This window comes from Notamacropus eugenii, chromosome 3 (genome assembly GCF_028372415.1).
Source record: "Notamacropus eugenii isolate mMacEug1 chromosome 3, mMacEug1.pri_v2, whole genome shotgun sequence".
In the NCBI taxonomy this organism is placed as follows: domain Eukaryota; kingdom Metazoa; phylum Chordata; class Mammalia; order Diprotodontia; family Macropodidae; genus Notamacropus; species Notamacropus eugenii.
In genome coordinates, this window is record NC_092874.1 from 108,634,890 (window position 1) to 108,758,105 (window position 123,216).

At 38.4% G+C, this 123,216-nt stretch overlaps 2 protein-coding genes across 5 annotated transcripts; one reads left to right on the plus strand and one right to left on the minus strand.

Annotated features, from left to right (window-relative positions):
- Window positions 1–10,672: 10,672 nt before the first annotated feature.
- Window positions 10,673–32,855, minus strand: RAB19 (RAB19, member RAS oncogene family). Of its 4 annotated transcripts, none has more exons than XM_072652577.1 (4): window positions 32,337–32,460; window positions 29,368–29,572; window positions 17,367–17,550; window positions 10,673–12,154 (listed from the first exon to the last, which is right to left on the minus strand). In XM_072652577.1, the coding sequence occupies exons 2-4, from the start codon at window positions 29,566–29,568 to the stop codon at window positions 11,886–11,888; spliced, it is 654 nt and encodes a 217-aa protein (XP_072508678.1). In that variant the 5' UTR covers window positions 29,569–29,572; window positions 32,337–32,460; the 3' UTR covers window positions 10,673–11,885. The 4 variants fall into 4 exon arrangements, with proteins under 4 accessions (XP_072508678.1, XP_072508679.1, XP_072508681.1 ...); XM_072652578.1 differs by lacking the exon at window positions 32,337–32,460 and adding an exon at window positions 32,647–32,855 and having other exon boundaries at window positions 11,003–12,154; XM_072652580.1 differs by having other exon boundaries at window positions 11,003–12,154; window positions 32,323–32,452.
- Window positions 32,856–37,265: 4,410 nt separating this feature from the next.
- Window positions 37,266–83,947, plus strand: SLC37A3 (solute carrier family 37 member 3). Its single transcript, XM_072652581.1, has 15 exons — window positions 37,266–37,401; window positions 44,216–44,380; window positions 46,914–47,028; window positions 55,454–55,546; window positions 56,419–56,502; window positions 59,178–59,323; window positions 60,658–60,754; window positions 64,170–64,254; window positions 66,483–66,658; window positions 70,863–71,004; window positions 72,243–72,344; window positions 72,947–72,994; window positions 77,955–78,106; window positions 80,431–80,496; window positions 81,370–83,947. Exons 2-15 carry the CDS (start codon window positions 44,292–44,294, stop codon window positions 81,439–81,441), a joined length of 1,467 nt encoding a protein of 488 aa, XP_072508682.1. The 5' UTR covers window positions 37,266–37,401; window positions 44,216–44,291; the 3' UTR covers window positions 81,442–83,947.
- Window positions 83,948–123,216: the final 39,269 nt, after the last annotated feature.

Genomic DNA, 123,216 nt, shown 5'->3' on the forward strand with positions numbered 1-123,216 from the left:
GGTGATAATATCTTCATACTACTTCATAAAAGGCGTAGAATAGAACATGGAAACCTTGGAATCAGGTGGGCCTGAATACACATTATAATTCTGCCATGTACTGGCCATGTGACCCTGTCCAAGTCACTTAACTTCTCAGTGTTCTGAATCAGTGGTTCTCAAAATATGGTTAATTCTCCCCACCCTAGAACCCAGACTCTTTTGGAGTTTTGACCTCAAGGTCAAAACTGTTTTCATAAAAATTCTAAGGCATATGATAAATATCAACAAATGTAACTCATGTAAAAACTCCTTTAGGCGGGTCCTCAATAATTTTTAAGAATGTAAAGAGATCTTGAAACCAAACAGTTCAGAACTACTGTTCTAGATAACTCTCTTAAAATTGTAAATTGCAGAGAAGGGACATTGGTAGAAGGAGTTTCCCTATCAGGGAACTCCATATATTGATTATATTTTTGTCCCACCCTAGCCCAATCCCTAAAGGTTGTTGCAAAGAAAGTACTTTGCCAACCTTATAGGTCTCTATAAATTTGTCATTTCTTGAGTAAAGACTTCTGTTCTCATTGATCCAATGTCATTAATGGGGGATTAATTTGAGTACTTTGAAACAGATCTTACTCTTTTTTCAATTATTTCTTAGTTCTCATCTCCATACAGAAACTGGAAAATTTTCACTTTCAATATTTTATTACACTTTCTGGTAACCCTCAATCTTATTTTTCCATCCATTACATGAATGTCCCCTAAGTAATTTGAAAGTCTGAAAGTACCAAATTCTGGCTCTGAGCTGTCGGACTCAGAGTGCAAGGGAAGTACCTAAGGACAAGAAGAATACAGTCACATCCCTTTTAACCTCAGCTTCCCCTCCCAACCCTACTCCCCACAAGAACATCAGTTATAAATATGATCTATAGCTTGTATGAATGTAGAGAAAGCAGTATGAATAAATAAAAATCTATTTTATTTCTATTTATATTTTGTTTATAAATGTATTAATAAAAATCTATTTCAGCTTCCCACAGTTAAATTTAGTATCTGTCTTTTTGGCCTCAAGAGCTACACCAAACTAGCCAACGCATATAAAAGAGGAAATAAGACTCAGAAAACTTGGGCAGTGCGTTTCAGGTTATGACCCTGATTATAAGAGATAAGAATGAGACCATGTATCCATGAACTTGACTGGATGTTTTTCTAAGTGTTTGCTTTGGGTGGATGTGATTTGACCTTTGGAATCATCAACTCTATGCTCATGAACCACAAGTTTACTTTATTATGGGCTTTTATGACTTAAGGTTAAAACTGCAGCATTATTGTTGGCCTATCAGTTAAGGGAAGAGTGTTTGCACAGAATAGACAAGTTTAAACTTCACAAGGCACACATTTCACACCAGGGAGTCAGGCTCAGCAAACTACCCTTTGAGAAGAGATGTGAAAATATCCTAGCTCATGAATTTGCTGTTGCCGTTTCAGTCTTGTCTCTTTACCCAGTCTTCAGAAATGTGTGGCCAAATCTTGGCCACTTCCCAAGAGGATAAAAGGCCCTTAGAGAAGGATATCAAGTTATTTTGGGAAGTGACCTAAGAGAGTCTGAAGTGATTGGAATTAAAGAATCATCAGTGAAGGCATAAGCATTTTTTTATTGCCTTATTCTGCAGAATGAATGGATCTTTAGCTCCCTGCAAGGCAAAGCAAGTCTATGCCTAAGCAGTCTATGCCTATGAAGAGAAAAGACAAGGTGCTTAAAGAATCTTTTTTATAGGATCATAGATTTGAGGAGCAGGAAAGATCTTTGGATCTAGACCAACTCCCGCTCATTTCACAGGTGAGTAGAGGCCCAAAGAGACCATGGGAAGGGAACAAGTATTTTTTAAGCACCTACTATGTGTCAGGCTCTGTGTGAAGAGCTTTACAGACATTTTCTCATTTATAAATATCACCCCATAGGTTACATGGTTAGTTAGGGGCAGAATGGGAATTTGAACTGAGGTCTTCTGAGGACAGAGACAGGGCTGTTTCCTGCCTTGGTATCAGTACTTTTCACAATTGACTCTAACTTCCTCTTTATTCTTTACCTGTTTACCCTTTGAGTCATTTCAATTGTGTTGCACTCTTGTGACCTCTTTTGAATTCTCTTGGCAAAGATACTGGAGTGGTTAAGGGTTAAGTGACTTGCCCAAAGTCACACAGCAAGTATGTGTCTGAGGCTGGATTTGAATTCAAGGAGATGAGTCTTCCTGATTCCAAGCCCAGTGCTCTATTCATTGTACCACATAGCTGTCCTAAGTATATACTCAGCAAATGAATATTCCTTACAAGTTTAGAAAATCTTGTAAAAGTGGGTATTATAGAGAGCTGCAATATTGTATGACTCCCCAGTAGTCTCTCCTGTAACACCTGTAAAACCTAAAGGTTTTAGAATATTCTGCAGGTACAAAGGCTACTGGCTATTATTATTCTAGTTTCACTAAGGTGATTTCTGGGTTCTTTTGGTTTCTGGGTCCCAAAACCTTGTACAGGGATGCTTTTGCCAAGCTACACCATGTAACTAACTATCCTGCCCAAGAAGGGGAGATAAAACCTAACATCTCCCTTTCTAAATTTGGCTTGAGATTCATCTTGGGAATGATGCTTCAAATAACAGTTTATGCTGGTTTCACTAATCCTTCATTTATTCATCTAATAAACATTGATTAAGTGCCTGCTGTGGATGTGCTGGGAGCTTTGGAAGAGAGAAAGAACAAAGTGATGTCGCTGCTTTCATATACAGTCTCATAAGGAGATCAGACATGTACACAATTTGTACTATTATGCAAAGTCTGAGTTTTTTTCCTGGGATTTGGACCAATAAAAGAATGCAGACAAATTTTCCAATGATCCAGATGAAGAATCAGAGAAGAACATGAGGGAGAACCCAGGATAAGGAGTAGACTTGGGTCTTTTGTGTATAATGCCTATGCACATTCCCTCTCTGACCCCACCAAGGGAACACTTGTTAGCCTCAGAGAAATATTGGCAACAAGAAGAGGAAACTTCGATGTTAGCAGAAGGTGGAACCACATGGCAGAAATGGCAGCAGGTCAGGCTTGAGGGGAGCAGACAGATGGTAAAAGCTCTTGGACCTAGCCTTCTTTAAGTGTGGAAGGATTTGCTAGACCCAGTTACCTAGAGAGAAGGGGAGTGACTACAAACTACATGGTATTTATTAGCTTCATCATTCCTTTGGAACTGTCTATGTAGACCTATGAAGGAAGATGCTATTTACATCCAGAGAAAGAACTAATAGAAGTAGGTATAGAATTGTTTTACATATATATATATACACGTTTGGTTTTAGTGATAGCCTTCTCTAGGGCAGGGTGGGGAGAGTCAGGGAAAAAAAATTAAAAATGCACAGCAGAGAACAAAAGAAAACTTAGAAGAAAGGACAGAAAAGCAGGGTAGCTTTGAAAATGATGTGTAGTATTTATTACGTAGTTTTTCAAAAAAAGTAAACTGTGAAATGGAAATTCGTGATTTTATATTGAATCCTCTTTTGATCTTGTGCTGTATATATGGAAATGTTCTTTTTTCATCTTTTTTAATTTAATTATATTGAAATTCAAAATTAATAAAAATTTAAAAATAAGTAAAGAAAAAAGAAAAAATCTGTCATCTATTATCTGTCTGTGTTGTGTATGTATGTGCATGAGTACACACACAGACATATATATGTGTATGTGTATGTGTATGGTCTGATGGTTTAGTTTTTCTGCCAACAGCTAAGCCTCACAGATGGATTGAATATGACATCTTATGCAATTGACTACAGTTTTTTAGAGACAGATAAGACAGTCGAGCATACAGGGCATATGAAAGGAATAGTACCCAGTCAGGAAGGATATTTATTTAAGACAGTACAGCTGCTTGCTGGAACATTGCTGTTTAATGTACTTTAGGATACAAAGTTCTCTGGAAAAAAACAAATTTGGTTTTAAATGCTAACATATATTAGAGTGTCTATGAGATCCTAAAGTTCTTTTGCAAGGAGTCCAATGGTAAAAATAATTATATAATATATGTGTATTTTCCATGTGTGTATATGTGCATATGTAGATATACATACATAAAGATGCAACCTTATAAAAATACTGCATGTGTATTGTACACATACATGTATATCTACTTATGATTGCACTGTGTATGTATATACATATGTATATATATACATATATGGATATCTATATCTTTATATCAACATGTGCATATTACATGCCTGTATATGTAGCTACATACTCATAGATATATTTCATTTCTATATCTTTATGCATGCATATTACATATATGTCTATCATCTATCTATCTGTCTATCCATCCATCCATTCATCCAGAGCTTGTGATTCTGGGACCCAGGTTACACAACATATATCAAGCCTTCTTTTTACTTCCTGGTGCTTCTCAAGAGTCCCCTTAAGGTTACGATCAGTTGCTCCCCTTTGCTGCTACACAGCAAGAGGTGGGGAAGCAAATACTGTAAGAGAGGGAGTACAAGAGTATCTTTCATCCTCTTAGCCCAGCAGCATCCCAGTCTCCTGACCCAATATCTATTTTGTAAAAACAAGGTTTGTCTCTGTTGGCTTGACACTCCACTATGAAGCCAAACCAAATGGTTTGAAAAAGAGTTTTGCTTGTTTTTCAAAAGCCAAGAGTTCAGTTTACCCATATGAACAACCATTCCTAGAGAAGGCTTTTTAAAATTTTTTAACCATGCAGTTGACCAAAATATTTGTTTAATGCATCCTATAAAAAATGGATCCTATTGTGGGTCTATCATTCCAACGGGATCCCAGGGTCTATTAAGTTCCTAAGTTACTACTAATTGCTATTGAACAGAGCCCACCTTGCTTCTCACGGGCATTACTTGTTTAAACAAATGTTTTACTCAACTGCAGGACAGGCTTTGAGGTATGTGGCTGAGATCCATAAGTGATTAAACCAATGGGCCTGGTGCAGGGTAATGTGTCATAACTCAAGGCCAATCAAAGGGTATAATTATTTGCCCACCTTGTGGTTATTTCAATAACCATTCGTCATCTATTATTCACCCACCCTCTCTCACCACCACCAGCCCCTATTCACTTTCCCTCACCCAGTTTCTGCCTTCCATCAACCTGTCTGCTCATTTACCATACCTAATGATTCTTTCTGCCTTAGTGGTGTGGCATTAAGGAAATTTTCCTTCCCTGCTTTGTTGAGGTAATCCCCTTACAGCCAAATTTCCTACCTCATCTTTTCTCTTTGTACCCTTTAACTACTTATGGCTCCCATATGTTTTCTATGCCTTGCAGTGAAACAGCAGGCCCAGACAGGATGTCTGGAGATGTCAATTCCGGGAGACTGCAGTAATTAATGTTAGTATCACAAGGATCCAGGGCACAGGTCAGGGAAGCTCTGTAGTTACCAGAGAAGTAGTAGAATTGGGAGTAGGAGGACTTGGTCTGAATCACATTTTTTGCTATTTGCTATTTAGATGACCTTGGACAAATCAACCTCCTGGAGCCTCAGTTTATACTCATCTATAAAATGAGGGAGTTGGAATACCATACCATTAAGGTCCCTTTCAGCTCTAAATCTTATCAGAGCCAACTTAGTGTCATGGATAGAGCTCTAGACCTGGAATCAGAAAGACCTGAATTCAAATATGGATGAATGAATGAATGAAGTGAAAAAGTATTTATTAAGGGCTGACTTTGTTCCAGGAGCTATGTTAGGCACTAATGATACAAACACAAAAAGCAAGAGAGTTTGTTCTCAAGGAGCTTACTTTCTAATAGACCAAAAAACCCAGTACATATAGGGCACTAGGGTTTAAGTCACTGGGATGGTAAGTAGAATCTTATAGTAATTAATCAGCCTATCCTTTCCAGGAATGGTAATATTCATTTGATTATTTGTTCCCAGAGGAAGAGATAAAAACCTAAGTATGAGAAAAATCATTCTGAGGTATAAAAAAATTTATGTCCAATTCACTAAATATTTCTTAAGTACTTACTACTGGGAAGCAGTAGAAGATACAGAGAAAAAAATGCAGCAATTCCTGCTTTCAAGGAGGTGACGTTCTACTGTGGGGGGAATACAGGGTTTGTGATAGACAGACAGACAGACAGACAGACAGACAGATAGATAGATAGTTAGATAGATAGATAGATAGATAGATAGATAGATAGATAGATAGATAGATAGATAGATAAACAGACAGATGGATAGACAGACAGACGGATAGACAGATAAAAATATGGTCATTTGAAGAGGGACAACTAGTCGGATTAGGAAAGGCTTTGAATTGGAATTAGCACTTTAATTTCATCTTTAAGGATGTTAGGCATTTTAACAGCTGGAGGTAAAGAAAGAATACATTCTAGGAATGGGGAGAATTTTTCTGAAGACCGGATGGCCACTTGTTGAGTACAGGATTATATATCCAGAATTAAAGGGACCTGACATATCACTTAATTAGTCAGTCAAAAGCATGTATTAAAACTGTGCTAAGCACTAAGGAAACTACGAAAGGTGAAAACACTGTACTCTCAAGCAGCTAACATTCTAATGGGGAAGACAATGTGTACTACTGACTCTCAGTCAGGTTTGAGCTGGTCCCAACACATTCCTGCTTGAATCTCTCAAGCCAGAACTGCATCAGTATTGTATAAACAACTCATGAGGTATGAGCAACTTTTCATAGATAATCCCATTGTATTTCCTGTATAATCATTACAATTGATCAAAGATTGCTTTACACTTGATTTAAAGTCCTTGATTGGTTGATTCAATGCACAAGTAGAAGTAGTCTCACTTAAAGTATCAGGGCTTTCAGTACCTTGCTGCTTACTGTGAATGGGGCAGGGCTTTCTGATTGATTTAGAAAGAGAAGACTCTCTAAACTCCAGTTATATACAGGGTAGATGGAAGATCATCAGTATGAAAGATGATCAGTACAACTTCTCATCTTATAGATGATGAAACTGAGGCTCAGAGATGATGATAAGTGACTTACCCAAGGTCACACAGGAAGTAAGAACCAGAGGTGGAATTCAAACCCAGGTACTTTGATCGAAGAAGGGCAGCTGTTTCCACTGTACCATGGAAGTGTTATAGAGTAGATTCTTTTTCCTGTATGGTTTATATTATGTGATCACTGAGATTCATTCCAATTCTAAAATTTTGTAATTGAATGAAAGTGTGGAATAAAATAGAATAGAAATAAGTGGAGAATAGAAAAAAGGGGAAAAAAAGAAAAAAATCAAACAACTTCAGTTTTAAAGGAAGTTTCCACTACTGGAAAAATCCACAGGGCAAACTAACTTTGTTGTTTGGTTCCCTCACAGACTACTTGGGCTGACACTTTTTTTGTAAATTTCCATAATAGTCATGTTTAAGGAGTTATGATTCCCCCTCCTCCCTCCTTCCCAGGGATCAAAAAAAAAAATGGTTTATCATCAACATCAAAGAACTTGAAATAAATGTGCATCACCATGGAATATCTCTGAATCAGCAGAATTCTTGTAGGTCTGTTTCTAACCCTGGTTAGAGAGACTTTCTACCTCATCCTGCTTATTATTATTCTACCCCAGCATAAGATTCTTCCTTAGCTATTCCAAGTTACAGCCTGTCCTTTTTTTTTAATGTCTCTGGGAAACAATTCAACACATCTTCATCCTCTACTTTCTTAAAGTACAGACCAGCTCCTGATACTCACACTTAAAATTAGAATGACTGGCATTTATGTAGCAATTTAAAGTTCATACAGTATCTTATTTGAGCGTTACAATCCTGGGAGGGCGGTGGCTACAGCTATTATCACCACTTTTAGAAGACTGAGGTCCAGAAAAGTTGTGATTTTTTTTTTTTAGTTATCATCTAGCTATGAAATATCAGAGCTAAGGTTTATACCGAGGCCATCTTTTTTTTTTTTTTAACATTTTAAAATTTTATTTATTTTTATTTTTCAGCATTCACTTTTGTAAGATTTTGAGTTCTAAATTTCCCCCTTTTTTCTCTTTCCTCCTCCCCAAGACAGCATACAATCTGACGTAGGCTATACATGTACAATCATATTAAACATATTTTCACATTAGTCATGTTGTGAAAGAAGAATCAGAACAAAAGGTGAAAACTATGAGAAAGAAAAAACAAAAAAGGAGGAAACAGTGTGCTTCGATCTGCATTCAGACCCCATAGTTGTTTCTCTGGATGTGGATAGAATTTTCCATCCTGAGTCTTTCAGAGTTGAATTAGATCCTTGCATTGCTGAGAAGAGCTAAGTCTATCAAAGTCAGTTCTCATACCATACGACTGTTACTGTGTACAATGTTCTCCTGCTTGTGCTCAGTTCACTCAGCATCAGTTCACATAAGTCTTTCCAGGTTTTTCTGAAATCTGCCTGCTCATCATTTCTTATGGAATAGTAGTATTCCATTACATTCATATACTACAACTTGTTTAGCCATTCCCCAATTGACGGGCATCCCCTCAATTTCCATTTCTTGGCCACCACAAAAAGAGCTGCTATAAGTATTTTTGTACATGTGGGCCCTTTTCCCATATTTATGATCTCTTTGGGTTACAGACCTAGTAGTGGTATTGCTGGATCAAAGGGAATGCACATTTGTATAGCCCTTTGAGCCTAGTTCCAAATTGTTCTCCAGAATGGTTGGATCAGTTCACAACTCCACCAGCAATGCATTAATGTTCTGATTTTCCCACCTCTTCACCAACAATTACCATTTTCCTGTTTTATCATATTGTCCAATCTGATAAGTGTGATGTGGTACCTCAGAGTTGTTTTAATTTACATTTCTCCAATAGTGATTTAGAACATTTTTTCATATGACTATAGTTTTAATTTCTTCATCTGAAAACTTCATATCCTTTGACCATCTATCAATTGGGGAATGACTTGTATTCTTATAAATCTGACTCAGCTCTCTACATATTTTAGAGATGAGGCCTCTGTCAGAGATACTGACTATAAAAATTGTTTCCTAGCTTTCTGCTTCGCTTCTAATCTTGGATGCATTAGCTTTCTTTTTGCAAAAACTTTTTAATTTAATGTAATCAAAATTATCCATTTTGTATTTCATAATGTTCTCTATGTTTTGTTCAGTCATAAATTCTTCCATTCTTCATTGATCTGACAGGTAAATGATCCCTTGCTCTCCTAATTTGCTTTATAGTATCACCCTTTATATCTAAATCATGTACCCATTTTGACTTTATCTTGGTACATAGTGTAAGATGTTGGTTGACGTCAGGTTATCTTTTTGTTGTGATGCTGTACTCTGCCCTCTGCCTCTAATTTTCACCCTTGAACAACACATTCCTGATTGGTGAGAGTTCATCATATCTAGGTTTCTACCTGTTGCTCTGGGAACAAATAATCAAATAAATATTACCATCCCTGGAAAGGATGTATTGATCAATTACTATAAGATTCTATTCACTGTCCCAGTGACTTAAACACTACTGTCCTCTGTGTTTTGTTTTTTATCTATGTAAGCTCCTCAAGAGCAAGGACTCTGTTGCTTTTGTATTTGTATCATTAGGACCTACCATAGTACCTGAACATAGTCAGCCCTTAGTACTTTTTTTACTTCATTCATTCATATTTAAATTCTAGTCTTCCTGATTCCAGGTGTAGAGCTCTATGCATGACATTGTTATCTCTAATAAGATTTAGAGCTGAAAGGGACATTCCCTTATTTTACAGATGAGTAAACCAAGGTTTTAGGAGGCTGACTTATCCAAGGACACCTAGGCAGGGAATAGCAAAAATGTAATTCAAAACCAAGTCCTCTTACTACAAATCTTGTGCTCTTTTCACTGATGGTCTTACCTTTCTTAGGTGTTCTGCACTCTCCACAGGTATGCTGACCTAGTGGGAAGGCAGTGGGAAATAGAGAGCAGATGGACAGGTAACTGGAAGATTTGTAGTATACTTATGTTATATCTCCCTGGTCCTTAGCTATTTATAGCCCTGCTTGGGAATGCCCCTGGACTAAGAAGTGGATTTACTGAAAGGGCCAGAGTGTGCTAATTTCAGTTTTGTTCAGGTTGTACATCTGTAAAAGGAAATGATCTGAAACTCTGTCTTCTCCTTTTAGGTATGTGTAAACACTAGGTCTTCAACCAGTACTGGCTTCTAAGGGATCAAGAGCATTAGTCATGGATTTGGGAACAACCCTCCTTCCACCCCCCCAATCAATGTGGGATCAGTTCAGACTAACTGGAACTTGGTATGTTGTGAATAAGCCATCGAAAATTTAGAGAAAAATAACATTATCTTATTTTCTATTATGTTTCTCTTCTATTTTCTAGAAAATATCAAAGCAAAATATATTACCCAAGCAGCATGAGACAAAACAGTGAATATCTCAGTTACAATATTTTAAGTGTTGTTAAATGTGCTAAAATGACCATATATGTACATATACATATACATATATATGTATATATATATATATATATATATATATATACATAAAATCTATATCAAGTTGCTTGCTTTTCAAGGAGATAGTAAAGAAAGGAGGGAGAATATAAAATTCAAATGTTTAAAAATGTTAATTTTTGTTTACATGTAATTGAGAGAAATTTTAATAAAAATTAAATGTAAAAAAAAAAAAGATGCACTATAGAATTGTAGTTTTTTTAAAAATGTTTATATTCTTTGGCCCAAAGACCCCATTGTTGGGAATATGCCAACCCCAAAGAGCTCAAAGGTAGAAAGAAAAGTCATAGATGTACAAAAATATTCACAGTAGCACTTTTTTCTGGGAGCAAAAAAAACTGGAAATATGGCAGGTGCCCATTGATTGGAATATGGCTAATGAAGTTGTGGTACATCACTATGGTGGAATGTTACTGGCCCATAAGAAGACTGGGAAAAATTATTAGAAAATGGAGACAACTAAAGTAAGCAAGTTCAGGAAAACAATGATCACATTGATATAAACAGAAAAAAGCCCAATGAAATGAAACTAATTAATTTAATTAACTATTTAACTAATTAAATATGCTAAGAAAAGCTTCAATTCCAGAGGCCAGGTACTGATGGTTTTATCATTTCTTGAATTAGGTGGGTATGAGAACAAATGTGAAGTAAGTTTGTGCTATTTGATGTCTTTAATTTCACTATACTCAAATTCCCCAGTCCCCTCCAAAAAAAATTTTTTAAAACACACCAAACTCACTCTAGAGAATGCTTTCCAGTCTTTCCTTCTTCTTGATATTCTGTTCTACTTTCCTCCGGACCTGTAGGCCCTTCCTTTTCTTCAACACTGAAGGAAAATACTGTGGCCAAAAGCTAGGTCCAGGTTTTGATCAGGGCTAATGAAGGAGAACCATTATCCATCCTTCCTACCCTAAAACTAAACTTCATTTTAATAGTAAGACTAAGGGAAAAGGGTGACTTGTTTCTTGGAAAAACTCCCTTCTGACTTCTGCCCCTTAGATTGTTTAATTACCTTCAAAGCTCCTCTTTAAGGACTGCCTTTAAAAGGAAACTTTTCTTGGTCGAATGTAAACTTATGGAAGGCAGAACCTATTTCAGTTTTTCAGCACTTAGCACCGTGCCTGGAACATAGTAGACACACAACAAATACTTATATTAAATTGAACTTCCTTTAGTCAATGGATATGGCCTCAAGAGGTTTCTCTTTGTTGACAAAGAAGGACAAAAGTAGCAACTATGCATGCTGGAAGGAAGCCTGGGTAATTGAAAGGAAATAATAGAACATCCACTCCAAAGTCTAAAACCTAACGTACTGGATCACCAGATTTCTGACTAATTTGGGTTTTAGAGAGTGCCTCTCTAACAGCACACTTTGCTTCCCACTTTGTTCCTTCCCCTTTTAACAATTGCAGTGGTTCTTTGAACTTGGACTTGAAGCTAGGAGAATTGGAGTAGAATCCAAGAGGAGATTGTTCTGTGGACCCTCCCCATAAAAGTTCAGGTCATTCCGGGCAATTAGCTCCCTTGCCATCAGCACGAACACTTCCTCAATGTTCTTGGACTCCTTAGCTGAAGTCTCCAAAACTGCGAGAAGGCCATGTTTCTCTGCCAGAGTACAAGCATCTTCAAAAAGAACGTGACGTTTATCCCATAGGTCAGACTTGTTCCCTGAAATTAAGGACAAAGCAACAGGATACTGAGTAGTGTGGCCTGATTTTTAAGAATGGCATATTTTTAAAAGAACACTTTAGCTCAACAAAATGTTCTGTAGACTAGAAAAAAACCAACTCTATTGAAAATCAAATCACAAACATCAAATAATTGAGGGCTAGCTGAATCAATCATAGTACATCAATGCAATGCAATATTATTGCTCCCTAAGAAATTAGATATGACAAATATAAAGAAATGGAAACTTTATAGGAAGTGATGCAGAATGAAAAATGAATCTAGACAACTGTCATTAATATTAATAGTACTATTTTTAAAAAAAAATCTTTAAAAGTCAGTGTACTTTTGTATATCCATGCTAGAGGAGGAGAGAAGTAGAATATCTAATTTTTTTGTTTGTTTTTTCATTTCCACCACAGAATCTCAGGGTTGGAAGGGACCTCACAAGCTATCTAGTACAACTTGAGATTTGAGGACTCCCACCTCATAGTATCTCTGAAAAGTGGTCATTCAACTCTCCCTTGAAGATTTCTATCAAAGAGGAACCCACTCCTTCTATACTTTTTGTTGTTATTCAGTTGTTTCAGTCATGTCTGCCTCTCTGTGATCCCATTTGGGGATTTTCTTGGCAAAGATACTAGAGTGGCTTGCCATTTCCTTCTCCAGCTCATTTTACAGATAAGGAAACTGAGGCAAACAGGGTTAAGTGACTTGCCCAGGGTCACACAGCTAGTGAGTGTCTGAGGCTCCATTTGAACTCCTGAAGATGTCTTTCTGATTCCAAGTCCAGTGCTCCATCCACTGCACCACCTAGTTGCAGTACTTTTGGACACTTCTAATTTACTTTTCTTTACTCTGGGGCTTAATCTGTCCCTCTGTAACTCCTACCCATCCTCTGAAGCCTGGCAGAGCAAATCTAATCCCTTTCCCAGCTCTTTAAATAGCTGAAACTTCCTTTCACATCCCTAGTCTTCTCTACTTCAGACTAAACACTCTTAGTTCCTTTAACCAGCCCTCACATGGCTTGGTCTGTGATCACCTCCAGACCTTGTTGCCTTCCTTGGAGTGACTTCTAGCTTCTTAATTTTGGACTGGACCTGTGAGTTCATGGACAAAGGAAACTTGCTGTGAAGACCCTCCTACCAGTATGGCACCTGCTTTGTCATTTCTGGTCTTAGATACTTGTAGCCTGGGACACTTAAATGACTTGCCCAGAGTCATACAGCCAGTGCAGGACTTGAAAGCAAATTTTCCTAACTCAGATTCTTTATCCACTGCTCACTTAGGCCAGATTTCCCACTGGCCTTTCCCCTCAGAGCTAGTGTGGTAATGTTCATCCCAGAGGGTGTCAACATACCAGACCCAAGCTTTTGGCATATTAATAACATCATTTGTATTCTTCTTAAAATATGGTCTGATCCTGGTCTTGATCCTAGAGCTGATTCCGGTATTCCAGATGTGTCCTGGATTATAGAGATGATTATAAAATTATAGATTTAAAGTTCAAAGGGACTTTTAAGGTCCCCAAGTCCAACCTCATTTTACTGATGATGTCGAAACTTGAGGCTTTGATCATACCTAAAAACTGAACTTAGTAGAGCTGGAATTATCAGATTCCAATTCCCAGTACTGAGTAAATTCAAACAACTCCCTGTTTTTTCCTCTTCTTCTCTTTCCTTCCCCTAGACTCATGACTAGGGTTGGGAGTTGTGGTTGAGTTTGTTCCCCATAATTATAATACTCTTCAGCCTCAACTCAGCCTCCTAGTTTCCTTGGCTTCCTTCAAGCCTCACCTTCTTGATCCTCCTTATTACAATTGCCCTCTATTGATTATCTCCAATTTACCCTGTACATACCTATATACAATAGGTACATATTTGTTTTCATATTGTCTCCTCTCATTGTACTATGAGTTCCCTGAGAACAAGGACTATCTTTTGCCTTTCTTTTTATCACTTAAACTTGACACAGACCCTGGCACAAAGCAGGAGCTTAATAAATGCTTTGTGACTGCCTGGTATTGACTGAGTTGGCTTTTTTTTTTTTTTTTTTTTTTGCAACTCTTCAGACTGTATCAGGAAACAAAGTTGCATAAGCTGTTAGTTGCTTAGTGACCACTGGATGAAAAATTAAGGGAGAAAGTGCTATTTCACTTTCCCTAAAACACTAAAGTGGCTAAGAATCCTACTTTTCAATGGAAGTAGAGAGCCACAGAGGTTTACACTACTACTGAGGAGATTAATTATATATATTCTCTCTCCTGATTCATGTAAGAGTTCTGAAAGAGACAGAAGCTTACATTTGTGGGGAATTGCTTTAGCAGCAGGTTGTGAAAGATGGTGACCACAGCAATGATTCTTTAATGTGCCCATAACCACATTTGTAAGAAAATACATGCATGAGCTTTTCCAAGCCAGCTGTCCTCAGTCCCTATGTGTGGCCGAAGGGAAAGGGTTTCAACTCTAAGGGAAGTGAGATGAGTTACAAAGTAACAATTTAATCAAGTCTTTGCATAAGATTAGGACCAGAAAAGCAAACCTTAATTAAGAATGTGTGTAATATCTGAGTGAAATTAGAAATGATACAGTTAATGTTTGGTGGCAAAAGTAACCAGATTATCGCCAGAAAGCTATTTCTTTCTCGTTTTATGAGTCCCTAAGTCTCTTTTTATGAGGCTAAAATTTGGCTGTTTGGATCATGGGTCTATAACCAAGTCATTTTAAGCTACACAGTATTGACTAGAGTAAACATTAATTGAAGGCAAAGTACATTAGAATGGAAAAACAATATCTTGAATAATAAGCTTCCATTCCTATGAATATAATTTTATGACAGTAACATCATATTTGTTTTAGTGAAAAACATGATAGTATATATTTCCAAACATGTTAGTTTATTCTATGTAGCTGAATCTTCTGTTTATTCATATTTAATTCTTGAGACTAGCTTAAACATTATATACATATAGCAAGAAAATAGACCATTTCATTTGGAAACAGTAGCTATTTAATAAGTGCATGTTGGTTAGCAGATATATATGTTTTAAAATGTTTAATTTATGATTTGGGGACAGATTCTTCATCTCCCTGCTTACATATTTCTCCTGTCTAATCTGTGTTTTTCTAAAGCACAGAATCACTAAGAAGTCTTGGTGGCTTTTTATTTTCTCCAAAATAAAATACAAATTCCTCAATTAGGCATTTAAAGCCCTTCATAATATAGCTCCTATCTTTCCAAAATGATTTCACATTATTCCCCTTTGTAATATTCCATGTTCTAGCCTATTTGTTATTCCTTGTACATGACATTGCATTTCCCACCTTTGCATATGCTATCCTATTCTCCACTCCCACCCCCATCCCCAGAAATTACTTTGTATTTACTTTCTATATATTTTGCATTTATTTACCTATGTATCTATTGCAGAATCCCATAAAATGCAATCTCCTTCATGGAAGGCCATTTTCTTTTTCTGTCTCAACTCCAGGATTAGATTATAAACTTCTTGAGGACAAGAATTATGTTTTACACCTTTGTATCCACCACAATACCTTGCACGCGCCAGATGATCCATCAATCTTTCTTACTGAATAAATGACGTCCTTATTTCCTCCAATATTAAGTCAAACTAGCATTTTCAGACATGGCCTCAAGGGAAGGCAGAATTCACTTGCAGGTCTCGGACTTCTTTCTAGCTGTGTATGACTACTTACTACTTTTAGCCTCAGAGCTGCCCACAATACAGTGCAATAATAGATACTTAATAAGTGTTTGTTGATGATTTTTTTAGTTCATAATAAGAAACTGAAAATAAAAAAAATATTGAATTGAGTGGGTGTCGAACTGAATCAATTTATTATCCTCTTTAATCACATTCAGAGACTTTAAGAAGCCTAATTGCGCACTCTCTCTCTCTCTCTGAAACACACACACACACACACACACACACACACACACACACAGCAACCTGGTTTCATTAAACAAGGTCTGGATATACTAAAGAAGGGAGATTCCAAATCCAAAATTCTGACTTTTGGGAGAATCCCCCAGCTAAAAAATGAACGTTTGACACTGATCTAAACCACATCGAGGCCACAATGTCCACTCTCTCCAAGTAGCTTATGGTACAGGTGGAGAAACAAGAGTTAGAAACATGATACAAGAGAGTAATCTCTAGGCAAAGTAGATGTCAAAATGTCTCATATGAGCAATGAGTATATAATTAAGGAGAAAGATCTATGGAAGCCAGTTATCAGGGAAATCGTGGGGAAAGGATGACTGGAGGAGGGCTCTGAATAGTGAATTATAAATTGCTTGAAGATTTGAGGAACCTAAATTTAACCCAATGGGGAAAACTGTGGTGAAATGACTGTTGTTTCTATTTCAATCCAGAGCATAATTTTCCTCCTGGTGAGAAGCTGTGACCATCTCATCCAGAACTTAAAAAGTAGCATAATTGACAGTCTATTAACAAGGATTGATCAACTAATTAGTTATTTATAAACAGTAATAACTTATTCTGAAGGGCCTTGTACTGTGCATCAATAGCAGTCTACTATAGCAAGATATTCCTATTACAATCTATGAAATCTTCCTTTTCTTTTTTCCTTTCCTCCTTGTGCCTATCTCTCTTATTCCCTTTCTTTGGCTCTTCCTCTTTTTTCTTCTCCTTTTCTTTTCTTCTTGCTTTTTCTTTCTTTTACTTCCCTTCTTTCTTTCCCTTATCTTTTCATTCCTAGGGTCTCCTCTGCCTTGGTCTCTTTCATCTGATCATGCATAGTATGAAATTAAATTATATGTTTGACATTTTATCTGTCTTTCCTGTTAATCTGAAAAAAAGGGTGTTACTCATGAACATTTTGCATTTCACTATAAATATTACCCAAAGTCCAGTTGCTTCCTATTTTTTTCCTTCTGGGTCAGTGGCCCTTTATATAAAGAAAGGGTCCCCATTTCTTTTTTTTTTTTAACTTTATGGTAATGGACTAATTTGTTTCCTGCAGAGTTACTTAAGCTTAAATACATTTGAATTACCCATACATGGATACAGTATTTCACGTCAATGAGCTCTTCCAATTACACCAAAAAGTCACAATAATACTGGTAGGTAACTGGTATCCTTATCCTGATGCCTCATGAAATTAAATCTGTTAAAAAACCAAACTATTAATAGGGGATGATGATGTTAAATGCCTTCTAAATACCGTACCAATAAGCATTATGACCAAATTTGCTGCCCCGTATTTTTCTACTTCATGGATCCAGTGAGGAACAGATTCGAATGTGGATCGCCTTGTCAGATCATAAGCAATGATGGCAGCGTTCGCACTTCTGTAGTAGCTCTGGGTGATTGTTCGGAATCGCTCCTGGCCAGCCGTGTCCCATACCTGCATCTGTCCAGGCAAGGAGAAAAGAGGAGCTGAGCCAATGTAGCATTACTGCACATACACACAAAAAACATCGATAACAGATCCTCCTGCAGCCTCAAAGCTCCAAAGGAAACATCTCTAACAGATGGATCACTTAAAAATTGTTTTTGGTATTTATTTTTTGTAATCATATCCTACGATATCCACCACTGCCCCTACCTTTTTCATGCACCCTAGAGAGCCATGTGTGTTTGTCCTTTGTTGCTGAAGAAGACCATGCCATCAGAGAAATAATGACATGACTTGCACTTGACTTTGTTTTGAGTGAGGGAGGGCTGTGCAGGTCACCAACCTCACTTCTCCTCCAGAGCCATCTGAATTCAGTGACCAGATATTCATCAGGATGACTGGAGATGACCCAGGATAAGGCAACTGGGGTTAAGTGACTTGCCCAAGGTCACACAGCTAGTGAGTGTCAAGTGTCTGAGGTGAGATTTGAGCTCAGGTCCTCCTGACTTCTGCAATCGTGCTCTATCCAATGCCCTAGCCTCCTCCATAAAACCTTCCCCGAGCCCCTAGTCAAAAATATTTCCTTTCCTCAGACCTCCAGAGCATTTTTATCCCTTCTCTTATGCCTCATAACAAAGAATAAAAAAAGAGAGCAGGGAAACTAACACATTTTCATTGAAGGGTCTGACATTTTATGAAGCAGGTATAGTCCCTCACACCTACAAAGAATGGGGGAAGGTTCTGCTGTGTACATGGAAATAGTCTCTTTTTTTCTTTTCTGTTTTGTATTTAAGTTTAAAATGAATAAAAGTTTTTTAAAAAGAAGAGGAGAAGGTACTTTCTCATAGTTCTTCTTTCAGGCTATGGAAAACCTATTAAAGATGATTGGATTCCAGTGTGACAAAAGACTTTGGACACTCACTTCGTATTTGTCACAGGATTTGTTAATGGACTACCCATCTGACTACTCTTGTTTCATTACACCACAAGCTACTGGAAGGATCATAGGATAGTAGGAGAACTGTTGAACTTGGGCTCACGGGACCCAAGTTAAAATCCTATCTCTAATATTTTCTAACTCTATGGCTCAGTACAAGTCATTTAATCCTTTTGGACCTCAGTTTTGTCATCTGTAAAAATGAAGAGATATGAGTAGACAGTCTCTGAGGTTCCTTCCAGCTCTATGTCAACTCAATGATCCTTTGATATTATCCGACTGCAAATTACCTGCGGGTAGGAAGCATCATCACCATCATCATCATCACCACCATCATCATAATAGCCTAATACAGTAGTGCTTTATATGTGTTGTCATTTGAATGTTACAAGGGACTTGAGAAGGTGGTATTATTATTTCTGTTTTATCATTGAGGAAATAGGCTCAGAGTGATTTGTCTCTAACACGTGGCTACTAAGTGTCACCTAGGTCTTCATGATTCCAAGTCTACCATTCTATCAACTACACCAGACTCTCTCTTCATGTCTTCCACATCTTTGAAGCCTTCACAGCACTTAGCAGAGTGGCTTACCTGTTCTAGGCTCTCCATATATGTTTGTGGAATAAACAGATGAATGAATGAATGAATGAATACGCTTTAAGAATGTAGGGATTGTGTAGGTGAGGTACAGACAGTGCACAAATGTGAGTATACATTAAAAAACTACTACCTATATTACATTATTATTAATTTTTAAAAAATTATTGACTTTCCAGGATGATTTCAGCAAAACCTGTGAAGACCTTATATGAACTGATGCAAAGTGAAATGAGTAGAACAAGGAGAATGTTGTACACAGTAACAGTAATATTGTATGATGTAGAACTATGAATGATTTAGCTATTCTCAGCAATACAGTTTCATCCAAAGATGAAACATGCTCTCTGCCTCCAGAGGAAAGACTCATATTATTTTAATATAGACTACAGCATACTATTTTTCAACTTTCTCTTTCTTTTCTTTCATTCTTTTAAAAAATTTTTGAGTCTTCTTGTACTACATGACTAATATGGAAATGTTTTACATGATTGTACATGTGTAAACTATATCAGATGGCTTACCATCTTAGGGAGCGGGGAAGGGAAGGAAGGATAGAATTTGGAACTCAAAACTTTTTAAAAAAAAAGTTAAATGGTTTTAACATGTAATTGGGAAGGAATAAAATATTATTTAACAGTTTTTAAAATGGTCCTGGAAAAAATATAAATAAGCTATTGACTTTCTACCATGATAGAAAATGCACTACCCATTAATAACAGGTTTTATGGTCAGTCACACCAGATTGTCTCGCTGTTTAAGCATGAAAATCATACAGCAAATTTAACCAACACTTATCTAGAAAATCAGACTTTGTGGTTTGAAAGGGCTTTTGTATTGCCTAATCAAAACAGCCAGTCTGACCAAGATTGAAGTTTAAGTAATTGAATGAAAAGCTTTGTGAAACAGTGGAAGGAATGGACCCTGAGAAGGCAGGAGACCTAGAGTTCTAGCCTGATGTTGGCCCCTGTCAGGTAAGTTGCTTCTCCTTTCTGGGATTCACTTAGCCTTTTTTTGTATTCCCAGTCCTTACTGCTGACATACCATAATTAATTAATAAGTACTCTTTATGTTGAGATGGCTTCACCAGATTGTCAAAGGAATCCTTGACGCATGTAAAAAAAAATATTTTTGAAAAGGTTAAGAACTTTTGTAATGGTAATTTAAATGGGAAGATCTTTCCCATTCATTAATAGGCCTATGTGACCTGCCTGGGTCACATGGAAGCCTGAATCACATGAATCTGTGGTGGGAGGAGCTTGTTGAAGGGGTGGGGCAGGGAGGATGGAACAGGAAGAAGCGGAGCTAGAGCAGAGCTGAGAGGAAGTTAGTCTTGAGAGCAGTCAGAGCTAGGAAGGATGCAGGCAGTTGGGTAGCGTGAGTGAGAGAGCTTGTTTGTGACTTTGGTTAAGAGAGCCTGCTTGTGATTTGTTTAATGGAGCTGGTTTGTGGGAAGCCTAGCAGTGGGACAGCTTGGGGATGGTGTTGTTCTCTGCATTGTTATTGTGTATAGATTTTTGTTACTATGATGGATTTGGCTTTCTGGTGTCTGAATAAATGTTTTGGTTCTGTCTTCCATTTGGAGAATCTGTGTGTATTTTGTGATTCAGAGTTGTGCTGGGATATTCATGGCCCTCCTAATATCACATTGCCACTACAACCTTCTATCCAAGCTAAGCACACTTAGATCCTAAGGCAGGTTTTCAAGTCTTCAATAAACTAGAAAAGCAGATAGAGACCCTATCAAAAGAGAGAAGTCACTGGCAAAAGAAGAGGCACTTTTAGGTGATAAAAAGAGGTGAAGATCTGTTAAATGTAGATCACTTGAATGATTATCAATACTAAATACTAATTCACCTTTCTGAAGCAGCCCCAGTGGCACAGTGGCTAGTGTCCCATCTGGATAGGAAGATTCATCTTCCTGAGTTCAAATCTAGCCTCTGACACTTACTAAATATGTGACCCTAGGCAAGTCACTTACCTCTCTTTGCCTCAGTTTCCTCATCTGTAAAATGTACTAGAGAAGGAAATGGCAAACTATTCTAGTACCTTTGGCAAGAAAACTCCAAAAGGGGCCATGAAGAGTTGGACGTGACTGAAATAACAACAACATTTCACTTTTCTAGAGTGTTAAAGTGATTTACATACATAGTTTAGTCAAAGAGTGGAAGGACAGGAATCCTTCCTAACCAAGGAAAGGAAGAATAAAAGCTCAGGGAGATTGAATGATTCCTTATATAATTTTGAGGGTGAGAAGGGAGAAAGGATTAAATAACTAAAGAAAATTAAAGCTGCAAATGAGTGGAGATCTCCTTCATTTCCCTTTATTGTTTAGAACCACCTAGAACACAAAATACCTGAGAGTATACCTGCCAAAACAGACACTGGAACTATATGAACATAAACATAAAACATTTTTGTGCAAATAAGGTAAGATCTAAATAAGTGGAGTAACATTTATTGTTCAAGTGTAGATAAAGCCAAAAATCATAAAATGACAGTTTTACCTAACTAAACTATTTATTCAGTGCCATCCCAATTAAATTGCTAAAAACTATTTTTACTGAGTTAGAAAAAATAATAGCAAAGATAATTTGGAAGAACAAAAGTTCAGGGAATTTCAAAGAAACCAGGGGAAAAGATGTAAAGGAAGAAGATTCAGCAATATCAGACCTTAAACTTTTATTATAAGGTGAGAGTATTGTTGAAGGGTAAAATGGACAATTTCAATTATTTTAAATTAAAATTTTATTGTATAAATAAAACAAATGTAGCCAAGAATGGAAGGAATGCAGAAAACTGAGAGGAAAAAAATCATAAACAAACTCTCAGATAGGATGTGATTGTATGGGAATATTGCTGTGGTATAGGAAATGATGAGCTGATTGATTTCGAAAAACATGAAAAGACTTGGACCTATGAAGGAAGACGATATTACCTTTCAGAGAAAGAGATTACAAGTGGAAGTATGCATGGTACAGTCTCACATAATATGTGTATGAGAGTATATGTGTATATATATGTATGTTTATAGATATCTACATATCTGCATTTAATTGTTGCCTTCTTTTTGGTGGAGGAGGAGGAAGGGGAAAAGATAAAGTAAAAAAAGTGGATAGCAGAAAAGAAAAGAAAACCTACAAGGAAGCAAAGAAAAGTTGGGTAGATTGGAAAACAATATATGGTATTTATTAAATGGATTTTCTTGAAATGGAAATTATTGTTTTACGTTGAATTCTCTTCTATGTTCTGCTGTGTACATGGCAATGTTCTTTTTTTCTTTTCTCATTTTGTATTTAAATTTAAAATGAATAAAAAATTGACACAAAAAAGAACCATCTAGAAAAGAGGTTCTTAACCCAAGGTCTCCAGACCTCCTCCCTGGTCACTATTCTCTCAGGTCTGTTAATAAATTTTAGGGAGTCCACCAACATGGATGATAAAAAAAAAAACATGCCTTTATTTAAATAGAATTGGTTCTTTTGTCTATTTTATTTTTCACATTTAAGAACATTCTCCAGAGAGGTCCATAGGTTTCACCAGACACAAAAGGAGACACAAAAAAAGGCTAAGAGTCCCTGGTCTAGAACCAAAGTGTCTCCTGCCTATCCTCTCTGCTCTGTCTTCACTTCTACCTCCCCAATTCAGATACACATTTCTCTCTGGAATACTGCAATAGCCTGCTTACACATTCTGTCCCTATTCTCTTTTCCCCTCAATCCCTTCTGTATATCCAATACATCCATACAGCCAGGATGATCTTCCTCATAGATCCATCTACTCATATCATTCACTGAGTCATGAACTTTCTTTTTTTAAAGTATAAATAGTATTGTATTTTTTTCCAATTACATGTAAAGATAGTTTTCAACATTCTTTTTATAAGATTTTGAATTTAATTTTTTCTTATTCCCTCCCTCTGATCCCCTGTCCCCCAGATGGCAAGCAATATGATATAGGTTATACAAGTGCCACCATGTAAACATATTTCCACATTAGTCATGTTATGAAAGAAACGGAACAAATGAGAAAAACCACAAAAAACCAAAAAGAAAGTGAAAATAGTATGCTCTGATCTGCATTTCAGACTCCATAGTTCTTTCTCTGGCTGTGGATAGCATTTTCCATCAAGAGTCTTTTGGAGTTGTCTTGGATCATTGTATTGCTGAGATGAGCTAAGTTAATCATAGTTGATCATCGAATAACGTGGCTGTTATTGTGTACAATGTTCTCCTGCTTCTGCTCACTTCATTCAGCATTGAGTCAAGAACTTTCAATGGCTCCCTAGTGTTGAAGGAATAAAACTCAAACTCCTCAGCTTAGCATTCAATCCTGCACCTACTCACTTTTCCATTCTAATATTAATCTTATTACATTGTCTGACATCAATGAAACATTTAATGAATGTTTTATCAATCAATCTACCATCCATCTAATCTCATATTATTCCCCTCTCCATTCCTATGTGCCAATCAAACCGGGCAACTCTGGGTTCACTCAGTCACTTCTTGAATGCTTTTCCTGCTCTTCTTCTTCTGTTGAACTCCTACCCACCCCCTAAAAGCTCAATTCAAATGACACAGTCTACATGAAGATTTTACTGGTCACGGTTATAAGAATCAACTTTCCCCTTCAGATCTTGGAGAACACATTCTGTTATAGTTGTTTAATGTACTTTAAAAAATCCTTTTATGTATTTTTAAAAACTGTACTTGCATCCCTATTACTTAACACATGTCTGGCATATGGTATGCACTTAATAAATGCTTTTTGGCTTGACTTGACCAGACTTGTAATTGTATCTTTGCAGGGAGATGCCAGTAAGGAACTGTCTACTGGTACAGATCAGCATCTGCTCTGCAGTTTATAATCTTAGAGAACTGCCTGGGGCACTATGAGTACGTTAAGTGACTTGTCCAGGATGGCACAGCCAGTATGTATCACATTAGACAAGTCTTCTCGGTTTGGAGACCAGTACTCTACCCATGCTGATGCCATCAGTAAGCATGAGACATGGAATTTTCCTGAGGTCTCTTGGGTTCTCTGAGCCCAGAGTCAATGTTCTTTTCACTGTCAAATGCTTAATGACTGGTTTACACTTAAAATATTCATGTTTTCTTCACCTACTCCTTCCACAACTCCCTGAAATCTAGCTTCTGCCAAAATGGTTTTCTATAAAATGAGGATAATAATACCTTCCTCTTTGGGTTGTTGTGAGAATCAGAAAATGTTGGTAAAATGCTTAGTATAGTGTTTTGGCATATAGTAGGTGCTTAATAAGTACTTTCTTTCTTTCCTTCCTTCTTTCTTTCCTTCCTTCCTTCCTCCCTTTCTTCCTTTCCTCCTTTCTTCCTCCCTCCTTCTCTCTCTTTCTTTCCTTTTCCCTTCCTTCTTATCTTCCTTCCTTCCTTCCTTCCTTCTCTCCAATGGCACCAATCATGATACAGCAGAAGGGACATTGGCCTGGGAGTCAGCAGGCATGGGTTTTAGTCTCTACTAGTAACTAGCTATAAGGCTTTGAACAAGTCACTTCATTTTTCTGGGCCTCACTTTCTTCACTTGCAAAATAGGAGTGTTAGAGGGGAGGCTCTTTTAGGTCCCCTTAAGCTCTAAAATGCTGTGGTAAGGACTCTCGATGAATCTTAAGGCCTACTGTCCTTGAATTCTCTGGTACATTTGGTGCTGTCTACCACCTCCTTTGTTGCTGAAATTCTCTCCTAGCTTTGGCTTCCACAATGTTACCTTATCCTTTTCCAGTTCTCTAGGTGTTCCTTCTGTTTTCTGGCCTGAGTCCTCTTTTTCCTCTTACCTCTTAACAGTAGATGTTCCCAAAGGCTAGTTTTTACCTCTTGGTTCTTTTTTTCTTTACACACCCCTCCATGGAAAACTAAGAGTGCTATCAGAAATATAAAGTGTTTACTCAAAGGAGGCCAATGACAGAAATTTCCAAAATATCCATGGCAACATTTTTTGAAAGATGGGAAACATAAAAGGTACCCCTTGACTGTAGAAAGACTGAACAGGTTCTAGCCCAACCTGCATATGGCTGCCAGATTAGTCTTCCTTAAAATTTTCTTTCATCAATCATGTCACTCATATTGCTTATCAAAAGCCTTCAATGACCCCTTATTTCTTATCCAGGTATGTCTAAGCCCTCTCCCCCTTCCCCCACCCTGACTTTCAACTTCTTTCACAATCTGGTCTCATCCTCACTTCCAATACACTTCTACTAGCGTGTCCCAGGAAAACAGCATCATTATTCCCATCTGGGCCTTGATGGTTTCCCTCTCTTAGCCTTCCCCCATCTGCTTTTCCCAATTCCAACTTCTACCTTTCAGGGCCCCGTGCAAATCTAAAGATCAGATTAATGTTCCCTTTCTCTGAACTTCTTCAGCATGTATAGGCTATACCTTATAATTTAGAACTTGATGATGGTTTCCTTCCAGTGAGTGATCTATGCAGATTGTAATTCTTCTAAAGAGCATTGGACTTAGAATTAAGTGACCTGGGTTTGACTCATGCCTCAGATTTGACCTGTGAAAAGTCATTTAACCTCTTAGAATCTCAACTCCTCCATCTATAAAATTGGAATAACAATACTTACACTATCCACCTCTCAGAATTGTTGTAAAGAAACTTGAAGTTTGCTTTGCAAACTGACTCTGGAGTTAGGGGACCTGCCTTGGAAGCTTATTACCTGGGTCCTTAGTCAAATCACTTAACCTCTCCCAGCCCAAGTTTCCTCATCTGAAAAATACAATTCTCTTTATGTTATCATTGGTTATTAAATACTTTTTTAAAAAAATGGATTTCAGATGTTTTGCTGGGGCCTCAATCTCTGGGCCTAAGCCTTTGGGAACTCATGAGTACGGATTTTCCCAACCTTCAAGAATAGGAACGTGCACCTTAGAAAGAGAAAGCTAAAGGGTGACATAATTAGGGTCTCCCTATTAAAGGCTTTGTGTTGGGAAGAGAGTGGGGGTAGATTTGAGTCTGCATTTAGGTTCTTTCAATCTATGGACTACTACTGAACAACAGAAAATGGGCTTAACTGAAAGCAGAAAATTGTGGCACAACATAAGGAAGAACTGTTTGGTGAAATATAAATTACTCTATGCCAAGCATTAAACAATAGAAGTATTGATTTAAAGCTTGCAGAGGCCTTTGGAACACATTGGGTGCCACTCTATTTTACAAATGAGAAAACTAAGGCCCAGAAGTATTAGGTCATTTGTCAAAAACCATTTATGTAGCAAATATCAGAACCAGCATTTGAACACAGAATCAGTGGTTTTATCACTATACCCTTGTACCTCCAAAAAAACCCCTACCAATTCTCTTTCTTGAGAATCTTCCTTTGTGTCTGGCATTTAGTACAAATCACTCTGAGGCTCAATGTCTGGAAAGTTAGTCATTTTTACTTGGTTTTGGAGGTGGAGAAAGTTATTAGTGTGATGTTACTTGCCCAATCCAATGGCCTTTTCTCAATCCTCCATCTTTGACCTCTCTGCAGCCTTTAACAGTGTTGATCACTCTTTTCTCCTCTCTAGGTTTTTTGACCTTGCTATCTGACCTATTCTTCCCAATTTTCCTTTGATGACTCTTGATCTGAGTCAATGATGGTAATGGTGGCTGTGTGTTGGGCCCTCTTCTCTCTATGTATTATTTTCCTTGGTGATCTATACAAAGTTACTACAATTTTGTATACCCTTGACTCAGCAATGCAATTACTAGGTCCATCTATCTCAAAGAGATCAAGGAAATAGCCAAAGGACCACAAAAACAAAAATATTAATAATAGCACCTTTTTGTTACAGCAAAGACCTGGAGACTAAGACAGTACCCATCAAATGGAGGAATGAATGATTGAACATGTGTGGGATGGCTCAGATCCCTACTTAAATTAATTACTCAAAGGCCTCTCAGAGTGATGACAGAAAGATTTATTTACTAGATTCTCAAGCAATTCCTGTACCAGTTCACTTGGAGCAGGAGAAGCCGAAGACAAAGAAAAGGCAGTGATTTATATAGACCCTAACGCAAGTCCCTCCCCGCCACCAACCATTATTCTCATTAGCTGAGAATATGATCTTACATTCTAGACATGAAATCTAACCAATCCCTTTTGAAATGAAGACATTGAAGAATTATGTAAGTTTTATCCAGTCATTGAGACCCTAATGTACTACACAGTTTTATATCCTTGTATGGAATTTTTCCACTCTAAAAATATTGTAACCTTGAGCCTCTTGGTCTTATCTCACCCCTGGGAGAAGAATTACAATCCGAGAAGTCTTCACTAAACCTATTCCACTCAAACAAATTACGCTATGTGAATATCCTGGAATATTACTGCATCATAAGAAATTATGAAAGGAATGGTTTGAGAGAAATCTGGGAAGGGTTGTATGAATCAGTACTAAGTGAAGTGAGCAGAACTGGAACAATTTCTACAAAAATGACTTTGAAAGACTTAAGAACTCTTTTGAATGAAATGACCAACAAAACTTCCAGTGTATCAGTGATAAGTATGTTTCTCACTTCCTGACAGAGAGGTGATTGGTTCAGGACACTGAATGTCATATATTTTTAGATGTGGCCAATGGGAAGATTTGTTTTGTTTAACTAGGTATTTTTCTTTAACATGTTTTCTTTTCCCCCAGTTGGGGTTGGGGAAGGAAGGAAGAGAGTAGGGATAGGGAAGTCCAAAAAAAAAAGGGAGAAAAGGAAAAGAAAGAAAAGAGAGTCATTGAAGCATTTAAGAGGAAAAAAATGCATGGAGAAGGCCAGTAAGAATCACATACAGTCAGGATAGTTTTGAAAGTTACATGTTAAATTTATTATATTTAAAAAGGAAAATAAGTTGTATATAATAGAGATCTGCAGTTCCCTATACCATCTTCTTTCCTATTTTACTAGGTATATAGAAGTGTCCATTTTATTTGGTGTTAGGTTCACAATTTTTTGAAAGTTGAAAGCAGTATAGAGCCACTGAAGATTCTTGAGCAGGGGAGTAACACAGTTTACTTTTTTATTTGAGGAATATCAGTTAGGCAGCTGTGTAGAGAAAAAGTTAGGGATGGGAGAGAATGGAAACAGGCAGACCAATTAGGTGGTTATTACAGCAGCCCAGGTGATTGTTGAGGAAAGCCTGAACTAAGCAGTAACCATGTGATTAGAGAGAAAGTGACAAATCTGAGAGATGCTGAGGTAAAATCACAAGACTTGACAATTGTATTTGAGGCATGGGAGGTGGGGAGCAAGCAGAGAGAAGAATTGAAGCAGGGTCTAACATTGAAAACCCCAGTGCCTGGAGGGCAATGGTGGTCCTCTCAACACAACTGGGAAGTATGGAGGAGAATTAATGAGAAGCTACCCAGTGCCTTTTGTATGTCTGGGGATAAAAGCCATGGAAGTTTAGAACTCCAATACCCTCTTGTTGGGAACAGAGGCAGTATTGAGGAGGGTCAGAAAAGGTGAAGAATCACTAGAGATCCCTGGCAAACTAATTGGGAATGAATTCACCAGATTCAAGCAATCTTAAGTCAGATAGGCAAAAAGTTTATTATTAACACTTTTCAGTGGGCAAGAGCTCTTAAGGAACCTGCAATTTAAAGGAGTTATAGGTAAAGTTTATATAGATTATTATATAGCAAAACATGTGTCAAGTATGCTAACTAGGTATTTTGGGGTGGGATTAGGGAGTGGTTAATTCTTAAAGGAACATGCACTTTTGGGGAGACAGGTTGGAGCATCTAATCTACTGAGCAGGTATTTTACCCAAAATTCATTAGAAAAATAACCCAAGGCAGGGCTACTTGGAGGTGTGGCTTTAGGCCTGAAATGTCACTAAATCCGCTTACTAAATCAACTAACAGTCAGGGCTGACTGATTCCCAGGCTGCTCTCATCAATGTCTTGTTAGACAAGATAAATGTAAGGGAGCACATGTATGTCTAAGTGTATATGTATATGTATACATATAATAGGTTAGTGAGTAGTAAATGTCGTTATGACCCAGTGCACAGCCAGTTCAGTCAGTATGCAGCTGGCTCTAAGTGATAAATTCTATAGGTAGCAGCTGGCTACTGTGGCAGGAAGAGAGATAATGGTTCTTGCTGAGGCAGGCTGTCCTTGAGCTGGAGGGAGACTGCCTGATGTAGTGTTTTGAGGCTAGAGAGAAATATGATTTTTAAAGAGAAATGTGATTTTAGAATTGGGGTCCAACCACATGCACTCAAGCATCCCATCAGTATCAATCTCAGTGGGTCTCTCCTTTTTATTTTACAGTCTCTTACCTTTACTTTTTTCCCATCTATATCGAGAGAGCGCACGGTAAAATCCACACCAATTGTGTTCTGTTGTGTGTCTGTATAGAGTCCAGATTTAAAGTGTTGCACCACACATGTCTTTCCCACATTTGAGTCTCCAATGAGGATGATCTTGAATAAATAGTCAAAAGTCTCATCTGGTGCCCTCATGAAACTGGAAAACTGCATGGTTCTTAGGGATCAGATGGATCAAGGGAGACAAAAAGGAGAAATATTGATTTTAGAATACATTTAGGTATTGAAACATTCCCTGGGAGGGGAGAACATAGGAGCCTTACATAAGCTCACTCTTGTTATAGATGTGATATGATTTCTGGGATGCCTCTAAGACAAAGATATCCTTCTTCTTCCTTAGGGGTCTAGCTTAGGGCCATTTCATATTCTGTCCCATTGACTGAAACTCCAGTCATAGTAAAAATCAAAATAAACAAATTTGCACATAGTAATGAAAATCGATTACCACAATGAAGACATCAAAAAAACCTAGAAACCATCCCAGCCAGCAAACACTCAATTGGCAAGCAGGGATATCTAGCAGCCAAGGGCAACACCAGTTTAGAAAATAAAATAATTTGTAAAATTTCAGAGTGGAGGATAATGGGAGGTTATGATCGGTAGTGCCTCTTAAAACAGTGAAAAGCAGTGGGGAGAAAAACAAGTTTATAGTAAGGCAAGGGATAACCAACAAGAGGAAGATTATCCTCAGGGTATTCAAGGATAAAACTGGAAGGACAATAAACAGATTAGAAAAGAAAAAGCCCTGTAAAGATTTCTATCATCAACTTTGATCCATCAATGACAGTGCCGTTACAATATTTGGAGTCTATCATCACAGTTCCCATTGTGCTGTAGGAGGAAGTAGGAAGCCTGAAAGAAAACAAAGATGGGAAAAGCAGTTGGACCAGACCAAGTATACACAGAAGCCCGGGTGGGAAGGGATACAACAATGAGCTCATTGAGGGATAAACTTTCAAAGTATTTGAAGCACGGAAGGTCACTAAAAGTTTGTTTAAAAAAATTGTTTCTTCTTATTCCTCCCCAAAGAAACAGAGAAAATATTAGATACCACTGACTCTTAGTAATTTCTCATGTTTTAAAAAAACTCTTGAAAGAATAATCTATAAAAAAACTGACACTTGTACTCTGCCATCTTGGCTCTGCTCCCTCAAGAATAATCTGTAAGTATATTGAAGCTTGATGAAGACATAAGAAAGGAAACAGGCAAACTTTTACAAATATACAATAGTAGACCACATTTTAACAGTAACAAAACTGATTGACAGGTATTGAGAATACAGGATCCCTCTGTCTTATTATTTGTTCATTATAAAAAAGCAGTTGATTCCTTAGTGATCCTACACTTAACCAAACGGTTGGTTGATTTAGTAAATATAAAGTGTTATTTCTTGGGAGCTGACATCCATATCCAATCTTTCAGTAACTTATACATCTTAATTCCTTCCAATCTCAAAGAAATTATCTGGCTTTAGAGTTAGATGATTCAGGTTGGGCATGAAGAAGTGAAAGGTCATCCAGTACGGATCATAGGAAGAAGAGATGAATAGTGATGATGTTTGTTTAAGGGCTACTGAGGAAGCAATTTGTTAACCTGACAAGAACAACTGAGGGGGCTGTTGTCTTCCTGGAGCATGGATTCAATGGAGAGCTCCCAAGACATATCAAAACTGATAACTATCACTGATTTCTATTGATTTTGCGGATACAAGCAACAGTGAAATTGAATACTGATAAATACAAAACCTTACACCTAGATTTAAACATTTAGCTTCACAAATGCTAGATGAGGAAAATATGAGTAGATAGTATGTATTTCCCTAAAAAAAGATCTGAAAATTTAAATGAAGAGTAAATTCAATGGATCAGTAGTGACAAGGTATCTAAGAAATTTTAAGTCAACTTTCAATTTCAACAGGACTTATTAAACACTAACTATGAGCCACTTGCCTAGGTCACAAATACAAAATCAGTCCCTGATCTGATGGGCATTCTATGGGAATTTGAAATTCATGTTGAATTTCCTGAATTTCTACCTGTTGAAGGTTCAACTCAAATACAGCCTTTTCTTTCAAGCTTTCGTTAATTCCCTTGCTTGCTAATAAAGTCCCCTCACAGACTGCATGTGACATTTTGTTTTGCAGTTCTTTAATAGACATAGCATGAAATATTGTGCAATATGAGAGAATCAAGAAGACCTGCATTCAAGTCCTACTTCTGATCATTGTCAGGGGGACCCTGGACAAATCACATAATCTCTCGTTGCTCTTAGCCAACGCTCTAAACCTGTAAAGCAGAGAGTAAACTGCTTGGTTTAGGGAATTTCCTTACAGGAGGGTCCCCTAAATGAGAGAAATCGTAGTTTCTAATCCCCTCCTATTGTATATTAGAGCTTTATTTTTTCAAGTTTTAGCTCGCTCCTAGAGTGAGTTTCTTGAGAAAAAGGACTGTATCTTATCTAAAATTTTTATCACCCCAGCATCTAGTACTTGACAAATATTTGTGTCTTTAAACTAGGGAGTACTTCACACCTGTTTTTAGGAAAGTCTGAAATCAACCTATTACTCCCTTTTACCTACAGCTAAACCATCCTTCTATCCATCCAACTTTCCTTTTCTCCCCATTTAAAAGCCAAAGAAAGCTCTATCACTTCCGCCCTCTTGCCACTGGAACATGAGTTGAAATCTCATTTTGGCTTATCCCTCCCCTTTCCAGATCTCTTCCAGAGGTTCCAACAAACCTTTCTCACCTTCCTCCACCGAGGACCCCCACCCCCACCCCCAAACCTTCCTAAACCCATCAACTCTCACCTAGCAAGCAACGTAATTGTCTACTCTACCACTGCTTCCTCCTCCTCCATTCTATCTTCTCCTGCCTCCTTCATTTTCTGGGTCACCTGTTGCTCACCTTTTTTTTCTCACCTGTGCCAGTAGGTATTGATTTTTCTTTAGTTTTCTTTCCTTGCCCTTAGCCCCTCTTCCACCTCCTGTCTCATTGCTCAGTGGGAACTGTAGTTCTGTCTCCCAGGTAGCAGCTACAGAAAGTGAAAGGAAAATTCAATCCCCTCCCCTCCACCCCACTCTAGCCTGAAGCCAAATCCTTCTCGAGACCAAAGAAGTTGAATACTATAAACTGGCTAGACCACACTGAGGGATAGCAGCTTTCCCGCTAAACATTTCTTGTGCACTGTGCAAAAACTGGAGACAAAATTTAAAAAGCTGATTAACTTACCCCAGTACCTACAAAGCTGCCTTTTGTTTCTTTCCATCAGTGTTTCCTACGTGTCCTTTTTTGGGAGAGTGGGAAAGAATCAATATAGGCAGTAGATATTAAGAGTTCTATGGGAAGGTTTTAAGTGATTGGATTTGTGGAGACAAAACTGTTATGAAGGATTCATTGGGGAAGGGGAGTGGATGTCAGGAAAAAAAAACAACAAACACACCTGAGCTGAGCTGGCAAGCGATTTATTTGTCTGCAGGAGAGGCTTGGTTCCCCCACTCCCAACCCCACCCCTGCAGAAAAATCTGGAAAGGGAAGAACTGAACAATTCTTGCTTCACTTCTAAGTAACCACAAGAAGGTAAGGTTAATTATCTAGGGACCATTGGGAGCTCAGAATTTATCAATTCATCATGGTGGCTACTGGCTTCGGTGGAAAGTTGTTTATTTTTTAAAACTCATCTATAATCTGAATTGAATTCTGCTTTAGGCTCCACAAAAGCTTGAAGGCTAGGTCCACTTTTGCTATAGGGGAAATATGTGGGGATCCAAACAATAATATGGGCACACCAACTAAGCAAGCTGACTAGATGAAAGAGAGGTACTGTGGGGCAATCAATGGAAGGATGGTTTTGGAGTCAGCAAGACCTGGTTTCAGGGTCTGCCTATAGCACATACTAGCCCCAATACCATGGACAAATCAAAACATTTCAGTATCCTCAGGTTCTCTGAGACAGGAGTTGCTGATCTGTATTGGTGGAGGAAATTTCCACATCAGAGAGTTCTCTGAGGTGATGAAATCTCAGGTCTCAGGGAGGGGGGCAGGAAGGGAGGAGAGAGAGAGGCGGGGAGAGGGGCAGAGAGACAAAGAGAGAGAGAGAGAGAAAGAGAGAGCGAGAGAGAGAGAGAGAGAGAGAGAGAGAGAGAAAGAGAGAGAAAGTGAAAATCCAGACTTAAAAAAATAGATCTCTTCTGGGAGTAATTACCCCCACTTTATACAAGGATTCACATGGGCACTCCTTCAAATAGCAAACACCACTGACCATGTAACTAGGATTTGTCTTTTTTAAAAAAAAATTACATATAATTTTCCAGAGACAACTCTCTTCTATTAAAGGTCTTATATAAAGACTTTGACCTGGGATGCCAAGTCCAGGCAAATTCTGCTAAAGGCACATGCAGTTCTTCAGTATCTACTTATTAAGAACTGAGACAAGACCTGGATTTAATAGAATAGGGAACATTCTCTAACAAGGTAGATCAATACCTGCCCTATAACTGATAGTCTTAGAAAGATGCCTCAGTCACCTAGAGGTTAAATGACTTGTCCAAGGTCACTATTTAATAGTAAAGTAAGAATATGACTAGAGATGGGATTTGTGAGTTGGAGTATCTGAAACTCCCAAGTGAAGAAACTCCTGGCAATGCAGATCAGTGTCTTCTCCACATCTGGCTCTAAGAAGTGACTTGCTCGAAGTCACACAAGGAGTATGTGTCAGATAGGACTTGAATGGAGGTATTCCTGGCTGGAAGGTCCAGCACTTTGGTCTGTTTTGTTGGTTTGTAGTTCTTGGGGGAGAGGAGAAGGGTGATTCCTAGTTATAGCTCTGCTCAAAGGTGCTACTGATTTGACATTTTTATATGTTTAAGTGGAAGAGGAGAGGAGCACAGTAGGCTTTGATTTAGCCCTCAAATAAACTGTAATTCATATGTATGACTATTTAAGGAAGGGAGCTGGGGTGGAGAAAAGATACTAAAATTTTCATTTTTCTGGGCTTCCATTACCCTTTACCAAGCTTTTTCCTGCATCATCTCATTTGTTCTTCCCAAATGTAAGGCAGAAAGGCAGGCATTTTGGTCTCCATTTTGCAGTTGAGTAAATTGAGGCTCATTGACTTTTCTGAATTTACAGGGCTGGTAAGTTGCTGAGCTAGGACTAGACCTCACATCTTTGGACTTTTAAGAAAGTTCTTTCCAGTATAGGTTGCCTCTTGATAATTATATTCATTTTCCCTTGGAGAGTGAAAATTCCCTTCAGGACACAGCCTTGATCTACACCCCACTCCCTTTTCCCCTCAGTTCTTTAGGTCCCTAAAATTAAGAACAACACTTGGGAATCATTGTCAGGGATATTTTGGAGAAGCTTGTACTCTTGTGGGACAAGGGATAAATTAGAAGTTAAAACCTATGATTTTTTTTGGCCATTATATTAATTTTTTAAAATAAAAAAAATAATCATATATTTAACAATCTCATACATTAGCCATGTCCAAAAAAAAAAGGAGACAGAAGGAAAACAAAAAAAAAATTACATTTCGATCTGTACTCAATGTATTTACTTTCTGTCTGGAGGTGGATAGTATGCTTCATTATAAGTTCTTTGGAGCTGTGAAAACTCATGCTTTTAAAACAGTAACTCCACATGTCCCCAAGTTGGAAGAGTTACAGGAAATTAGTGCAGGGAGAAGGAAAGGAGAAACTCTTGTTCTATTAGGTGGATTTAAATTTGGCCACTATCTCATGAGAATCATTAAATTATAGATTGTCAGACCAGGACAGGGTTTTCAAGGTGATCTAGTTTCACCTTCTTTTCATTTGGTTTTTGCCCTGCCACAGAGTGAGACAGTTCTGGTTATTAATAGAGCATCTGTGGGAAGAGCCCTAGTCTAGGAGGCAGAAGTTATGTTGGTTGCCCCAGCATCTGGGCAGATCTTAACTGCCTGATCCTCAGTTCCCTTACCTATAAAATGGGCTTAATAAATACTGTATTATCTACCTCACTGCTATATAAATGTGGATTATTATTATAACTATGTATCCGCAAAGGAGAGGAGTCTCTCTCCCTTAAGAGCTAGTTACATTTTAACAATGTTTTAGTGGTCAAATCTTTCTGCCATTGTTTAGGACTTAATTTGAAAAAAAAAAAGGAGAGAGATGTAGGTGTAGATCACCCAAAGAGGTGGCTATAGTCTTTAAAGGAGGCGGAGGGAGGGGGAATAACTTCAACAAAGCCACTTGCTCTAGGAAAGGGTAAGACAGTAAATAATGAAAGGACAGCATATTAATCTTTTAAAATGATGAACTTAGCAAGCACGAACAGAAACGATTGTACATGAGACAGATTTTTTTTTACACTCAATTTGTACATTAATTTTTTAAAACAAGGAAAAGAACTTGGTGGAGGGGAGGAAAGGGAAAGCTTTTTTTCTACTTAATTATTCACGAGCCAAAATTCCTTCCAGGCAAGATCAACAAAGCCTTGTTACCATAGGGATACATCTATCTCCCGAGCTGTGAATAGTAATCAGTTTTGCAACACTTTGCTGTATTTTCCCAGTTGGTATTTCTTTTCCATTTTACAGACAAATAATAGTTTATTCTTTAAAGGTCTTCATTCTTTGTGTAATACTCCCTTATAACCATGACAATTCTCTCCCTCCCCTGAAACCCACACTCTCAGGTGAACTCATTCTGAAAGCACTTCCTTGGTTTGTTGGTTGTGTTTGCCAGGCATTACCTTGCTATCTGAAATAGAATTAAATGATTTACAGCTGGAAGAGATCGTAAGGGATTCCAATCCCCTAATTTTAGAAATGTGGAATGACTTCTTGGAAGACATACAGTAAGTGATACATCAGTATGACTTTGGGCAAGTCATTTCCTTCCTCAGGGGATGGATTTTCCTTGCCTATAAACTAGTTTCCAGTTCTAAAAATCCTGCAAACCATGCCCCCAATGTCATTAAATTGTGCACATCTTTGAATCAGCAATACCTTTATCGCAAAGAAGAAAGAAGAGCTAAACTGTACAAAAATATTTATAGCACCTTTTTTTTTATAGTAGCAAAAAACTGAAAACTAAAGAGGTTTGGGAAAAGGCACAAATTATGGCATATGAATGTATTGCTGCATAGATTCAGAGAAACCTGGTAAGACATGTAGGAACTTCTGCAGAGTAAAGAGCACAGAACCAGAAAATTTTATACAAATAACAGCAGGAAAGTAAAAACAACTTTGAAAGAGTTAAGAACACAGATCAACTCAATGCCCAGTCACTGTTGATGATGAACTATAACATGTACCTCCTGAAAGAGAGATGATGGACTCCAGATAGAGAATGACACGTACATTTTTGGATAGGGACAATGTGACAGTTTGTTTTGCTGAATGGGGTTACTGAGCCTGGAGTAAGGAAGGTGAGTTTCATTCTAGCCTCAGGTACTTATTAGCTGTGACCCTGGCTAAGACACTTAACCTCTGTTTGACTCAGTTTCCTCCTCTGGAAATAGAGATAATACTACCATCTAATTCTCAAGTTTCTTATGAGGATCAAGTGAGATTATACTGTAAAGAATTTTGCCAAGATGCATAGCATCTGGGGCCAGTAATGTGAACATTTGTCCTGCTTTGACTATGCATAATTTGTTATAAGGGTTTTGTTTTTCTTTTAAATTCGTATGGTTGTGGGAAGAAAAAAATAAATATTTGTTCGCTAAATAAAACTCTTTCAAAGAAAAAACCCCTGTGTTCTTGAGCTGCAGGTGAGGCAGATGAGGGCAGGACTACAACTCCCAGAAGGCACCACGGAAGCCAAGCCCAAAGCCTGGGGCTCCTCGCTCGGCCCACCGGCCACATGACGGTCCGGAAACGCTGGGCTGGCGGCTGGTGGCTGAGGTGAGCTGGCGGAGCCGAGCTGGGTGGTGCGGAGGAGCGATGCGGGGGCAGCGGCCGCGGCAGCGGGGGGACCAGCTGTTAACGATGTGTGTCGGGTAAGAGGGCCCGAGCGGGTGGCGGTGGTTGGGCGCGGCTCGGCGGCCCTGGGGAGGGATGCAGCGGGCATCGATGCCCGGAGGACGGCGGCGACCCCCGCGGTGAGCTCCCCGGGCTCACGAGCCCCCTCCTGTCGGGGGGGAGGGGGACGCCGTCTGCCCTGGGCTGAGCTCCGTGCTCCGGGCTTGTTGGCGGGGCCGAGTCGGGGGGAGGGAGGGGGGGGCTGGCGGGGGGTGGGGGTGGGCTGGGCCCGAGGGCTGGGAGGGTGGGGACGAGCAAAACGCGCTGGCCCTTGGGGACGGTGGGCAGGGCGGGGCGCGCGGGAAGCGGCTGGCGGGCTGGTGACGACCAAGACGCTGCGGCATCCGGGATGGGGGGCTGGATGGGGGGGCTCGGGGTCGGAAGGGTGGGCGGGGCGGCGAGATCTCGGCCAGAAAGACGTAGGCAGAGGCAGACTGGGGGCAGGGTTGTTTCTCAGGTATTGCCCCAGGTAACGTACCTTCCCAGCCCCTGGCTAAGGGGTGACTTACCACGATAAAGAGGGAGGGAAGGAGGCTTCTTTCCTCCCCTCCCCCGTCTCTTAAACCCCACCCTGAGTCAGTTTAGGTTTGTTACCGCGTCCCTAATGTAGCAAAAGAGAGTGGAAAGGTTTTAGAAGGAGATGAAGCCCTTTCGGGTAGGATGGGAAGGTTTCGGACAAAGGCGTATTGTGATGTGCTGTTCCCTCGGAGTCAGATAGACCTGAGTTCAAAAGCTGGCTCAGATACTTTACTAGTTATGTGACCATATGGGCAAGTGAATTAACCTGTCTGCTTTACTTTTCTCATAACAGTAGCAACCACCTCAGGGTTATGGTGAGGACAAAAATGATATAACATAGGCTCAGCTCTTTGCAAATCTCACCTTGTGAGGTCATTAAGAAGCATGTGATACAGTGGAAAAGTGCCCAGGTTTTGGAGTCTAACCCTCGCTCTGCTACTTAGTAGAATATTTGATAGTTTAGAAGAGAACTTGATCCTTCCATGTGACCTTAAAATCACAAATCGCTCCAAGGCCCTTGGCCTTCTGCTTCCTTTTCTATAAAATGAACTTGGATTAGATGACCTCTGAGATCCTTTCCGGCTCTACACCTATGGAAATGTGAGATGGGTATTCAAGAATTATTTTATACCCATTTTACAGATAAGAAAACCTATGCTTACAATGGTTAGGAGACTTAATCATGGTTATATACCTCCTAAGTGACCAACCAGGGCTAGGATTTGAGCCTAAATTCTTTTGACTCAAGGTACTAATATTCAGAATTGAGAACAGAGATTGGAGCTGGAGTCAGAAGACTGGAGTTCACATTGGACTTAGGTCTCTAAGAGGTCTCTTTGAGCTGTGAAATCATGATCCCAAGCAAAATTTCAGCTTTCTTGTAGGATCTGCCATCCAACCATACCAACATCCACACATTTAAATGACTTTAAGGAGTTCTTAGGTCTTTTAGGGCTTCACTTTTTCCTATATCTTTTTACATTTTTTTTAGAGAAAAGATGATACAGAAAATTAACAGCTTAAACATTAATTTCACTACAATGCAAAGGTTTACGTAGTTCTGCATCTGTTGGGATCTATTTTCATTCATTATTCATAAAGGTTCCAGTTTGTATGTGTGTGCGCTTGCACACACACACACACATATACACATATACACACATATACACTCTGTGACTTAAGAGTTTAGAAAATGTCTGTCTTAAGAGTTTTGGCATACATTTAAGCCAATTGAGAGGAAAGTTTGGTTTCTAGAACTCCAGGTTGGATAGAAGAATTCTCAATTGATAAACTCCACCTCTAGCATAGTAAGAAGTTTGATCCAGATAGAATTATCTGTTTGAAAAAAGGCAAGTTTGTATGTCTAAATTTTCCCAAATTCTGTTACATCTCTACCATCAGTCTTTTTTTGCCACCACTCATAATTTAGGATGGTGAGCCTCCTTATTGATTTCTATGCCTCTACTCTCTCCCCTCTCAGATTTATCCTTCAAATTACTGACATTTATTACCAAAGCACAGGTCTGACCATGTTACCCCCTTGCTCAAGAAGCACCAGTGGCTAGTCCCTGCCTCCAGGATTAAATATAAAATTCTGTTTGGTTTTTTAAAATCCTTTCCAATCTGGCTCATAATCCACCTTTCCAGGCTCATTTCAAGGAGTTCTTCTTTGTGTACTTTACATTCCAGTCAGACTGGCCTATTTGATTTTCTCAGTTTGTAACGTGTCGTTCTGTGCCTTGATTCAAGCCATCTCTCATTCCTGGAAAGCAGCCCCTCCGCACTGCTGCCTCTTCAAAGTAGTGGATAGATGCTGAACCTGGAGTCAGGAAGATTTGAATTCAAATTCAGCCTCAGATAGTTAATAGCTGAGTGACCTTAGGCAAGTCATTTAACCTCTTTGCCTCAGTTTTCTTATTTGTAAAATGGCAACATCTCTTGAATATACCCCCTTTCTGTCCTCTGACATTGTCACTACTCTAGTGCATGCCCTCATCACTTCATGCTTGAATTACTGCAGTAACCTGCTGGTGGATTTGCCTGCCTCAAATCTCTCCCTCTTCTGATCCATTTTCCATTCAACCAGTGATTTTCCTTAAATGAAGGTCTGGTCATGTCACACACATCAGCCCCCCCACCCCTTTAACAAACTCCAGTGGCTTCCTATTACCTCTAGGAACAAATACAAACTTCTCTGTTTGACATTCAAAGCCCTTTATAACCTTTCTGCCCCCCTCCCCCCCCCAAGTCTTCTTACTCCCTGGTACTTATTCTTCTATCCACTGACACTGACCTCCTGGCTGTTCCACACACAAGACACTCAAGACACTCCATCTCTCAGCATTTTCTGTCTGATCCCCATGCCTGGAGTGTTCTCCCTCAACTCCACCTACTGGTTTCTCTGGCTTTCTTTAAGTCCAAACTAAAAGCCCACCTTCTTCAGGCAGACTTTCCTAACCTCTCTTGATTCCAGTGCTTTCTCTCTTTCCTTTCCTATTTATCCTCTATAAAGATTATTTTGTATGTATTCCCATTAGATTGTTAGCTTTTTGAGGGCAGGGATTATCTTTTGCTTCTTTGTATCCCCAGTGCTAAGCTAAGCCTTTTGTATAGTAGGTGCTTAATAAATGCTTCTTGAATTGAATGGAGAACACCATACCCACCTCCTTGTGAGGATCAAATGAGGTAATATTTATAAAGTGCTTAGCACAGTGCCTGGCCCATTATAAGTGCTATATAAATGCTGGTTATTACTATCATAGGATCCCTAGCTTTCTTCAGACTCATCTCATTTGCCACATCCTAGAGGAAACTACTCCAGATTCTCCCCTTTCTGGTAATTATCTTGTAGCTGTTTTTCTATGTAAGCTCCTTGAGGGCTGTTGACCTGAAAACTTGGTTAAAGAAAAGGCAACAGGCTAACTGCATACATTTTATGATTTAATTAATTAATTGATCAATTCCCTATTAAAGACAATGGTAACATAATGCATTATGGAGCCAGAAATGTTCTGGCTACCCAGTGCAGAAATCTTCTGGCTTATATACGTTTTGCTGTGAGAAAGGAACTCTCCTAGTTGAACAAATCATAAATTTAGTAAGACAAGACAATTAACAAAGTAATGTTGGTCAGGCCTTGGGATTCCAGGCTGGGTAAACATATGTCTCCGTGATAAGGAAGGAAATCCCACCACTAGTAAGTGGTAGGTTTCCTGCCCTAAACAGATAACTGACATAGGAAAGGGTAAACAATGTTCAATAGAAATTACGACCTAAGATGTCTATATTTTCTTTACCATTAATATGCCATAACATAGTATGTGTCTATAGATAATAAGATATAAAGGAAAGTCCCATTATTCAAGATAGTGTCTTAGGTTAAAGGTCTCCTAAGGAATGTAGAGTCAGCCCTGGCTGGCTTTTGCTGACATAGGAAGAGGCACTCTCTGAGTTTGCTTCAGAGAGAACAAAGAGATCATTCCAAAATTTTATATTAAACATTATCAGGGCAGAGGCTTTCATTTCTTGTTTTTGTAGACCCAGGGCCCTGCACTAGTACCTGCCATGTAGTAGGAGCTTAATAAATAGCTGTTGAATTGAATGAGATAAAAGTAATGTGCACTCATTGGTGTCCCAAGAGGATAGTGTTTGGATTATCATATTGATTTGCATGTAAAATATTAAAACTAGATGAGCTGCACTGTCACACTCACCCAGCTCCCAGAATCACATAGTTAGAAGGGAACTCAGAGTTCTACTAGTTTAACCCAAAGTAAAAGTTCTTTCTTCTACGACTTCTCTAATAGTTAAGGATTTGTTCTGTAAAATTTGGATTCGGTCAAAAGGCTGCACTTAAGGATCTAGAAGGCTACTTGGTGGCCTCAAGGCTGAAAGTTCCCCACCCCTGCTCTAGGACAAACCATTCTACCTTTGGATCTTTCTTGAAGTGTTTTCTTACATTGAGCTAATGTCTCTTTGAAACCTTTTTTGCCCACTTTTCTTAGTTCTGTTTTAGGGGCTAATCCCTCTTCCACATGACAGTTCATGAAGACAGCATCATATCCCTCTCTCTCCACCTATTACTCCTCCTCTCCCCCTTTCCTGCTCTCTTATCTCTTTTCTCTTTTTAAGGCTACATGTCCTGTAGCACTGTCAGTGGATCTTTTCTATGATATGGCTTCATATGACTTCCTATTCTGTCTTCTAAACCATTTTGAGTACTAGCTTGTTATTCCCAGGTGGCAGGTAGGTGGCTTAGTGGATAGAGCATTGGACCTGGAGTCAAAGAGACTCAAGTTCAAATCCAGCTTCAGACACTTGCTATTTGTGACCTTGAGCAACCATTGGAAGAGGAAATGGCAAACACTCTAGAAAGCTCCCAAGAAAACCCAATGGACCCTACATGAACAGTTGGACATGACTAAGCAACATCAGTACCCATCCTAAAAATATGTTCCTGAAACACATCTCAGGCACTAAAGATGTCATCTCAGGGCAGGATGTAGTAGGACTTCCTCCGTTTGAAAAGGTTTCCTTTATTTGTGCTTCCTGATGCATTTGCTTTTGAATCTTCCATGTGACTCTGATTGAGCTTGCAGACCACTCCCCTCATTTTCAGTCTTTTGTCTAGCCATGTCTTCCTGATTTATAGTTAATTTTTTGAACCGAAGTATAGAATTTTACATTTTTCTCTATTAAGTGTAATCTTTTAAAATTTGAACTATTTACTTTGTAGAGATTATACTTGACAATTATGCATTATGTTTAGTGTTTATCTCATTTAATCATCACTATACTATATTTTCTGTATATATATTAATATTTCCATTACACAAATGAATAAACTTCAGGTACATTAAGTGACTTGATATAAATAATGCCTGAGGCAGGATTCAGACCCAGATGTTTTTTGTTGTTTAGTGGTTTCCAACTCTTGGTGACCACATTTGTAACGAGATATGCAAATCACTTCAGCACTCTAGAAAGGTCAGTTATTGTTGAGTTGTTTCACTCAGGTCTGATGCTTTATGACCCCTTTTGGGATTTTCTTGACAAAGATGCAGAAATGCTTTGACATTTCCTTCTCTACTTCACTTTACAGATGAGGAAACAGAGGCAAGCAGGGTTAAGTGACTTGCCCAGGGTCACACAGCTACTAAGTGTGTGAGGCTAGATTTAAACTCAGGAAGATGAGTCTTCTTGACTCCAGGTCTGGTGTTTTCTCCATGAACTACTTAGCTGCTCAGCTCCTGTCTTGTACCACTGATCTAGCAATCTTTTAAAATTCTGACTCTGTTATGCAATATATTACTTTTTCCTCTCAGCTTTCTCTTTGTATTTTAATAAGCATCCCATCTATATCTTCAAATTATTGATGAAAAATTTCAGCAACATAGGGACCAGATCAATCCTTGGGTTCCTCTACTAAGGATCTCCCTGCTCATTGATATCAGTTACTATTTTTTAGATTCAGTCTTCCAACCACTTCTGAATCCACCAAGCTGTTATCATCTAGCTCCTGTCCATCCATCTTGTCTACAAAATGAACGTGAAAGATCTTGTCAAATGCTATGCTGAAGTTGAAGTTTACTGTTTTTACAGCATTCTTCTGATGTACCTATCAAATCAGGAAATGAAATTAGTCTGGTATGACCTGGTTGTGGAGCTATGTTAGCTCTTAGTGATCACTTCTTCCATTTTTGATGTTTGTAAACCATCCCTTTAGTAACAGGTTTTAGAATTTTGCCAGGTATCAAAATTTGTCCTATATCAAAATTAGGCCTATAGTTTCAAGAATCCATCTTACTTCATTTTTCCCCCCTGGAAGATCAGAGCAACATTTATTCAGTTCTAGTGCTTTGGTACCTCTCCCATGCTCTGAAATTTATAGTATCTTCCCATCAAAATATTTTTAAAAATGAGGCCCTAAGTAAGTTTATATCTTTTAAGGCTTTTATGTGGTGTTCACCTATAATCAGGTAAAAACAAGTAAGATAGAAGTTGTCGTGAATGCAAACTTGGAAGATGCTGTTTTACTTCGGTCTGGGAATTCTCTTGTACGTTTTATAGTATATTTGACAATATCAGTGTTTTGGTAATGTTTTCATTATCTTTATTAGAAATGACTAACATGATTTTGTTAGGATTAGCTAAAGGCCATTATATAAACTTGATATAAGCCTAGGTAAATTTGTATTTCTTCATACATTTTTAGTTGATCTGTTTAAATATCCCCTATGAATTGCATTCTAATAATTTTTTTTGTCTCACCAGACAGGAAAGATGATCTAAATCATTCACCTTCTAAGCATTAAGGTCAGGGTTGAAGTGGAAAGGACGGGAAGAAAGAATGGCTGGGCCCCATACTTTTCAAAGTGGGACTTGGATATCCAGATTTACCCATCATCATGTTGTTGTGTTCCTGCTCACTTTCTTCAGGTATGTTTATTGTTCAAATAATTGTCCTAATTCACTTTTGGTTCACTCCCAGTCTTTGAATTATTGTTTCTATGCACATCTCCCAAATCTAAATATCTAGCTTTGCCCTCTTTTCCAAATCCCAAACAACAACTCCAGCTGAATACAGGATGTACATCTACCTGGATATCCCATTGCTACATCAAATTTAACTTTTCGAGCTGCTTATTTTGCCACTAGACCTCTTATTTCAAACTTAGCTGCTTTTTCCATTGCTGCCATTAGTTCTTTATTCTCCCACATTCCAGACTACAATCCAATCTTTACTTCTTTCCTCTCCTTCATCTCTAGTATAGTTATCAAATCCCATTGGTTCTACCCTCCAGTGACTCTTGTATCCATTCTCTCCTATTAGTTTTCATTAACCTTGTGTAGATTTTTATTATGACTTGATTATATTATTGCAGTAACTTCATAACAAGCCTTTCTGTGTCTGTTCTCTCCCCTTCTCCTCCCTATTCTCTCATTTTTTACCAACTTCCAAACTTAGCTTCCCTTTGCTTAGATCAACAATTCTTAAACTTTGGGTCTTGACCCCATATGGGGTTGTGAAAAATTTGGAAACAGTAAAAGGTTTCTGAACTCGGAACAACCAAAAATTAAATCAAACATGTAATGAATCTGAGGTGTTTCTGGCATGCCCCTGTTGTATCCTGTAATCTCCCTGCAGCCTTGGTTCTGAACACCAAGCACAGGCACTTTTCCCTGCTCATCCCCTCAGGCCACACGGTGACAACTAAGGCTGCTGACAAGGGGTCACCAAAAAGGGTCATGAGTGGAGAAAGTTTAAGAAGCTCTGGCTTAGATCAGTTAATTGTCATAGCTCTCTTCAAAACTTCTCAGTGACATCCTATTGCTTACAGAATAAAGTTAATATTGCTTAGCTTAACATTAATGCTGCTATAAATCCAGGGCCATTCAGTCTCTTTGGCCTTATCTCCTGCTACTGCCTTCCACATATCATAATCAATTAGTGCGGTATCCTGTATGCCAGAGGTATCCAGCTCATGGCCCACACAGCTCCTGAGTGCCTGAAGTAGGTTAAAATGTAATTGAGAAATGTTTAGCAAAACAAATAAAGATATAGCACACATAATGTTCATTTGTGGTTTTTCTGAGTCAATATGCAGCAGCATATTGAATCTATTTGAGGGTAACACCCCTGCTGTACTCATTCTTTGTTTTCCTACTTCTGTTCCTTTGTTCATGCTATTTCTTCTTCTTGGAATGTAAATCCTCACTTCACCATGAATTTCCTCCCTACACACAGTATTTCTGTTAAATATCAATGTATTATTTTGTATCACAATTATTTGTAGTTACTTTGTCTCCTTATTAGTTCATAAATTCCAGAAAAGTAGGGATCTTACTATATTTAAACTTTGTATCTGCCAGCATAGGGTTTTGTACATAGTAGGTATGCCTAGAAGTATTCATTTGAATTAAATTGGATCTGCCCAATGCAGTGATTGCCAAGACTTGGAATCTGAGAGCTGCTTCTGTTTGCTTATGAGAATTGGGTGCTTAGGAATAGGGTTCCTGATTTGTGGAAACTGGAAGAGCTCATTTCTTTAATTCTCGTTTCTAGTGTTTTGGTAGCTGCTGCTTTGGGAACAAGGATTCCTCTTAAGATAATGCTGTGGTGCTTGCCAGTGAGAAGTCTCTAAGAGTGCCAGTGACTATAACTGAGACTCCTGTGTTAGCATTGTGTAGCCCTAAGGGGACCCATACCCACAGATCACATGTGCCTTATCTTTGTAGTGCTTCACATATAACACTGTTCCCATGTCTTTGTACTGTCTACTCCTATACCTAGAATGCCCTACCTCCTAGAATCTCTGTTTGCCTTTAAGATACAGTTCAGGCACCATCTTGTCACTGAAACCTTTTCTGACACACTCTGCCCACCCCCCCATTCCCCCTCCCCTCACCCCAATTGCTGTATATTCTGTATATACTTTTTCCTTGCAAGTAGAAATTGTTACATTCTTTATACTTATTTCCCCAGGGCCTAGCATATGGTAGGCATTTAATAAATAATTGTTGAGTAATTAAACTAATAGTGTCAGGGATATTTTGCCTGAATGCCAGTAATTCAGCCATTTTGGTAACTACTACTGAAGAATAAAAGTCATAATTTTTATTTGCCTGAAATTAAGTGTCATTAAGTAATCCCATTTTACTAAATTCAAGATTAAGAATATGATGATGGGAAGATATTAGTTTAAAACTGGAGTCAAGTTGAAGCATGTGTGTCGATACAGGCTAATGATGAATAACATACAGTAGATTACTTATTTACCATGTTGCTTAGCAGAGGAGTTGCCCTTGCTGCCAATCCTATTCTAAGGCAAAACTATTTCTCTCCATAGAGAGAAAATCTTACGTGAAATTTTTAGAGTAAAATGAAACCAGATGAGCATAGTTACATGACTTTATTGCTTTCTACTCCCTTTCTCCCTGTTCATTTGCTTCTGTTTTCTTTATTCTGTAGTTACTCCCTTCTTCATGCTTCAAGAAAAACCTTTAGCAATGTGAAAGTCAGCATTTCTAGCCAATGGACTCCAACATACTTAAACAAAACAGCTGTGAAACTGGAGCCCGTGGAGGTAAGAGAACTGTGTGCCAGAGTGGACTCTATCTGTGGCCCCATTTTCTTAAATGTTGCTTACATAGTATTTCCCTCTTCAGAACCCTTACCTGACTCTTTTTTTTGTCTGTCACAAGCTCCCTTGTCTGATTTTCAACACTTAATCTGATCCCACCTTAATGAACAGATTAATTTCAGTACTCTAAAAAAAGGGGTACTTGATTTTGGCCAGATTGTTCCACAGACATTATGCTTATTTATTCCTCTGATCACATGCCCCTATTGGTCACCTCTCTTGGAATGTTTCTCATCTGTTCAATTCCTGCCCATCCTTCAAGGAGGATCAAATAGCTTCTACCTTTGTTGTGAAGTCTTTTCCAGAGCACGCTTACCTTTTTCTTTGAATCTTGTGGATTTATCATTAGTACCATAATGTTTAGCATTCTGCTATTTAATTCTTCCCTGATCTTTCATGTATATATCTTGCCTTCTAGGTTTTTGGAGGGTAGGAACCAAGTATTATACTTTTGTGTATCTCCTATGATGGCTAGTGTGTGTGTGTGTGTGTGTGTGTGTGTGTGTGTGTGTGTGTGTGTGTGTGTGTGTGTGTGTGTGTGTGTGTGTAAAGCATATGCATTGTTGATGGCAATGCAGAAGCTCTCCATTGCAATTGCTGCATCCTGCTAGTGTAACACCCCCACCCCCACCCCATCCTCTTTTTGGAAATACTTGGTTGGATATGCATTTTGTCATTCCATTTGTCATTCCATTATCCTGTCCCCTTGGACGGGATAATTCAAAACTGGTATGGATATATTTACAGAGTTGTGCATTGAGATTATTTTTTTATCACATGAACTCTACAGTCATTTAAATTTAAGATATACATGTGTATATTTAGAGCTTCTAGGAAATGATGGGGACAGCAAGCTGGATTTCATATTGATTCTTTTGTATAGTGCTGTAACTGGCTTTTGAATGCCCTTTTTAGAATCATGGACTCTTGAAGTTGAGTGAGCTTTAGAATCTAATCTCTAACCTAATACAACAGATCCCTACGTAGCATCATAGGCAGGCAGGCAGCTTGCCAGGCTCTGAAGACTTGCAGCACACAAACCTCCCTTCTTCATGAAGGGTGTCTTTCCATGTTTGATTATTAGTGAAATAGAAGAGTTTTCAAATTGAACTCTTGTGTAACTTCCACTCGGTCTTAGACCTTTCCTTGACAACTGCACAGAGTGTTTCCTTCGAATTTGGGGTTTGATATTTTCCAGTATTTTTATGACAGCCTTGATCCTACAGCTTGCTCTCTTCTCTCCCTTTCCCAAACTCACTAATTTTTCTTTCCTAAATTAAGCATCCTCCATGGACTATATGGTTTCTGAGGTCCTTTCGAAGTCTCAACTTCTGTGATTCAGATTCATAGGATTCAAGACCTTTCACCATCCTCGTTAGTCTCTTCAGAACATGCTTTGGTGTTTCAGGGTCCTTAATGGTGTCCTGAACCAAATATGCTATTTTAGATGTGGTCTGACTTGTGCTAAGTAAAATAGGACTGCTTCCTTTCTAGGTACTTCTAGTTTCATTACAAAGATAGCATTTTTTTTTTTTAAAGAAATCACATCACACTGTTAACTCTTGTTGAACCTTTAGTCAGATTATACTCCAGATATTTTTCATTTGAATACTATTAAAAGACAGAGCTTCTTATTTTTTGGAGTGAGGCCAATTTCAGAAGTCTGAATTGGGGTTCTTAACTTTTTTGTCTCATGGACATATCCTTGGCAACCTTTGAACTCCTCAAGATAGGATGTTTTTAAAATACAAAAACCAAAATACATAGAATTACAAAGGAAATCCAATTATATTGAAATAAAGATGTGATTTTTTTTTTTTGTTCCTTTCAAGTGCGCAGATTCCTTGAAGTCTCTCATGATCCCTGGTCAAGAACTCTGTCTTCTAAATGAATTGTATATGAACTAAATACTTGCAGTTCATGGAGGGGCTTGTGACCATTCATATACATGCCCTCAGATTGAACTGGTACTACTCTCATTTTCCTCTGCCTCATTTATCTTTCTCCAGGTTTACCAGGAAAGAGGCACCTAAGTGGGTCATCTATGGATACCTAGAGTATCTTTCTCACTTATGCTTTTGCTTTTATAACTGTCTACCACTTTGGCCTCTTAGTCTTCTCTCGGCAGCTTTTTAAAGGGAAAGGAAATTAGTTATACAAGGTGAAAGAAGTTCTTAAACGCATAAGTATTTGTGAAATTAGACTGAACCCCAACTTTTCTCTTGCCTGTATATGATATTAAATATTTGGAAAATCATCAGAATGTTATCCTCAGAGAAGACTTATTATGTGTCTTTGTTTTTTGTCTATGGCACTGTCTCCAAGTTCTGTACAATGATAAGAAATATACAGGCACAGAACCTTACCCTTATAGGCTTACAGTCATGAAGCCCCGTTCCCTTTGACATGACCAAAAATTAAAAACAAAAAAGTGAATACAGGATAATACAGGTAATAAACATATAATAAATACTTTATACTGAATTTCTTTAAGCATTTATGATTTTGTTGGTGCATGTCCTCCACCAGGGCAGACTTTAGCCTTTCTAAAACTCAAGTCATCTATCTTTAGGGGAAAGCTATGGCCTCAAAATGCACCTTGTAGCCCAACCAATGAAAAGCATCTTCGGGCTCTTCTAGACTAATAGGCATCTAGACAATTGACTCTATATATATATATATATATATATATATATATATATATATATATATATATATATATATATATATATATATATATATATATATATATATATATATACACACCTGTTACCTTAACATATGAGACTTACACACACACACACCTCACAGCTGCTCTTAGATATCTCCATAGATCCTTCTTTTCGTGTGCCCATCCCTACTTTGACCTAGCTTGGAGTATTCTTATATATGTACACACATCTATGTATACACCAAAGCATGTATATGGAAGGTGAGCATTGAGTTTAATCTTGAAGGAAGCTAGGGAAACCAAAGGCAGAAGGGAAAAGGCAGAGCATTCCATACATGAAGGATAGTCATTGCAATGGTGTGGAAATGGGAGATGTGTTTGAAGAACTCCATGTAGGCCAGCATAGCTGGTCAATGAGTGTGTAGAGGGGAGTAAAGTCTAAGAAAACGAAAATATGTGTGTGTATATACACACAAACACACTTTCTCTCTCTTTGTCTCTCTCCCTCCCCCTCATCCCCCATTCTGGGGCTCCAGAATGCACACTGATATTTTACAGGTAAATGTGCTTTCTAAAATTATAACTCAGCCTGTTTTTCTGTTGGAAACCCATACTCCCACTGGTGGTATGTACATACTAACTACTTCAAGCTCATGATGTTTTAGAGTCATTGTATCTGTGACTTGCACATTACAATTCAGCATGTACACTCAGACCAGTTCCTGCTTCATTGTGTAATCTTCCTTCCGTGGGTTGTCTTGCTAAAGTAAGCCTTCTATGGATCTTGCTTCTATTATCTTATTCTCATGAGATTTTGCTCTAGTCTTGTCTTTTTTACCTGTTTGGTAGGCAAACAAATCCCAAAGTGGTGTTCTGCCTGAGGCATTGTTCTAATACTGCATCAAAAAACAAAGCAAAACAACCAGCTGTTCAAGCGTCCCTTCCTCCTTGTCAGAAGCTGCCAGTTGTTGTGAAAGCAGCTTTTGCCAGGAATCTGTTCATCGCTCTGTGAGAAACAGAAAAGAAAAAAAAAACCACAGCCTTACAGAAACTTTACATAAAGCTTTGGCTGTCTCAATTTGCACCTCATTCTTAAAAAAGACAGAACCATTTCACAGTCACTTTAAGGGCACAGCATTTGGGGTCACTAAATGAAAGATATAATTAAAGTGAAATGATGTGTCGCACAACAGTTATTGTTGAAGACATAATTGATCAAAGGGCCTTCACTTATACTGCTGGCAAGTATAACCTTCTTCCTTTGAGAGGGTCTGAGGAACTTCAGAGATCGCTCCCTTTTACAGATTCAAGGAAACTCAGGCCCACAGAGAAGTGACTTGACCAAGGTCAAGATCATTATGGCAGAGCTGGGTTTGAAGTCAAACCGTCTCATTTCACTGTATCTCACTGCCTACTTCCTGGCTTTTATAGCAGGAACTATGGTTTCTAATATGGTCCTGTAAGAGTTTTGACTATAAAATAAGCCATAGGTATAAATAATTTTGTTTTCTAATTATATCTGCTTTTGGTACGGTATTAATTTAGTGAATTTTGCTAATTTCAAAAATAAATTCTATTAAAAATGTGTGGTTTTAAAAGGTTTGTTAAATTCTTAGAGAATTTTTTTTAAGCAATAAGACCTAATTTTTTCCCCTGGAAGAGATAATATTTTTGAAATCTTAGTGGAAATTGGGGAGAAAATACTTTAATTTATGACAGTTCTATTTAAAAATAACTCAAAAATACTTCTAGGTACAGCTGAATATTCAGCAGCATCCCAGAATTTCGATCTGGGAGGAATCTCTGGGATTATGTAGTCCATATCTCAGTTTACAGATGAGAAAACTGAGGCGCATAGACATCAAGTTGACATGTTATCTAAGGTTATGTCGCTATTTAAGTTCAAAGGCAGAGCAAGAACTGAGGTCTTATAAATCCTATTTCAGAAGACTAGGGAGGTAGATGAATGCCAAGTGAGAGGAAAGTTAAAAAAAAAAAAATGGGCGAATAGAAGAGATTTTCTAAATAATCAAGAGAAACATCCAGCTTATACAGATTTAAAATGTACAGGGACTGCAGATGTTAACCTTGTTGGCAGAGAGGTTTCTGGTAGCAGGTGGAGTGCCACAGGATTCTGTCGTTGGCCTTATTTTGTTGAACATTTTCATATTGATTTGGATCAATCAACAAGCATTTGTTAAGTCCACTATGTCCGAGGCACCGTGCCAGAAGCTGGCAGTACATTTACAAAGAATGAAGCAAGTCCTCTTCTCAAGGAACCAGATGCCATGCCTATCAGATTGGCGGACACTAAGGCTGGAGGAATAGCTAATATATTGGACAATAGAATGAGGCTGCAGAAAGATCTCACAGTAGATTAGGACAATAGGCTAGATCTAAAAGGTAACATTTCATAGTAAAGTCGTAATAGTTAAAAAAATCAGTTGTATAAGTACAGAATGGGAGAAATGGGACTAGATAGTTCATGTTTACTAAATTTGATGTGTCAGCGGTGTAAAATGACAATTTAAAAAGTTAATGTAACCTGAAGCCTCCTTAATAGAAGCCTAATGTCCAGAATGAGGGAAGTTATGGGTACCTGATCAGAGTATATCTGTGATATTAGGTGTAGTTCTAGATACAACATTTTAAGATAAATAGCTGGAGTAATTCCAGAAAAGAGCAACCAGGATAATGAAGAAACTTGAAATAATATTGTATTACATTTGAAGGTACCGGTGCTGTTTAATCTGTAGAGGAGAGGACTTTGTGTGGGGAGCATAGCATGATGGTTGCCTTTGTGCATTCGAAAGGCAATGGAAGAAGTATTAGACTTGTTTTAGTTGGCCCTAGAGGGTAGAACTAGGACCTGGGTCATGTGGGTGAAAATTGCAAAGAGGCGAATTTCAGCTTGATAAATAGACAAACTTCTTAACCATTAGGGCTGTCCAGAAAGTGAAATGACTCATCTGCTTCAAATCACAGTGAATTCTCTCAACTACTTTTAAGAATCAAGAGGCAGAGCATTCTGTGCATGAATAGTTTTTGCAGTGGTGCAGAAATGGGAGGTGGAGGGTCACATTTGAGAAACTCTAGGTAGACCAGTGTGGCTGGGTCATTGAGTGTGTAGAGGGGAATAAAAGTTTAGGAAGCCTGGAAAGGTGAGAAGAGGCCAGCTTATTATGAAGAGTTTTGAATGGCAAACAGTTGTTATTTGATCATGGAGGTAATAGGGAGTCACTGGAGCTCTTTGAGGAGGAGAATGACGTAGTCAAATGACATGCTTTACAAAAGTCACTTTGACAGCTGAGTGGAGGAGGGATTGAAATGAGAAGAGATTTGAGTCAGCTAGACAGTAATTACATTAGTTTAGATAAGAGGTGATGAGGGCTTGAACTAGGGTTATAGTTGTATGAATGGAGAGAAGGTTGACAGTTGATTGTGTATAGGGATTGAGTGAAAGTGAGGAATCACTGAGGTTGAGAGCTTGGGTGACTCAGAAGATGATGGTTCCCTGGACAGTAATGGGGACATTTGGAAAATTGAAGGTTTGGGGAGTAGAGGGTTTGGGAGGCAGTAATGAGTTCTGTTTTGGACATACTGAATTTAAGGTGCTCATGGGACATTCTTTTGTAGAAGTGTGACTAGCTTGAGAGAGACTAGGGCTGGACATATAGTTTATCTACATAGAGATGATGATGGAATGTATGGGAAAAGATAGATCACCAAGTGAGCAAAAAAAAAAAAAAAAAAGGAACCCATGATAGATGTGTGGAGTAACTCCTAGTTTGTGAGTATGACTTGGATGCCAGCCTAACAAAGGGGACTGAAATGATGGGAGGAGAAGCAAATGGAGAGTATCCAGGGTAGAAGGTGATCAACAGTGTCAAATGCTACAGAGAAATCATGAGGATGAGTACTGAGAAAAGGGAGTTATGTTTGATAATTAAGAAATCATTGATAACTTGGGAGAGAGCAGTTGAATGATGGGGTCATAAACCAGATTACAGAGATACTCTTTAAAGTCAATTTTTTCAAGGAGTTTAACCATGAAGTGAAAGAGAAATATTGGGCAGTAATTAGCAGGGATGGTTGAATCAAGCAAGGGTTTTTAAGGCTAGGGAAGACATAGTAGGTAGGTAGAGGGAGAAATGGAAAATAAATGAGAATGATAGTGATGACAATTTGCTGGAGATGGAATCAAGGGCACTTTCAGAGGAATTTGCCTTGGCCAGAAGAACCACCAATTCATCTGAGACCATAGTGAAGGAAGAGCCAGTGGAGGAAGATGTCTGGATAATAGAAAATGAGAAATGGGGGAGCTCTTGGTATACGGCCTCATTGTTTTCTATAAAGTACGAGTCAAGGTCATCAGCTGAGAGGATTGGGGAAAAGGGTACCATGGGTGGCTTAAAAGACAAGATTTGTATCATCCTCTGAGGAGTGTTGTTGCAATTGCTTTATAACAGCAACCTTGTATTTCCAAGTGCTAAGGCAGCTATCCTTTTCCTAGGAATATGTGCCTGCAACAAATTATATTATCTTCTCTCATCAGGGCCTCTTACTACGTTAAGGCCAACACTCTCTTCCTTCCTCATTGATTTCTCTGTTTTGTTCTCCTCAGTGTTACAAATTGGCTCTGTCAACCACTGTTGGCATTTATTTAGTTGAAGCATTTTAACTCAAAGCGTATGCAGTTTTAAGAAATCCTCCTAGTACATTTAAAGTAAGCATTAAATTCGAAACTACTGAGAGTGGATGCTCTTAAATAGAACTTGTCTGAGATATCTGCCCTTAATGACATAAATGTGTAATTTAGAAAAAGTTTTTATTGATGTCTTTTTTGGGAGGTTTAATGTTGCTTAATCACATTCATTTCCAAATATTACTAACCTACCTTTTGAATACATTAAGACAATTCAAGTAAAAAGTGGAGTGACATTTGGATGATCAGCATATGCTCAGCTGTCATCCTGCTCATGTCATATATCTTGTTTAATAGGAGAGACGATACTGTTGTGCTCTTTGGCTATGTTGTTTTCCTGCTGCTTTATCTCTGCTTTCATTCCTTTGTTTCTATGACTTATATTTGTTTCTTAGGGAGCATTTGTAATTAATTGTTTTCGTATACCCTAGTTGGTTGACCTATTCTCCAGTTGAAGACTCACTTTGCTTTTATTTTGCTGCAACAAAAAAAGTTATGAATATTTTGATATGTCTGGGATCATTTCTTTTGTTGTTGATTGCTTTGAGGCACCAAGGTGGCACAGTGGACAAATCACTGGTCTTGGAGTCAGGAAGACCTGAGTTCAAATTTGGCCTGAAACACTTAGTAGCTTTGTGACCCAGCAAGTCACTCAACCTCTGCCTGCTTTAGTTTTCTCATCAGTAAAATGGGGATGATAATAGCACTTACCTCCCTAGATTGTCATGAGGATGAAACCTTACAGAGTTTTGTAAATGGTAGCTGATGCTGACGATGGTATGATCAAGTATCAGAAACATCGGGTCAGGTAACTGTTCGTGGCTGACCAAGTCACTTGATTTCTACTTCTTCACCTGTAAAATATGAGTGATACTTTCCGTATCTTCTTGCCAGTGGCCTGGTGATAATAGAATGAGGTAAAGTTTGTTGAAAACACTTTGTAAAATATAAAGTACCTTATAGATTGTTGTTTATCATTATGATTATTACAGCTTTGGAACAGGAGCCATTTGTTTCCAAATGCTGAGGAAGCAACCCTTTTCCTAGGGACACTGGACACCATTTTTCTCTTCTCTTACGCTGTGGTAAGTTTTAGAATTCTTAGGATGGGGAAATTGAGGGAAGAAGTGGAGGGGGTGACTCACTGAAGTTTGGTGTTTCAGATTTGTACAGTTTTTCCATTTGTTTCCATTAGTTCCATACAACTACCATTATAATGGTAGTAGTTCTGTCCTCCCCATTTTCTTTCTTAGCACATGATTATGAATTCTTTGTAAATTAAGGCAATTTTTCTCATCTGGACAGTGGGAATCCTCCACAGACCCTAAAGTTTTTCAGAGCCACTCACTGAACCTATCTGGGTTTTGAATAACGGTTTAGTGTTACCATTAGCATTGGCATTGAACTATGTGAATAGAGGGGCAATGGCTTCCTTCACTTTTGGGGGCTTATTTAGCTATGTGCGGTCTCCTGCGATGTCAAGGACATCGGCATTTTACTTTGGATGATGGCCGAGTAATCTTTAAATGTTTTTATTGATATGGGAAATTTCTGTAGTGTCTTTTCTTGGAAGAGCAAAATGTAGACTTAGAGTTGAAAGGAATTTTAGAGGTTGTCCAGACCAAATTCTTAGGGGGAACAGGAATCCTTTCTACAACACAACTAATAGATTGTCATCCACTTTCTCCTTTGACGCATACAGTGATGGAGAACCTATTCTATTTCTGAACAGCTTTAACTGTGATACAGAGTTCTTTACTTTCACCTGAATTGGCCTCCCTATAACTTTCAGTTCACCAAAATTTTGTGAAGCTGACCTGGGCAGTCTAGCCTTGAGATGGAATTTAAAGTTATTTTAGTGCATCATTTGCTATATCTGTTTGCATTTGAAGTACTTAGCACTTGTGACTGCTTTACTCTTATTCAAAGCTTCTAAATAAATATTTCCCTTTCTTAGGGTCTTTTCATCAGTGGTATGATTGGGGATCGGTTTAATATGCGATGGGTTCTGTCCTTTGGCATGTGCTCCTCTGCAGTAGTGGTAAGTACGAAAATCTAGTGTTTGGGTAAATGCTTTTCTATACAGAGATAGTTAATCCAGTTCCTTCAGTCTCTCCCTTGTACAGCCTTTTATAGGAACATATCTTGGTTCCAGATTTTTTTCCCTAGAGGCTATCTTTATTTAAACAGACTCTGATCTAATCTTACTGTGAATGTGTCAGCTGTTACTTCTTCCTTTTGTCATTCTGACTGATGGTAGTGGCCTCACCCCCTCCCCACCAGTAGTTTGCTGCTTCAAATCTGTAATAGATGGTCTTAGAAACCAGTTAATTAAGCTGGCTGGAATTGTGTACAAAGTAAGGATAAGGAGGCTCTGTACCAGGGTAAGGGCCATTGGTCCTTTCCTGTGACTGAAATCTGCACATTTTGTGACATCTACTTTCCTTCACACAAACAATATACATACATATGTACATACATATACACATCCATAGACACATACATATATGTCTGTGTGTGTGTGTGTGTGTGTGTGTATCAATATAGATGTAGATAAGCTAGCTCTCCCTATCTCATGGCCTTATAGATAATGTACTGGATAGAGCACTAGACCAGAAATCAGGAAGACATGAGTTCAAATTTGGCCTTAGACACTTATTAGCTATGTGACCCTGGGCAAGTCACTTACCCTTGTTTGCCTCACTTTCCTCATCTGTAAAATGAACTGGAGAACCATTCCATGATCTTTGCCGAGAAAACTCCAAATGGGATCGTAAAGAGTCAGACATAATTGAAACAATTGAACAACAAATCTAGTCATTCGGGCTTAAAGTTTCATTATGGCTACCCTTAATTAAAAGTGCCAGAGAAAGGTATTATTCATACATACTGTAGTTTTGGAAGTTAAAGTAGATTAGTTATTCTGTAGTTGGAGGAGAATAATAGGCATTTCATCGTTAATTAGAACCATGTGAACACATAAATAGTACTTTTGGCGCTGTTCTTTGTGGGGAGGATGACTATGTTTTCTGAAGGGGAGAGCTGCTTTTTGTCTGGCCTCAGGAAAGTAGGAAATAAAATTGCAGATGCCCTGGACAGTCTCTTATCTCTTCTGCCTTCCTCTCCCATACCAAAGTACTTTTAAAGTCCTTTGAGCCCATCCATGTACTTATATGGTTTTTCAGATATATCTCCTATCTGGATTTATTTGTAATTCACTCATCTTTTTGAAATACATATTTGCATATTCATGTGATTATAATTGGTGATGTCTCTGATTTTAAATTGAAAAAGCCTGAAAAAGTCAAATTTCAGGCATCTTTAAGACTCTAAATGGAGCCCATATGTTTAGTTTATTTCTCCTATTTTCAAAATATACAAAATTCTTAAAAAATTTGATTCTCTTGTTTCTTGTTATGGAAGTATAATACACCTCTATTTTAGATACTGTTAGAGTGGTTGAAAGAAATGAAAGTGTTTCAGGAGTAAAAAGTAGACTGGTAATTAAAAGTAGATTGAATTTGATCGAAAGTATCTGGTAATATATATCAGAAGAATTTGATGGGGTTGCTTTTTTCCCCTAGAATTATCTGAGTAAAATAAATAAATTATAGTTAATCCCTAGGATGTAATTCTGTCATATTTCATAAGCTAATCAGTGTTAAACAGTTATTACATTCAGATGGAATTTTGCTCTTATGTATGTGGATGTTCCAGTGACTAAGATTGAAACTCACCCATGTCTGTCCAGCCACATATGTCCAGCCACATGTCTGTGACTTTTTTGTCTTTGTCCTCCCTTATGACTTTCACAGTGAATCCACCTAGAGTGATGAGTGGAACCACCCTTAATTTCTCTTGAAATTAGAAATATACTAGTGGAGCCTAGAGATTTTTTCACTGGTTTTCTCTCATTTTACTATGTGACCAGCCCATCTTCTCTTTCAATCATACATTGAATTTATATTATTAATAAATTTTAATTTGTTTGATAAGAAATCAGGGTTTTAATTGAAGTGGGGATATTATGATATTTCACTCTTGTTTATAAAGTTGACTTCTCATTGTTCTGGATGGTTTTTATTTGATGACTGAACATCTTCTAGTAGTAAGTTTCTTGTAGTAAGTGAGTATAAAAATCATGGGGTGTATAATTACATTTGGGGGATATGAAACAGGTTGGATTAAGTTAGGAAGATGGAAACAAAATATGAAGAGACTGACATAGATATGATTTCCTCATGCAAAGCATGAAGAGAAGAGCAGAAAGAAGGTATATAATGATTTTTTACGTAGTTTGATGTTATTTCTCCTCTGTCTGTAGACTAGTAATTAAAAGTAGACTAGTAATTAAAAGTAGATTGAATTTGATTGAAAGTATATGGTAATATATCTGAAGAATTTGATGGGGTTGCTTTTTTCCCCCCTAGAATTACTAGAGTTAAGTAAACAAATTATAACTAATCCCTAGGATTAGTTATAGGATAACTAATGTTTGTGTTTGTGCCAGTCATAGCTGACTTCATAAAGTATCATCTGAGAGTTCGTTACATATCCTTTAGGTGTTAACCTCATTAGGTAGTGATACCCAGATGGTCGTCTTGCTTAGCAGTATAATATACACTAAGTAGAAAATGTGAAATTTAATTTTGGTTGTATTTCAATGATCATTTGGTAATGTCATAATTCTGCTTTCTTCTTTGTTTCTCCTCTAAGGAATTTTGCTTTGGCACCCTCACAGAATGGCTTCACTTCTATAACAAGTGGTTCTACTGTTCCCTGTGGATTTTGAATGGCTTGCTACAGTCCACTGGTTGGCCATGTGTTGTTGCAGTTATGGGCAACTGGTTTGGGAAAGCTGGGTGGGTGTCACTTCCTTCCCTTTTAATTACCTATTAAAGTATTTTATAAAGTAAAGTAGATTATTCAGTCTTGTAAAAAACTCATTTTCCTTGGCTTCCTCATTTTTTACATTAGCTGCATATAGAATCACATAACCTACTTTGCTGGTTTTAAGTATATTCAGAGAGAGAAAGATACTTAAACTTATATACCTTAATACATTGCCCATATCTGGGGTCTGAATAGAATAGAAAATTCTTTAAACCTCATAAAAAACCTAGTGCCTGTTATTTGTCTGAAAAACATACTAACTTATGGGCCTTCTAAGTGCTCTGGTTTGATCAACCCAAATTAGAACTTGGTTTTTGTTTTTCTCATTGCTTGTTAGTGAATTTCATTCAGAGGTTGTAAAAATCATTCAGATTTTGGAGTTAAAAAAATATTTCTGCGTCTGATTTTGTCGTACGTGAACTATTTCCACACATCTCAAGTAACATAATTTAAGTGCTTTCCGACTGTATTTTTGCTTGTGAACATAGTAGCTTAATGTACCAAGTACAGGCTTTCAGCAAATGTGTGAACTATTTTCCCTATCTTGAAAACCCCATTTTTAGAACCTGAAAATGGAGCTCAGTAGTGATCTCTTTGTGATTTTTGCTGTGGTTGAGAAAGAACAAACATTACTTTTATCTTACTGACTTTTAGTTGAATAATAACTTTTGCAAATGAACTACTGGTTGTGATTCAAACCAACTCCTCCTACAAGTGGTTTAACATTTTCTTAGAACAATGTACAGTCTTTTGTTTTGTTTTGTTTTTTTACTGTGAATGAGTGGAACTTGCTTTTATAAGTAGGAATACTGACACATCCCTTTAGTTTCACTGTTAGGAGATTCACCTTCAAGGATTTGTATGGCTCACACCAACAGAGGAGTCCCAGACACATACTGTTTACAAAAAATTGCTTAAACAAAAGTGAAACACTTTATTTAAGTTGCCCTTGCATTTCACCTGTTTGGAGGAGGAAGGGAAAGACTGACACCTACATTTTCTAAATTTAGTGGTGCATTAAAGGACTTTATTACTATTTTGCATATTTAAAATCCCATAAGTACTCAAGTATGTTATTTAACATACATGGGTATTATATGGTTGTATTGATTTTTGAAATCTACCTTATTACATTTGTTAAAGAGTAAAATTAACAATTTTATGGGAATGTATTAGAATGTATTACGCAGTACATTATATTTTTTAAACCTTAAATTTATGGTGAGGGAAATTGTTGTGGTATTTACTAATATGGATTTAATAATCATATAGGATCCTCTTCTAATCCTAATCTCTTTCCTAGGCGTGGAGTTATTTTTGGGCTCTGGAGTGCTTGTGCCTCAGTGGGCAATATTTTGGGAGCATGTCTAGCATCTTCAGTTTTGCAGTATGGATATGAGGTGGGTATTTATTGATTTTGTCGAAGGGGCTACCAGGTAGAAGTTAGTCTGTTACATTTGGTTATCCTCTTTTGTAGGAATATTTGGACATCTATTTAAAACTTTAGCTCTGATGGGTCCTATATCAGAAATTGATCAATTTGTAAGTTAGCTATCACATTTTCTGCCATTGAATGATTCTGAAGTCAGGCACAGTGAAAAAAATCTGCCTTCAAGTCTGCCTTCATGGTAGGCTTTTTCTTTGGACCTTTATTTTTCCATTGTACCTAGATTACCCTAAATGGTTTATGTAGAAAGCTCAAACATTTTGAAACTCCACATTTGATTACTGAATTCAGTTTTTCTCCAATCTCTATGATAATTTACTTTTCTCTTTCACTGTTTTTTTTCCTTATACTCTTTAGGAAATCATTTCCTCCAAGCACTGATCCTTGATCTTCTGCCCTTTTGTATCTATCTTCTTGGAAGCATACCCCTTCTATATCTTCAGCCATCATCTCCGTGATGAAATCTACATTTTAAACTCATCACATATCACGTATTTTTGAAATTTCTACTTGAATGTCCTGCTGTTATTGCCAACTCACTGTATCTGAAAACTAATCCTTCTCCTTAAACTAGTCACTTCCTCATTTCAATCACTCTGGCTCAGTATTTTGGAGTCAAATTTAAATTTAAGTGTCCTTTTCCACTATTTTTGGTTAATAACAAAGACCTACCAATTCCTTCTTCATATTGTCAGCCCTATTTTAAAAATTTAATTTATTCATTTTAAAAAAATTGACAAGCATTTTCTTTATCTTTCATTTCCTTCTTCCTTCTGTTAAACAAGAAAAGAAAGAAAATGAAATTCCTTGTAGCAGTTATGCATAGTAAAGAAAATTCCCTAATTGTCTATGTACAAAATTGTATGTGTCATTCTGCATTTCAACTCCATTGCTTCTCTGGCGTGTGGTGATTGGCATGTTTCATTTTTGCTCTTCTATAACCACAGTTTCTCATTGCATTAATCAGAGTTCTAAAGACTTCCAGAGTGGTTTGTCCTTTGTGATGTTGTTATTCTGGTCCTGTTCATTTTATTTTGCATCAGTTCACCCACATCTTCCTGGTTTTCCCTGAAATTTTCCATTTCTAGTTTGTCAGTTCTTATGGTACAAAATTATTGCATATATTCACATACCTTAATTTGTTTAGCCATTAGCTTAAATTGTTTAGCCATTAGCCAATATGAGAAAAGACACTTAGTTTGCAATTTGAGGCTATTCGGAAAAGAATTTCTATAAATAAATGTTTTTATGCATATAGAGCCTTTTCTTTTTTTCCTTGATCTTTTGAGGTATATGTCTAGCTAGTACTGTTAACTCTGGTTCAGTGGAAGTTAGTCAGCAAGCATTTGTTCAGCACCTGCTATGTACCAGTTACTGTGCTAAATGCTGGGAATGCAGAATAGCCCTTGCTGTCAAGGACCTCAAAGTCTGGTGGGGAAACAACATGCAATAAGCTGTCTGCAAACAAGCTACACATACAGGATAAAAAAGGAGAGATTTTTACTTTATTTAACTGTGGTTATTTCCTTTGTTCCTTTACTTCCTGAATGAAGTTATTGTAAAAATACCCAAAATTGAACTATTATAAAAATACCCAATATTAAATCAAAGCACATGATATATAGGAGGCTATAGTTATAAGAAGAAAATAAAAAGAGTTAAAGGAGAAATTATACTTGTTAGGAAGTTTAGTAAAACATTCCTGACTTCCTTACAGGAGTAAGAAAACACATAGTGGCAAGTTCACCAGCAACTCCAACCGGATCCAAGATGATTTTAAAAATGTATGTAGATAGGTTTTTATACTGAGAGCTGATGAACCACGTCATAAAGATTCTTGAACTCATTCCCATGTATGGAAGTAGAGATCATTTCATCTGAACAGTGGGACTATCTCCAGCAGAACAAATATCTGGAAATATTTACTCTTTAGGGACTTTGGGAGTTTCAGCGTATTACCTCACAGCGCTGTCAGCAGTGCCCAAAAGTGTCTGGTTTTCTGCAGACTCTCCCAGTTGTTGTTCTCTTTCACTGTCATCTTTGCCATCTTATGCATGAGATAGAACCTCAGAGTTGCTTTACTTTGCATTTTTCTAATAGTGATTTGGAGCATTTTAAAATATTTGTATTGATAGCTTAGATTTCTTCCTTTGAAAACTGCCCATTCATGTCCTTTGACCATTTCTCCTTTGGAGAATGAATGGCACCACTGTTTCTTGTTTTATCACCTTATGTAAGAGTTAATGTAATGACTTCCTAATTAATCTTTTGGTTTCCAGTCTTTCCTTCATCAAGCCACCTTTTTTCCACTATAGAGTTGGCAAATTACTAATAATAAGTAATTTGCGTAGTGTTTACAGGTTTGCACATCCCTGCCAGTACAAAATAGTATTGTTCCTATTTTGCAGATAAGCAGTTTGAGACTGACAGGTTGTGGCTTGTTCACACTCATGGAGGCAATGGGTATCTGAGGTGGGATCTGCAGACAGCTAACCTGACTTTGGTCCTTTAGAATAAGTCTTTTCACATTGCTGTTATACTTTCAGAAACACTTTGGAACATAGCATTTCTCTCCCTTAAAAAAATCTTAAATTCAGATAACCCCTCTAAAGAGATAATTTCTAATCTAAGTCCCAAGACTCTTCTTCTTGGCCTGCTTAGCCTTCTGTCATATGCTGCCATCTTTCCTAGTCTGCTTTATAGCCCAGTATTCTCCAACATAAATCCTCTATGCTGCCCAGTTTTGTCTGCCCACTGACTTTTTCTCCTATTCGCTGTGTTCGTTTCTACCTGTGTACCTTTGTATTTGTCTACTTATGCTTTGAGCTACAGAGCGAGTCCTAAATCTTTCATAAAACCTATTCTTGTTACATTGACCAGCAAGCTATAGAATCACTGTAGATGCTCCATGATCTGGCACTGGAAGTTCTTCATCTTTTTGGTGTGTCATGGATCCTTTGTGCAGTCTGGCCCTGAAGCCTCTGGACCACTTCTCAGAATGGTTTTTAATGCCTAATATTTTGTGTGTGTGTGTGTGTGTGTGTGTGTGTGTGTGTGTGTGTGTGTAATTACAAAGAAAACCAGTCATTGAAACATAGTTATGGAAATATTTTTCAAAACAATTTCACAGCCCTCAGGTTGAGATCTAACAGTTGATTGTGAACTATCTTATACTATTGTCTCTCATGTATTATAATAGTTCCTGTCTCATCAAATTATAATGTAAGGTCGAGGGCAAGAATTCATATTTTTTTGAGTTTCCCAGAAGACCCAGCATAATTTTGAATGCAGTATGTTTGCTTAATGAGTAATTTGTGGATTTATATGTGAATTTATAAGAAAATATTTTTATTTTTTCTCTCCTCTAGTATGCCTTCTTGTTAACAGCATCAGTACAGTTTGCTGGTGGAATCGTTATCTTCTTTGGGCTTTTGATATCTCCGGAAGAAATTGGTAAGGAGAAGTAGTCTAATTTGTTCAGAACTCCTCACTGTTAGGGGAAGTATAGGGCAGGGATTTGAAATACTTAACTCTCCTAGGAAGGAAAAATTTTGAAATCTGGTCTACTGATCGAGGGCCCAGTTTTTCTTTACTATAAACATTGTGACACTGCCTTTTGGTGGTGATGAAACAACAGAAAAATACCCTTGGCCCTCAGAAGGATTGAAGAGTAATCCTGATTTGCAAATTCTTAAGATAGTGGTAAGGAAATAAATAATTTTCCATATCTTAGGACTTAGGACTTCCAGTTTACCTATTAGGACTTTTTTATATGGACCACAAATATAGCAGCTTTATTTTTGCATGTGGCTGAGCAACAGTGCCTCTGTGATGTCTTTCCTGAAGAATGTTTATCATTAGAATGCCATTTGTCTCCCTTTCAAATAGGAATAGGTAATTATTAAATAGGTAATAATTAAATAATTAATAATAAATAATTAAATAGGTAATTATTAAAGTCTACCCAAAAAACACCCAACATAACCTTAACTCTATTTCTACCAAGATCGGTCATTCTCAGTATCTTAAAGGCATAAATTATTTTATTTTATTTTATATTTTTACTTAACAGTCATGGGACCGTAGGATTTAGAACTGGAAGGGATCTTAAATGTCCTCTGCTTCGGTCCTCTTATTTTTAAAGAAACCAAGCTACAGAGAGGTTAAGTGATTTCCAGGGTAACCAGGAAGTCACCAGAGTGGGGACTCAAATCTAAGTCCTTTGGCTCTGAAGCCAGTGTTCTTTTCATTGCACTGGGCTCAGTTAGTCAGCAACTATGTATTAACCATCTACTGTGTGCCAGGCGCCATACTGAGTACCAGAAATACAAAGAAAGGCAAAAACCAGTTCTTCTTCCTAATGAGCTTATATTCTAATTGGGAGAGATAGCATGCCAACAGCTATGTACATACAGGATATACATATAAGTAGGGTAAATTGGAAAGAATCTGTCAGGGAAGGCCTTGCAATAAGGGAGACCAGGTTAAAGCTTCCTGTAGAAGGTGGGATTTTAGCTGAGACCCAAGCCAGGCGTTGGAGGTGAGGAAAGAGGGCATTCAAAGCATCAGAGACACCCAGTGAAAAAGGACAGAGGAGATGGTATGTCCTGCAAGGAACAGCAAGGAGGCCAGTGTCACTGGATAGAGTGTGTGGAGGGATAGGTACTATGTCAGGGAACAGGTACTATGTAAGAAGGTGTCAAGGGCCTAGTTTATGAAGGGCTCTGACAGCCAAATGGGATTTTTATATGTGATCTTGGAGCCATTAGAGTTAATTGAGTAGGGGGATGCTTTGTCTTATGTATTTTATTTTGTGCTTGCACATAGGGATCCCAGCTGTTATATCATTCAGCTATTTTAGGACCACAGCAACCACCAGAAAGGAAGATCCTTTGAGGAACATGGAGTGTTCCTCAAAATAATCTAATTAAACTAGATTATCATTACTTCATCAGTCCCTGGGAGTGATGTGTAAGGTTCATGAAATTGCAGTGGATAAAACCATCTTATTTAGGTCTCTTTAAAAAATTAAATGTTTTATTAGTATTATAATTATATATAATATATTATTATATTATATAACATTAAGCAATGGTATAAATTGTCTGGTTAGCTTAAGGGGATAGGGATAACATATATGTCAGACTATTTGACATTTTATTCAGTCACAACAGGCTAAAAGAAATTAGGGTGAGACATATACACTGCTTATCCTATAAATGTTTTGTCTTTTTAAAAACTAAATTTAATTTTATCTTACATTGGCAAGCAAAGGCTTTGGAATTATGTAATCAAGGGCACAAGAGCAGAAAATAAGAACAATCAACATGCAAGATGAAAAGACTCCAAACCCAAGATTGTAAATAATTATACGTGTCTGTAGACTAGCTGTTTACCATCCCTTAAAATGTGTATATTTAACATAACCTGCATTGTCCTTTTTGACTTCTTTACAATGTATCTAATATGGATTTATTACTACTACTGTGGTCTTTAACAGGTATAGTTAATGTATATATCATGCCCTTGGTTCTCCTTTTTTACATTCTAACTCATTTTAGCTAAGATTTCCTATTTTTAAAAAATTATGGTAACAGCTTAATGAAATGTGTGTGTTAAGGAGAAAGATCATAGTCAATATATGACTTCATGCTTTAAGGCCATATCTTTGTACATTTTAGGTCTCCCAGGAACTGAGGAAGAAGAAAGTTCTGAAGATAACCCTTGTAGACCATTAATTAACAATGCTGACAGTGAGGATCATGAGCCCAATTATTCAATCCAAGACGTCAGTACAATCCACGAGCCCAAGGCAATCAGCTTTTACCAGGCTTGTTGTCTTCCTGGAGTTATGCTGGTAAGGACCACTTATTTCATTAATGCCTGCCCTTTGGTATTTACCCTGAAGGTCATCGATGCCTGGCATTGAAACATCCTTGAGTGCTTCTCTCCTTTTTACAGCTGCCCCAGAAAGATTGGGAGTATTTTGCCACTTCTACTTGAAGCTTAAAATGAGATTGCTCAGTGGTTTTTTGTGATACATTCCAGTGTCACCACAGCCCTTATAGTAGAAGGGAGTTAGGAAAGCTTTTCCTAATGTCTTAACTAAATCCCTTCTGCAAGTTTTTCAGTCTTGATGTGGAATTTCAAGTACTTCAGTGGAATTAAGAGATCCAGATTATGTTTCTGACTTGGCCTGCTAACTTTCTGTGTGGCCTGCTGTAGGCCACTCAGAATGTCCTTGCTTTTTAGATCCTCCTTGCTCTGTGGAATAAATATGTCACATTTACCTTATATATCACACTAGGTTATTTTCTTTGGAATTTTAGTGTGAGATTATAAAGCCCATTAGCTTTTTAGAATAAGAATACTTTACAAAGTGGTATTGCATCTTTTCCAAGTAGGCTCAGTATTTACAAATGACCAGATTGCACCTCTGCTCTACTTATTGAATCCATTATTATTTACCCTTTTCTCCAGACAATGGTAACAAGTATTTTCACCCAAATGCTTTAAGTATGAATTAGTCCCTAAACACAAATTTACATAATTTCCTAATCGCAATTAAATGTGAATAATATGGGTATTATCTTTGCAAACTTTAAAGTGCTGTATATGTAATTAGCTATTATTGTTATGTTGTTAGTGATGATAATAATGGAAATAAAATAGAAAGGAGATAGAGTGGGTTGTTTTTTTTAAGGCTAGTTTCCCAACCCCTTTATTTTGTTTTTTTAGATATTCCATCATAAGTCAACTTATAACCCTGCCTTCTGTCTATGTATATATAGTCCTTCTTACTGCCCTAATAGTGATAAAGTTCTTAAAAGTTATAAGCATCATCCTTCCTTTTAGGAATGTAAACAGTTTAACCTTATTGAATCCCTTATGATTTCACTTTCCTGTTTTTTTATGCTTCTCTTGAGTGTTGTATTTGAGCATCAGATTTTCTGGTCAGTTCTGGTTTTTTCATCCACAGTGCTTGAAAGTCCTCTGATTCATTAAATATCAGTGTTATTTTTTTTTCCCCAAAGGATTATACTGTTTTGCTTGATGGGTCATAACTTGGTTGAAATCCTAGCTTCTTTGCCTTCCAGAATATTATATCCCAAGTCAAGTCCTCTAATAAAGAAGCTGCTATGTTATCCTGACTATATTCCATGATATTTGAATTGTTTCTTTCTGGCTGCCTAACAGTATGTTCTCCTTGACCTGGGACCTCTGGAATTTGTCTATAATATTAAGATCTCTTTCTGGAGGTGTTTGGTAGATTCTTCCAATTTCTGTTTTACCCTTTGGTTCTAGAATACCAGGGTAATTTTCCTTGAAATTCCTTGAAATATGATGGCTAGATTCTTTTTGATCATGACTTTTAAGTAGTCCAATAATTCTTAAAATTATCTCTCTGAGGGCTGCTAGGTGGCACAGTGGATAGAGCACTGGCCTTGGAGTCAGGAGGACCGGAGTTCAAATTTGGTCTCAGACACTTATTAGCTGTATGATCTTGATTAACCTCAATTACCTCCCTTCTCCCCTTCCTCCCAGCCCCCCAAAAAAGAAAAAAACAACCATGGTAAACAAATAAATACTCTCTCCTAGCTTAATTTTCTAGGTCACTTGTTTTTCCAGTGAGATATTTAGCATTTTCTTCTATTTTTTCATTCTTTGATTTTTGTTTCATAATGTTTTATGGAGTCATTAGCATCCACCTGCCCAACTCTTGATTTTTAAAGAATTAATTAATTCTCAACTAGGTAATTAACAATGATTAATAATTAATAGATAATTTAATTAATCATTAATTAAGGAATTCTTCAGTGATCTTTTCTATCTCATTTTCCATTTTGCCAGTTCTACTTTTTAAGGAGTTGTTTTCTTCAGTGAATTTTTGTATATCTTTTTCCTTTTTTTGTGCTTCCTTTGCCAAGTAGTTGACTCTGTTTTCATGATTCTCTTGCACCACGATTTCATCATTCATTCCCAGTTTTTCTTTTATCTCTTATTTGGTTTTTAAAATCCTTTTTGAGATCTTCCAGGAATTCTTTTGGGCCTGAGAACAATTCGCATTTTTCTTTGAGTCTTTGCCTGTAGCCAGTTTGACAAACTCTTCTGAGTTTGTGTTTTGATCTTCCCTGTCACTATAGTAACTTTGTTATTATACTACAAAAAGAACTCTGGTCAAGTTCTTTTTGTTTGTTGCTCATTTTCTAATCTATTTGGTGACCTTTAACTTTATGTTAAAGTTGCACTCTGCTACTCTGCCAAGCTTCAGCATTTTTGTGGTGCTATTTTCAGAACTAAATCTGGGGACCCGCAAGTTTTCAGTTTTTCCAAGGTAGTATTACTTAAAGAGAGGTGTGATTACTGCTCCCCTGGCCTGGGCTCTGGTCTTTGAGTGATTACAAAACACTCTTCCACCCTAGAACTGTGACCAGGAACTCTACTCCCTTACAGTTGCATACCTGTAGCATGCTAGTTTCTCACCCTGGGACTATGACACAGGCCTGTGACCCAGCTCCTTGTATGGGCAGTGCAACAGAATCCTGCCCCTAATGCCAGCAAAGTGACCCTTATAATCTCCTTTTGATCAGTTGTTCAGGCTCCTTACTTTCTGTGGGCTAAGAGCTCCAGAAGTCTGTGCTGCAGATTCTGATGCCCCCAAAGCCCTTACTACTGCTGACTTGTGCTGGCTGACCTGCTGCTGCTTACTCAGAGCTGCCTGCACTGGACTGTGCTCAACTCTCCCTCCAGTGAGATGGACCTTTCCTATTGACCTTCTAAGTTGTTTTGGGCTGGAAAATTGTTTTATTCCCATCCTTTTGTTGATTCTGCTGCTCTAGAATTGGTTGTGAGGCATTATTTTAAAGTTGTTTGGAGGGGAATTTGGGAGAACTCAGGTGAGTTCCTGCCTTTGCTGTCCCATCTTATGCTACAACTTTTAAGTGTTTCCTATGACTTCACTCTTTCATGTAATTTAAATTCAGAAAATGATTTAATGTGCTCATGACTAAATATCAAAGCCTTCTGCTATGTTATTTGTACTGAAACAAGCTTTTGTTTCAGTAGCTACATGTCTAAGGATATAAAGGGAGCCTAGTTAACCTCTATCCATTGTGCTTGTGACAGCTGGTCTGGATAAAATGATGAACATGACTTGGATTGGGGTGAGGGGGATTCGAGGTGGAGTGGAAGAGAGCCTTTTCCTCTAATGGCGGAATACCTGACTGCTCCAGTGAAAAGATTGCATAAGCTAGACACACTCAGAACTTAGTTGGCCTGCTCATTCTACCTTCTCCTTGGATGCTAAGTGTTAGTTTTTTCTAGTCACTGCTATACTGGACATTGAAATCCTAGCTCTAGCCCTATTTTAAGGCAGTTGCAACTTTTTTTCACCTAAAGGAGAACCATATGACAAATTTTGTTCTCAGTTTGAAAGATTAGCAATTTGTTGAATATTTGTATTGTAAGCTTGTAGAAATTATTATGTAGGTGTATTTTTAATAACTAATGTTCTAGTGATTGACTTACGAACTACATTGTTTAGTCATAGTATCCAAGTGTAAATATTATATAAACTTTTTAGGAAATAGTCAATGAAAATGTTACTTGTAACAGAAGCAGTAAGGTTTACTAGATGCATTAATCTGCTGCATATGCTTGCTATGGAGTACATACTATTTGTGTACGTGTATGACTGATCCTTCTAATCAGGGTATAGATAGAATGTGCCATTCCCCAAAGGCTCTGACCATTGGTGTGTATACTCTTCTAGAAGCCTGAAGGAAGTAGTGGGGGAGGCCGAATGTGAAATAAGTAGGTGTATATATCCTGTGCTAATGATGCGTCACTTTCTCATGCTTCTCTAGCAGCTGAGGAAGAAAAGGAGGGTTGGGGAGGATTGGGATAAAGATAGGGAAACAGGGATTTGTAAAAGTGTTTAATTTCTAGTGCTGTTGGATCCAGATTCCTTTAACACCGCCAAAATAAAAAAAACAAAAACACTTAAGTTGCCTTTTTGCGTTTTATTACTTATTTATTGGTTGCTGAATATTTTTTCCTAGTATTCCTTGGCCTATGCCTGCTTGAAGTTAGTGAATTATTCCTTCTTCTTCTGGCTGCCTTTTTATCTGAGCAACAACTTTAGATGGAAGGAGGCTGACGCTGACAAACTCTCCATTTGGTATGATGTTGGAGGAATTATAGGTACGCTTGGGAAATACCTTTAATTTCTTTTACTGTGTTAAAAAAAAAAAAGTCTGGACATCATTTAAAATGTAATTTTTTGTTTCATGCCCTGTGTTCTAGAAGATCTTCCCACTCTAGAAAATAGGTAAACCCTGCTGGGGGAAAAAGTCTACAAGAAAGGAACGGTAGAATTAAAGGAATCCCTGTGGGGTTGGATTTTTGGGGGGAGGCTCTTTGTTGGTCTCTTATTGATTAAACTGTTCCTCTGCCTTAGTTTGTTAGGTAGTATTTTTAAAATTTATATTGTTCTTCTAAATGTAGTAGCCTCCTCCCTCCTATCCAGAGCTATTTCAAAGCACTGTAGTTAATTCTTTGTTTCTTTAGATCAAAGGTAGAATGGTTATGCTCATTTATTTTCAGCCTTCTCAGCAAAAGGTGAAATAATGGCCTAGTTACAGATTATAGGAGCAGGAATGAGATAATAACAGTGGGGAACCTTCCTGCATGTTACACAGGGGCTTCATTCTAAGCACCTTGGTTCTAATGGGGTGGGGGTGCTGGGCTCAGGTAGAAGTAAAATAACAGATTACTGATAAAACTGAAGTAGATCATGAGCGCTCCTTAGATAATGTTGAAATCTGGATAGAAAGTACTTGGAGCGCATAAAAGGAAACAGCTCAAGTGGTGTCCTATTCCATTTCAACTTTTTACACTGAATTTTAGGCCACAAGCTTGAACGGTTAGTTTTGCTCCTTCCCTGTGATTTAGAGTAGTGTAGACTTACCTGCTGACAAGGAAATATTTGGATGAATTCATATCTTCCAGAACTTTAAGGAGTTGTTTGTAAAAGTTGAATCGGATGGGTGTGGGTCACTTCCGCTGGCCTACCATGCATCCTAGGGCTGTGAGCCAACCAGCCATGATTGCTACACTTCTTACTTGGTGGATTTTTACTGAGTGAAAAATAAAATTTAGGAAGAATATGCATATGCTTTAGATGGATAATAATTAGAGCATTGCTTTTTGTATTGATGATAATGTTCATCATCATAAGCTTACATGGGAACGAAATACCCCAGGGAATTTTCATAAAAGAAGTCACCTTATGAGGAAAACTTTCTAAGAATATAAGGCATTTTTTTAGATGAATAGGTTATAAATGATCCTAATGATTAGACAAGAGAAGAACGAGAGGGATACTAGGCAGATAAGACACAACTAAATAAGGATGAAAATATTTGTATTTTTCTTTGAAGGTGGAACTTTACAAGGCTTCATCTCTGACATGCTACAGAAAAGGTCGCCCGTGCTAGCTGTGAGCCTGCTTCTGGCAGTTGGGTCCCTGTTTGGCTATAGCCGTGAGTATACTTTTGTACAGAAAGTGCCTTTCTGGACTTTGAAGTAAAGGTGCCTCTAGTCTGAGGCCAGTCTGGGGGCATTTGCCTTGAAGCAAGCTGCACAGGGATAATATAATGCCTTTGCAGCTGATTGTAAATGTCTGGAAAAGCCGTCATCATGTAGTTTTGTTTTTGTCTCGGAGGAAACTAGCGTCTCATCTGCTTTGTGGATTTTTTTAGAAGAGCTTTCTTGCTAGCATACATGCTTTGTTTAAGGACAGGCTCCAGAGAGTCAGCATTGCTGCCAATAAAACAATAAAAGGGCCAGAGGTTTCCAAAGAGGAGAGATGTAATTAGTAGGTGTGGTATATGTGGTTGAAGATAATGTTGAGGTGGGAGAAGAGTTCCTTCTTGGTTTATAGAAGTCTTGTTGCGTATGACTTTCAACAAGAGGCAGAAGTTTCCCAGCCAGAGAGGGGCGAAGGAGGGGAAGGGAGGCAGGGTCTTATCAATTTACAATCTCTGTGAGCTTCACGGAGTGTTAGGTCTTTGTGCTGCTGAATTGTGGCCGATGGAACTCTTAAAAGCCAGTGTGTTAACGGACGAACATCCTCTCTTTGCAGGTTCTCCAAACAATAAGACTATTAACGCACTTCTAATGACTGTTACAGGTATGGTATGCTTGACCAAACTCATTATAATATCAAATTAAATATCAATATAAAACTCATTATAATTATCAGTATTAGATAGACGTACCTTCTCATTTGATAATTTGGACTATGTTTATTTAATGGTAGCTGTTGATTTAAGTGGAAAGAAAGATGTGAACTCATCCAGGTTATGTTTCTGCAAAAGTAAGATGATTTGTCCATTTAAGACACAAGATTCCTATTAGTAAAGGACTAATCTCTGAGTTAGTAGTTGATTGATTTGAAGATTTTTCCCAGATCAGTTATTGCTGCCGCAGGTGTTGATATTTCAGGAGAGACACCAGTCCTGCTGGGGCCTAAATAAAGGGAAATAACCTGCTGGGCACTTGAAGGGAAGGCATTGCCCTCTAAACAGGAGGTGGGGAGAGAAAGATGGAAACTACTAAAGAAAAAAAACAAAACTCCACCTCCCCCCCAGCCCCCTACCCCCTGCGCTTTCTAAGCAGTTCTGCCTTTATGGAGACAGCACCAGAGAATTATAGAGTTCCTTTGGGAAAATTTAAAGTCACCCTCTATCTCAAATGATTTAATGAAAAGACATTTAATTGTATATTATGCTTCAGGAACTTGTGTTAGAAATGCAAATATTTTTTTAAAAGACGTTCCTTGCCCTGGAGGAGCTTACATTCTATGGGAAAGTCATAAGTCTGGAGAGAAGTGAATAGGGAAGAAAATTTTGTTCTAGAGGATTGGAAAGTGGAGGAAGGGAATATATGGAAGGTGTGGCTGGCAGATGGTGACCTTGGGTGGCTGAAGGAGATATGGAGCTGTCAAGCATGACCTGAAGTGCATTTAGACTCGATGAGGACATGCCTTTGTTAAGACCCAGATTACTTTGTGACTTGGTAGCTTTGTCGTTTGATGTTTTAAATCTTGGTTGCTTTTTTCTGTTCCTTCTTCAGTCTTGTGTATGATTTTTTTTTTGAACATAATATCTATTTTTATTACCAAAACATGAGAATGACATCTTTTTATTACACTCTTTTAAAACTTTCATACGGGTCAAACCTGCCTCAACATTAATTCAATTCAACAAGCATCCCTTGACTGCCTTTTCCGTGCAAAGCACTGGGTGGGGTGGCAGGACATAGCTAGAAGAGTAAGACCCAGTCTCTGCCTGCAAGGTGCTTCCTTGTATGAAAGCCAATAAATTATATCAATCAGAGGGGTGGGCTTTTGTATGTTTTTAACTCAAGAACATGGAGCTGGTCGTGACAGTCAGCTAACATGTTAACCTTGAATTGTGGGAATTGTTAGGTGTTGTTTTTAATTGAGGCATTCTGCTTCCCAAACCTTGTGTATGATTTTTTAAAAAATCTAAATGAAATTCTCTCTGCATCCACTTCAGGGTCTCTGAACAGAGTAGCCCCTCTGTTTCTTGCTCATTTCCTTAGTTTCCCTAGACTTTTTTCCCAACTTTCTAGCCATCCTGGCATGATCTTCCTTGTAGAATTTTAGACCATAGGATAATATTTATCCTACTTCTGAATATTTGAAATCTTTTCTCTCCAAATCTGGTGCATGTGTCAAACAGTTCCAACTTTCCTCTCTTTTTACAAACTCTAAGACAGGGTAATGATTTCCTCCCAAAGTTTCCCTCTTTTCAGTCCCAGCAACATGTTAACATGTTCTTCCATGTTAACTTACAGGATCAGTAGAGGTGGAAGGGCCATGTAGTCAAACCTTGTCACTTTCAGAGGAGGCAGTTGAATCTCCTAGGGAGGTTTATTTCAAACACACTCCTAGAAGTTAGACCTGCAGGACTCCTGAGAGGTCATCCAGCCACTTAGAGATGGAGAAACTGAGGCCAGAAAGATATACAGGTGGTTAAGTTGCAAAACCAAATCCACTGTTTTTTCTCTAATAGCCCATGGATTCATAGATAAATAAACCAAGGCCCAGGAAGATAAGCAGCCTCGACAGGGTCTCCAGGCTTAGATCCATCCTAGGCTGTCTTCCCTTTGCACTTACTGTTCTTGGACCTTAGGATTCTCATCTGTGGAATGGGCACAGTAAGATGACTCACCCTGTGTGGCTCCCAGGGTCATCATTGTTAGTGTTTAATGCTGCCTGTATCAGTGAGGTCTGAGGTCCACACTGTATGCCCTCCCTCATTCAAGTATTCATGGTAGCAGATAGACTTCTTAAGTACCTGGATGAATTCACCTGCAGATGTGAAATTCTTAGAAAGTTCTGGTACCTCTTCAACTTTGCTAATCCATTAGTTAGCACTGTGATATTGAACAAATTCCTTAATCTCTCCTATCCTCAATTTCTTCATCTTTAAAATGGGGGTTCTCATCTGCTCTGAAGTAAGAAAGTTATGGGTATAGTAGAAACTGTTCATAATTGATATCTAAAAGCAAATCTGTGAAAGTTCAGGTATCTCCATTACACAGTTGTGCCTAATCTCTTCTTACTTCAGAATAAGACAATAAACAGTGACCACCATATACAGAAATGTAAACTCTGGGCCTGTAGGACTGACATATCTGTCAGCAAAGCAAAGAGGGACCATGCAGTGGGCTTTATCTAACATGCTAAACTGAATCCGGCCTACAAACTGCTTGAGAATTTTTAAAGATAAATGGCCCCATGACAGACTTGTACCTCATTCCCAAAAACCCATCCACACACTTGCTTTGCCCCTGCCACAGACACAGCCTTCCAGGTGACATCTAAGACTCATTCCCTAAGAGTGGCTGCAAGCATGTCACTAGCTCCTGGAGGAACAGATTCTCCCTGTGCTCACTTAATTACTTTTTTCCATGAAATGCATGTTTCCCTCCTTAGATGTCCCCCTTCTGATGAAGCCAAGAAAAAGCTATCATAGATTGCATATGAAAAGATAGAGAGTTGTCAGTGAAGCAGTCGTAAGGTGCTGCTGCTAAATTTATTTCAGGAGCTGTTGTACCTCCTAATGGTGATTGAAGCACTCCCCAAGGGGCTATCCAAACTACTGCATTTTATTGGAATTTTCTCATGTTGACTGTTGCTTAAAGTAGGACAGCTATTGGTGGCCTTAAAAGCATTTTAGTTACAAAAGTTTTTATAATTAAGTTTTTTTTATGGGTTTGTGTTTGAGTTTTTGGTAATAGGGTGTGACCTATATTTGGACAAACCAGTAGAATTTCCTCTTTTCCAGTGAATACTCAGAGGTGTAACTAACTTTTTGTGCTTTACAAAATATGATGGGAGCAAGCAGTATGAAAAGTGCTCCGAAATCAACTTTTTAAAGGCAAATTCAGTTGGAAATATAGAAAGAAATCTTGGGTCAGTCAATCAGTAAGCAGTAGGGCCGCTTTGCTGGGGCTGCAGGCTGAAGGAGGAAGCCCAGGATGATCTGATAACTTTCTGTTCTGACTGATTGTTCTTAATTTAGTGCTAAGTCCATTTTTTTTTTCTGTTCTGCTGTACTGTGCTTCCCAATGCCCTCTGAATTTTGGCAGATGTCCTCTAATTTTGGTACCTTCTATCACTGCCCCGGTCACCATGCCCCATTTAGGACTCTGTGCCAGTGGTTTCGGTAGTAAGTGTTGTTATACTCCATGGAAACTGTACAATGGGGGTTCTCTAGATGTTTGGGTTTCATATACTCTAAAAGAAGGGAGTCTAGGGTTCAGATACTTCTTAACTTTCGTATTCAAGGCTTTTCACAGTGGGGTTCCAAACTGCTTTTCCCAGCATTGTTATCCTATGCATTTTAGTTTTTACCTGTTTTCCAACCAAGTTTTTCGATTTACTGTTCCCCAAACATATCCCTTGTTTTCTTACCCCGGAAGGCTCAGAGGATAATAGGATCTTAGATTTAGGGCTGGAAGAGATCTCAGAGACCATCTCATCCATGCTTTTGCTTACACCATTTAGGTGCCCTTCCCCCACATCTATTCTCTTTAAGGACCAGCTCAAATGCTTTAATGTTGCCTTCTCTGATTCTCATGGATTATTGTATCTCACACTTGTATTCCACTTTATGTTATTATTTTCTTTGTATCTTCGTACAAAACAATATCCCTACCTCTTTCAGCACTCTCCCACCACATACATACTCTTTGAGTCTAAAACCCATATTTTTCTTGAACCGCTACCTCTGGGGCAAGCAAATCAGACAGCTTACCTGAAAAAGCAAGATATTTTGGAGGAGAGACAGAGGACCCTACCTCTGTTCCCACTCTGACCTTGGTGGAGGTACCCAGGATCCTGAGGCCAAGAACTCTGGGAATAGTGGTGATCTCCAATCCACAGCCCCCACCAGGGAAGAAGAGGCCTACCATCCTTGCCACCAACAATGCTAACTGCTGACCAGTTGCCATCGTGGAAATGACATTGAAGAAGGCCCATTACCCTCTGCTTCACCACTATACCCTGAAGACAATGAGAGCTCTCCCATCTGACTTGGAACTGAAAGGCCCTTATATGTGTTCTCTCCCTTATTGAAACATGAATTTGATAGTAAGACTGTCTTCACTTTTCTAGATATGTTTCCAGTCCTTATCACAAGGCTTTGTACATAATGCTTAATATATTTTCATTTATTCACCCATGTCAGTATCTCCCTTATTGTCTAGCAGTGTGACAAGCACATAGGGCCTCACTAAGTGTTCAGTTGGATCGGTCAGTTTGAAGAAAATAAAACCCTTGGGAAAAAAAGAAGCTGGAGGTGAAGGCACTGCCATTCTTGCCTTCTTGTTATCTTTTGCCTCTATTTTAGAATGTCTTCCTGTTGTAAGATAAAGATGATATTGTGAGACTTTAGCAGTTACCCTGAACAGTGCCTACCTTTCAGAGTTGTTGTGAAAATCTAATAAGATGATATTTACAAAGCACTTAGCACACAGTGTCTGGAACATAGTAGGTACTATATACTTACTCTCTTCCCTTCTTTCCACTTGCTTTTTTATTCTGTTTACATTTTCAGGGTTTTTCATTGGAGGACCTTCAAACATGATTAGTGCTGCTATTTCTGCGGATTTGGGTCACCAGGAGCTGGTACAGGGAAGCAGTGAAGCTTTGGCCACAGTGACAGGAATTGTTGATGGAACTGGGAGTGTTGGAGCAGCAATGGGCCAGGTGAGATTATCAAAGGAAAATTTTAATGTTCAAGCATGTTAAATATTTCTCTGAAGATGGAGGCATTCATCTTTACTTTACAGTATATAGTGTTACAGTGTATGATGCTTCTGCAGTAGTATCCTGGAGTTCAACTTTTTATCTTCATGGGTGTCAAAAGCTTGTGACTTGTGGGGAAACCTTGCTTTCTCTCACCTTGTGCCATAACTTTTCCCCTATCATAGAGCCTTCCATAGCCATGGCCCATTGTTCTCTTTTTTTCCTAGCCTCTGAGAATGAGGTTCTCCCCTTCTTGCAAGGCTAACCCCCTTTGTTGGTGCCTTTGAACTCATCTCTTCCCATCTCCTTCAGGATCTTGCCCCCATCAGTCATTCCCTTTCTTTGTCTGCTGACCTCTTCCCTGCTACCTGTAGATATGTTCACCCTTCCTTTGCCATCCTTTTGAACTCACTGTCCCTTTTACTGCCAGAATCCTTGAAAGAGTCTCCTTTTCTGGTTGTCTCCACTTCTTTACCAATGCTCCCTTCTTGCTTCCAACCTCACAGCACTACTGAAGTGACTTCAATAAAAGAGATGTGGTCACTGCTCTCCTGGCTTGTGCTTTGGTCTCTGAGTGACCACAAGCACTTGTTTCTGCCTTAGAACTGTGACCAGGATCCCTACTCCCCTGCAATTGCACACTCTCTGTGTGCTAGTGCTTCTCACACTTGGACTTGTAAGATTTGGAAAGGTCAGTCCCCAATTCCATGAGACACATGCCCTCTACATCACTGCAATAAGCTTCAAAGAGGATCTTGTCATAAAGCCTTTAAAAAGGCTTATGGTTCCATCTGAAACGTTAGCTTCTGGGCTAACTGTGCATTGTGCAGTTCTGTGCATATGCGTATTTATGTGTCCTGCCTTTCCCTTTATCCCTCCTTTTCTTTTCCTTCAGTGATACTGGTTCATTACCACTTTATGTGAAACCTTGAGCCTTTTCAGATCTCAGCCCTGGCTGACTGGGCTTTGGGTATCCTTCTCCTTTTCAGATAATATTCACATATCATCACTAGATAAGCCTTATGTGTCCTTTTTTGTCACAGAAATCTTGGAAGGTGTAACACATGTGTGGAGAACTGGTGGCATGTGGCTTCTAGAATCTTGGGTGTGGCCTTTTGACTCATTCAAGTTTTATGGGACAAATTCTTTTATTAAGGGGATTTATTCTGTGAAGTTTGGAGTCAGTCCAAGGACTGCATTTGAGGACCTAGATGACCACATGTGGCCTTGAGTCTGTAGGTTTCCCACTCCTGGTTTAATTTCTCTCAGAATCTAAAGTTATTAAAACTTAAAAATCTACTGAAACTTTTAAGACCCTATATATAAGATGGTAGTAAGATCCCTAGTTCAAGTATTGTATTTGAGAAGTGAGAGACCTGTGCATATCCTTTGAATACCATTACTGCCCCAAGGAGAACAAAGGAAAGGACCCATATGTGTAGAAATATTTATAGCAGCTCTTTTTGTGGTGGCAAAGAAATTGACACTAAGGGGATGCCCATTACTTGGGGAAGAGCTGAACAAGTTTTGGTATTTGAATTTGATTGAATACTGCTGTGTTGTACTGTTGCTGTATATCAAATGATAAAGTTTCAGAAAAGTCTAGAAAGACTTATAGAAAATGATGCAAAGTGAAATGAGCAGGAGAAAACTCTACACAATAACAGGAATATTGTAAAGATGATCAGCTGTGAAAGACTTAGTAAACGATCACTACAATGACCTAATACAACTTAACGTATTTATGATGACAAATACTTTCCGCCTCCAGAAAGAGAACTAGTGGACTCAGGGCAAATTGAAGTATATTTTTCCTTTGTTTTTCTTATTCTTTATTTCCCCCTGGAACATGGCTAATTCAAAATTATGATTTATATAACTCCTTGTGTATAATGGATATCAATGATGAGAATTTGCAGCTTAAAATTAAACATAAAAGTAAAAAAAATTTTAAAGTGAAAGATCTACTTACCAGCTTAGGAAAGGGTTTTATAGCTTTTGTAACGGAAAAAAGTCTGAAAATGTTCATCTTGTCCTTCTAAGTGGTGAAGTGGATCAAAGTTAAACCTTTTGAACTGATAATTGTTACCTGTCATACCTGATAGGAGACAGTTGGGTTTGGGAAAAACTCTTGTGTATGGAGTGAATTACTAGGTTTTCAAAACTGGGCATTAATAGAAAACTTCACTACCTTTTAATCCTTTTGAATGGTTTTGTTTGATCTTCTGCATTCACTTTTATTAGTGCATATACAATCATATTGTGATCTATCCTTTTATGTTCAGTTTTTAGTGTCTTTGATTCAGGACAACCTAGGCTGGATGTGGGTTTTCTATTTCTTCATTTTAATGGTAAGTGTATATATTCTTTACTAATTTTTAAAAATTCCCTATTATCTTAAGAGTGTATTTTAAAGACATATAAACAAGGAAAGAACTGATTTTTTTTTCTTAAAGATTCATTTATAAAAAGTACCATATTTATCAGTCCATAAGGTACCTCTTTTTTCAGGGGAAAAATGGGCCTAAATTAGTCTGTATTTTATATTCCATTCAATGTTGGATCTCTTATTCAAGGAAAATCAATAGTAGAAGACAAATTAGCATCATTGACTATTAATTTACCCAGGATTATCCCCTGGTGAAAGTCAATTTTCCCTAAATTCTCATATTCTATAACAGTCCACTTATTCTAGGTACAGGTAGCTACAAGCCATTACTTGTCTGAGAGCCTCAACGGGAAAACCCTCTGGATACCTCAGCCTCTCCTTGTGGCCAACACTGGAAGCTTATTGAAGCTAATAGTAGAGTTACAACATTAGGATAAAGATGATAATAGGTAGAAAAATACCACACTTGTGTTTCTATGCTGTCACAGAAGACATTTCACTTCCCTATAGTATCATCCATTGTCTAGAAGTTGGCAATCTTTAGTACCCTACAAGGCTATATAAGTCTCAGTATTCATGGCACTGGAAGTGTCTTATGTCATCCTTCTAGTTCTCATGGTGGAAAGAAAATAGGATCAATAATTTTAAAATCCTCTTTTTAATCCTAATTCCATCAATGATATGCTATGTGGGCAAATTATTTTATTTTTTTGCCTCAGTTTTTTCTTCCACAGAATTGAGAAATGACTACATCCATCCAGATAGGATTTTCTACAACATTCTAAGAGAAATTAAAGTGTGTGTGTGTTTTTCTGATACTGTTTTCTTTTCACAGACAAGTTGTACGATTCTGTTCATCTCACCATTAATAGTGAGGGACATAAGATCTCTTGTGCTAAGAAGATAAGGCATATGTTGATTGAATGACCATTGCCCCTGGGAGAGAGGCTATTGTAGAAGAAGGACACAAACTGGACTGTTATTTCAATTTCTTTTAAGTCACTATATTTGGAGGAAACTACTTGGTGGGATAGCCTGCTGGACTTGGAATCAAGAAGACCTGTTTTCTATTCCTGCCTCAGACTCAGCTGTGTGACCCCAGACACGCCACTTAACTTCTGTCTGCCTGCTTCTACCTCCTAGGGTTGTTGTGAGGATTAAATGAGATAATGCTATGTAAGGCACTTTTTAAATCTTGGAGTGCTATGTAAATGGTAACTGTCATTACTGTTGTTATGGGGGAAAGGGAAATTGTCCAAAATGGCTTGGCATAAAACTTAGAGTTAAACCTAATCGAGCATTCAGCATTATCAGCCACTGGAGAAGCAGACTCTGAGCAGCCACAAGGCAGAGCAACTGTCTACACTACATAAAAATGGACTGACTAGCCTCTGTGGCTGCAGGATGCTCCATTTTAGTTCTCCTGCTCTTCTGGAACTTCTTCAGGTATAGCTGCATCTATTTATTCTCCAGCAAACAACACTAAACCTTGAGTTTTCGAGTTCAGGAAGTTAAGTGATGATGAGGAACCATAATTTTATATCAGTGAGCTGCTTCAGCTCTGTGATTTGCTATGGTTTTTTGTCCATGGTGGCAGTGAATTAAAGGAATAAGTGATACTGGAAGCATTCTGTTCCCATCAAGTGCATGAGTTGGACTTGAGAATTGTTTTAAGTCTTCCTTGGCTGAAAAATTCCTCTGGTATTTATTTTACTTCTTAGGGGAAAATGATACAACATACTTAATAACTTAATCACCAGCTCTCTAGCTTTAATTCATTACTATGGCCACTCTTTCAATCCACTTGGCTTCATTAAGAATTACTTTAACTCCTGGAAGTACTGATGATCCTTCCTTTTCAAGGACTTATAAGGTAGATTAATTATCTTGGACATTCCAAAGTATAACTAGCAGCTCCAGTATGTAGTGGCGCACATTTGCTGGCAGGGGACTTTAATAACTAATGTAAATGATTTATGATCTTCAGCCCTGTTATTAGGCGATTGATCTGTGTTCCAGGTGAGCTCCCTAAGCCATTTCAGCAGAGAATCAGAATGGGAAAGGAGGCAGGGGCTTAGTTATGGAAGGGAACATTGGGAAAGGTTGAGAATTGGTAAGGTCTGGTAGGCAGCTGTTCTATAAAAAAATGAAAACCATCTCCAAGGACATGTATTTCTGTGCTAGTCACCAGCATTAAAGTCATTGTGTGTATGGTTGAGGAGGGCAGGGTTTAATTATGTAAACTAGCTGGTTATAGGGGAAACGTGCAATTTTTGAGGTATTTCTGTGTATGGACTTGGAAAAAGAATCACTTATCGACCAGATTTCTCATTGTTTTGTTACGTAATGCTGACAAAAAGGGAAACCTTCTTAGTGAGCTGACAAGGGCTGGAAGTCATCAGAAAAGAAAAATATACTGACTTTTATTGTATTTTTAAAAAATTTTCAGCTCCGAATTCTTTCTCTCCCTCCAGCCACTCCCTCACCCATTGAGAAGGGAAGCAATACTATGCCCTTATATGGGTGATGATTTTTGCATTTTTAAAGTGTGTAAAATTAATGTTTTTTTTAAATTTATGTATTTAAGCATTTCATTATGTGAGCTGTAAGAATTAGAATGTTATTAGTGCCTTAGGATTCTCTGGGACGTTGAATGTTGCCCAGTGATGGTTCTCTAATCTTACAGTGGCCTCTCCACTTAGTACCCAGACAAATGGTGGCCTCATTTCTATTATATTGTTTGAGAGCCTTCCCTCCCCTTTGTGTCTAACATTGGGTCTGTGTTCAGCTAAGTTTAGAATAAATTGCATACTTTGGATTTAATTACAGGTACTAGACCAGTCTCATTCTGATCTTTACTTCTTTTTGGCATTTAATGTAGAGAGTTTTTTTCCTGAATAATCTGTATTATTTCAGGACTCATATTATCCCTTATTTGTTTTATCAAATCTGAACCCATATGGAAAAATTAAAGATGTATAATTCTTTATACTTCTGACCCAAATATATCATTAAGAGTTTTTGATCATGATAAGAAATAACCTATTTGGTCTTACACAATCTGAGATTAGGGATACATTTTAAAGAATATGTGTGTATATACAAATGTATAAACTTATAAACATACATGTATATATATACATATTTACATATATACATGTATGTACCTTTTACCTCCTATTGTTTTATCTCCCTTTAGAAAATATGTAGCATAATGAAGGCCACCTATAAAATGCCTTTGTCCTTTGCTGTACAGAAGGTTCTCGGATGCCTGTTATATTGAAACAAAGCTCCTAATCTTTTTATTTTTAAAATTCTGAAGCAGCTTGAGTTTCTTCGAAGAATCAAGTGGGGGAGCATTCTAATAATGTTAAAAAATGAGGTCACATGAATAAATTTTTTTTTAAATGAAATGAAGTCGGTATTTGTGCTTCCTTGAGAAAATTAAGGCTATCTTCTGTGAGTTCATTAGTTTTCCCCCCTGCATACCCTTCTATTTCTTTGCTCTTCACTTTCCCCATAGTTTTAGAGGAATGCAGTGTCCTTTGTCCTGTTTTCTAACCCTGTGTTCTCACCCCTTCTTCAGGCCCAGATTTTCCAGATTAATGTTGGGCTTACATCATTCAATTCTCACTCTTTTGGAGGTGAGGGGTAGAGGAGTCTTCCTGGCTGATAGATGGAATGGGTTCTTTAAGACTAGTGCTTGGCCTGCTTTTCTGGGAAGATTCTTCTCCCAGCTGCTTTTATCTGCTGAGAGGTCTAAGTTATCTTGCCTAGTTTGCCTAAGATAGTTACCTTAACCAATCCTTGAAATAACTTGGTTTTTCAGTGGCGTTTCTTTCATTTATACTTTGGCCTTTTAAAAACACCTTTTTGATCTTTTCCTACTGCCATGATCAAAAGGACAGAAAAGGAGAACTTTGATAACTGATGTCGTTGCATGCCCTAAGTTTCTCCTTCAGCTGGATTTTACTTCAAATTCTGATCAAGATATGCTTACCTTGGGGGCCTCTTAATAGAAAATCTTATTCCCTTTTATTTTAGCCTTTTTTCCTTATTCCTTTCTTTTGGAATACTTGATTAACGCTAAATCAGGTTCTATCTAAAGGCTAGGTAGGTGTTCTGTGATTTGGGAATTTTATAACCTGCTTATGTCTTTTAGGGAAATTAACTTTTTCCTTCTGAACATTGTATTAAGAAAAAGTAAAGCAGTTATAAAGAGTGACTGTCTAGAGATCATTATTTAGACTTAAATGCTCCATCCCTCCCTTTTGTTGTGTGACTTGACCTACTTCCTCATTTCCTGGCTGATAGTGCTTTGTATTCTTATAAAATCTTGCATGTGTTACAGCCTGTTCTTGCTTTGCATGTGCGTCACCTTTTGGGTTTCCTATGGTGTTTATTGTTCTGAGATTGTTTCATGATTCACAGCCATACTAATATCTTGGGAAGAATGTCAGTCTACATAGAGAGGAGCATATTGAGATCATTGAAAATCCAGCATTATTTTCCAAGTGCAGTCTATCCCACTCCTTTTGAATTTTGAGCTTAGCTCTTCTATCTGAGATATTTGAACTGGTGGACTAACTGGGAGACTGCCCAACAGCATGTCATAGCTTAGATCCCAAGCAATCTTTGTTTTTTCTCTATAGACTGATAGGCTAATTTTTAAAAGTTATTGATGATCTTGGTCTTTCCTTGTTTTATTTCTCATTTCCCACTGCTCCACATTTGAACCTTTCCTTGTGACCAAAAAAAAAGCATCCTCGATATTAGAGACCATGTCTGACTAGAACATTCTATCCTAGTCCCCCATCTCTGCCATAAGTAAGGAGTCCTTATTCCTTCTCCAAGACCTTCATTGATATTTCTGTTACTCAAGAGGTCAACTTCTTTTAGTAATCTTTTAATTTACATTTTACTGATCTGTGTATCTTAGTTCTACTTATTTCTGTCAGTTTATCCAAATCTTGCCATGTTTCTCTGAATTCTTCAGTTATTTTTTAATTGCACTGAATATTCCATTCACATGCCATAGTTGCTTTTTGGGGGGAAAGGGAGAAGATGAGGCCATTTATCCATCAATGGGCATTCATTTTGTTTCCAGTTCTTAAGTATCACAACATATTTTGGTATATGTTGAATCCCTGCTTCTTTTTTTTCTTCCTTGGGGCATATATCTAATAGCTAGTCAAAAGGTATGGTTGGTTTAGTCACTTTTCTTGCACAGTTCCAAACAAATCAGAATATTGAAACAGGCACAATTCCATTAACTGCGTTGGTACGTCCGTCTTTTCGCAGGACCACCCCTACTCCAACAATGACTGTTCCCAGTTTTTTATCTTTCATCCCTTTTTCATATTTTTTCCTTAGTACTCGTGATTTGGGGCATGCTTTCATGTATTTATTTATGGTTTGCAGTTCTTTGGAAATGTTGTGTACTTCTTCTTTGAGTACTCATTTATTTATTGGGGAATAGCTCTTCCTGATCTCTTTTGAGGGTCTTGTATCATTGCAAAAGTATTTTAGTGTTCTGAAGATTGGGGCACTCCACCTAATATCTGTAAACTGGGGTATTGCTTTTCCATCGTGTCCCTTATCGTATACCCTCCATGGCATGACAAGCACCTTTGTGGTGGAATCTTTTCCTGTTTTGTGCCTTGCCTGCTATTGTTAGTCAAAACTCAGTTATTTCTGTTGTATTTACCAAAGAATCAAGTGTATGAATGAACACACATATATAAAAATACTTCCGTTGTAAAGAAAACCCAGAAAATTGGAGTGTACATAGAGCTCTGAAGGCAGGCCACTGTATTACACCTTCTTGCTCAGCAGAGGGAGACAAAGTTTCAAAGACCTTGTACTTTTTTTTTTTTTTTTTTTTTGGCAGAAGGGTTCAGTACAGTGCCACATTGTTTTTATTATTACCCGGTTCATTTTGGCTGCATAGAAACCTTTTGTCTATTTGCTCTTACCCTTTCCCTCTTTTCCTCTCTCTACCCTTAATTACAGCTGATGTCTTCCAGCCTACTTCACCAAGATCTTCTGTGGCCGGCTTCCTTAGCTATCTACCTTTCTTCCTTAAAACTGCTGTATTTATATTATCCTATCCTTTCCCCCAGTCTCTAAGAGGGGAAGGGAAAAGCTCTGTACTCTGCTTATTTAGTGCTTAATAAATTGATTGATTGACATTCTATCACTTTAACCTTTAAGCACTGTTTCTTCAGTTCCTCAAAAAGCCTTCATTTGCTCCCAGAATCCATTACTAACATCTCATTTATCCTTTACTTTTCAAGGACAAATGGCTTTCATATGGGCAGTCTGTACCTACTTACCTCCATTTCCTCATCAACTACTTTCTCTTTGATCCTGGGAGTCTGGCTTAGAATCATAGAATTGAGAGTTGGAAGGAACCTTAGAAATCATTAACCCAGTCTTTCACCTAATAATAGGTATTATTTCTTCTACAATGATCCCAATAGGTCATTTGGTTATTGTATGATTGCTGCCAGTGAGTGGGGAGTTTTACGGTCAAGGTTAGCATGTAGTCTGACAGTTGGTTAGTTTTTTATTATGCTGGGCCAAAATTGGTAATTTCTACTTAACAGTTTTCATTCTTCTCCCTGGCATCATACAGGGTACCTAATCCTCTTCTATATTATGACTCTTCAAGTCTTTGAAAACAGCTTGTTGTCTATTCTCTTAACCCTACTGTGAACTGCCCTAAAGTCACTAATGACTGCTTCTTGTCAGAATCCAGTGAGCACAGTTCTCTTTACCTGCTGCATTTGACAGCTTTTTGAAATATTTTACACCTTTGGCTTCTGTCATAGGAAGGTCTTATCTCTTTGAGGGCTGCCCCATGATCTCTGGCTGGATTTCTTCCAGAGGCAAGTCCAGAACCCTCTGTTGCCTTTCTACAGGTCCTTAGGGAGCAGATCACCTTCCTATCACTGATTTGCAACCTGTAAATGGATCTCTTAGTTATCTGTTCTAAATAATCTTTTATTATAAGCTTACAAACTTTGTCCACAAATATGAACATTCAGATAAAATGAATGGGGGGAAATCCTCAATAAATCTTTAAGATCCAACCTATGTTTCAGTTTTTGTATTTGTCATTTTTAGCAGCAACAACAATTGATCTTTTACACAATTTATTCATTTATTTCCCAATCACTGAACATTTAGGTGGTTTTGAGTTTTTTTGATATATCAAAAAGCAGTTATAAATATTTGTTTTCCCCCTCTTAATAACAATCTTACGATAATGGTGGATTTGTTGGACATTTAAATATGTATGTGGAAAATTGTGACTAATTCATTATATATTTAATTAGTTTTACCAAAAATGTAATAGATTTCCAGTCCCCCCATTACTACTACCAATATTGAATTTTGTCATTTTTGAAACTTGGCCAGTTTTCAGTGTATGAGGTGGTATCTTAGAACTTTTTCATTTATATTTCTCTGATTATTAGTTTGAGCATTTTTTCAAGTGATCAGTAATAATTTGTGCTGCCTTCAAAATATTTATGATCTTTTGACCATTCATCCACTGGGAAATGAATATTACTCTTGAAAATTTGTGTCAGTTCTTTGTAGATTCTGAATTTTGCATTTTTACCACCTCTTTTTTTTTTTTTACCACATTCTTCATTATCTGTTTCCTTCCTATTTTGCCTTCACTATTTTAAATTGTGAAACATCTTTTTATTTCTATTTTTGTTGTGCAGAATCCTCTTATGAAATCTAATTTATTTAGTTTGTATCCAATCGTTTGATAAAATTTTGAGATAAAATATTTGGAGAAAAATATTTTCTAGTTGTAATAGTTGTTTAATATTTAAGTCATTTGCCCAGTTGGAATTTTTATATGGTGTGAGATGTGAAAAGACATGGTGGAAGGAACACTGGATTTGGAGACAAGACCTAGGTTTGAATAAAGACCTACTCCTTGTGATCATCAGTGTAACTTTGGACAGGTCACTAAACTTCACTGGGCCTCCCTTGCCTCATCTATAAAATAAAGTCTTGGACTAAATTCTAAAGCTTGTATCAACTCTTATCTTTATAATTTTTTTATTATTTCATTTAGTACTGTAATTCTGTTATATTTTGAAATCTGGTTTTGGTATGTTGTCCTTCAAATTTTTCCACAGAAATCTTCATTGGCCCCTGGAGGACAGAGGGCTTTTAAAATCACCATAGTCTGGTGCTCGCCTACTTTTCCCTTTACAGTTCTAGGTAAACCTACTTTCTTGGCACGCCTTGAACTCTGCACTCCCATCCTTCTCCCTGGTCTTTGCCTTTGCTGCCTCTTTACCGCTACTTCGGTGTCAGTGGTACCGCAAAGGACCTCCCCAACATTGACAACCTTAGAACGTCATTTTTTTTTATTGATCTGCTTTCCTCTACATGATCAAGTTCTGCTAATTCTTTGAGAGATGGGTTTTATTTAATTCACTTTCCCTTTCTACAAATACTGCCACCGCTTTAGTCCTGGCAGCCTCATCTCTTAGCTGATCATGGTAAAAGTCTTTTTTTCTTTTAATATATAATTTATTTTTCAGTTCTCAACATTCACTTCCACAAGAATTTGAATTCCAAATTTTCTCCCCATCTCTCCCCAACCCTCACCCCAGGACAGCATACGCTCCATGCATCCCTTCCTCCAGTCTATCCCCCACCCCTCTTTTCCTGTAGGGCAAAATAGATTTCTATACCCCATTGCCTGTACATCTTATTTCCCAGCTGCATGCAAAAACAGTTTCCAACATTCATTTTTAAAACTCTGAGTTCATGATAATAGCTTCTTATCAGAGCCTCCTGGCTTCCAGTCTCTCCCCATCCTGTCTGCCTTATATTTGTTATTCTTAACCTGCATTTTATGCCAGCCCTCCCTACTCAAAAACATAAAATGTCCACAGTATAGCAATTAACAAGCACGTATTAAATACCTGCTATCTGCCAGGCTCTGTGTTGGGTGTGTATAAGGTGAGACAGCCTGTCTTCAAGAAACTGACATTCTCATGGGATAACAGGCACATAGATATCACCAGGATCAATCACTCAAGATCCCAGTACGTAGGTTCTAGGTATTCTTCAGGTCCAGAACCCATTAAAGAACTTACAGGCCTTCACCAATAGGTCTGCTTTTTCTCTAGTCAGCCAGGAGGTCAAGACAGTGGCATTTAGTTCAAGATAAAGGCATTTAATGAAGATTTGCAGTGGAATGTTACCATATCACCCCCCTCTCCACAAGTGTGCAGAGCACACTCTCCTAAAAATATACCCATCGTTAGAGAGTAAGCATGCACAGGGGTCAAACATGAGGGGGCCCACGTGTGGAGAGACAGCTCAAACGTAGGCTGGACGATCCTGCTGCTGCCCTTAACTACAGCGGCTCCTTGCTGGATAAGACATCTTTGCTGTCCCTGTGCCTCAGTGGGAGGCTGGCTCCCCACTGGGCCATCAGTGTGCCTTTAAGGGGGCAGGCTGACCACTCTTCCTTCCCCAGCTCACAAAAATCAGAGTGGCCACAGGCTAAGATTAGATATTTTCTTGTAGTCCTGTGTCTGGGTTGGAGATCAAAAGCCTTCCATCCCAGATAACTTAGGGTTAACCACTTTTATGTGCACCAAACAGCCTCTTCAATTTACTTGCAAATTCACTTGAGCCAGAAGAAAAGGTAACCCCAGGAGGCCAGGTCAGTGTTCTACCTAGCTCATGCTCCTGTATTGCTAACCAACTGTAGCAAAGCCTGCTGTCGAGTAGCTAGTGAAAAACCTCAGTCTTCCTGTACACATACAAAACATTACAAAGTCAATATAAAGTAGGCTGACTGTGGGGCCTTCTGGACTGACGCCTGCCATTTGTGAGAAGACACAACCCCTTTCTTCTTGAGATTTCTGTTGTCTTGGAGCAGCTGCATCTTGCAGGGTCGGGGTCGGGGGGGGGGGGGGGGGGGGGGGTGGAACGATGCTTGCATGTTTTATGTACCTCAGGTTCTTCAGACCCTGAGAGTGATTAAGTTGTCACAACATGTGTGGGAGTTAAGTGGGTCATAAATTCTGTCCTGTGTAATTATGTGGCTCTGTAGGTATTTATCTGAGCCTTGCTTGTGAGGTCCAGAATTTAAACTTAGACAATTGTTGGGTCTTTGGGGCTAAAATAAATCATCAGGTGATTCATTTGAGTAATTCCACAAACCAATGGATGGAGAGTGCGGGCCTAGAGTCAGAAAGACCTGAGTTCAAATCCAGCCTCAGATAATGACTAGCTGCGTGACCCTGGGCAAGTCACTTAACTTCTGTTTGCCTTAGTTTCCTTATCTGTAAAATGAAGGCAATAATTGCACCTATTATACAATAACAGCACACTGTTGTGAGAATTTGATGAGATAATTATAAAGTGCTTAGCACAGTGCGCAGCCCGTAACATGTAGCATACTACATAAATAGTTCTATCGTTCAGTCATTTCAGTCATATCCACCTCTTCGTGACCCCGTTTTGGGTTGTCTTGGCAAAGATACTGAAGTGGACATAAATGTTAGCTATTAATATTATTACTGGTCCATCTGCAGGATGAAAGAAGGATGATTTCAGTCCCAGCTTCTGATCAGCAGATCAGAGCCACTAAGAGAAAACAAGGAGGACAGTAGGAACTGAAAGGTTTGTGTCTGAGGAGCTCAAGGCACCCTGTACATGTTAGCACTTGTATCCTGGCAGCCAGACTGGGAAAGAAGGACTGGGGAAGGTGCCAAGGGGTCTGCCAGAACACCCGTGCCCTTGGCAGAGCTAGGAATAGAATCCCCAGCTCCAGTGACTCATCATTCCTTCAGTCAGCTCCAGCAGTGATGTAAGTGACTGAGGACAGAGTGAGTCAGGCCTTCCCACAGCTTGCTCATCACGGCATCTCAGTTCAGCTAGTGCTGACGCTGCGACTGCTGGGATGTGGGCAAAGGGGAAGCTGAAGATGCAGAAGGCAGTACTGTTTGCTCTGAGTCAGTCTTGGAGTCAGTCCCTGGAGACTTAGCAAAAGGCTCTTTGCTTTTTCCAGAAGTGTACCCTGGGTGGGTCTGGAAAACAAGAGAAATAATTGAAGTTTGGATGGAAACTAGGGAACAGATTGACCCATCTGCTCTAGTTGGGAAGATCAGTCCTAGATTTTAAGTGTGCTGTCTCCCTTGAATTGACCCTTCCTGACACTTTTTGTGTGTCCTCATCACCATCCCCTTCCCAGCTCTCTGACCATCTCTACCTCTCTCCTCTGTATTCTTAGTGAAATGGAAAAAATGCCAAACTGGGAATCAGGAAAATCCAGCTAAATGCTGCTTCCAGCAATTCATAGCTGTGTAACTTTGAACAAATCACTAAATTTCCCAGCCTCAATTTTCTCATCTGTAAAATGAATATAATAATACCTTCATTACCTATCCCATAGATCTCAACTCTTTGTAAAACCTAAAGCGTTAGATCAATGTCAGCTATTATTATTGCTACACTAAGACCCTTGGATCTCTACGTTTCAGGGCATTTGGGGGTCTCTGACTTCATTTCCTGTCTCTTGATTGGTAAGCCCTATCGTGCTTTTCTTACAACCCCACCAACAATGCTCCAAAAAGAAATCCATTTCCCTTATCCTCAAGCATAAGCTTAACGAGCTTTCTCCTGCTGTGTTCCAGTCACTATTTACAGTGAGCCCTATCCCACAGTGTAAAATGATGCTTCTGGTTAATGAGTCACCTGTGTCTTGGCCCAGTTCCATGTCAGCTAGAGTCCATGGTTCTGATGTACTCTCAGCTCTCCAAGGCTCTGACCCTTGTCCAGCTCTCCCCTGCTGTTTCTTTTCCTCCATGCCTTCAGGAGAAGGCTCATTTCCTCTTTGCCACATGTAAATAGCTGGTTTCCTTGGATTCACTGGAGTGAAACCTGCAAAATGTCCTAACTCTCAGAAAGAGCTTCTGTCCTATTATAGTCTTTCTCTCTTCCCCCTGCCTTTTGGCACCATCCTTATAAATACAAATGTCCCCAAGGTGACTTCTTCTGAGCCAGCTTATCTACTGATGGCTTCCTACAGCATTAATCAGAATCATTCCAAGACATGCCTAAGGTGATGTAGCATGTTCACATCAGAGTAAGTGTTCCAATTCAGAGTTCTAGAGAGAGAGAGCCCATCTTATGTTGCTCTGCGGCACAACACACCCTTTTCTTTGGATGTGCCAAGATCCAGAATGTCTGGTAGTATCATAATCAGTGGCAGGAACAAGAAGAGGTGGGAGAGAAAGCCTTTGCATTTGTACTCAGGTCAGATCTTGTGGTGAGTATATTTCTGGATCACAGAAAATTTCCAAGCCACAAAATGCAATATTTCCATGGAATTTACTGTTTAACAGGGTGTGTGCTATGGCATTTATGAGTTTTTCCTCCATTTTTCTTATTCTGAACTTAACAAACCAACTAAAAAGACCACTTCTGTATACAGAGTAGAGCAGAAAGAGGAGGCTTTCAAATGAAATTATAAATCTTTTTTTAATGTACAGCTAGCTTTTAGTTTTAAGTATATAACGTGTTACTTTCAAATCTGTACTGACTGTAATTCATTTTGGCCTTCCCTCTCTTTCGTGCATTTCAAAAAATGTTTTATAACCTTCTTATCTTTTCTTTCCTTTTTTTTCAACCTCTCTCTCTTTCACACACACAAAAGAAAAAGAAACTTGTAGCAAATATGCAAAATCAAATAAAAACAAATCCCTCCGTTGTCCATATCCAAGAACATACGTGTCATTCTGCATCTTGAATCCATCACCTCTTTCAAGAAGTGGGTGACCCACATAGTGCATCATATATGCCTGGTTATTATATCGAGAACAAGTCTAAATCTTTTAAAATTATTTGTCTTTACAATGTTGTTGTTATTATATAAATTATGTGCTCACTTCACTCTGCATCAGTTCATACAAGTCTTCCCAAGTTTCTCTGAAATCATCCCATTTGTCATTTCTTATGGCACAATAATATTGCATTGCATTAATATACCACAACTTGTTCAGTCATTTCCTAGTTAATGGGCTTTCCTTTAGCTTTCAGTTCTTTGCCTGGTGCACTAAAGAGTTCAAAACATTTTCATATTTATTACCTTGTTTTGTCCTCCCAGAAATCTCATAGGCAGGTAGAACAATGATCTCTTAATTGCCAAGCCTAATCATCTCTCCTAGATCCTCATCCCTCCTGAATTCCCTGCAGCATAAGGATGCTGATGACCATTCTTTCCTCTATATACTCCCTCCTCTCTTGAGTTTTTATGGCAGTAATCTCTCTTGGCTCTTCTCCTACCTGTCACTTTCTCAGTTTCCTTTGCTGGATCATCTTTTCTGGCACACTCCATAACTGTGGGCACATCCTACAGCCCCGTCCTGTGCCCTCTTTTCTCAATATCATCCCCATGTGGTAATTTCATCAACTGCCATGGGTTCAGTTACAGCTCTTTGCTGCTGATTCTTCTCTGGTCCCATATCCAGTCCTGGTATTTCTCCTGAGCTTTATTCCCATATCACCAACTACCTGCTGGACATTTGAACTAGATGTCCTGTGCGTATTTCAAACTCAGCATGTCCAAATGAGAACTCATTATTCCCCAGTTCTCTTTTGAATGTCTTTATTATTATTGAACAGGCAGCTAGGTGGTGCAGTGGATAGAGCACCAAGCCTGGAGTTAGGAAGACTCATCTTCCTGAGTTCAAATCTGGACTCACGCACTTACTAATTGTGTTGCCCTGAGCAACTTTATCCTGTCTGCCTCAGTTTCCTCATCTGTCAATTGAGCTGGAGAAGGAATGGCAAACCACTGCAGTATCTTTGCCAAGAAAACCCCAAATGGGGTCATGAAGAGTCAGACACAACTGAAAAATGACTGAACAACAATTGCTATTGAATATGCCACTATTCTAATAGTCACCCAGGTTTACCACCTTGGTATCATCCTTGATCCCTTGATATCACTCATGTCACATACTTAATTAGTTGCCAGATCTTCCTGATTCATTCTCCATGACATCTCTTACATCAGTCCCTTTTTCCCCACTAGTCCAGTCACCATCCTAATTGAGATACTAATCACCTCTCTCCTGGACTATCGCAATGTACTTGACCTCTCAACCTCAAGAGTCTCCTCAAGAGTCTGATCCATCCTCCACACAGCTGCCAAAGTAATTTTCCTAAACCAATGATCTGACCATGTTAACCCAGTAAATAAAAGCCCCTCCTCCATAAACTTGAGTGGCTCCCTATTACCTATGGGATCAAATAGAAACTCATCTGTTTGGCACTAGAATCTAGTCCTTTCCTCTATTTCCTATCTTTCTGTATTTTACTGGTCTTTATGACTGCTATAATCCAGCTACACTGGCCTTCCTGCTGTAACTCTCACTCAATGCTCCATCTCCCATCTTTTTGCCTTTGCATGGACTATCCCTTCTATTCTTAGAAAGCTCTCAGTCTCCACCTCTTTCTTGTGGAATCTCAGCTCAAATCTCAGCTCAGCTTTCTACATGGAGCCTTTCCCGATTTCTCAGGCTACAATTGAGCCCTCCCTCCTCAAGCTACCTTGTATTTCTTTGGTGTATACTTTGTATGTATGCATATGTGCGTACATATATATGTACATGTATGTTTGTGTGTGTGAGAGAGTATGTGGTCTCTCTCATTGTAATGTAAACTCCTTAAGGGCATACATAGCTTATTCCACTTCTGTCTTTATATTCCTTTTCTTAGCACTGTCTTTGCCACCTAGTAGGTAGGTAAGTCAAGAAGCCTTTCTTAAGTATCTGTTAGGTGCAGATCACCTCACTAAGTGCAGGGGATACAAAGAAAAGCCAAAACAGACAGAAAAACCCGAACACAGAGTCCCTGCTCTCAGGGAAGTAACTCCCAGTCCAAGGGGAGAGACAACATGCAGTAGGGAAGACAATAGAATTAAGGTGAATCTGGAAAGGGCTTTCTATAGCAGGAAAGACTTTAGCTGAGGCTTGAAGGAAGCTAGGAGGCACAAATAAGAAAGGAAAGCATTCCAAGCATAGTGCACAGCTAGTAAAAATGTCCAAATGAGGGGGAGGAAGTGACATGGTTGTACTGGCTTTACTTAAGCAACTCTAGTTGATGGATTAATGAAATAATCCTTACCTTCAAGGAGCTTATATCTCACTAGAGGAATCCAATGGCTATGATAATATTGGAGACTGGGGGAAATACAAATGGTCCTAAGCAGGAATCCAAGCCTGAAGACCATCTTTAAAGCAGTACAGTGGATTTTATGCTGGGAAATGTTTAACTACAAGTCCTGGGGAGTGGGGCTTGAAGGGATTGTATGCACAACATATTTTAATCAACATTATTAACATTTTATCTATCACTTCCTTAAGCCCAGGCAACCAACCACACAATCAATCTCCAACCCTGATTCTCTGGTGGAAATGCTCAGAGGGGATTTGAGTTGGTTGTACCACATCCCTGAATCATGCCAAGGTTTTAGTGAGCTGACTCCCTGAGTTGTAAAGAGGGTAGCAAGCCATCCAGGAAAAGCACAGAGAGTAATACTCATGCGTTCGGAAAGTGTGAATGATGCATGATGTTAGTGAGGCTGAGGAGAGAGTGTGAAAAACCTAGTTTTGGTCCATTGGGTTTTTTGGTTGGAGGGTGAGTCAGTGTCTTGGTTAATGTGAATGTGTAGAATACAGTAGCTAGTTCTTAACATGAAAATGGTCAGGTCAGTTCCAGCAGCTTATGAAGAAGCTCCAGGATCTCTGAGTAAAGGATCCTTGTTGAGATGAGGAATTAAGGATTAATCTGGCAGAGGTCCCAGTGTTGATTCTTCAGTAAGAGAATAAACTAATGGAACAACTAGTATGACTTTTAGAGTACCTATTCACATGTGAACCCAGAAAAGACATTTCAAGTTCAAAATATTCCAGTTCAGCATCCATTCAAAAGCCAAGAGCTCCCACCAGAGGATTTACTTTATGAACCAGCCAGAGGATTTACTAGTTCAAAACAAAAGACATTGAATCAAATAACACAATGTTGATGCTCAGTCAAGTCCGACTCTTAATTACCCCATTTGGGGTTTTCTTGACAGAGATACTGTAGTGGTTTGCCATTTCCTTCTCTGCCTCACTTTACAGATGAGAAAACGGAGGCAAACAGGATTAAGTAACCTGCATAGGGTCACACAGCTAATATGTGTCTGAGACCAGATCTGAATTTAGGAAGATTAGTCTTCCTTACTCTGAGCCTGGCACTCTATACACTGTGCCACCGAACTGCCCAAATAACATAGTAATGGCACACAAAATCAGAACCAGGGTGGTTCCCAGGGGTAGAATTCAAGTTCTAGCAGGTAGGAGGAGGAAAGGAGAGCACCAGGGTTTGGTTAAGGTAGTTTGTTGTTTTGTTTCCACATCATACTATGGAATCACATTGAATGTCTAGTCTGCTAAAAGCTACAGTTAAGAACATTTGGACTATAATCCTCATTTCCTTAGGCTCCTAGTTAAAAAAAAAAAAAGTCTTCATTACTTAGTGTCTTTAAGATGTCTAGCCAGCATTCCTAACCTACCACCAGTGGGGCATGTGCCTGAGATGTTTTTCCCAAGAGGGGGATGGGTTGCCCCACACTATTTTTATGCTTTCTTCTGGGCTCTCTTGTGACTACCAGCCCCCATTGGTGAAATGGCTGCATTAGTTTTAGGGAGGGAAGTCTATTGCCAAGGAAAGGAACCAAGCTAAATGGTTTCCATGCTAACTACTCACTAGTCTACACTGAGATGTTATGAAAAAAAAATCTGAAATAGGAAAAGAGGCTTGAGAGCTAATCATCTCCTGTATGAAGCAAACTTTAAAAGACTCATTGTTCCTCAGTCATCCCCACCCTTAGAGATGAATCACCTGGGAGGTGAATCATGAGGAATAAACATTTGTTGTCCCAATGCATGAATACAACTAAGGTTCAATGCCACTGAGCAAGTTAGGTAAAGAATTGGAATTGAAACACAAAAAGTCTGCCTGTCTAATTTTAATTTTATTTCATATATTACAAGAGGTATCATGGTGAAGGATCTAGAGGTAGCCTTGGAGTCAGAGAGATCTCAGTTTAAGCATCCCTCCTGACACATAGTGATTGTTGGACCTTATGCAAGTCACATAAATTCTCAGTGGTCTCAGTAACTCACAAAAACTATTTATTGTAGAACAGGTGCCAATCTACATTGGGGGAGGGAATTTCTACATTTATAGAGGGACCTTGCTCACAGAGCTCATCATGCCAATAAAATCAGAAGTATGGTCAAAAAAAAAAGAAATTATACATGACTTAGAAATTATACATAACACATTTAATGTCATCAATTGTGGGGGGGAGGGTGTAGGTTGGAGATGGAATGAGAGTGAGCAAAACACTATGGACCAAAACATAGTGGTAAGATCTGAGCCAAACCTGGAAAAAATTCAACCCAGCCCGAGTGATGAGGGTGAATGAGTGTGGTGGCTGCAATTGGGTGACTAAAATACTGAGTCAGGAACTCTTGGAGAGTCACTGGGGTTCCCGAGAGAGATTATGATTTGCTCAAGGTCCCACAGCTATGTGTGTCAGAGATAGGTCTTGAACCCAGGTGCTAATGACTCTCTAGCCTTAGAGAATGTAGTCTCATTATTTTGGGAGGCTCTTACTGCAGGGAAGGCAACTCAGATTCTATTGAGAGAGGGTTTCTATCAGCCAACAAGAGCATCCCACTCCATCCATCCTACATCTATCCCATTATAAGCAGCCCTATTAAGGACAACAAATTTCTACAGATGCTGATTGTTGGATAATTGAGAACAATGAATAAAGAGTTCAAAGGGACCAGTCAGTGACCCAGTTAAAATAGAAAATAATGAGCTGGAAAGTGATCCTACAGAGAGCAAGGCCAGGTTTTTTGTGAATGTTTAGAGATCTCTATTCATTTCCACCCCCACCCCCAATCCCTGTGCCAGGGTTGAGTCATCAGGTCACTTCTAAAGGCCTAAAGGGCTGACTGGGATCCAGCACTGACTGAAAATAGTTATTTTGGAAACTACGTATATGAGGTAGAAGGGCTTGGGGATAGGGAGGGGCCTGATAGAGAATTCAGGTCAAGTAGGGGTGTAAGGTAGGTGTGGCAAATCGAAAGAACTGATAGAAAATACAGAAAACCTTGTAGACCTGCCAACAAATTCACAAACAGATACTGATCTATCCTAAATCAGAGCACTAAATTAGAAAGGCTGCTTATATTAGGCTCACGTTTCTACAGATGGCAGAGGATAATTAAACAATATTGTAGCTGATCACTTTATCTGGTTGATTTTCCCAAATTGAGAGATGGCTTTATGTCTGTCCTCTTCCTCACTCTGCTTACAAAATGATCAAAGGCAGATACTGCTGGAATCTTCTAGATCGGCAAAGTTTTGTCTGAGTCCCTGTGCTCTACAGCCTTCCATCTGTTTTTTTTTTAATTACTTATATTCTGTCCAGTGAGTCTAAATTCCCCCCAAAGAGGTTTCTTGGAAGTAATTCTTTATTTTTTTATTTTTATTTATTTATTTATTTTATTATTTTTTAATGTTTTACAATCACTGCCATAAAATTAAGATTTTATCCCCCCACACCTACCCCCCACTACCCCCCCCCCCCCACGACCGCATACAATTCTGTATAGGTTCTACATATACTTTCCTATTGAGTACATTTTCACTACAGTCATGCTATGTAGTCGAACTAAAATAAATGGAAGAAATCATATAACAAGTCAAAACATGATACACAAACACACACACACACACACACACACACACACAAACATGATCTGCTACATTCTGTGAATGACTTCCATATTTCTTTCTCTGAGTGTGGAAGGCATTTTGCCTTAGAAAACCACCATTGGGATTTTTTTTTTTTAAGAAGTTCTTGCGTTATTACGAAATTCCAAGTCTACCAGAAAAAACTCTCACACACTGTGGTTGTTGCTGTGCACAAAGTTCTCCTGGTTCTGCTCCTTTCACTCAGCATCAGATCATATAAGTCCTTCCAGGCCTCTCTGAAGTCTTCTTGTTCATCATTTCTTATGGCACAATAGTATTCCATTACATTCACATACCACAACTTATTCAGCCATTCCCCAATTGATGGGCATCCCCTTGATTTCCAGTTTTTGGCCACTACAAAGAGTGCTGCTATAAATACTTTTGTACATGTGGGACCCTTTCCCATTTTTATGATCTCTTGGGGACACAGTCCTACTAGCGATATTGCTGGGTCAAAGGGTATGCACATTTTTGTAGCCCTTTGGGCGTAGTCTTGGAAGTAATTCTTGAAAAAAAAATATTGATGTCTTTTATTTTTACATCATTTTAATTTCCATATCTATTCTTTCCTCTTGTCTGATCCCCCAAACTTATCCCCTGTAATAAAAAAATTCTTTTTGAAAGAAAGAGGGGGAAAAAAGCAGCTCATTAAAACTAAATAATGCATCAAACAAACCTGGCAATGTGTTAAGTGTTTCATACCCATAGTCCCCTACCTCTGCAAAAAACGGGGAGGAGATGCGTTTTCTCATCTGTTCTTCTAAGGCCAGACTTACTATTCAAGTTGTGCTTGTTCTTTTAATTTACATTACTGCAGTCATTTATATATTGTTTGCCTGGTTCTATTTACTTCATTTTGTCAGTTTACATTCAGTCTTCCTGTACTTTTCTGTGTTCTTGATAGCCACTATTTCTTATGGCACAATATTCCATTACTTCATGTACCATGTTCATTACATTCATCTACTACAATTGATTTAATCATTCCCCAAAGAATACATCCATTTTGGTCTCTAGTTCTTTGATGCTACAAAGTTTTGATTTCCTATAGGATGGCTTTTTCTATCCTTAACTTCTTTGGGGTATATACCTAGCAGATCCAACAATAGTGTATTGGTTAGTTGGCCTGTCTTTCCACAAGTCCTGAAGTATTAACTATTCCCATATTTTGGTAGCTTTGCCAATTTTCTAGCTGTAAGATAAAATTTCAGAGTTGTTTCAGTTTGCTTTTTTTTATTATTAGTAATTTGGAACAATCACACATTGATGAATGGTTCTTATATATTTGTTAGTTCTCCTCTAAACATTTTGGATACCATTTCCTTATCAGAGACATTTGATGCTGATTTTTTTCCTGATCAGCAATTTCTCTTCTAATCCTAGTTGCATTGATTTTGTTATGTAAAGACTTTTTAATTTCACGTAATCAAAATTATCCATTTTGTATTTTATGATTATCTCTGTTCTTTATTTAGTTAAGAACTCTCCCTCCAGCCATAGCCATGAAAGTTACTCACTTGTTTTTCTCATTTTTTCTTATTTTTATAGTGTAACCTTTAACATTCAGAGTGTGAAAACATTTTAAGCTTATTGTGGTATGTGATGTCCAAATTGAATTTCTGCCAGACTGCTTTTCAGTTTTCCCGGAAATTCTTGTCAAATAAGGTGTTCTACCCCAAGTAGATTATGTTCTCAGCTTTGTAGAACACTGGGTTATTTTGCCCAGTTGTTTCTGATTCTTCTTTATCTAATCTGTTCCATTGATCTACTTTTCTGTGCTTTTAATCAGTATCAAGAGTTTGGATGATTACTGGTTGATAGTATAATTCAAGGTCTGGAAATGCCATCTTTTTTGAAGGGGTAATTCTAATTAATATTCCTTTACCATTAATATTGGTGAATTTCTGATGCATACAGCTATGTAAAGTTTTGTCTCATTCCCTTTTATTACACTGGTTATTTCAAAATCAGAGTTCAAATTATTTGGAATCCTATAGTGATATATATATTGGTTTGATGACACCATTTTAAAAGTATTCCCTCAAATTCCACCAATTTCCTGATTCACTCTCTTGCTCCAACCTCTCACTGACTCTAAAACTGTCACTTAAACTGCAGCTTCTTCTGGGCTGTGGAAATCTTTCAGAGGCCTTTAGCCAAAAGCAATAAAGTCTGATCTGAATATAAAAAGGTATCATTTTTAGCTACAGCAAAGCAGATATAGAATAATCGCATTTGACTGATTTACCCTTAATAATTCATTTTCAAAGCATTACTCTCAGATTCCCATGATGGAAACAGGGCGTTCATCTCATTTCATCAAGTTCCTGGACCGCTAGTACTGATTTTAAGAGGAATAGACAAAAAAAGGTTGCATGAGGCGGATGACAGAGTACTGGATTTGGAGTCAAAGAATTCTGGTTTAACTCAGCCACTTACTACGTGGCTGGTTGTGAGTCAATTTCTGGGTGACCTTGAGCAAGCCCAGCTTGTCTGGGCCTCAGTTTCTACATCTTCAAAATAAGATGATTGGACTAGATGATTCTACATCTACTAGATGATTCCTTTTAGTTCTAAATCTATGATCCTATCATTGGGGGTTCATTATCGTGCACTTTCTCCAGACACTTTGTCAGCTTATCCATCAGTTTCAGTACAGAGTAATTTGGAATAATTTTCAACTCATTCATTTTCATCTCATTACTCTCACTAAAGAAGAGATTGGAGGATATGATTGGTGGCACAGAAATTGGGGTAGGAAAGCCCTGAAAAGAGAAGGAAAAGGAGTGAGAAGAAAGAGACCATCTTGACCAGAGCAGATGGAGAGGTGCCATTGAGTGGGGAACATGGGAGATGATATAAGTCATTGAATGATGAATTGAGGAATTTGAATTTTATCCAGTGTAATAGAGAATTATACACTGGGATGGCTGAAAAATGAATGCTAGAAATAGGACTCCTTTTGTGGGAAAAGTCTATATCCTAAATATACATCTTCAGTAACTTATGGGGAAACTTTAGTAATGAATTAATAGAGAAATTAGGGCCTTTTTAGGATGATCCCCATGAAACAAGGGCAAATACAGTCCTATGCAAGCCCCTTCCACTTATTTTTTTAAAAAATTAAATTTTTTCAGTTAGAAAAAGTCTATTTTCTCTCCTTTCTTCTTCCCTCATTGGAAAAAGGAAAGAAAAGCAAAACACTTTTAACCAATATACTTAGTCAAGCAAAACAAATTTCTGCATTGACCATGTCCAAAAAATACATCTCATTCTGCACTATCACCTCTCTCAGAAGGTGAGTAGTATCCTTTATCACTGGTGCTCTGGAATTATGGTTGGTCAGAGTCCTTAAGTCTTTCAAAGCTGTTTGTCTTGACAATGTTACTGTATCAGGTGTTCTGGTTCTACTCACCTCACTTTGTATCAGTTCATGTAAGTCTTCCCAGGTGTTTTTCTTCTCCCCCTCCAATTATCAAGCATTTGTATCAGCTTTTATTAATATCTTTTGTTTTTTCAGCATTGCTATAATTTTCCTCCTCCTTCTGCTCCCAGAGAACCATCCCATATAATAAATAATGTTTAGAGATAAGAAAGGAAAAAAAAGAAAAAAGGCCATCATCTGTTAACAGAGAATAAAGAGGTAAAGAAATTATATGCAAAACTTGATAAAAATCCTCTGAAATAAACATACTTTGATACTCTGAGATTCCATTGCAAAAATAGGAATAAGTGAAAACCATGAGAAATACGCACCAGGAATAAGGCATGAGAAAGACCAGAAACGTGCAGATTACACAGAAGCTTCATGCTGTATGAAGAAATGAATACTTTCTTTATGAAAAGAATTAGAAAACATTGGACAGGAGAAGCACTGAATGACCTCACAAAAGGAAACAACTTATTACTGATATGGGGGTCATTTCTGAATCACTTAGATGTTTGTGTCCAATCAGACCATTAACTTGTTAAAGCAAATAAATCAAATATCTTACCTAGATTGATGATGAAAATGGGATATAGATAGATGAAATGACAGGCACCAATTACAGTAATTTTGTACAGAAATTCAACCAATGTGAATCAATTGCTATAACAAAGAGCAAAAGAGCCTCAAAAACTTTAATCGGCTAACACCTGACTTACATGTCAGTCAAAGAGGAGTGGCAGACAGGGGTAACACTGGTGTAGAATAAACTCATTTGTAAAGTCTTATGGAAAAGGAAGATGGAAGGTTACAAGCTAAATTACCTCGTAAAACAGAGAAACAGTGGAGGGTAAGGCCAATTTAAAGAAAACTTGGTAAGAATCAGGAGGTCTAGGTTTGAATACTGGTTCTACTACTTCACAACCGGTATGATCCTGGGCAAATTACTTCCTGTCTTTGGGCCTCAGTTTCTTTATCTGATATCTAGGAGGTATAGGGGACAGAGAGCTAGGCTTGGAGTCAGTTCAAATCCAGCGTGAGAAACTTACCAGCTATATAACCCAGGGCAAGTCACTTAAGCTCTGACTGCCTTAGTTTCATCATTGCTAAAAAGAGGATAATAGCACTTATGTCCCAGGGTTGTTGTGAGAATCAAATGAGATAATGGTTGTAAAGTACTTAGTGCATGGCACATAGTAGGTACATAAATGGTTATTTCTTTTCTTCCTCCCTTTCTTCCTCTCTCCATCCCTTCTTTCCTTCCTCCTTTCCTTCCTTCCTCCCTTCCTCCCTGCCTTTCTGCCTTCCTTCCTGCCTTCCTCCTTATTCTGATTCGAAGTCCACTAGTATAGAGACCTGTGAGTTCATCTTTAAGATCTCCCTTTCAGCTTTAAATACCTTCAGCCTTATATCCCTTAGGGTCCATATCAGGACAGAGATGGCTTCTATACTCAGTGATTCTCCAAGTGTGGTCCAGAGACCCTTCCATTGGGTCTGTGAGGTTAAAACTATTTTCATAATACAACCAAGACATTATTTGCCTATTAAACTACTCCTCCCTTTTCCAATTATATATCTGTGTGAGGCTGGATTTTCTTCAGATATTTCAACCCAAACAACAGATTGAATGCAGAGCAGATATAAGAATCCAGCTGTCTTCCATTAAGTCAGACATTAGGGAGATTTGCCAAAATATGTCAAACAATGCCATTCTCTCACAAATTTTTTTGTTTTGGAAAATATAGTTATGTTTTATAAAAATATTATATTAACATGTATCAAATTTATTATTATCTTCAATTAATTAATTATTTTAAAATGTATTCCACTTTAGTGTCTAACACGCTAAGTATCACTAGATATAACACACAAACCAAAGCCCTTTGTGGTCTTCAGCAATTTTTGAGAGTGTAACTGTGAACAGATAAAAGTTTGGGAATTGTTACCCTTCCAAATATTAATTCTTCAAGGAGGCAATGGGTAGTTGGAAGGGAGCAGAGCCGGAAATACCCTAACATAACCCTAACCATCAGCACACGCTCCAAGCAGGAGACAAGAAGAGGGAGCCCAGCACTAGAGATGTAGGAGGGGGGTTGGCTACTGCTGAACTAGTCAGTGGCAGAAACTGAATCACAGAATTATGATCTTAAAACTAGAAGGGACCTTGTCCCACATTTTTGGGTGGGCTGCTCCAACTTTTTGTACCAGTCACAGGATTCTCTGAAATTGGGAAACTCAGGTGACATTTTCTGGAAATGCATTTCCAGAGTTACTTCTCTGAAGTTCACCAACCTGCTTGTGCTTTTGGGGGAGATTCATCTGCAGCATGTATCTTGTTTTTTTTCCTCATGACCCTTTATTTATTTTTTAAATTTTTAAATTAATTTATTTGTTTTCAGTTTTCTACCATCCAGTCCATACATCTTAGATTTTTCCCCCTTCCTTCCCTCTTCTTTCCCCCTCCCTCCCCAAGATGGCGTGCAATCTTTATATGAGTTCTACACTTACATTTTTATTAAATAAATTTTCACCTTAGTCATGGTGCATAGAAAAATTAAAATGAATGGGAGAAAACATGAAAACAAAACAAAACATAACACAAGAGAAAATGGTCCGCTTCATTCGGCTATCCAATTCCATAGTTCTTTCTCTGGATGTCTCATTACCTTTTAAAGGAAGGAGCTCTCAGTAGTTTTAGTCCCAAGTAGATTAACTATCATCTCCCATCACTGCTTCCCTGACTACTCCCCCTTTTTCTACTTCATTAATCTATTTCCTCATTCTCTCTCCCCCTTCCAAAGACCCTTCTTTCCACTCAGAAACTTTTGCCATCTTGGAGTCATTGGTACTGCCAAATACTTCTATACTTATAATAAAACCTTGTTTGTCTCGAGCAGGGGTTCTTGACCTATTTTTTGTCATGGATCCCTTGGGCAATCTGGTGAAGACTATGGACCCTTTCTCAGAATAATGTTTTTCAATAACTGAAGGAAATAATAAATTTTGATTAGAGCCTAGTGAAAATAAAAATGTAATTTTATTTTTCCCATCCAAGTTCATAGACCTCCTGGAATATATCCAGGGACCCCCTGGGTTGCTGTGGATACCTGGCTAAAAATCACTAGACTAGAGGATATTGTGTATTTTTGTGGGCTAGGCCTGACTCAGGCTAATCTGGTAGGTCAGGTTTGGAACCGGAATGAAAAGACACTCATAAACCATCTAACAGTTTTTGAAAAATGTTTTACTTAACTACAGTATAGAAAGGATATTTGATAAAGATATAGCATTGATTCAATAGGGTACAACCTTCCAGTCTTTGTGTTTCCCAAGCTAATATCAGGTCAGAGGTGTGAGTCAAGCCTGAAAGAAACAGTCTTAACTCCTCTCAGGCTGTGCTTAGGGTACCTGGAAGGTAATAATATTATTGGTTAGAACCTTAGCCCTGTGGACCAGGAGTTTGAATGCCATTTAAGGAAAAAATAGGCTAGTCTGAGTGGGGTAGATGTTGTTCCTATGACATATATACATATATGTTTGTGTGTGTTTATGTGTAGTATATAGTATGTATGTTTGTATGTATACACACATATTTATATAGTTGACCTCAGCAGCAGCTCATTAGCTAGGTGACATTGGACATGTTAATCTTAAATCTCTGAGACTCAGTTTTCTCATCTTGAAAATGAGAACACGCGAACAACCAGAAGTGCTTTGTGAACCTTGGCTCACTACAGAATGTGAATTGTTATTTTTTCCTTCATTAAACTGTGATATAAAGACTTTCCAACATTTCAGGGATACCTTAGTGGAGCTGCTTCCCCCAATAACATGAATTGCAAACCTACCTTTACCCTAGTAGCCTGATTTAAAAAAAAATATTATATTGATGTCTCTTTTTTAATATAAACTTGATTTCCTAATTATTATTCCTTATAGCAAAGACTAAAGAAGAAAGAGAAGGGGGAAAAATCAGTTCAGTAAAACCAACCAGTTATTCATATGCAATTTTCCATACTGATATACATGTGTTATATTCCATACGGGACAGCGAGGTGGCACAATTAATAGGGTACTAGTGTTGGAGTCAGGAAGACTCATTTTCTTGAGTTCAAATCTGGACTCAGACACTTACTAGCTATGTGACCCTGGGCAAGTCATTTAACCCTGTTTGCCTCAGTTTCCTCATCTGTAAAATGAGCTGGAAAAGGAAATGGCAAAAACACTCCAGAATCTTTGCCAAGAAAATCTCTAACAGAGTCACAAAGAGTTGGATGTGACCTGCAAAAGGATTGAACAGTGACAATGTTCCATATCCCCAGTACCCTCATCTCCACAAAGGAGAGGTGCATCCATTCTTGTATCTCTTCTTTAGAATATCCTATCTTTTTTTTTTTTTTAGGATCATATATCATAGATTTAGAGGTGGAAGAGAACTTAGAAATCATCTAGTTCAAAACCCGCATTTCATCCATGAGAAAATGAAAGCACAGAAAAGTTATTTGACTTGTCCGAAGTCGCATAGCTGGTAATTGGCAGAATCCCATTTGAACTCAGGACTTCAGATTCTGAATCTGTCATGCTTTCTTCACTGTTTTGAATTGTAGTGAATGAAAAAAATCATTACCCAGTGGTCAAACTTCTGATGATGAACCTCTCCAAACTTAATTGATCTGGTCCTTGGACACAGCACTCATAACAGATCTGAAAGCTAGAGAAGACCTTGGAGGTCATATAGAGCAACACCCCCACCATCCCTTATCTGCTTATTTTACAGATGAGGAAATGGAAGTAAGGTGACATGTCAAAGGTCACACAGATAGTAAGTTATCTAGTGAAGGATTTGAACCCAGGTTCCCTGACATGAAAGTCAGTGCCCTTTCCTTTGCACCATCTTGTCTCCCTAAGCCCATTGCTGAAACCTTTTCCAGCATGGTAAAACATGCTAGAGCTCATGCTTTGTGGCATAGATGGGAGCAGGTCTTCAGGGAAGTGAAGAGGGCGGGGATTTTCATTCACATCTTGCAGGAAGCCCAGAGGGTGTCAGTGACTTTCCCCCAGTTCTCACAGCAGGTATGAGCTTACAGAAGCCTACCTATGCCTTGTGAGTCCCAGCCTCATGCTTTTTCCCTCAGACCCTCTTATCCTGCTGATATTTCTTCCCCAGCCCCAACTCGAGGCAGGCTGCCTGGTGATGAGAATGAGAACGTGTTCAGAATGAGCAAACTGACCCAGAATTCTCTGAGGGGGGAATAATGGGGGAAGAGAATTAAATCCTAGAGAAAGAAGATTCCTAACCGAATCCCCCAGCCTGCCTGCTGAGTGACAGTTTCCAGCCTCATGCTTTGATATTTTTAGCTGGCCACACCTCCTGCTTTTGAGAAGACTGTTTCCCCTCGGATCTCTTCCACATTATCAGACAACTCAACCAGCTGCTCTGGGGGAGGGAGGGAGGGGGAAGAGACTTGAGGGGATGCAGAAGGTGCAAAAGCTGACCCTTGTACATGAATGAAAGAGCCTTGATGCCTGAGCCTAAAGACTAATCCAAGCCTCTCTCTAAGCTAGCAAGGCTGGACTTGGGTGCTCCAGGTATCAGTCTCAGCCCTTTTATGGGGAGAACTCATCTTATATAATCATGTTTATGAGAAGTTGCATATATCTAGAATTTTTAGAAACTGAATCATATTTCCAGCACACTAGTGGATTTCACTATTCAAAGGAAGCCTCTTGTAATGAAAATAACAATTTCTCTGATTTAAAAAGCTCAATTTTTATATATTAGCTTAAAAAATTTTTTTAAAGCAAGACTCATTGGGGTGAGCCCATTAATAAAAATTTCTGGTATTTAGCAGCTATCAAATCAAGTCTGATAGGTCACAGAAATATTTTTAAAATAACAGAGGTTAATTTTAGGAAGAAGTGGTGGGAAAGGAGCTTGCCTCTTTTTTACACCAGCTAGAATTCTGTTTTGCATGCCTATTAGCCAAGTGACTCTGGCCAAATCAATGATTTTTATGGGCCTCAATTTCCCCATCTGTAAAATGAGGACAGACTAGCACTGTAAGGATCAGCTGAGATCATAGGATTATAATTTTAGAACTGTGAGGGACCTTACAGTCCCAGATAGCGTATGTGATGCACTTTGAAAACCTTGAAGTGTTCAGACCTATGAGGTCATCAAGTAAAACATGAAGGGCTTGGGTAAGCAACAAGACTCCGAATGATTAATCATGCCCGAGATCAATCCATCAGCAAATATTTATTAAGCACCTATTATGTTCCAGGCAAATACAAAAGAGAGACAGTTTCTACTCTCAAGGAGTTTACGATCACACGATATAGTCATAAGTAAGAAGAGGATGTCTACAGAAGTAGTATACAGTTACAGGGGAGCTAACAGTTGGGGAAACCCAGGAAGGCTTCTTGAAGGAGGCAGCCCAGGAGCTGAGCCTTGAAGGGAGTGAACAGAGTGGTAAACATTTTTATAGTGCTTTAGGTGAGCCAACAGGACATCATGAAGATGCTAGATGAATGGAGTTTTCTTTTTTGACACGACTGCTAAACTGGAAAACCAGAATAATTCAATATGCTGGGAGGAGATGCAACACTTAGATAAGACATAACACCTATCCTCATGAAGCTCCCAGTCCATAAAGAGGAGGATGTGTGTCTTCTTTTCCCCCAACAGAAGCTAAGCTCCTTGAGGGAAGGTACTGTTACTGTAAATCCAGCATCAAACATGCTGCCTGGAGTGTAGTAGGTGCTTAATAAGTGCTTGTGTGTGTTCCATCCTGCAGGACTCTTTATGACCCTGTGGACCATGGCATGCCAATACTATCCAGAGGGGTTTTCTTGGCAAAAATACTGAAATGGTTTGCTATTTCTTTCTCCAGTGAATTAAGACAAATAGAGGTTAAGTGAGCTGTCCAGGGTTACACAGCTAATAAATTTCTGAGACTGGATATTAATTCAGAGCTTCCTGACTCCAGATCAGGAGAATCATTTGTACAAAGGTATAGAGGTAGGAAATTGAATCCTGTATATATTTGAGGAACTGTAAATAGGCCACTTTGACTCATAGAGTTCTTAGGGGGGAGTGATATGTATAGTTAGAATGGAAGGAGTCAGATTGTGAAGGACTATCCATCAATTAATCAATCAGTAAGCATTTAATAAGAAGCAGATAGATTGTTCAGTGGATAGAAGTTGAGAAAACCTGAGTTCAAACCCAGCCTTAGAAACTTACTAGCTGTGTGAGCCTGGGCAGCTCACTTAATCTCTGCTTGTCTTAATCCACTGGAGAAGGGAATGTCAAACTATTCCAGTATCTTTGCTAAGAAAACCCCAAAGGGAGTTGTGAAAAGTCAGAAATGACTGAAAAACAATTGAACAACAGGACAATATTAAGTGGCTAGGACTTGATCATCTTTCTGTTAGATGAAAGTATGATTTAACTCAAAAAGTACCAGCCTGGGAACTAGGAAGCCTGGGTTTTAGCAGAGTTTTGCCATGGACTTGCTGCATAAACTCAAGACAAGTCAAAAAAGTAAAACAAAAATTAAGACAAATCACCCCATTTCTCTGTGCCTCAGTCTGTAAAATAAAAGGTTTGGATTAGATGACCTATTGAGTCCCTTCTAGCTCTGAATCTGTGTTACTGTGATTGCTGGGGACTAAAACTCTGGTCTTCTGTCTCCCCATCTGGTGCTCTGGAAACTGGACCACCATATCCCTTCCTAGGCCTCCATCATGGAAACCACCTCAAATCTGCTGAACGCGAGAATAGATTCTCATCATATATACATATCTATCTATCTATCTATCTATCTATCTACCTATCTACATGTGTGTGTATATATATATATATATATATATATATATATATATAAATCATGACAATTTTGTCAGATAAATAGGTCTTCAGAGAACAAATAGGTCACAAGATGGAAACAATCCAAGCAAACTCAACTGAACCACAGTATCTCGGCTAAAAATGTTTGAAGTCAGGGATTCTTAACTTCTTTTGTGCTATGTACCCTTTGTCAGTCTGGTGAAAGCTGTGGATGTTTTCTTAGAGTAATATTTTTAAACAGGGGATCGATCACAAATGGACTCAACTACAGTATATTGAAATACAATTGCAATTGTTTTTAAGTTCATGGACCCCAGCTTAAGAGCCCTTACTTCAGTGAATATCAAAGAGGTACGGGAAGGCCCTGGAAATAGTTGGAAATAAAATGATTATTTTAATAATAGTATATAATAATAAAATAATAAAAGTATTTTTTAAAAAAGAAAAGTTCAGCAACCTGTTTCCTTTCCTTCCTTCTTTCGTTCCTTGTGCTTTCTCAGTGCTAGCTGACTGATTTCCTCCTTTTCCAATCTAGCCCTACCCTTTGCTTCTTTCCCTCCCCTCCCCCTCTCCTGAAGCTCCATCTTCTCTGAGAGGAGAGGTAACAAGCAGCATTTAAATAAAGACTGCTGGGAGATTGTAACTCTCAACAGAGAGGAGTGAATCCAGAAGCGTGAGCATCCAGGTATCAGTAGGGAGATATGCTGGGGATGAGAGACAGGACTCTAGTCAGGAATTTAAAGGAAAGGAAGAAGAAAAGCCACATCTAAAGAGGCAGCAGAAGCTGAGGGGCCCTGTTTATTTTAAACACATAAATCGAAGACTACTGCTTATCATACTCCCTGCACCAGGCTGGTGGAAGGATTTAATGCAACCTTGAAGTTAATGATTAAGACACACACGTGGCCATTTGAGCAACTCTAGCTGTACTGGTGTCTAAAGAGTATGTTTCTGTGTTGGGAGGTGAGGCAGGGGAGGGGGGAGAAAGGGGGATGGGCAGATCAGAAGCTGAGGAGGAAGTCCTTGACATGGTTTCTCATTGCTTAGAGGAAGGCGACTTAGTAGAGGATGGTGACCTGAGAATATTTCTCAGGCTGAGAAAGAATTATGCCTTTCCTTAGCAATGCACCCTGTGTACTTCAAAGCCAAGCGGAAAGAGACCATTTGACTGAACACAGTCTAGCTTCAGGGGATAACCATCCAATTAGACTACCACCTCCTAGGATCCTTGGAAAGGTGTTAGGTGACATGAGGAGGGAGGGGGAGGGGATATTAAAGAACTGGGCTTCTCAAGGAGAGTACTGGCCTTTTCATTCATTCATTCAAGTTTACATGGGGTGCCAACTGTGGGTCTAGAACAGAAGTTCTCAACATAGAGGTACACAAGATCAAAACTCTTTTCCTAATAACACCTGAAATGTTATTAGCCTATTAAAGTACTCCTCTTTTCTAACTGCTTATCTGTATGAAGCTAGACTCTTCATAGTCTTCAATCAAAGCAACATAACATAGCAGATGGAATGCAGAAGTAGAAAGGAGAATCTAGCCGCTTTCTAGAAATTTGAAAAAATATGTAGAACAATGTCATTCTTAGTAATTTTTTTGGAAAATACATGTTTCATAAAATATAATATTAATGTTAACATATAATGGATATATTATTGTTATCTAAAATGAATGAATAAGTACATATTTTGAAATGTATCTGTTAATTTCTAATGCAGCAAACACTGATAGATAGAGCCCCATAAACAAAAGCACTTTGGGGTCCTCAACAATTTTTAAGAATATATAGAGTTCTGAAGACCAAAAAGTTTGACAACTGCTGGGCTAGAGGGATGCATATACCACAGAAACCTCTGTCCCTAAAGTGCTTATGACTTAGCTGATGCTTCAGAGTATTTTGTTCCAGGAGGCCTCGCTCTAAAGGACACTGATTGAGATTCTGGGTGGTTTATAAAAATAGCAACAGCAAATGTACATGTGCTTTAAGGTTTGCCAAGGGCTTTCTATACATTATCTCTCCTTGGATTTCACAACAACCACATGAGGTCCAGGGATTACAGGCATTATTACTTTCATTTTACAAAGTCAGTCAGTGATCGTTTTTTAAATGCCTCCTATGTGTTAGGTACTGTGCTGAGAGCTGGGGATAAAAAAAAACAAAAAAAGACGTAACAGATAGTCCTCGCCTTCACAATTTAATGGGAGAGGCAACAAACAAATAAATATGTACAAACAAGCTATGTCTGGGATACGTAGGAAATAACTCCCTGAGACGGCACTAGAATTAAGAGGAGGGGGAAAAGGAGGCTTCCTGTAGAAGGCTAGATTTTAGTTGCGACTTGAAGGAAAGCAGGTGGTAGAGATGAGAGGGAGAGCATGGATAGCTAAGCATGGATATCTGGAATGCCCTCATATTCCACAATCAAAAAGCTGGAAGAAAATGTTCTTTTAAGCCTCAAAGAATGTTTCTCCCACTGATTTGTGTTCAGTTTCGGCTTGTAAATATTGAAAGGATTTAATAAATTGGAGTGAGTACAAAGGAGGGTAAGCTGATGGTGATAAGGACCATCCATGGACCATGCTATAAAAGGAATGGGCCAAGGAACTGGGGAAGTTTAGCCTGGAGAAAAGAAGCTTGGGGTGGGGGATGGGCAGGGATGATGTGACGCTGTCTTTAAGTGCTTGAAAGACAGTCACGTGAAAAGATTAGACATTTGCTTTTAGTTGATCTTTAAGAAACAATATGTGGAAGGAAGAAAATTCTTAATAACTAGAGATGTTAAAAAGTGGAATGAGTTGCTTTGGGGTTAGAGTTAGTTCCTCATCCATGGAAATCTTCTAATGGAGGCTGGATGACCATGTCAGGGATCCCACAGAGCACATTCCTTCTCCAAAGTCCCTTCCAACTTTGAGATTTGACATGTAACAGGATCTGGCTCATATGATGAGTGCTTCTGCTGGCATCTCTCCACACAGAGAGCCTGCTTTTGGGACAGTCCTAACGCCGTGGGTTGAAAATGCCTTGGAGAGCCTGGAGAGCATGTTTAGACATTCCATAACTGGTTCCAGTTGGCTAACCACATAAATAGGAAAGAACTTTTCAACTGGATATGTAGCCACAACTGGGGGTATCTTCCAAAAGCCCTGAGGCAGCCTTGACCTATGGTCTTCAGACCAACTCTTTACGGTGGTTCACCTCCTTAATAACAGTAATCAGTAATAATAGAAGTAACATTGATATACTATTTACAAGCACTGGACTAAGTGATTTACAATTATTATCTCATCTGATCCTCACAACAACCCTGGGAGCTTGGGTGCTATTATTACCCCCATTTTACAGATGAGAAAACTGAGGCGAAGAGGGAGTAGGTGACTTGTCTAGACTCAAGTAGCCAGTAAGTGTCTGAGGCAATGTTTGAACTTGGATCTTCCTAACTCTGGCCCAGTGCTCTATCCACTGCTCTGTCTAGCTGCCCCTGGACTTTTTGGTAGACAGTTGTCCAGAAAGAGACAGTGCTATTAAGGGGAGAGGCTTTGACTGAGGAATGGGCAGTAGTAGGTTTGGCCTTTGCATTTGTATGACTGCCTTCCGATCCTGTGAAGTTTTGAAAGGTCAGCAGGGTCAGCCCCAATATTTTGATGTTCCAGAGTCTAGGTTTATGGTGAAAGCCACATTAGTGTCCTGAGGAGCAAACAGGGATCTTCTGGAGTGACCTTCAGGATCCAATCTGACAGTAGCTGAGATGAAGATTCATCCAACAATCATGCTGCTTCTGTATGTGAACTTGGTGGGACCTATGCTATGTAGGAATGAGCTAAGAGGGTAGCCTCTCAGTGTTGGTTGTTGTTTGGTCGTTTTAGTCCTGACTCTTCATGAACCCATTTGGGGTTTTCTTGGCAAAGATACTGCAGTGGTTTGCCATGTCCTTCTCCAGCCCATTTTACAGATGAGGAAACTGAGGCAAACAAAGTTAAGTGACTTTCCCAGGGACACTCACATAGCTAGTAAGTGTCTGAAGTCAAATTTGAACCCAGGTCTTCCTGACTCCAGGTATGCTGTTCACTGTACCTCTGAGCTCGCTGCCCCCTAGGTGTTGGAGGAAATTTGTTTTTACTTTTTATTTACTATATCACTTTGTAAAATCTAGTTGATACTATATGCTTAAATGGAACTGGGTCTCTAGTCATCAGGGACTTAATAGTGGAAGGAACACAGTGATGGAGGCTCAAGCAGATGGTAGTAGGGATAACATGTCCAAACCCCTCGGGATACATGATAATCCTGAGGGGCAGATTGTAGATTCCACAGTTCAGGGATAGTGAGTCAGTGCATTCTAGCTTCAGAGGATCTATCATTATAATGGTTAACATTGAACATCTTGATCTATTCTAACTAAATGGACTTTGATTCTGAACTTCTATTAAGATAAGACCTTTGTTTAGGGAAAAAGAGGGAGACAAGAGGAAATAATATATCTTGGTTTAAAAATTATATTCTGTTCAGATGTGCTTAAAAATGGATATTCTGAGGGAAAAATACACTGTATTGGTCTGAATATAGTCTGGACCTCTACAATGAGAGTCCTTCAAAAGGAAAAATATATAGTCACATACTGAAAAATGAGTACACAAAATTACATTATTAAAAAAAAAATGGTGTGCTTGTAAGATAACTTATTTTAAAAGTAAAAGTAGCCAGATTGTGAAACTTTCTCTTCTCGGTGAATTGTGCTGGAGGGAGTATCTAGCTTCCTCTGCCTACACCATACCACTGCCCTACCATGTTTGATATCACAGTAAGGCATTTGGAATGAACTCTGTCTGCCAGTCTTCTGAATGAAAGATCCTGAGAGCTGATAAGGGTATGAGAGTGAGATGTTATGAAATTTTCCAAGAGAGTGCAATGATGCCCAAGGGCATTTAGGGCTAACTGAGAGATGCTCATAATGGTAAGCTGTGCTTGGGGAGTTGAGAGACTTTCAGAGTTGGTAAGGGCCCAACACAGAGCAGAATCCCTTGCTGGGCAATGAAATGAACTGAGATGTAGGTATCATGGTTGGACACACAACTGGGCTGAGAGAGGGCACCAAGAACCAGGAGTCATTTTCTTCCTCCCCACACCTTGGAGATCGGGGTTAGTCTTTCTCTGGGGTGTGGCTGTCTCTCCAGCCGCCACTTCTGCTTTCCCTCCTCTCAGCATGAGTGGTTTCTTTTCAAACCTGACCATGGGTAATGGCAGATGGCTGATTCAGTGCCAGCCAGTTAGCTTTCTGCACCGTCACTGACTAATTTTGATGTCTGGAGTTACTCTGGGGAATGCTTTCCCTCTGCTCGGGGAAGTTGTTAAAATAAATCAATAAATTCCCCAATTGATAAAAGGTCAAAGGATATGAACAGGCAATTTTCAGAGGAAGAAATTAAAGATATCTATAATTATATGAAAAAATGCTCTAAATCACTTTCGATTAGAGAGATGCAAATCAAAACAACTCTGAGGTACCACATCACACCTATAAGATTGGCAAACATGACAAAGGAAGATGATAAGTGTTGAAGAGGATGTGGGAGAGTTGGAACATTAATGCATTGTTGGTGGAGCTGTGAGCTGATCGAACCATTCTGGAGAGCAATTTAGATCTATGCTCAAAGGGCTACAAAAATGTGCATACCCTTTGACCCAGCAATAGCGCTTCTAGGACTGTATCCCCAAGAGATCATAAAAATGGGAAAGGGTCCCACATGTACAAAAAATACTTATAGCAGCACTTTGTGGTGGCCAAAAACTGGAAATCAAGGGAATGTCCATCAATTGGGGAACGGCTGAATAAATCATGGCATATAAATGTAATGGAATACTATTGTGCTATAAGAAATGATGAACAGAAAGACTTCAGAGAGGCCTGGAAAGGCTTATATGAACTGATGCTGAGTGAAAGGAACAGAACCAGGAGAACTTTGTGCACAGCAATGACCACAGCATGTGAGGGTTTTTTCTGGTAGACGTGGAACTTCATAGCAATGCAAGGACTTTAAAAAAATTTCCCAGTGGTCTCCTAAAGCAAAATGCCTTCCACATCCAGAGAAAGAACTGTGGAATTCAATCGCAGAATATAGCAGATCATTTTTTGTGTGTGTGTGTATATTACGTTTTGGTTTGTTATATGATTTCTTCCATTCATTATAATTCTTCTACACAGAAAAAATAAAATAAATAAATAAATAGCTCTTTCCTTCATCCCAGAGTCTCTGGTTCTATAGAAATTTTACTTTGGCAAATACAACAGTTTTAAATTTCTGCCTTTCTGGATCATTCTCAATAACTACCCACCCCCATCAGTCCTGTATTCAAGCAATGGCACACACAGATTTGCTAATTCAGCTGATCAATAGCTTTATTACATTTAATGATTTAAGAAGTAAATGCACTTTTAAACACATAAAGGTAAATGCCCCCCAAAGGGAGTGCACTTGTTCCCTTGGGAAAGAGAGGAAAGAGGGAGGGGGAAATGAAGAGCATCAGTCTTGGTCTGAGCCTGAATGGATTACCGCCTAGACCATGAATAATGTAAGCCTCCTTCACACTGCCTGTGCACAGGAATCCTGAGTGTAGCCACTGGTGACCTTCCATTTTTGCTGTTTAGTTATTTCAATTGTGTCTGACTTTTTGTGATCCCATATGGAGTTTTCTTGGCAAGGATATTGGAGTTGTTTGTCATTTCCTTCTCCAGCTCATTTTACAGATGAAAAGCTAAACCTAAAGGGGTTAAGTGACTTGCCCAGGATCACATAGCTAGTCAGTGTCTGAAGCCAGATTTGAACTCAGGAAGATGAGTATTCCTGACTCCAAGCTCAGCATTCTATACACTGAGCCACTCTAGCTACCCAACCTCCCATATGCTCTTTTATTTTTAATTTAATTTTTGAAATTAACAAATATTTATTTTATCTCCCTCCCCTCTCCCCCTCCTCAATTAAAAAAAAATCCTTCTAACAAATATGCATAATAAAGTAAAACAAATTCCCTCATTATGTTTAAAAATGTATGTTTCAGTCTATATCCTGAGTCTATCACCTCTCTGTCAGGAGATCAGTAGCAGGATTCATCATCAATCTTCAGGAATCAAATCCTATTTCCCTCAGTTTCCCTATCTGTAAAATGAGCTGGAGAAGGGAATGGCAAATCACTCCATTATCTTTGCCAAGAAAACCTCAAATAGGGTCACAAAAAGTTGGACATGAGTGAAACAAATGAGTGACAACAACATACCCATTTCATAAACATTGGCCTTTTAAATGCAATGAGTCATATACTGATTGACTGGTGATAGTCATTATCTGCTAACACTTTATTTTTAAAATTAAATGCTTTTAGCGAATAAAAATCTATTTTATCTCTCAACCACCTTTCTCTCTATTGAAAAAATAGAAACAAAACTCTTGTAACAAATAAGCATTGTCAAGCAAAGCAAATTCCCATATTGGCCACGTCCAAAAAATACACAGCACTTTCTTCACTCTGAGCCTGTTACTTGTCTGCAGGAGGTGGATGATGTTCACACTTAAGTTTTGAGATTCTCTGTTCCCTCACCACAACTTCCCCTGTCCCTTATCAAGTAGCTGATCATTAAAAAAATTTAAATCTAGAAATGGAATGAGGAAAATGTCCAGATAAAATTGCATCTCCATAGCAGAATGAATGACATCAGAATAACAGTGGAAGGGGTCTCCAGCACCGCCCAGAATAAAATATATCCTATGAACCAGAAAGAGGGTTGAAAACAACGTTTATGAACTCAGCTACCTACAGGTTGTCCTATGTGAATGGGATCATGTGGAATACATCATAATATATCTTAAAGATGATTATCTTTAGATTGGAAAGGGGAAAACCAGATATGGTTAAGAGGAAATAAAAGGTTAAGACAGGTATGAATAGAGGGTTTTTCTTTTTAAAGCTCATTAACATCTCTTAAATGAGTTAAAATACCCTATCTTAGATAAATTACGCAAGTTACTGGAAATATTTGCAGATGTGAGATGAGCTATTACTGGGAATTTTTTAGTAATTATAGAGAATTGGAGAGATAACAAAATATTGGAAATGGGTAACTGTTTCAATTTTCAAAAGGGGTAGAAATATTGTACAAACCATAGACTAGTGAATTTTATGCTGATTCACAGAAGAATTCTGGACTAGTTTGCTAAATGTATAGAAGGGAAATCAGTGATCCCAGGGAACTATGGAAAGTTCACTAAAAAGTCAACCTAGACTTAGCTCATTTGGGTTTTTGAGGGCTTTAGAGAAATGCTATAGATACAATGTAGTTGAAGATATTAAGCTTGGCAGGAGAGCTATGCTACTGAATGATGGAACCAGGATGTTGACATGCTAAGATCTGGCACAGTCTAGATGAAATTTAATAGGTATACGTGGAAAGGTATTGATGCAGGCTGATGGGGCTCAGTCTTTCCTTTCACAGAGGGAAAGGAACAGGGTAGCAAGAGCAGTCACCAAATGTGACTGGTGGATTTACAGGTGTGGCTAAGTAACTCATATGAGGGCACTCAGGTTAAGTGTGGTAGGATTTGAAACAGGATCCTCTGGCTCCAGAATCAATGAACCTTATGCAGTAGGATGATGGTTTTCCCATATGGTAGAACTCACATAGCATCAAGGATATTGTACAATGTAAATATCCCTTTTTCTTGATATTCATGTGATTGGCATACTTATGCAAATACAGCAATTTCCCTACCTTGAGCTAGTACCTCTTGGAAGGGCACCAACATTTTTATGTGTATTGTCTGAGTACAGAACATTACATTCCTCAGTTCCTCTGGGTCACTCTGACCTACCCTGTAGATTTGGTCAGGGTTAGTCTGTTCTGTACCAAACAAGGACCTATGGGTGGTGGCTGATGAATGGGAGACATGTATCTTCTGCAGATTTGTCTACAACAAGTTTCAGTCCTCCTTCACTCAACACAAAGTCAAGTGCAAGTCATGTCATTATTTCTCTGATGGTGTGGTCTTCTTTGGCAGTGAAGGATGAACACACACAAGAAGTTTATATGTTGTTAATAAACTATATTTGTTATATCTGAAGTCTAAAGGCTCTAGCCCCATTTCTTGAAATCTTTTATAAAAACACTGATCTCCCTCCCTGCCCCCCCCCCCATTTTTTCTCTGTTTCTCCTGGTTTTCCTTAGCTCAGATTTGATATGCAAGGGCCATTCATGGGCCCGAACTGCTTGGGAATTTTGACCTGCTCTATTTCCAACCTGAGACAGTATACCTCTCCTTAGGTACCCTGCTACCACCCCAACCCTCTCTGGAGTTTTACCATACTAATGGTGGGCTTAGTGAGGACACCTGATCAGTTTTATCTCCATGGAGCTCACAACTCCCAACCTCAACGGGTCCATCAGCCTCAGTTTCCCCAATAGCAGGAATTACAAGTGTGTGCCACCATGCCTAAGGGCAGTGCCAAAAGAAAATATTTGTACTAGTATAGTATGGAGAAGGCATGGTGAGACAACAGTTTATCTGAAAAGTCTTTATAAGGGACTGCAAGATCATAAGGGTGAGTATTGTGACAATAAGAGCCAAGGTCATAATAGGTTATATAGATACCTGGCATCCAGATCAGGGTCTATAATAGTCTTTTCAGCATAGCCTAAGATTACATTAGAGTTTTCAGTCCTGATCAGATTATATCTGGAGAATTGAGTGCCATGTGGGAAAGACAATAACAAAAACTGGAGAATGTTCAGAGGAAGGCAACTTAGAAGGTGAGAAGTCTGGGAAATATGCCATATGGTAATCAGGTGAAGAAATTGAGTCTGTGTAGCCTGGAGAATGGAAGACTTAAGCAGAATATGATAGCTCCGTTCAAGTATCTGAAAAGCCACCATATAGAGGAGTGATTAGCCTTGTTTCTCCCAGTCCAGGGAGGGCAGAACTAGGAATAATGGGTGAAAACTAAAGGAGATTTCTGCTCAATTCAACAAAATTTCTAACAATTAGAGCTGTTGAAACGTAGAAAGCTGACTTTGGGGGAAGTGAATTTCCTCTCACTGGAGATCTTGAAGTAGAGGTTGGATAAACACTTGCTGGAGATATTATAGAGGGGATTCTTGTACCAGTATAGCTTGATCTAGATGACCCATCAGTTCCCCTCCAAACTGGAGATTCTATGAGTCTGAGACTTATCAAAATAAAGAGCCTTGAAATTTTTGAAAATCTTATTAGTAAGAGGTTCAACTTACTCCTTGTGGTTTCAGACAAGAAAGCTAGAACCACTAAGTAAAATTTAAAGAAAAGCACAATCAAATCCAATACAGGTTGAACTTTACAATTCAAGCTATCTGAAAACACAATAGGCCATTTCTTCAAATAGTGTGATCCCCATCTCTGGAAGTGTTCAAGCAGAAGCTGAATGATCATTTGGAAAAAACATTGTGGACTGATTTTATTCATCCTGTAGGATGCTAGAATAGGTGACCTTTAACAGCCCTTTTCAACACTATGGTGAAAGAGTTACCATCAACACCTATGTTCCATGTGTTACCTTAAATATCAAGTTCAATTAAGGGAACCCTGTGAGCTTTTTTCTATATATAAAATAAATTAAGAAAGAGATTTTATTTATCTGGCTTATAAATTAGGATGTCTGTAGGTGGGGGATTATAATAGTACCTACCTCAGGTTTGTTGTGAAAGTCAAATGAGATAACGTGTGTTAAGCACTTCACAAATTTTTAAGTGCTATATAAATGCCAGCTATTAGTCTAATTATTATTTGAGATTTTCTTAAGGTGAGACACACTTGGACATTAAATTGTAAATTTAACTTGTGGTGAGGAGAGGGGAAAATCTCAAATAGAAATATCTAATATAGCTAAAGCAGCATGGCCAATGTTAGAAGGTAATTTTAGGTCAAGTACAGGACTCAGTGGGCAGAATACAAATTCAGTCTAATAGTGCTGAAAAAATTCGACTCAATACCAGTCTGGACCAGTTGTCCAGACAGCAGCCAATGGGAATAGCCCTATTAAGCACCTGAAGTGTTTAATGATCAACTTTGCTCTTTTGTTTGGAGGCACATTCCAGACCCCACTAAATGTTTCTCTTGTAACTTGATCTGATCCCTGCAATTTGCAGCCCACACCCAAAGCCCAAGATTTCCAGAGTTCAGTGAACCTCAGGAAGAACATTTGGCCATTATTTTAGGTTGAAGGCTTCTTGGCACCCAAAAATGTGGTTTGGAGATCCTCCACTTTTTATGAACTGTAACTTAAGAAAGAGAAGAAAGGAAAGGAAAAGCAGAGCCTGGAGGGGGCATGCTGAAGTAGGGTTCAGGAGACCTTTCAACTCAACCAGTTCTCAGAGGAGTTAAGCATTACTCTAGGGTACCCCCTGGAAAGCCTGAGGAATTACAAGGGAAAAAAAAGAGAAATCTTGAAAGACTTTGACAGGGTTAGTCATCAAAAGCTACATATAAAAAAGAATTACTTTGGGGCCATTGGGGGATTTAAAAAAACTAAATAGGAAAATGGTTTAGAGATAGAAAAAAGGGAGGGAGTTGGAATGAATGGACACTTCTGTAAAAGGAGAAATATTAGCATTCAAATCCCCCAGAGAGTATTGAAAATGAACTTTTAAAACATTTTCCCAAGTAATCTGGCTGAGTGAGTGTACAGTGTTACTGGAGCTAAGCTCTTCCTGGTACTGAAATGCCAAAGTGATGGGGAAATACTGGAGGGTATACTTACAAAAAGTGGCTAAGTATGCAGGTGAGATTCAGTGTGGGCAAGTGTAAGGTAATACACTCAAGGAAGTTTTTGCTCCAAAGAACATTGGTCTTCCGTTGCTCCAGTCACTATATTGTTTCTGGCTCTAGTTACCTCTTCCGCTCCATGAGTAGGACTTGTGTTTGTGATGAATTGTACCTTTCCCTAGTTGCACATGAGTAGTATGGATTTCTTTTTACTTTTTTTTTTTTCTGGAGAGAGAAATTATCTTCTGAAGTATATTGGTTTATATCTAGTCAATGCCTTTCCCCCCACCAAATCTAGTTTGAACAAAACCTTGAAAGAAGCTCTAGCCTCCCAGAGTAAGAAGCAAGGGTTGAATTTGGAGACTGAAGTTGGTCTCTAATAGCCTCTTTGCCCTCTACTAAGTTGTTGACTTGTGTTTCCCTCCATTGTTACACATATCCCAAGTCTCCTCACTCTAGCCTCCAGGAGAGACAGCTCTGCCCACTCCTCTCAGTCCAACAATCAAATCAATCAATCAGCATTTATTAAGTACCTAGTCTGTCAAGCATTGTGCTGGATACTGAAGATACAAAGATTAAAAACAAAACAATCCTTAAGGACCTAACCTTCTAATCTACATTTCACAATATAAAAATTTCTATATAATGATTTGGTCAACTTTTGAATATATATACATATGTATATATATTTCAAAGAAATTTGTTTTTAGGTCTAGTATGTCTAAGTCAATATAGTA

What these genes read in the sequence shown, in the direction of transcription:
- RAB19 (XM_072652577.1), bottom strand. Translation starts at nt 29,568, where the DNA reads ATGCAGTTTTCCAGTTTCATGAGGGCACCAGATGAGACTTTTGACTAT. An exon ending in TAGATGGGAAAAAAGTAAAG is followed by an intron (nt 17,551 to 29,367) that starts GTAAGAGACTGT and finishes TTGCCTGGACAG; the next exon opens with ATGCAGGTATGGGACACGGC. An exon ending in TTTGGTCATAATGCTTATTG is followed by an intron (nt 12,155 to 17,366) that starts GTACGGTATTTA and finishes CCTTAATTTCAG; the next exon opens with GGAACAAGTCTGACCTATGG.
- SLC37A3 (XM_072652581.1), top strand. Translation starts at nt 44,292, where the DNA reads ATGGCTGGGCCCCATACTTTTCAAAGTGGGACTTGGATATCCAGATTT. An exon ending in TGTGCTCCTCTGCAGTAGTG is followed by an intron (nt 56,503 to 59,177) that starts GTAAGTACGAAA and finishes TTCTCCTCTAAG; the next exon opens with GAATTTTGCTTTGGCACCCT. An exon ending in GTCCCTGTTTGGCTATAGCC is followed by an intron (nt 72,345 to 72,946) that starts GTGAGTATACTT and finishes CTCTCTTTGCAG; the next exon opens with GTTCTCCAAACAATAAGACT.